General features: G+C 47.0%; 1 pseudogene; it reads right to left on the reverse strand.

Annotated features, from left to right (window-relative positions):
• Window positions 1-22386: 22386 nt before the first annotated feature.
• On the reverse strand, window positions 22387-96909 carry LOC140912874 (up-regulator of cell proliferation-like; annotated as a pseudogene).
• Between the last annotated feature and the right edge of the window lie 47270 nt (window positions 96910-144179).

Genomic DNA, 144179 nt, shown 5'->3' on the forward strand with positions numbered 1-144179 from the left:
AAGATTAAATAAGATTGGTCCCAAAACCGATCCCTGAGGAACTCCACTGGTAACCTCCCTCCAGCTTGACAGTTCACCTTTCAGTAGGACCCTCTGTAATAATTAGTATTCTTGAACTAATAATTCCCCATGTAGCACCATAACAAACGCCTTACTGAAATCTAGCTAAATTACATCCACTGTGTTTCCTTTGTCTAAAAAATCTGTTACTGTCTCAAGGAAGGAGATCAGGTTGGTCTGGCACGATCTACCTTTTGTAAAACCATGTTGTATTTTGTCCCATTTACCATTGACCTCAATGTCCTTAACTACTTTCTCCTTCAAATTTTTTTCTATACTACAGATGTCAAACTAACAGGCCTGTAGTTACCCGGATCACTTGTTTTCCTTTCTTAAAAATAGGAACTATGTTAGCAATTCTCCAGTCATGTGGTACAACCCCTGCATTTACAAATTCATTAAAAATTCTTGCTAATGGACTTGCAATTTCATGTGCCAATTCCTTTAATATTCTTGGATGAAGATTATCTGGGCCCCCCATTTAGTCCCATTCAGCTGTTCAAGTTTGGCTTCTACCTCGGATATGGTAATCTCTACCTCCATAGCCTCATTCCCATTTGTCATGCTACCATTACCCTAAGATCCTCATTAGCCTCATTAAAGACAAAGGCAAAGTACTTGTTTAGATATTGGGCCATGCCTAGATATCCTATGATTCTATGATTATCCTTAACTTCCAGTCAGTCCTCAGTGTTTAACTGTCCCACTTCTTCTTTCTTTGTTTTCTTCTTATTTATATGGCTATAGAACCTTTTACTATTTGTTTTAATTCCCTTTGCAAGGTCCAACTCTACATGGCTTTTAGCCTTTCTCACTTTATCCCGACATGTTCGAACCTCAATAAGGTAGCTTTCCTTGCTGATCCCTCCCATCTTCCACTCCCTGTATACTTTCTGCTTTGTCTTAATCACCTCTCTGAGATGCTTGCTCATCCAGCTTGGTCTACAAGTCCTGCCTATGAATTTTTTCCCCTTTCTTGGGATGCAGGCTTCTGACAGCTTCTGCAACTTTGACTTGCAGGAATCCCAGGCCTCCTCTGCCTTTAGATCCATAAGTTCTTCAGTCCAATCCACTTCCCTAACTAATGTCCTTATTTTTTTTTTAAGTTAGCCCTTTTGAAATCAAAAACCCTACTCACAGATCTATTTTTTGTTATCCTTCCCTTCAGGTTAAGGTGAATTAGCTCATGATCACTGGAACCCAGGGTGTCCCCTACAACCATTTTTTCTAGGAGGTTCTCACAACTTACCAAAACCAAATCTAAAATGACATCCCCAGTTGTTGGTTCAGCAACTACTTGATGAAGGAATTCATCAGCTATCGCATCTATTAAAATCTGAGCCCTATTATTATTACTAGCACTTGTCCTCCAGTCTATATCTGGGAAGTTAAAGTCTCCCATGAGCGCACAGTTCCCATGAGTATTTACTTCATTAAAAACATTAAAGAGGGCAACAATGGAAGAAAACATGAGTTTTTCATTGTGTCCCCCACCGCTCGGGTCACCACCACTGCTGCCTCTGTGTCTGTCTTTGCCTTCTCACCTCAGTGCTTCTCCTCCAGCAGAACTCCCCCTCAACCTCCCCTGTCTCCAGCTCTGGTGGCTGGCTCCTCTGCCGTTGCAGCCACCTACACTCCTTCCGGCCAGATGAGGGATTTCAAAATGTTCTGAAGAGTGCGCAGAAATGGGTAGAGGAGCTTCACACTGAAGCTATTTCCCCACCCATTCAAGAATACAAGAGTCACCGAAGAAGACGACATTTTGTATATGAGGCATGGGAGAATCTCATAAGAGACCCCAAACAACAATTCAAAGCTGAATTCTTTAACCGGGTGCTAGACTGTGCGATACAATCAGTTGCAGAACGTTTCATGCAGCTCAAGGATCACAGCAGCATATTTGGGATGTTGTAGGATGTTCCCAAACTCCTCACTGTACCTGAAGAAGACCTAAACCAGCAATGCAGGGCACTAGAGACCGTGTTGACACATGACGACATGTGCGATATTGATGCAAGTGATATAGGTGATGAACTGAAAGCTTTTCAGATACATTCAATAGGATCAACTCCAAAGGCTGTTCTGGAATATACGTGCACAAATAAGATGACCACCATCTTTCCAAATTATTTTGTTGCTCTGTGCATACTTCTAACACTTCCTGTAACAGCTGCCAGTGGAGAACACAGCTTCTCCAAGCTGAAATTAGTAAAATCACATCTACGCTCCACAATGACCCAGGAGAGGCTAGTCGGCCTTGCAACCATCTCAATAGAGTATGAGTTGGCCCAGACTGTGGACCTTCAGGAAGCAGAAGCAGTTCAAATCTCTGCAACCAAGAAGGCACGGAAGCACCACTTTGATTATTCAAACATCAAAATGCCAGTGTTAACTTTCAAATGCCTGAACAGCAAATGTAACTTTTCTTGTCTGCATAATAAAGTGTACTGACAATTTTTGAACAAGGCATTTAAAGTTGTTAGTTCTCCTTTATTGGGGTAGGTCGCAGAGCAGTACCATGGGCGGAGTAGAACAGAAAGAAGGCAGAATTGAGACCTTTCAAAGTTTTGGCCCAAGCAAGGGGGCATGGGGGTGTCATTTGAGCTCCCCGCCTCATAGGGTGACCAGACAGCAAATGTAAAAAATCAGGACGGGGGTGGGGGGTAATAGGAACCCATATAAGAAAAAGACCCAAAAGTCGGCACTGGCCCTATAAAGTTGGGACATCTGGTCACCCTAATGCCTGAGGTGCCAAAATGTTGTGGGCCGGCCCTGCCGGCAGGTGCAGTGTATTGAATAAAACAAACACATACAAAACAGGATGTGATTGAAGAGAATTAGTCATTAAATAACTTATTTCTCTTCTGTTTATCTTGATGGAGGTATTAAATCAGGAATCACAGACTCTGCGAGCCCCAAAGCTGTGGGAGAAAGGTGGCATAAATCCCGAGTTGGAATTAGACTTTCAGCAAACCAGAGAGCCGGAGGAGACAGACCTTCCCCAAGACAATGTCCTCTTATCACCCTTTGTTTTGTGGTGGCAGTGAACATGGTTAGAAGAGATTGGCACTGCCAGGTGTGAATGGGGCTTGTGAAAGTGAAGTATTTTCATTGTATTCTGCAGATAATATTGCTCAGATTCAAAAGGAGATGCCGAGTTAACTCGAGCTACACCTTATGCATTGCCCTAACTCGACTCCTGTCCACACAGAAAAACCCTCAAGATGTGCTGCTAATAACTCAAGTGAGCTGGCCCCTCGGGGCACAGGCTAAAGCCTAAGTTAGCACAACTCACCAGCTAACATGATCTTTCTGTAGTATGGATGCAAGCTAGCTGCACTTGAGTGCTTCTAATTCTCCAATGCCTTCCAACTCTTCCCCCTGTGTCCCAAGAAAGGACAGACAAGTTCTCCCACCATCCACTGGGAAAGAATCCATAGAGTGGCTCAGCTCACTGCTGTGCAAAGAGCCTTGGGATGAGCTCCTAAAAGTCTCAGTGCCCCACCTGAGTGAGTGCAGTGCCAGTCTGGACACAGCAGGACCTTTGTTTATTCACAGTGCGGCTCTTCTCACGTGAGAGAGGCTGACTCAAGCCCAGTAACTGAGTGTAGAAAACTCGAGTTAACTCTGCAGTGAAGACAAAGCCTTAGCTCTTTCGGCTGACAGGGATCTATTCTACCACAGTGGTTCTCAACTGGGGGGTCTGTGGCCCTGTGGAGGGGGGTGGGGTGTCACAAGCAGGCTTCAGAGGATCTGCCCAAATAAACCAGAGAGCATGGCTGGCCTTAGACTCGGAAGCTTCTCTATCAAGCCTTAAAACCCACAGATTGTGTTAATCACTCTTATTGATGGACCTGGCGATTCCACAGGCTACTGCCCACTACCTCCAACTGTAACACAAACTTTAACTGTGACATCAGCAACATTAACATGAGCTTTCTAGAAATGTGAAGATACATGATCTATTCTTTTCGTGTGGGGGGAAGTATGAATTCAGAGTTAAGGTTTTGTGTTGCAGTTCAAGCTAAAGGCATTTTTTGTGTGTATTGTATTTCTTTATAGTGTTGCCTCTTGGTCCAAGTGGATAGCAGTATTCGGGGCCTCTCCAGGTTGTTTCCATTAAGAGGAGAAATTGATGATAAATGTCCCATATTTCTTGGTACAATCTTGTTTACTTAAGAAGAAGGTGCACACAGCTCTGTTTCCCTGAACACATTAGAAATGCAAACTTGCTTGTAGCCAGTCCTGTGCCCTAACAAAGGCTTTTTCTTGGCTTCCTCCACAGCCACATTATCAAGGCTTCTCTGGGTTTCTGCTGGCTTCCTTATTCCTTTCGATAGTTATCTGCAACATAAATCCATTCCCCAGCCCCTGCATTTTTTCAATCAGTCCTAGGGTTCTCCTCAGCCTGCTTGTCTCACCTACTACTCAGGCCTTGCCATGCTGGTCCATGCCTTGGGTGGTGGGTTCTGTTGTTTTTGCTCCCACTAAACCATGGGGTATTTAACTGCTCCCATATTTAGCCTAACTGAAAGGGTGCTTTGTCCACACCTGAACTTCAAAGGTGGCTATCAATGGACGGGATATATTTGACCTCCTTGTAGGAGGTGGAGAGAAGAAGAAACTGCAGTCGTAGGTGGGGAGGGAGAAAGAGCACAGATCCTAGCTCAGCTGCAAAGGCCTCCTTTGCCTTTCACAAAGATCATCAGTGACGGGGATCCCCAGTGATTGAACTAAGGATCTCTTGTACCATGGGCCAATCATCAGGGAGAGAACTCCTGACTAAGGATGCATGACATTAATGGTGGGGGCATTTACAGAGGTTATAGCTGCCCCCACCATTCCTTCTCTCCCATGGTCCTCCCAGATATTCCTGCTCCCCCAGTCCTTCCATAGCATAGGCCAGAAGGGCCTCTCCTTGCCCCCCAGTAACCTCCCTTTGCAGCTGGGGAGGTGTCCCATCAGCACTGGCCCCTCAGAGCAGGACATCCCTGCCCGCAAGCCGCAGGAGAAGCTCTCGGAGAAGCAGAACTGGCACGTGAGCTCTGGAAACCGCTTCAGGGACAAGTTTCTTCTCTCAATTTGACAAGGGGGCAGGAAGAAGAGGCATAAATCCCTGGAGCTGTGTCAAGAGCTGGAGGAAAGGACTGTGTGTCCATGGCTGAAGGTGGGAGGGGAATGGATGGAGATGTGGTTCTCTGCTCTCTCACACGGAACGTGTCAGCCAGCACAGCTGAGCCATCGTGGGGTTCTGTTAATTTTCTGCTGTTAGATGCCTGCCCTAAATTACTGCCTCCCATCTGAATGAAGGCAAAGCAAGAGGGGCACTGTGCCCTCACCCTTGTCTGGACTTAGGGGATGTCTTCACCACCAAGCGTGGCAACGCTTTAACGTGGCTCTGTAGTCGCAGCACCAGCGCTGGGAAAGAGCTCTCTCAGTGCTGCAAAAAACCCACCCTGACCAGGGGAGTAGCTGCCAGTGCTGGGAGCATTTCCCCACCCTCGTGTCCCACCCAGCTACCAAGTGGCGGGATCTTTTACCAGCAATGGAGGGTGGGGAACCCTGGTGGGCCAGCTTATATTCCATCTTAGTTCTGGTGAAGACTTGCCACTTTTAGGTCTGTAATTGAGTGACCAAAAAGATTGAAGTGTTCTCCAACCAGTTTTTGCATGTTATAATTCTTGACATCTGATTTGTGTCCATTTATTCTTTTACGTAGAGACTGTCCAGTTTGGCCAATGTACATGGCAGAGGGGCATTGCTGGCACATGATGGCATATATCACATTGGTAGATGTGCAGATAAACGAGCCTCTGATAGTGTGGCTGATGTGATTAGGCCCTATGATGGTGTCCCCTGAATAGATATGTGGACACAGTTGGCAACGGGCTTTGTTGCAAGGGTAGGTTCCTGGGTTAGTGGTTCTGTTGTGTGGTATGTGGCTGCTGGTGAGTATTTGCCTCAGGTTGGGGGGCTGTCTGTAGGCAAGGACTGGCCTGTCTCCCAAGATTTGTGAGAGTGATGGGTCATCCCTCAGGATAGGTTGTAGATCCTTGATGATGCATTGGAGAGGTTTTAGTTGGGGGCTGAAAGTGATGGCTAGTGGCGTTCTGTTGTTTTCCTCATTGGGCCTGTCCTGTAGTAGATGAATTCTGGGTACTCTTCTGTCTCTGTCAATTTGTTTCTTCACTTCAGCAGGTGGGTATTGTAGTTGTAAGAATGTTTGATAGAGATCTTGTAGGTGTTTGTCCCTGTCTGAGGGTTTGGAGCAAATGCAGTTGTATCGTAGAGCTTGGCTGTAGACAATGGATTGTGTGGTGTGGTCTGGGTGAAAGCTGGAGGCATGTAGGTAGGAATAGCGGTCAGTAGGTTTCCGGTATAGGGTGGTGTTTATGTGACCATCGCTTATTAGCACCGTAGTGTCCAGGAAGTGGATCTCTTGTGTGGACTGGTCCAGGCTGAGGTTGATGGTGGGATGGAAATTGTTGAAATCATGGTGGAATTCCTCAAGGGCTTCTTTTCCATGGGCCAGATGATGAAGATGTCATCAATAGAGCTCAAGTAGAGTAGGGGCAATAGGGGACGAGAGCTGAGGAAACGTTGTTCTAAGTCAGCCATAAAAATGTTTGCATACTGAGGGGCCATGCGGGTACCCATAGTAGTGCCACTGATTTGAAGGTATACATTGTCCCCAAATGTGAAATAGTTATGGGTGAGGACAAAGTCACAAAGTTCAGCCACCAGGTTAGCCGTGACATTATTGGGGATACTGTTCCTGACGGCTTGTAGTCCATCTTTGTGTGGAATGTTGGTGTAGAGGGCTTCTACATCCATAGTGGCCAGGATGGTGTTTTCAGGAAGATCACCGATGGATTGTAGTTTCCTCAGGAAGTCAGTGGTGTCTCGAAGATAGCTGGGAGTGCTGGTAGCGTAGGGCCTGAGGAGGGAGTCTACATAGCCAGACAATCCTGCTGTCAGGGTGCCAATGCCTCAGATGATGGGGCATCCAGGATTTCCAGGTTTATGGATCTTGGGTAGCAAATAGAATAGCCCTGGTCGGGGTTCCAGGGGTGTGTCTGTGCGGATTTGTTCTTGTGCTTTTTCAGGGAGTTTCTTGAGCATATGGTGTAGTTTCTTTTGGTAACTCTCAGTGGGATCAGAGGGTAATGGCTCGTAGAAAGTGGTGTTAGAGAGCTCCCGGGCAGCCTCTTGTTCATATGCTGACCTATTCATGATGACAACAGCACCTCCTTTGTCAGCCTTTTTGACTATGCTGTCAGAGTTGTTTCTGAGGCTGTGGATGGCATTGTGTTCTGCACAGCTGAGGTTATGGGGCAAGTGATGCTGCTTTTCAACAATTTCAGCCCATGCACGTCAGCGGAAGCACTCTATGTAGAAGTCCAGTCTCTTGTTTCGACCTTCAGGAGGAGTCCACCTAGAATCCTTCTTTTTGTAGTGTTGGTAGGAAGGTCTCTGTGGATTAGTATGTTGTTCAGAGGTGTGTTGGAAATATTCCTTGAGTCGGAGACGTTGAAAATAGGATTCTAGGTCATCGCAGAACTGTATCATGTTCGTGGGGGTGGAGGGACAGAAGGAGAGACCCCGAGATAGGACAGATACTTCTGCTGGGCTAAGAGTATAATTGGATAGATTAACAATATTGCTGGGTGGGTTAAGGGAACCATTGCTGTGGCCCCTTGTGGCATGTAGTAGTTTAGATTGTTTAGTGTCTTTTTTCTTTTGTAGAGAAGCAAAGTGTGTGTTGTAAATGGCTTGTCTAGTTTTTGTAAATTCCAGCCACGAGGAAGTTTGTGTGGAGGGTTGTTTTTTTGTGAGAGTATCCAGTTCTGAGAGCTCATTCTTAATCTTTCCCTGTTTGCTGTAGAGGATGTTGATCAGGTGGTTCCGCAGTTTCTTTGAGAGCGTGTGGCACAAGCTGTCAGCATAGTCTGTGTGGTATGTAGATTGTAATGGATTTTTTACCTTCAGTCCTTTTGGTACGATGTCCATCTGTCTGCATTTGGAAAGGAAGATGATGCCTGTCTGTATCTGTACGAGTTTTTTCATGAATTTCCGATCTTCCAGTTTTGGACAGTTAAGATAGCGACCTTCATGTCTGTGATTGCGTGACCACAGAGATTGAAGTGTTCTCCGACTGGTTTATGAATGTTATAATTCTTGACATCTGATTTGTGTCCATTTATTCTTTTACGTAGAGACTGTCCAGTTTGACCAATGGACATGGCAGAGGGGCATTGCTGGCACATGATGGCATATATCACATTGGTGGATGTGCAGGTGAACGAGCCTCTGATAGTGTGGCTGATGTTATTAGGCCCTTTGATGGTGTTCCCTGAATAGATATGTGATAGATTGTGTGACCAGAGATCAGATATCACCATCGGCCCTTTACATGCTCCTCCTCCCACTGTCCTCTCCCTGCTTTGCCCCTTCACCCCCACAAGTCCTGCTGCTCCTCCATATCAACCCCCACCCCAAACACACAGCAGGACATATCCCACTCCCAGCGCTGTGCGGAGAACCAGCTCCTGTTTGGAGCCCTGCACTTATTAACAGTATGGCCGGCAGACTCCTTCCTTCCCCCACTGCCTCTGGCTGGGCCAGCACCCTGGGAAAGCCCAAGACCCTCCAACCCGGGCCACTGGCCAGGAGGAGCCAAGCCCTGCGTGTGTCAAAGCCCTGGGCAATGCATGCATGGGGAAGCCGCTAAGCTCTGGACTGGGGTGGGAAACAATTTCCAGCCTGTTCCCAACCTGACCCTGCAGGCTTCACAGCAGCCCCCGGACAGGGGTTTAGTGCCCTCTTTGCCCTGCGGTCCAGCCCCCAAGGAGCGTGGGGCTGCTCTGTCCCCTAGGCACCCTCCCCTGCTGAGCTACCTCTCTGGCCGGGTTCTCTGAAGCCTCTGCAATCAGGTTACCTGGGCCCTGGTGCACAGTGCATTCTTAAGGCTTAACCCCTTCCTTCCCACGCTGTAGCCGGGGGGGACAGAAGGCATCTAGGTTATGTTGGTGGCCAGCAGAAGCATGGAGGTCTTAGCTAATTTATGATACTGTGTGGGCAGTAAGGGACAAGCTGCTTCCAGCCACGGTGGGGGGAACAAGATGAGATGAGCTCTGCAAAGACAAGGGCCAGGTCATCACTTCCCCTCTACTCCTCCTCTGTGGCTGGAAGCAGCTCCTAGCCCTTCCCTCCTGCACAGTGCCAAAAGGCTGCTGGTGGCCACATGCCATATTTTGGTATAAGCCCTTGCAGAAATGGGGGGAGGCATGTGAGCCTGCGTGCCCCCATCCATGTGTTGCCTTGGTAAGATGTGGCACCAGGTACCAGGAGCGGCAGGTCTGACCCGGGGGCCCAGCAAGGCATGGAGGGCAAAGAGCACCAGGCAGGGAAAGGGCCAAGTCTGTCAGTCACACACACATACACCCGTGTGAGAGAGGTGTATGGGCATGTGTGTGTGTCACCTCACCCTGCAGGTGTGGGAAGGTGTGTGTGGGGGTGTCACACACCCCTAAATGTGAACCCTAAAGCCTTAAAGATAAGAAGGTAAATAAAAAGAATCCAACTAGGCAGTATTTCTTTTTAATGGAGGCTCAGTCAACTTGATGTTAATTTGAATGTTTGTACTGCATAGTTCTGATTGATTGCCAGTGAACTCACTAGTAATTTTACGAGGTGTTCATACCCAGCACAGGGAAATATGGTCACCCTAATTATAAAACACACCACCATGTTGGTCTCTCTGACCTATTTTCTGACAGTCTGCCCTGAGATTGGCACTCACAGTTGTGAGCCACTCCAGACAGCATGAAATTAGGAGAACCTGGTATAGGGGGAAGGGGGCACATAGCACCCCTAGCATGGAGGGAAGTTGGGAATGGGGGGCAGACAGAGCTGGCCTGAGAGTGAAGGGGGGCCCTGGTTTAGAGGGAGGGAGTAATGGGGGGCACACAGAGCTCCTGGTGGGGGGAAGATTAGGGAAGTCTGGTATGGAGGGAGTGAAGGAAAATGGGGGGGGGTAGGGGAATGGGAGCACATTCAGAACCCCTGCTATTGGGGGAGGAATGGGGGGAGTGAGGAATGGGGTACACAAAGCCCCTGGTATGGGGGGAATGGGAGTCACACAGAGCTGCTGTCATTGGAGGGGGAAACGGGGGGGGTGTAGTATGGGAGGAGGAGGGACTTTGGGGGGCACACAGAGCCCCTGAAATAGAGGGGCATGGGAGCGTGGCATGCAGGAAGCTTGTGCGAGGGATGTGAGGGAATGGAGGGATGTGAGGATCCTCTGGGGTGTGAAATAAGTTCACCCGACAGTAGCAACCTAGTGTGTGACCCCCTTCGACACATACACTAAACCCAGAACATAAAGTTTGCAACATCAGCCTTATCCACAGGCCTGTGTCGGGGTACTGATATGGCAGGATGTACGAGGCTGCACAGGGTGACTGTTGAAAAAATAAATGAGAAAACTGAATGAGGTGATGGGGCTGGCTGCCTAGACAGGGAAAGGTACTTGGACAGAGCAATGCTGGGGAAGGTCAGGGGGAGCTAGGGTAGCTCTGGCCTGACCAACTCCCAGGCTGAGGGCCTGATACAGGGCCTGGAGGAGGTATTAGAGCTGCGGAGGGGCAGCCGGGGAGGAAGAGGCAGCAGGTCCACCCCCCTTGCTGATGATGAGTGGCCAGTTCAGACTGCAGTTTGCCCCTGAGGGAAGGGGCTAGGTGAAGAACGGCAGTGGGTCACTGAGGCGAGTGGTGGGATTAGGGGTAGCCAGTTCCCTGGAGGGGCAGCACCCAGAGAGTGGGGCACCGCCAGAGGGCGGTACCCCAGGAAAGTGCACCATGGTCTGGGAGGGATGCAGGGCCTAATGTGGTGGAGCTTGGAAAAGGGCAGGTAATTATGGGCAAGACACCACCTGCAGAGGGTGCTCCTGAGTGGCGAGAGCTAATTCCCTAGCCTGGCCAGCCTCGTATCTACCTCACAGTCTGTGTGAGAATCTAAAGAGATCCCATCCCCCAACGAAGTGTCTGTATTATGCAGTGGACGCTTATAGTAAGTCAGACATTTCAAGAAGTATTTTGGGGAGAGCCGCTGGCTGGTGTCCCTCTGGGTTTACAGGAAATTGGCAGAAGAGAAGAAGTCACATCCCTAAAGAGCGCACATCATCCCCCTCTCCTGTGACCCTTGGCACCATCACAGGCTCTATTTGTATCCAGTGGTGAACCAAGATGAAACTGAAAGGGTTTAAGCTCAGGTTCAGACTGTCCTTCATCAGAGAGTGTCACTGGCAGGGCAAGAGCAGCTGTTTCGGGACACTGATATCTTTCTGCTCTCCCCCTGCTCCCAGGGACGTGCTCCCAGCCAGGATGCTGGTATGGCAGGGCCAGGTCACTACTGAGCTGTGACTAAGTCTACAGAATTAACAGTTTTCAGAGTAACAGCCGTGTTAGTCTGTACTCGCAAAAAGAAAAGGAGTACTTGTGGCACCTTAGCGACTAACCAATTTATTTGAGCATGAGCTTTCGTGAGCTACAGCTCACTTCATCGGATGCATACCGTGGAAACTGCAGCAGACTTTATATATACACAGAGAATATGAAACAATACCTCCTCCCACCCCACTGTCCTCCTGGTAATAGCTTATCTAAAGTGATCATCAGGTGGGCCATTTCCCACACAAATCCAGGTTTTCTCACCCTCCACCCCCCCACACAAATTCACTCTCCTGCTGGTGATAGCCCATCCAAAGTGACAACTCTTTACACAATGTGCATGATAAACAAGTTGGGCTATTTCCTGCACAAATCCAGGTTTTCTCACATCCCCCCCACCCCCATACACACACACAAACTCACTCTCCTGCTGGTAATTAACAGTGATGATCAGATTGTGTCTGGCAAAACTGAACTGAGTTTATCAGAGTGGGTTCAGTCCAGACCTAGGCCAATCACATCACTCCCTTTCCCCTCAGGCACAGCCCTGGATCAGTTATTAGCAATCAGGTTAGAGTTCCACTCTTGGGGAGGTGACTCATTTATTAGCCTAGTCAGTCACTAGGGTTGCCAATTTTAGTTAGATGTATTCCTGGAGGTAAACTCCTCATGTTACATATCTTTAATTCAAGATTAATCTTTAATTCCTGGAGACTCCAGGGCAATCCTGGAGGGTTGGCAACCCCAGAGGGTTGGCAACCCTACAGTCAATCTGTAATTATATGCTACTGACACACCTAAGAGATGTGGGGAGTGTTTGTTCCCCACATTTCTAGTCACATGCCATCATGCCATGCAGTAGAGAGTCCTCCTTAACTTGGGGTCTTGAAACAAATGACCTGTTCTTTTATCACTGAGATTAATAACAAAGGGGAAGAAGTTTCAGTCATGTGTGTTGCAGTCGTACCTAGTGACCAACCGAGATCGGGGCCCCATTGTACTGGAAACTATACAAACAGAGGATGGCAGACAGTGCTAGTCTGAGGAACAATTCTAAATAGACCAGACAAAGACAGGGTAGGGGGAAGCGATATAACTCTCAGACAGAACCATCAATGGGATGGCAGCAGACCCCATGTTAGTGCCAGTGGGATGTGTGTTTTTTGGCAGTGGTGGTGCTGGGTTTAATTAGGAAGGGAGAAACTAAACAGAAAGACAAGAGAAGGGAGGATGCAGTGAGGAGGAAGGTCTGAGGGGCAGCAGTTTTGTGATATTACAGTCATTTTCTTTTTATCTCCATTATTATTTGAATCAGGTTCCGCACAGCCCGAGTGCCTCCCTCCCACATTCCCGGCTGCAGTGTACAGCCCAGTGAGCCTTAGCCCTGCTCTGGGGAGTGGGGTACACGAGTAGGACTTAGATTTGCTCTCTAGCTAACACCTATGCTATATATTTTTATTGGAGGTCGTTGGGCTTCTTCACAAGCAATATTATCACAAGCAGTAAGGTATAAACCCTTATAACTGTTACAAAAGCTTCCTCTCCAGTCACCCACAAGGGAGAAAGCTTGGAAGCAAGTGCTGTGTTGGAGTTAAAATTTTGATCCCACCAGATCTTTTATACAAATATCCATCGTCAGAGAGTTACATATTAAATATAGACATTGCAGCTGTCACTTCTCTGTCTGCTGGGCTATGGGAGCCAAGAAACCCTTGGCAAACTTCCAGCCATGTTAGACAGAAGAGAGCAGGACCAGCCGGTCAGATATAAACATTTATAAACAGCCTCAGAGTAACTGAGGATTAAGGTTCGTGTTGATGTGATTAGATCAGCCACTGACCTCGCTACTGTTGATCATGACATGCTGTGAACTCACCTGTGTATGTTATTAGTAGGTTTTCACACACTGTGGACCAAAGCAGGGGTGGTCAGGGCTGCTCGTGGGTGGCTCCATCCCTACCTTTGCTGAGAGAAAAGGAGTACTTGTGGCACCTTAGAGACTAACCAATTTTTTTGAGCATAAGCTTTTGTGAGCTACAGCTCACTTCATCGGATGTGTACAGTGGAAAATACAGTGAGGATGTTTTTATACACACAGACCATGAGAAAATGGGTGTTTATCACTTCAAAAGGTTTTCTCTCCCCCCACCCCACTCTCCTGCTGGTAATAGCTTATCTAAAGTGATCACTCTCCTTACAATGTGTATGATAATCAAGGTGGGGCATTTCCAGCACAAATCCAGGGTTTAACAAGAACATCTGAGGAACGGGGGGCAGGGGGGGGGGGAGGAGGAAGGAATAAACAAGGGGAAATAGGTTACTTTTTATGATGACTCAACCACTCCCAGTCTCTATTCAAGCCTAAGTTAATTGTATCCAATTTGCAAATTAATTCCAATTCAGCAGTCTCTCGTTGGAGTCTATTTCTGAAGTTTTTCTGTTGTAATATCGCAACTTTCATGTCTGTAATCGCGTGACCAGAGAGATTGAAGTGTTCTCCGACTGGTTTATGAATGTTATAATTCTTGACATCTGATTTGTGTCCATTTATTCTTTTACGTAGAGACTGTCCAGTTTGACCAATGTACAGGACAAAGGGCCATTGCTGGCACATGATGGCATATATCACATTGGTAGATGTGCAGGTGAACGAGCCTCTGATAGTGTGGCTGATGTTATTAGGCCCTGTGATGGTGTCCCCTGAATAGATAGGTGGACACTGTTGGCAACGGGCTTTGTTGCAAGGATAGGTTCCCAGGTTAGTGGTTCTGTGGTGTGGTATGTGGTTGCTGGTGAGCATTCGCTTCAGGTTGGGAGGCTGTCTGTAGGCAAGGACTGACCTGTGTCCCAAGATTTGTGAGAGTGATGGGTCGTCCCTCAGGATAGGTTGTAGATCCTTGATGATGCGTTGGAGAGGTTTTAGTAGGGGCTGAAGGTGATGGCTAGTTCAGCAGGTGGGTATTGTAGTTGTAAGAATGCTTGATAGTGAAGAAACAGATTGACAAGCCAGAAGAGTACCCAGAAGTCACCTACTACAGGACAGGCCTAACAAAGAAAATAACAGAACGCCACTAGCCATCACCTTCAGCCCCCAACTAAAACCTCTCCAACGCATTATCAAGGATCTACAACCTATCCTGAAGGAGCTCACAAAAGCTTATGCTCAAATTAATTGGTTAGTCTCTAAGGTGCCACAAGTACTCCTTTTCTTTTTGCAAATATAGACTAACACGGCTGCTACTCTGAAACATGCCTTAGAGTGATTTAGCTTAACAAAGAGAAGGTGAAGGGGTGACTTGATTACAGTCTATAAGTATCTAAATGGGGAACAAATATTTTCTCTAGCAGAGATGGTATAACTCGCTCCAATGGATGGAAGTTGAAGCTACACAAATTCAGACTGGGAATAAGTTGTACATTTTTGACAGTGAGGGTAATTAGCCACTGGAACAATTTACCAAGGGTCATGGTGGATTCTCTATCACTGATCATTTTTAATTCAAGTTTGGCCATTAAAAAAAAAATCTGCTCTATGAATTATGGGGCAGTTCTCTGGCCTGTGTTATACAGAAGGTCAGACTAGACTAGACAATCACAATTGTCCCTTCTGGCCTTGGAATCAATGAATAAGCCCATCAGGAACTGATTAAATACTTAGGTTCCTGGGCAGGGTAAAGGGATGTACAGTAGGGAGAGGGCTGATGGGAGTTGTTGTGCCCTCATTAGCAAAGCCATCATACTTGTAAAGTATCCTTTTCCCATGTCTATCTTTCACAGTTCTGTTAAAGTTCTCCACATCTCCTTGCTGATGAAGAATGTAAGCCATACTTACAGGATGGGGGACTCTATCCTGGGAAGGGTACCAATATCCCACCTTCATTAAATAAGTCATTATTGACTAGAGCCTAAGCTACTTACACAGTTTTACTTAGGGTACGTCTACACTTCAAGCTGGGGGTCTGATTCCCAGCTCAGGTAGAGATACACACACTAGCTCTGATCCAGGTTGGGCACTAAAAATAACATTGCTGCAGCAGTGTGAGTGGCAGGAGGGACTAGCTGCCAGACGATGTGGCTAGCATCGTGGATGGGTGTTTACACCTAGCCACTTGTGCCCCTACGACTACACTCTGGTTTTAGTGCACTAGAATGGGTTAGTGTCCTCGAGCTTGGAATCCTGAAAATGTAGCCAAGCCCCCACTAAAACTTACTGAGGCAATTGCCATTTGAAATCCTGAGTAAGGAGTTCAGGGTTTGAGCCATGTGTCTTTATTCTGTGCTCTGTCAGCATCTAGAGATCCCAACAAAGTGCCTGCTCTGCTTGATATACAGCAAGATCTCAGGCTGTCAGAAATGTAAATCAATTTAAATTTAGTAAATGAGTCAGGAACAGGATATGGAGAGGAAGGTATTTTGGGCAGAGTGGACAAACAGCTTTTCCCAGGGTTTATGGGAAATCACTGCAAGAGAATCATAGAATATCAGAGTTGAAAGGAACCTCTGGAGGTCATCTAGTCCAACCCCCTGCCCAGAGCAGGACCAATCCCCAATTAAATCATCCCAGCCAGGGCTTTGTCAAGCCTGACCTTAAAAACTTCTAAGGAAGGAGATTCCACCACCTCCAAAAAGAACGCATTCCAGTGTTTCACCACCCTCCGAGTGAAAAAAGTTTTTCCTAATATCCAACCTAAACCTCCCCCACTGCAACTTGAGACCATTACTGCTTGTCCTGTCATCTGCTATCACTGAGAATAGTCTAGATCCATCCTCCTTGGATCCACCTTTCAGGTAGTTGAAAGCAGCTATCAAATCCCCCCTCATTCTTCTCTTCTGTAGACTAAACAATCCCAGATCCCTCAACCTCTCCTCATAACTCATGTGTTCCAGACCCCTAATCATTTTTGTTGCCCTTCGCTGGACTCTCCAATTTTTCCACATCCTTCTTGTAGTGTGGGGCCCAAAACTGGACACAGTACTCCCGATGAGGCCTCACCAATGTCGAACAGAGGGGAACGATCACGTCCCTCGATCTGCTCGCTATGCCCCTACTTATACATCCCAAAATGCCATTGGCCTTCTTGGCAACAAGGGCACACTGTTGACTCATATCCAGCTTCTCGTACACTGTAACCCCTTGGCCCTTTTCCGTAGAACTGCTGCCTAGCCATTCGGTCCCTAGTCTGCAGTGGTGCATTGGATTCAGTCAGAAGGATGGGGGTCGATGCCAGCAGGAGGGGACGGCTCTTTCACTGGATGAGAATGTGGGAGGCTTGCAACCCATGAAACGAAAAGCTAAAAATAATGAGGTGTTTTATGAAAGGGGCCCCCGCTGTTACCCCAGCATTATGACTGAGACTGGGGTATGAATGAAGCCCAGTTTGTCCTCCCTTACAGGGGGGATCCCAAGCGTGTGACAAATGATCCAGACCTCTCCCCTGGAGCCCCACAGAGGGGGAGCTGCAGTGACTGGGGCCTCTTGTACCCAGCTCTTGCCCCACCCTGCGCAGCACCAGAGCCTCCCGCTTCCCCTGCCGGCTCTGGGGCTGGGCCCAGACCCCTCCCTGACCCTGCAGCCCGGGCTCCCAGCACAGCCACAGCCCTGCCCAGGGGTCTGCAAGCCCTGAGGAGCCCTTTATAGCCCCCCCGGCACCCAGGCCAGCCCCTGATTGGCTGCTCCATTATCCTCTGTGCAAATTAGCTCCCACCCCCGAGGCTAATGAGGGCCCAGGTGGCTGTAAGGGGGGAGGGGAGCTTGGCATGTCCTGGGGTGACAGTTAAACCGACACAGCAGAGTCACCCTGTGGAGCTGGGGGTCACTAGGGAAGGGAGGGGGCAGTTCAGGGGGGCTGAGGTGCAGGAGGGGCTGCAGGGGTCAGGAGATGGGTTCAGGGGAGCAGAGGGCGTTGGGGGTTCATACAGGGCTCATTAGGGGGACTGAGGAGGGGGCCAGGATGGGGGAGGGGCAGAGTCCAGGCATGGAGTAGATTTGGGGGGCAGAGTTGAGGGGATTGTTGAGGAGGGGGAAGTTCAGGGGCAGTTTACAGGGGTCAGTGTTGGGGAGGGGGAGAAGTTCAGGCTGACTCCCTCCCTCCCCAAGGCAGGGCTGTGGGGCACAAACTGGCTTTATTAGCAGGCAAGGACTTTCTCCTCCTCCCAGCCCCATGCGGTTTGGGGCTGGGGGCACAGAGGTTGGAGCAGGGGAGGGGTGTTATCAAGCCAAAGGGCGGGGGGTTGTTTGCTTCAGGGCAGGGAGCAGAATGGGGCGGGTGCCGTCCAAAGGGCAAGCGAAGGAGATGGAAGCAGGAGGCGGCAGGTGGCAGTTCAGGGGGCATGAGGGGGAAAAGGCTTTTTGGGGGTCACTGAAGGGCAGGAGGTGCAGGGCGAGGCAGGGTGTCAGGAGGCAGATTCAGGGGAGCAGAGAGGATTTGGAGGGGTTAGTAGAAGACCCATGGGGAGATTTGTGGGGGGAGGGTGTGGGAAAGGTCAGATTACAGGAACTACTGCTGCTTCACCCTGCCCCCCCCCCCAATTAGCCCAGCTGGGCCCCTCTGCCCTGGGGTGGGGAACTCCCAGGGGCTGCTAGGGTGCCCAAATAGCAAGTTTGAAAAATCGGGACAGAGTGTGTGTGGGGTAATAGGCACCTATACAAGAAAAAGCCCTGAATATTGGGACATCTGGTCACCCAAGCCCCTGCAGCGTCCCTGCCCCAGGAGACCTGTTGCCCCATTGCCCCCAGGCCGAGCTGTGGGAAGGGAGACCTGAGCCACCCAAAGGAGGGAGGCCGGAGAACCTCAGTGCAGCAGCAGGAGGGGAGAAGGGCCCAGTGCTGGGAGCAGCGGAGAGACAGAGCCCATATGTGAGGTGTAAGAATTGGATGGGGAGAGGTGGGAATTAATGATCACCTGGAGAGTGGGAGGCCCTGAGTGGCAACACTAGGATTGGTCGCGTTCTGTGTGTTTATTATTGACTTGGAATAATGGTCTAAAAACTTGAGATAGGAAAACTTGCCCGGGACACCGAATTCTTTTGTTTGGGTGGATTGTGAGGCATTTCAAAAAGAGCTTGATAATGTCAGGCAACATTCAATGCGTCTGTGCAAGGTGCTGCCTTTCAAGAAGGCTGACTTAAGAAAATTCAGGGAGTTGGTAGGTAAGATCCCTGGGTAGCAAGTCTAAAGGGAAAAACAGTTCAAGAGTTGGCAGTTTTTCAGAGACATTATTACTTGCCTGTAGCAAGGCGAAGGCTCACCGGCATAGCGCCTCCTGCTGGTCATCTTGGAAGTCAGCTCTTCAGCACTGGGAGCCCCCTCTGCAGGCTGGTGTCTTGCCTGCCTTAGGGCCCCCATATCCCTCCTGGACCTCGGTGCCCCTTTACCTTGGGGTGCTGCCCCCTAGCTGTACCCCCACACTCTGGGTCTCCCCTCCCAGGGGAACCCCCAACCCTCTAAACCCACCTTGCCTCAGTGGCTACTGCAAGTCATCATCTAGCCGCTGCTCACTGGAGCAGACTGCAGTCTGTAATGGCCACTCATCATTGGCAAGGGGGTAAGATCTGCTGCCTTTGCCTATCCCCAGGCTGCCCCTCTGCCTCCCCAGTACCTTTCTTAGGCCTTAGCCTGGGGATTTACCAGGCTGCTGCTCCCCAGCTCCCTTTGCCCTTTCCCAGCACTGCTCCACTTCAGGTACATTGCTCCCAGGCAGCTAGCCCTTCTCCCTCCAGGGCTAGAGTGATACTCCTCTCACTTCTGGCCCCAAGCCCTCTTATAAGGGCCAGCTGGACCCTGACTGAGCTGGCCACAGCTGTGGCTGCTTCCCGAATCAGCCTAGCCCAGCCACAGCCCTCTCTAGGGATGCTTTTAACCCCTGTTTTACTGGAGTGGGGCAGTTGCCCCACTACAAGGCCTAAAAGCAAACTATTCCACTGCATAGGAAAGATAGGAAGTATAGCCAGAGACCATGCTGGCTTAACCAGGAGATCCTCAATGATCTAAAAATCAAAAAATTGTTGTACGTAAAGTGGAAACTAGGTCAAATTACGACAAAGGATGAACATAAATAACACAAGTATGTAGGGACAAAACGAGAAAGGCCAAGGAACAAAACAGATCATAGCTAGAGACATAAAGGGTGACAAGAAAACATTCTACAAATACGTTAGAAGCAAGAGGAAGATCAAGGACAGGGTAGGCCCATTACTCAATGAAGAGGGAAAAAAACAATAACAGAAAATGTGGAAATGGCAGAGGTGCTTAATGACTTCTTTGTTTCAGTGTTCAAGAAGAGGGTTAGTGGTAATTGGACATCTAGCATACTGAATGCCAGTGAAAATGAGGTGGGATCTGAGGATAAAATAGGAAAAGAACAAGTAAAAAATTATTTAGACCAATTAGATGTCTTCAGGTCACCAGGGCCTGATGAAATGCATCCTAGAATACTCAAGAAGCTGACTGAGGAGACATCTGAGCCATTAGTGATTATCTTTGAAAAGTCATGGAAAATGGGAGAGATTCCAGAAGACTGGAAATGGGCATCTATAAAAAGGAAAATAAGGACAACCTGGGGAAATACAGACCAGTCAGCTTAACTTCTGTACCTGGAAAGATAATGGAGCAAATAATTAAGCTCTAAATTTGCAAACATCTGGAAGATAATCAGGTGATAAGTAATAGTCAGCATGGATTTGTCAAGAACAAATCGTGTCAAACCAACCTGATAGCTTTCTTTGACAGGGTAACAAGCCTTGTGGATGGGGAGAAGCAGTAGATGTGGTATATGTTGACGGTAGTAAGGCTTTTGATGCAGTCTCACATGACCTTCTCATAAACAAACTAGGGAAAGACAACTTAGATGGAGCTACTATAAGATGCGTGCAAAACTGGTGGAAAACCATTCCCAGAGAGTAGCTATCAATGGCTAACTTCCTGTCAGGGTGGTTAAGCACTGAAATAAATTGCCTGAGGGGTTCTGGAATCTCCATCAATGGAGATTTTTAAGAGTAGGTTAGACAAACACCTGTCTGGGATGATCTAGATAATGCTTAGTCATGCCATGAGTGCAGGGGACTGGATTAGATCAGTGGTTCTCAGCTGGGGGTCAGTGAGCCCTTTCAAGGGGGCCGCGGAGCCCCACGGCTGAAACCTGGAGCCCCAGTGCTGAAGCCTGCCCCCCCCCTTCCCCCTAAGCCAGGAGCGGTGCGGGTCTGAAGCCAGTGGGCCCCCTGCTGTAGTTAGGAGCGGCGCGGGGCTGAAGCCCGTGGTGCCCTCCCCATCCCCCCCAAGCCGGGAGTGGCGCAGCCAGAAGCTAGGTGGGGCTGAAGCCGGCAGGGTCCCCACATCCCCTCCTAGCTAGGAGCAACGCGGTGCTCGAGCCGGCAAGCCTACCCTCCCCCACAAGCCAGGAGCAGCAGGGAGGCTGAAGCCGGGAGTCCCAGTGCCTTGCCCCTGAAGCTGGGCATTGCACTGGAAGCCCCCCTGCCTGCATACAGCCCATAGCTACCCCCTGCCTGCACCCTGAGCTACCCCCTGCCCATACACAGTCCTTAGCTATCCCCTCCCTGCACCCTGAGCTACTCCCCTCATTTCACACAGCCCCTAACTAACCCCCTGCCTGCACCCTGAGCGGTTTTCAAACCTTTTGAACTGAGTCCCCACTTTGAGATATATTTTTGGTTGCATCGCCCCAGAGCACAGACAAGCTGGGTGCCCTCCTGAGTGAGTCAGGGGGTGGAGATGGCACATCCTCCCTGGACCCTGCTCTGTGGAGATGGGATGAACCATGCCAGGCATTCCTCCCCCCGCCCCCCCAAAAAATAGAAGTAAAACTATGCCTATGCCCAAGTGTGTCCCCTTGGCCTGGAGCCCACGCTTCCCCCCTGCCGGGCCCTATTGTTTTTATAGGATGTTGAATGGGGTCTCAGCAAGAAAAAGGTTGAGAACCCCTGGATTTGATGATCTCTCAAGGTCCCTTCCAGTCCTATGATTCTATGTGGAAAGGAACAACTGAAACCGGGTGACATGGGCAAATCCACTGAGCAGCTGGGCTGACAGATAGAGTACGGCAACTGCGTGGCATGTGGCAATGAAGAGAAGAGATTCCTCCGTGGGACAGTAGACGGAGCCACTGCCCAATCCAGCTACACTCACAGCCCCACTGTCGAGAAGAGACTCAGAGAGGGAGTGTCATGGTTTGGGGTCACTGCAGAGAGTTTGGGCCATCAGTGTTGTTACTGGGGATTTCTAACCCTACATATTTCAGTCTGTTTGTGTGTGTGTGTGTATAGTTATCTAATTTCCCTTGTAACTGTGGAAACTCCAGTCTTTGGGTTGGGGTTTAACTGCTTCACCTGAGGGTTGCTCTGTTGACTCCAGAGCTGGCCCTGCCTATCCCACCACAGCGGTTACTAACTTGTGCCCCATTGGGTCTCCACCCCATCCCCCCCAGTGAGAGCTCAGGGCTCCGTGAAATTTTCTCACTGTTTAAGTGAGAAAACAAAGCCCGTTTTTCATGAGGTCAGTCATTCTTATCAGCATCAGGCCTCTCAGAAGGGCTAATTTAAATGTTAAGGGTTCCTGCATCACTTGGGATCTTGGGTTTGTTCTTTGGAAGTATCACATCTCCTGAAATGTTTGCTGACCTCACCCACTATCCTTCCTCTCAGGGCTAAATAAAACAAAAAGTTCCAAGGCAACATTTCAAAATAAATAAGCCAGCACAAAAAAGTCCGTTCCCAAGTTTATTTTGTTTAACTGTAAATGGTTTTCTGTTGCTTCTTATGCGTGATTACATTAAAACAAGAATACTAATTTCTTAATGCACAATAGGGAGAGTAAATGACAGTCATGCTCTAAATATAGCAGTTTAATTGTCTTCAACGGATTCTAATTGTCTTCAACTAAGCTATTGCTGGAAATGGCCAGGTCCTGCTGCAGCTCTTTGCAAAAGCTGTCTAAAAAGGCAGAAACTGTGTTATTGTTTTTATTTATGGAGTTTTTCAGAATTCCCTTGATTTTATTTATTATTCTGGATAGAATCCCTTTCTCCAAATCTCTCAAACTTGCCTTCCCTTCATAGTGGTCTATCAGACATCTCTGTATCCAGGATTTGACAAACTCTTCATAGTTACTTATCTATTTCACATAGTTGTCAAAGTTCATCTCTTCCAGCAGCTTCTTTAGCAAAAAGAACTGAAAGAAGCTTTGGCTGGCATATTCAAGGGCCTGTTCACTGCTGAGAAAATTGTCAACTATTTCTAGTCCGAGCCTTTTGTTGACATAACCCACCAGGGCAGGTTTGAGACACTGATCGCAGAAATTCCTCACCCTTGTTTGGCTTTCCTTCTTTTCCAAATAGAGATCAGTAAATATGGAGAAATAATGAGGTTTCAGCTTCTCCAGATGTTGCTGAGGATCGTTTTCTTTGATAAAATCTTCATGCATCTTCTGAAATGCCAAGCTGCTTCCCCCAAAACGTGACGCTTCAGGTCAACTTCAAACAAAGGAGAAGTGTGAAGTTGCTCAATCTCCTCCTCTTTTAACCTCTCATTAACCATATGCAGCAGTTCTCCACAATAGGTTTCATCATAGTCTGTTTTGGATTTAACTTTTTCTTCAATGTATTTCTTGCATTCAGTCATTAAAGATAGAGCAAACTCTTCAGTTTTACAGTAACATTCCTGTGAGAAGTATTCTGCAACTGCTCTGGTCCATTTTAAGTTTAAGTACTCCTTCTTCATTGTGAAAGACTTCATTCTATAATCCAGCAGGCTTTTTGCATGTTGTAGTATCTGTCTGACAGCACCCGCTCTGTGCTTCAGATCCTTTCTCAGCTGGAGATCCATATCTTGAACAACTTGACGTTTCTGTAAAGTACAGAGCGTTAACTCTGACAGGGTTTCTCGCCACATCGTTTCAAATTCTTTTTTCAGTTTCTCATGGTCTAATTTATCTTCTCTGTTTCGGTATTCAGCCAAGAGTCTGTCAACTTCCCCTTCAATTTTCTGCTTGTACTCAGACTGGGTATTGTCTATCTTGTGCTGTCCTCTTCGTATTCGAATTGCTTCCTTACAGTTACTGGTTGAAGAATTTTCAAGTTCTCTTTTGAGGCTATTTGCGCTCCTTTTGAAATCTTCTCTGTACTTTTCTATCAGGTTCAAATTTGGAGCTTCACTTTTAAAATACTGTTCTCAGTTATTCAAGAGCTTCTGTTCTCCCTGCTCTAGCTTCCCTTGTGCTTCCATTTTTAAGCTGTGAAAGAGATCACCCTCTAGTGTCTCTGGCAGCTGATTCTGGATAAAAGTTTCTTTTTCAGATATCCAGAGATACATCTCCTTGCGGAAACCCCATTCCCATTCAGAATACTTCATAGACAGCTGGTGATAGGCTTCAGCTACAAGGCTATTTCTAAAGCTGAAGATGAAGTTCTCATGTTTCACTGACTTCCACAGGCTCTTCAACCATACAATAAAATCAGGAATATCCTTTCCAGCTCTTTTCCGTGAACGGTTCTCTATGAATTCAAACAGGTATTTCTTTAGCTCACACACACTCTCACTGTATCCAGTGTTTACGGGAGCCATGGGAGGGACTCCATGCCGCAAGTCAGGCATGTACCAATTGTGTTTTTCTGGGTCATACTCCATAATATCAGAAAATGCCATTTCCCTGCTTTGCTTTTCCATCCTTGCTGCAGCTTTGGTCATTTCATTCAGCTGCTCCAGGAGGTGTTTCCTGTCCCTCATGTTTTGATCATGAGCAGACACATCACTGACATTCTGGTGCACAAACTGGCAGTTTGGCTGTTGTCCTATTTCCTTCATTCTGAGAAATGCATGGACCACAATTTGCAGAACATCCTTCATTTCTGTGGCATTCTCCATGGTCATGTTAACGATGGTGATGTCACTCAGTCCAATCACCAGGGTGGCCAGCTCATTGTCATGTTGATAACTGTCTTCCAGTGCTGTTAGTTCAGGGGCCTTCAGACCTTCAGTGTCTATCACCAGGATGAAATCACAGCCAAGCAGCTCCTGAACAGCTTCTGTAACTTTAATGAGTGTCATGAACGCTCCTCGCGTACATCGATCGCTACATTGATCAACTGCAGGCAGAACATGGTGTTGAGAAGAGTGGATTTCCCAGTACTCTGCACTCCCAGCACTGTTATAACCACCATTCTGGATCTACCCCCTAGTCTGATATGGAGATGAGTTAGAACATCTACTACCCAGCTCATGGGGATGTTGGAGGCATCTCCATCGATCAGCTCCACAGGAAACCCTTCCAGCATCAGGTCAGCTGCTGTGCATGGGAGATGGGAGAATTGTCTTTGGCTTTCTTCCATTTTCCCTTCTTTAACCATTGAGCATTCAGCGTCATAGAACTGTCCCAACTCACGCATGAAATGCTCCACCCCCAAGGAACTATCAGATATTAATTTATCTAATTCCTCCAGCTGTTTTCGGTCCACTCCTGGAGTTTCACATTTCTCTTTATAGTCTGCCCACATTTCAGAAAGATTCCCCCTAGCAATATTATCCAGGCTAAATTTCATCCATTTCAGAAAGTAATGTTTCTCCACTGGATTCAACTGTACTATTCCATTGATAAACTTAGTCAAACCATTAGTACGGTCACACTGATTGTGCTGTCTACGTATCTCTAACCATTTCTGTTTCAGCGCAGATTTATAGTCTTCAATGGCCACGTCCCCTTGCCTTTTCATTTGGCACATCTCTTTTTCCAATTGAGCCAAGTTTTTCCATGGGTCTCCTTGCAGGCTCAGCATTCCCCTTTTGTATTTCGCCCCATCTCTTATTTCTGCAGTGATTTCTTCAGTATATTTCCTCGCACACTGACATGCCTGACACTCCTCATCCACCTGGATTCCTAGGTCACGTGCCGTCACAGCCATGGCTTCCAAACTCACTGTCTTCGGAGATGAATTCACTATGGTTCCTATGGTGGACTTCACCTTTTTCCACAAATCCTGCATTATTCATGGTACTATCTTTCACCAGTACTAGTGATTTGCTCAGTTTCAACACTGAGGACAGCTTATTAAGAAATCCCAGAGTTTCTTTGGGTTTCTTATTCTTGCAGTTGAGGATGAAGTAATATTTAGAGCTGGATTTTTTCAGAGATGATAACAGCTCGTATTCTCTCTCACCGATGCTCTCGGTAACTATGAACACTGCGGAGGAGACCGCTGTTAAAAAGCTAAACTGTAGCCAGTGGGACTCAATGTCTCCGTGCAGATTTGTAACTGCAATGGGTTCTGGGAAAAGATCAGAAATTTCCGTCCCCCCAGGGAAATACCAGGAAATCTCAACCAGCCCATCTGCGATTTTCTGAAGGAAGTTCCCAGACTCCATGTCCCAATGGATAAAGAAATCGTGGTGCTGCTGGGAGGGGCTGAGAACCTCATTGAGGAGTTGGGACTTGGAGAAGCTGCAGCTCCCCATCCACAGAAAAGAAATCATTGGCATTTCTGTGAGCACCAGGCTCTCCTCTCTGAACCCTCTGCTCTGTGCCAGGGAGTGCGGCCTCCACTTCCTCACAATGTCCCTCATGACCCACAGTAGTAGGGTGCCCTTGGGGGTGTTGAGGGTGGGTAGCAGCAGAGGGAGGGCAAACTGGCACATGGACATTTTGGACAGGATCTCCTGCTGTAGGAAACTGAGCAAAGCAGAACAGCACAAAGAACATCAAGAGATTGCAGAGAAACTTTCATCTCAGTGTCACTAAAACAGAAAGTGCCATCAGTATGCAGTTTCTCCTCATAATCATCCATTTCTTCTGCAGGAGCCTTGTGCCCAATGCTTGTATTTCTGGCCGTCCCATTCAGAGCCATGACCTTCCTCAGGAAATGCCAAGGTAAATCACCTAATGCCTCTGGAATCCTGTTCTTGATGCTTTCTGGGCAGATCTCCAAAACATCCCTCAGCCTGATCTTGATGCTTCTGTGCTTCTCCAGGTTTAATCTGGACAGAACATCTTGAAATACTTTACTTCTTTCTGCAGAAGGAAGTTAAAACAAACCAAAATTTCAGAGTAGAAAATGGTGACTTTATATACAGTTTACTCATTCCATAGACAGCCTGATGTTTGTAATTTAAAGAAAAGCAGTACCCAGTAAGTAACAGATGACTTATACATCCTGGGTTCAATTCTTCTCTTACTTCTATTGGTATAACAAAAATGAAGCCAATGGGATTACTTCCATGCAAATAAAACATAGTTCTGGCCCACTTTGAACTCCACTAGGTTGGTTTGCATTGTTTGATCCCAATCCTTATCCTCAGCGCAGTGCAGAGTCCACTTGAAAATGGCTTAAGTGGCCAACTGAGAATTTCCTAGAAAATCTTCCAGTATAACCAGCTCTATGACATCCCAGCTCACAGCTACTGGAGGAGGGGGCATAGACTCAGGACCCTGTCTCTGTGGTGATCCCAGAAGCTGGAATGATCCCTTGGCTGCTCTAAGCTGCTGCTCAGGATCAGACTGGTGCCTGGCAGTCTGAGGATCAGGTGGCTGTGATGGTAGCCTACACCCGTCACCCTGAGCTGTGCTGGGCATCAATGGCTCATCCGGAGGATCTGACCCTTTATTTCCCTTTCAGCAGTCAGTGCAGATTACACCTTCTGGGAAGACTTATTTTTGATTTTCTTCATATCTTCCTCCATCTCTTTGCTGGGACATGTCTTTTACAGGTGTAGCTAACAGCACTGTGGCTTTGCTTACTTCCCAGCGACCAAATCAGTCCCTTCACTCACGCTACTTCCTCTGTCCTTTTGGGGAGCTGTGAGGACTGTCATTACTTACAAAGCAAATTTACCCACATTGCAACATGGGGAGCTAATGCTAAGACACCTCCAGGCCAGTCCTGGTATGGTAATGTCTCCAGTGCAGTGTTAGGGTATTTGGACCTGATAAACAATTAACCCATTTATTATGTGTTATAGAGACATTATTAAGGTCACAAGAGCAAACTATTCCACTGCACAGGAAAGATAGGAAGAATGGCAAGAGACCACCCTGGCTTAACCAGGAGATCTTCCATGATCTAAAAATAAAAAAAAGAGTCCTACAAAAAGTTGAAACTAGGTCAGATTACCAAGGATGAATACAAACAAACAACGCAAGAATGAAGGGGCAAAATTAGAAAGGACAAGGCACAAAAGGAAATCAAACAAGCTAGGGACATAAAGGGTAACAAGAAAACATTCTACAAATACATTAGAAGCAAGAGGAAGACCAAGGACAGAGTAGGCCCATTACTCAAAGAAGACAAAAAAGCAATAACAGAAAATGTGGAAATGGCAGACGTGCTTAATGACTTCTTTGTTTCGGTTTTCACCAAGAAGGTTGGTGGCGATTGGACGCCTAACATAGTGAACACCAGTGAAAATGGGGTAGGTTCAAAACAGGAAAGAGTAAGTTGAAAATTACTTAGACAAGTGAGATGTCTTCAAGTCACTTGAGCCCAATGAAGTGCATCCTAGAATACACAAGGAGCTGACTGAGGAGATATCTGAGCCATTAGCTATTATCTTTGAAAAGTCATGGAAGACGGGTGATATTCCAGAAGACTGGAAAAGGGCACATATGGTGCCTAACTATAAAAAGGAAAATAAGGACAACCCAGGGAATTACAGACCAGTCAGCTTAACTTCTGGACCCGGAAAGATAATGGAGCAAATAATGAAGGAATCAATTTGCAAACATCTAGAAGATAATAAGGCAATATGTAATAGTCAGCATGGATTTGTCAAGAACAAATCATATCAAACCGACTCGATAGTTTTCTTTGACAGGGTGACGGCCGTGTGGATGGGGGGAAGCAGTAGATGTGGTATATCGAGACTTTAGTAAGGCATCTGATATAGTCTCAAATGACCTTCTCATTAAAAAACTAGGAAAATACAACCAAGATGGAGCTATTATAAGGTAGGTGCATAACTGGTTGGATAACCATTCCCAGAGTAGTTCTCAATGGCTCACAGTCATGCTGGAAGGGCACAACGAGTCGGCTTCTGCAAGGATCAGTTCTGGGTCTAGTTCTGTTCAATATAGTCATCAATGATTTAGATAATGGCATAGAGAGTACATTTATACAATTTGCAGACGATACCAAGGTGGGAGGAGTTGCAAGTGCTTTGGAGGATAGGATTATAATTGAAAAAGAGCTGGACAAACTGGAGAAATGGTCTGAGGTTACTAGGACAAAATTCAATAAGAACAAATGCAAAATATTCCACTTAGGAAGGAACAATCAGTTGGACATGTACAAAATGGAAAATGACTGCCTGGGAAGGATTACTGCAAAAAAGGGATCTAGAGGTCAGAGTGGACCACAAGCTAAATATGAGTTAACAGTGTAAGACTGTTGCAAAAAAACCAAATATCATTCTGGGATGTATTAGCAGCAGTGTTGTAAGCAAGACATGCAAAGTAATTCTTCTGCTCCAGTCCACGTTGATTATGCCTCAGCTGGAGTATTGTGTCCAGTTCTGGGTGCCACATTTCAGTAAAGATGTGGACAAACTGGAAAAAGTCCAGAGAAGAGCAACAAAAATGATTCAAGATCTAGAAAGCATGACCTATGAGGGAAGATTGAAAAACTTGGGTTTGTTTAGTCTGGAAAAGAGAAGACTGAGAAGGGACATGATAACCGTTTTCAAGTACCTAAAAGGTTGTTATAAGAAGGAGGAAGAAACATTATTTTCCTATCCTCTGATGATTGGACAAGAAGCAATTGGCTTAAATTGCAGCAAGGGAAGTTTTGATAGGAATTTTTTCCTAATGCCCGAACTGTCAGGGTGGTTAAGCACTGGAATAAATTGCCTAGGGAGGTTGTGGAATCTCCGTCATTGGAGATTTTTAAGAGCAGGTTAGACAAACACCTGCTAGATGGTGCTTGGTCCTGCCATGAGGGCAGGGGACTGGACTTGATGACCTCTCAAGGTCCCTTCCAGTCCTATGATTCTATAATGAAGCACCAGCTCTGCTTTAGTTTAGGTTGAGAAGCCCTTTCTACTTAAATGTTATTTCTTCTTAGTGCTGTAAGATCTCTATGCTTACTTGGACTATCTTGAAATTTGTTGTCTCATGGGGGAACAGGATAGGGTTAGTGACCCAAATTTCAGGGTCATTTGATCAAGGAGTTCCCCAGACACAGCTCGTCAAAAACACAGCATTTTGCAAAATCAGCAGTCTTACAATGGAGGGGATTGTGCACCACAGAGCTCAGCATCCCCTACTTGATCTCAGTCACTCAGCATTTATTTCAGCCAGTGTGTGGCACTGACTGCCCGTTTGAGGAAGCAATACTGAAAACATCTATTAAAGGAAACCTTTGGCTTTCTAGAACACTGCGTGCAAACACTCATAAGCCAAAGAGATTGAAACGTGCATGTGCTGTGAGCCTAGGCAAGAGTCTTTCCAGACAGTCCACTCTCACAGTAGCTGGATGGCTCAAGTACATTTGAGCCCTACTCTACTCCACAGTATTCACAACCTTCCTCAGAATACCATCCTTGCCGCCATGGATGTCACTTTCCTATACACCAATATCCCTCACAATGACAGGATAGCTGCCTGCCCCAAATATTTAAAAGACAGTGGACAACCATCAATTATCCATCCCAAACACATAGCCAAACTCATCCAGTTCATCCTCGCCTGTCATAGATTTACCTCAGCAATAAACATTTTGTCCAAAGCATGAGAACAGCCAGGGGTACTAGGATGGCTCCCCAATATGCTAACCTCTTCATGGGTCATCCTGAAGAAGAATTTCTGGAGAAGTGCATCATGAAACCAGTGATATACCTAAGAAATTTTCATCCTATGGGAAGACAGCTTAAACTCCCTCAGACTTCCACCACAACTTCAACAACCACCACCCATCCATTAAACTCTCTCTGGAGCTTTCCCACACTAGCATCAACTTCTGGACACCACAATCAGCTTCATCAATGGAACCCTACAGACAACCATATACAAGAAAGCCATGGATCACCACACCTACCTTCATAGATCTAGTAACCACCCCAACCATACCAAGAAATATGTTATTGACAGCCAGGCACTCAGATACCACAGAATGTGCTCTGAGGAGAAAGTAAGTGATATATACCTTAATGAAGGGATAGCCTATTTTTGTCAAGGTCCAAATTTCTTGGTCAAGGTATAGTCAAGGTCCAGACTCCAAGAAAAAAATGTTTAAAAACCCATAATGATAATAAACAAATAAAAACATTGTGGGGTCCATTCAAAAGCATCTCGCATTCCAGATTTGGCCCATGGTCCGCCTATTGACTATCCCTAGCTTAACACACTTGTTGTTGATATTGTGAAGGCCAAAACTATAACAGTGGTCAAAAAAGACCTAGGTAAATTGATGGAAGATAGGTCCATCAATGGCTATTAGCCAGGATGGGCAGGGATGGTGTCCCTAGCCTCTCTTTGCCAGAAGTTGGGAATGGGTGACAGGGGATGGATCACTTGATGATTACCTTTTTTATTCATTCCTTCTGAAGCACCTGACATTGGCCTCTGTCAGAAGACAGAATACTGAGCTAGATGGACTTTGGTCTGACCCAGTACGGCCACCCAGTATGGTCACTTAAAACCACCTTCACCAAACAAGGACACTTCATCAGAGAAGTAGATGGCATCATGCAACAGGCCACACAAATACCCCAGGAGAACCTGCTTCAATACAGAAATAAACCCCCTTCTGACTGCATACCCCTATTTGTCACCTACCACCCCACACTGGAACCCATACAGTAAAGCTAGTGTAACCACCAATGGGTGTAAACAACTACACCCCATACGCGATGGGTACCCCATCATGAAAGAAATATTTCAAGAATCATCTCTTCTGGTCTTCGAACAATCTCTTGAAACTCATTGTTGCCCTGGTTTGAGGGATGTGTATACCCCATTATGTGATCAAACTAATTGCAACCATATTATGTGCATTCTGCCAATAGGAATTAATGAAATAGAACACCACATAGTTAAGGGTTAATTTGGAGACAGGCTTTTAGAAGCGAGGTCATATCTAGCTGATAGTTTTTGCTAATCAGAATGGGAGGAGGGGACAGACAAGTAAACAACTGAGACTGAAAACCTTGGTGGTTGGAAAACTTTGAATCTAGGCACCTCTAATATGAAAAGTTGACTGAAAGTTAGAAAAGAGATGATCCAGTTGGGGTCATTATGACCTATGTGTTTTGTAGAAGTTAGTCATAAAAGATTAGCTAATAGAGTATATTGTGGAGCAGTCCTCTGAAGCCATCTTGAGACACTTTTTTCTGACACCCTTTCTCCCTGGTGGGTGAGCAACTGGTCACTGCAAACCTGCTGTTAATTACTCAATACCATTCCAGATCTTAGGAAAAATATCTGGGATGTTCTAAACCTATTGCTTATGTCTCTATATGCTTAAATCTAATAAACTGCAGTGTTAGATAAGAGCATACTTACTTGCATTTAATCCTTGATCAGACAGAAGTGCTGTGTTCCTGTTGATTGATTCCTGACACTACATGGAGTGAAATAGTTAAGTTGCCCCTGCTGTGGGTTCTGAAAACCCCAGATAACACTCGTCATCAAGAGGAAGCTCCCCACAGACCAGGACACACCCACTCAAAGCAGCACCAGACTCTGCCAGAACAATAGATGCAAAACTTGCAGACATATCTCCATTACTATAATGATCAACATTCCACACAAAACACCTTTCAAGATCCCAGGATCTTATACATGCCTATCACATGTAGCACACTTCATCCAGTGCACTAAATGCCTGAATAATGATTATATGGATGAAACAGATAAGCACTATAAACTCAAATGAATATACATAGGAAAATGATAAAAGACAAAAACAACCGATCACCTGTGGGTAAACACTTTTCAGAAAGTAATCACTCTGTATCTGACCTATCAGACCCAATCCTCAAAGGCAACTTGCACAGCATTTTCAAAAGAAGAACCAGGGAGCTTACATTCATTACTCTGCTGGACACCAAATCGTGGATTATGGACATCATGGATTGAACAGAGACACTAGATTTATGGTTTATTAAAACAATCTGTAATCCACTAACCCCTTCTTTTTTTTCTATTTGCAGCGGTGCTAATGGCCCATTCTACTTTGAATGGTCCCTTACAATATGTGCTAATTAATTATGCTAAATAATCTGTTCCATCTTGCATTTTGCTCTGACATTGGGAGTAATGTTCCCAGACCTGAAGAAGAGCTCTTTGTGGCTCAAAAGCTTGTCACTCTCACCAACAGAAGTTGGTCTAAGAAAAGATATTACCTCACCCACATTGACTTTCCAATATCCTGGGATCTACCCAGCTACAACTACGCTGCAGACAACCCTATGCTTGTCAGAAATCTGAGAATAATCTCTAGGAATATTGACAGGTTTCAGAGTAGCAGCCATGTTAGTCTGTATGCACAAAAAGAAAAGGAGTCCTTCTGGCACCTTAGAGACTAACCAATTTATTTGAGCGTAAGCTTTCGTGAGCTACAGCTCACTTCATTGGATGCATTCAGTGGAAAATACAGTGAGGAGATTTATGTACACACAGAACATGAAAAAATGGGTGTTATCATACACACTCACTTAAGATGAGCTATTCAAGTTGCAGTGGGGGAGGTTTAGATTGGATATTAGGAAAAACTTTTTCACTAAGAGGGTGGTGAAACACTGGAATGCGTTACCTAGGGAGGTGGTAGAATCTCCTTCCTTAGAGGTTTTTAAGGTCAGGCTTGACAAAGCCCTGGCTGGGATGATTTAACTGGGAATTGGTCCTGCTTTGAGCAGGGGGTTGGACTAGATGACCTTCTGGGGTCCCTTCCAACCCTGATATTCTATGATTCTATGATTCTATGATTACCAGTAGGAGAGTGGGGGCGGGGGGTGGGGGGAAGAAAACCTTTCTTGATAACTTCTGGAAATGGCCCACCTTGCTCATCATTACAAAAGGTTTTCTCCCGTGCCCCCCCACCCCCCCGGTGGTAATTATTATTTTCTGTGGGTATCTGCTGCTGTTCTTGTGACACAGTGCCCTCTGGTGGGCAAAAGGTGGAATGCAGCAACATTTTGGCAGAAGCTTTTTTTTTTCTACACAAAAAAATTAAAGATATGCATGGCTCATTAATTATGCATGCCTACAGTAGTACAGAATTCCTCCAGGAGTAACGTTTGGCGAAAACCTGATTTCACAACAGCTGTTCCTTTCTAGAAGATTTTCTTCTTTGATGAAACACAAATGCCTCATGATCAAAAAAATCCCATTCCCCATGCACCAAGTGAACACTCCAAGGGTTGAAATGCAGTAGCATTCAAGTTCAAAATCTTGGTCTTTATCTTCAAGGTGCTCAATGGCCTTGGCCTAGTGTATCTAAAAAATCAACTAACGCTACAGGACAAAGACTGTGGTCAACATTTACTCTTGTCTGCCACAATGAAATGGAATTCTTTACAAGGTAAAGCTCGTCTAGGTAGGAGACAGAGTTTCCTTGAAAAGGTGACCAATAATTTAAATCTGATTGAATATCAGATTAGGAGTGAGCAGAGGGATTCAAAGAGGAAAGTGATGGGTTCAAATCAACAGGTAGAGGACATGCTTTTAGCAGCTCAACCTCAATACATTATTTCTTTTAAAAAATGCTTATGGATACACTGGACACAGAAATATTTTGGATTGCTTTTTCCCAAAATTGGCATTTCTGAATTGTTTGGGATATATACTCAAAGTGTGTCCACCTCAGATACCCATCCTACCTGACCTTCAATGAAATTGAGGAGTTCAACATTAATAATTAAACATTGTTTTAAAACTAAGTATTTTAAATACTTGTGGCACCTTAGCGACTAACAAATTTATTTATATGCTCAAATAAATTTGTTCATCTCTAAGGTGCCACAAGTCCTCCTTTTCTTTTTGAGAATACAGACTAACACGGCTGCTACTCTGAACCCTATTTTACATACGTTATTCTTCCTCTATAATGTGGTCATGGCCTTTCCAGTGTGCAGTAAATCAGTTACTGAAATTGCGAACTGATGGTAGTTGGCTTATTTAGGCACATTATGGTGCCTTTCCTCAGTCCTCAAGTCCATGCAGTTCCATCCCCCCTCTTGAGTCACATGAGCTTGGGGAGGAGAGAAACTACGGAGACAACCCAGAAACTCAGCTGAGGGGGACTGGGGCATGCAGCTCTAATGAGGACCTGCAGATTCGGATGGTGTCATCAATCACACGTTCATAGAATCATAGAATATCAGGGTTGGAAGGGACCTCAGGAGGTCATCTAGTCCAACCCCCTGCTCAAAGCAGGACCAATCCCCAATTAAATCATCCCAGCCAGGGCTTTGTCAAGCCTGACCGTGAAAACTTCTAAGGAAGGAGATTCTACCACCTCCAAAGGGAACGCATTCCAGTGTTTCATCACCCTCCGAGTAAAAAAGTTTTTCCTAATATCCAACCTAAACCTCCCCCACTGCAACTTGAGACCATTACTCCTTGTCCTGTCCTCTTCTACCACTGAGAATAGTCTAGAACCATCCTCTCTGGAACCACCTCTCAGGTAGTTGAAAGCAGCTATCAAATTCCCCCTCATTCTTCTCTTCTGCAGGCTAAACAATCCCAGTTCCCTCAGCCTCTCCTCATAAGTCATGTGTTCCAGACCCCTAATCATTTTTGTTGCCCTTCGCTGGACTCTCTCCAATTTATCCACATCCTTCTTGTAGTGTGGGGCCCAAAACTGGACACAGTACTCCAGATGAGGCCTCACCAATGTGGAATAGAGGGGGACGATCACGTCCCTCGATCTGCTTGCTATGCCCCTACTTATACATCCCAAAATGCCACTGGCCTTCTTGGCAACAAGGGCACACTGCTGACTCATATCCAGCTTCTCGTCCACTGTCACCCGTAGGTCCTTTTCCGCAGAACTGCTGCCTAGCCATTCGGTCCCTAGTCTGTAGCTGTGCATTGGGTTTTTCTGTCCTAAGTGCAGGACCCTGCACTTATCCTTATTAAACCTCATCAGATTTCTTTTGGCCCAATCCTCTAATTTGTCTAGGTCCCTCTGTATCCTATCCCTGCCCTCCAGCATATCTACCACTCCTCCCAGTTAGTATCATCCGCAAATTTGCTGAGACTGCAATCCACACCATCCTCCAGATCATTTATGAAGATATTGAACAAAACCGGCCCCAGGACCGACCCCTGGGGCACTCCACTTGACACCGGCTGTCAACTAGACATGGAGCCATTGATCACTACCCGTTGAGCCCGACAATCTAGCCAACTTTCTACCCAACTTATAGTGCATTCATCCAGCCCATACTTCTTTAACTTGCTGACAAGAATACTGTGGGAGACAGTGTCAAAAGCTTTGCTAAAGTCAAGAAACAACACATCCACTGCTTTCCCTTCATCCACAGAACCAGTAATATCATCATAGAAGGTGATTAGATTAGTCAGGCATGACCTTCCCTTGGTGAATCCATGCTGACTGTTCCTGATCACTTTCCTCTCATGCAAGTGCTTCAGGATTGAATCTTTGAGGACCTGCTCCATGATTTTTCCGGGGACTGAGGTGAAAACCCGTTGTGGGTTTTTTATATATTTTCACTCTAGACATTAGTATTATACAGCTCAATAGGATTCATCAATATATATATTTTTACAGGTTTCCACACCCTCTTTTGTCCTCCAGTTTCATATGTTGACACATACACATTTGGCACTGTTGACCATTTTTGAAGGAAAAAAAAGTATTTTTTCCTTTTCACAAGGCATATTTATTAGAGATGACCTGAAGAAGTCTTCTTCTGAAAGCAGTGAAATTGAGAAAGCCTTTACAAAATACATACTCCACAGGAAGCTGAGTATTTTGTACATTGTGCAAAATGTGTTTTGCCAGGGGAAAAAAAGACAAATGATTATTTTAAATACAAAGTATATGGTTCTCTTTAAAACCATGGAGATAAACTGCAAGTTACCACCCAGGCATGGCAAACGTACCCTGGGAAATCACAATTCTTTTGGGAGGCTTTTGAGGATGCTATCAAAAAGCCCAGAAGTTTCTGCTGGTGGATTTAAATGTTTTAGCACCCGAATCCTACAGGTTAAGAACAAGCATTTCTCCCCCAGACTGGCCCTACGTATACACCTTGAAAAAAAAAGAAAAGTAGTAATTTTTTTAACAATCCTTAGCCATTTTTAAAAAAAGAGCATCCCCCTGATAAGCATGTCTAGCCATGTACACAGAAACCTAGCTCTTTTGAAACTCCTCATCAAAGCCAGACCGCATCAAAGGAAGGTTATTCTGTGCTCAGCCTCTGACAACCTGGTAGTGGCCAGCTCAGAAATAGCACTCAACTCTGTAAAAGGAAAAGTCCCCCAGAAACCCTAACAAGTAAGCATGCTAAAAAGAAAATGGGGGATTAGTAAAACACTGAGCGATTATAAAAAACTGTTCCTCAAATAATAAAAGATGATTGTAAAACAGATCAGGGGTTTTATCAAACCTTTGTTGAGCTTTGCTGTCAGGCATTTTAAATAACATGGTTGAAAAATTGTACCTCGTTCCTAGCCATCAGCTAGAACAAACACGCCTCTAGTGATGAAACATGCCTCTAGTGATGAAGAAAATATCAGAACCACAGCTCCTCACCAATTGGATTCAGAGATGAAAGACGTTCTTGAAAGATCCAGTTTATCAGACTCTGAAAAGGCTAAACTTTACGAGAGGGTCCTACAAAGGTATCTGGTATTGGCCAAGAAGGGTGAAGAAAAAAGACTAAAAGAAGTCTCTTTCTCCCAGAGTAAGAGGAGCAGGGGGCTGGGCCCATGGCAAAAAGGCGGAGGGTCATGGCCCCTTGGCCTCCCCATCTTCCAGCATCCCTGTCACCATGTGGTCATTTTCTGGCAGGGGCATGCCTATGGACAGAACTCTAAGGCTTTCAAGCCATGTGTAGGGCAGCTTGTGTTTGGAACAAAGGAAGCACAGGCTGCATGGCAAAAGACTATAAAAGGCAGCTGCATCTTCTCCATTTTGTCTTCAGTCCTGCTTCTTATCTCTGGGTGAACTTTGCTACAAAATGAAGCTCTGAACAAAGGACTGAATGACCCATCCTAGCTGGGGTTGTGTTCCAGAGGGACATTCAAGCCAGCAAACTCACAAGTACTGATAGGAGCCTGATATATGGACTTTCAAATCTTTGTATATATGTAACTGCTTTACCATTTAACATCTATCTTCTTGTTCTTTCTTTTTTCTTTATAATAAACCTGGCTGGCAGAGTGGTATTTTGGGTAGTATCCAAACCTATACTGGCCTGGTGACATGGCTGACCCTTTGGGGTCAGAAGAACATTTTGTATATGTGAGCAGAGTTTTTAGATAACTTCTCACTGTACTGGACGTAGGTGTTGATTGGGAGCCAGAGACTGGAATGCAATTAAGGGGCTGTGTGATTTCATTTTTGCTTCTTGATAACCAGTGTGGGGGATTGGAAGCACAGTTTGTGACTGGTTGGGGAGTTTAACTTCAGTGTTACCCACCAGTCTGGGGAGTATCTGCTCTCCCCTTTGCAGCCTGCCCTGACATTGGCATTTCCAGTGAGGGGTTCCCCTCGCACTGCTGGTCACACCCCGTTTGGACTGTATCAGTTAGTCACCATGCCTTTTGGTTTCTGTGCGGCCGCAGCCACATTTCAGTGACTTACGGACAGGCTGCTGCAATCTCACCACCTATATGCAGCAGCCTACATAGACAATATAGTTGTAGACAGCCTCATGTGGGAAGAACATCTCCAACACCTCACAACCATCTTGCAAGCTATAGGGGAAGCCGGGCACACCATCAACCTAGTCAAGTGCCATCTTGGGCAGCGAGAGGTAACATAGTTGGGGTTCAGTGTGGACCGAAGTACCCTACACCCCCAGTTGGATAAAGTACAAGCCTTAGGGGACTGCCCGGCCCCTATGACAAAAAGGCCGGTAAGCCAAGTCTTGGGCCTAGCAGGATACTATTGCTACTTTCTGCCAAACCTTGCAACGCTCATGTCACCCTTACCCGACCTAAAAAAGAGCTTCCAGCTTCACAAGGTACAGTAGTCAGCAGAGTGTGAGAGAGCTTTCCTGGAACTGAAGGATCGACTAACTAGGGATCCCATCCTATTCCACCCAGACTTTGACAGAGCCTTCATATTACAGACTGACGTGTCAGAAATGGGATTGGGAGCAGTGTTTTCTCAAGAAGCTGAGGGAGAGGAGCGTCCAGTCCTTTATTTGAGCAGGAAGTTGTTTCCCTGAGAGCAGAAGTATTCAACGATAGAAAAGGAGGTGTTGGTGGTGAAGTAGGCAATCAATGCACTTAGGTATCATCTACTGGGGAACCCCTTCCATTTGGTCACTGACCACATGCAACTTCGATTGCTTAACATTATGAAGGACATCAATGCCCGGGCCATGAGGTGGTAACTTTCACTGCAGCCCTACGATTTTCAAGTTGGCCACCGACCCGGTAAGGCCCATGGAAATGGCAGACTTCTTTTCCCGAGTGGGCAGTAAAAACCCAGAAGAGAGACCACAACCAGATTCCCTCTTAAAGAGAGGTGTGCATGACGGGGCGCAGTGGTTGCCCTTGTAAGAACCATGATAAGTGCAATGTAAGTGAACTTAGCCAGTATGCCATGGTACCAACTCTTATTGTGAATTTAGAGTTACATGGTGTCTTTGTAAAGTCCAATAGGATCTCCTTATTCCTGGCTTTAAAATCCTGAAATTTCCCATATTAGAAATAATCGCTGTCTCCCATTACTTGAAATGAGATTGATGTCAAACTGCCCTGGGATGAGACGACTATCATTCACTGCAGGCTTTGCATGTGGAAGTAAGGCTGCCCCAAATAGAGATGGCTGCCATCTCCCACAGTTTTCCATTACACTGAAGCCAGGGTGCCCTCAGAGACAATGGCTACTTTCTGGACTCTGTGGTTAATGGCTGGACAAGTAACTCTGAGGAACTGGGAGGAACGTGGGAAGCAGGAGACATCCTCATAAGGAGAAGAGGCTATTCAGAGAGGTGGGTGGGAGGACTGAGGAGATCTCAGGGAAATAGGGGGTGAAAGAGGGAAAATGTGAGGGGTAAGATACTGTAAGGGCAGGGGAGAGGGTGGGAAAATGTGGGGGCAAGTGAATGCAAGGTGGCACTGGGGACAGAAGCCTCTGGGGGCAATGGGAGGAGTGTGGAGTGGAGGAGGGGACTTAGTGGGGCAGGGAGGGGAAGGGGATAGGATAGGGGTAAGGGAGAGAGATGAAGAGGCACAAAATGGCAGCTCCACCCTTGCAGGGGTTAGGAGTAGATAAGGGGAGTCATCTTCAAGGAGATGGGGGGAAGTCTGCAGTTTGCATATTTGTTTAGTGTTGAATTTGACCCTAAGGCACTCCACAGACTAAAGCAGGAGGCAGCTTTCCCCTAAAGGCTCACAAACCAGACAAGAAATTTACAAACCGTGAAGTATAGTATAATTATAGTTTTACTCTTGTGATATTTAGGCCAATCTCATGAGTATTTGGTTTTTGAAGGTCCTAATGGATCATTTTTGTAAACTTAAGTGAAGCATGTTGGGTGAAATTCTGGCTCCACTGAAGTCAGTGACAAATTCCTGTTGGAGGAGAGAGGTTCTTCAACAGCCACCCAATAGGAGAAGTGGGGGGAAACAACCTAACTAGTTTGAAGATGGAGCTTGAAAAGTTTATGAATGAAATAATGTCATGGGGTTGCCTATGACAGCAGGGACTGAATTCGATGACCGAGGAGATTCCTTCAAGTCCTATGTTCTATTGACTTCAAAGGCACCAGAATTTCACCCACTGAATTTAGGTACAGTGCAAAAATTATGAGAGGAAATACCGTGAAGTCCTTCTGTCTCCTCCAGCTCCAGGACCGGCTCAATGAACCCTTCTTGCTCCAGCTTTAAGACATCTTTCTGCCTTGACTTTGGAGCTCTCTGTGTCGCTGAATCTTGCTCCTGATTTAAACCATCTGATAGTGAAATGAAAGAAAATAAATTATCGGTACTTCATCAATAATTGACTTTCTCACTAGACACAAACAAATGTATTTTCTTCTCCGGTTTGTGTGAATACAAACAAACTGAAAATGTGGAAGGATCACTGCTAATTTCCTTGTAATAATCTGAGAAGTGCAATGTATAAGATGGAGTCCTCAGCTATTTGTAGGGAATTTTACTATGAAATCCTGGGCCATATATGAAATAGATGAAGATGCAAAAATGCAACCTTTACTTCTGCAAAAATATATTAAGTGTTGGGTTTGTTTGTGGGGGTTTTATTATTGTTTTGGTTTCACTCAAATAATTTTAAAAGCAGCTGAAGATTGCAGGTGAAAATTTCTTAGGAGGCTTTTCTATTCCTCACTGAGGCCCAATACCCAGGTTAATTTAGAAAAAAAAGAGGTGTTAAATAATAACAGTTATAACCAAAAGAAAAAAAAATGTTTTTGTCATACGGTAGAATGAAATGTCTTCTAAATTCAGAGGTGCTTTCCTATTTATAGGACTACTGAATGTCACACAGGTTACACATTGCTATTTTACTGGGACGTTCTGCAAGCTTCATACACTTTTGACTTTGTGCAACTGTACAAGTACATAGTGAAATCAGGATAGACCGTTTTGTTTGTTTTTTGCTTGAGTTTATTTTATTTCTTTTTTCCCTGGGGAAAAAAAAAGCACTGGGTGATATTTTCATTCCTGCTCTGGACGCTTTATGCTGGGTAAAAGGGCCAGAGGAATGGTTCCAGCGGAGGGAGAATCCCCTCTATACAGGAAGTGATGCTTTGCCACTGTTAAAAAAAAATTACAACTGTTTCTTTGAGAAGGTCTAACAGCTCCATACTTTAGAACAGGGACTTGACATTTGGAGCAAGGGGGCCTTTCGCTGTCTCTCAGAAAATTCTTCCAGAACTACCCAATTTATACGCCTCTGAAAATAACTCTTGGCACATGCTCAGTAGAGGCTTGTTAGAAGCTGGCAGCCAAAATCTAAGATTCCATCCTCACTGAGCATGATCCATCCCCACACAGCTCCAAGTTAACCTTAGTGAATGTGCTCCATCCCTGAAATTCTCTGTGCCAACCGCACTGAGCATGATCTGCCTGCAAAGAACTCACAGAGTATGCTCTCGCCCAGGGCTTGAGGCTGACAAAAACTTTCCCTGCAATTGCTCCTTGCAGTTGCTGGTGGCCACCGTGGCATCGGGCATTGAACTGCTAGCAGGGTGAGTGTCTGCTGTGGTCTCAAAGCTCCCCCTGCTGGCACCCTGGCAGTGAGGATGAAAGCCTGATTCCACTGTAGATGGGGTGAGATGCAGAACAGGGACTGGGGCAGCTGGAGGATATTAATGGAATGTGGCAGAACACAGTGTAATGGGAATCAGAGGCAGAATGGTGTAGGCGCCCCCGGTATCCGTCCCCTTTCTACCACCCCACCCAAAAAAACCTCATCCTCTTATACCCACAAGCTGCCTGTGATGGCCCCCGATTTCCACGAGTTGCTTCAGGCTCCCAGCATTGCCGATAGTGCACCCGTCACAGTTCCTGGGAGTGAGGAGTAGAGCCCCAAACCAAATGGGAAGAGTCCCGCTTACCTATAGATCCTTTGCTTTTTCTACGGAATGGGGAACATGGAAAGCATCCTTTTTTCTTCTTCCTTTTCCATTTTTCTTTGGGCTCTAGTGTCTCCTTAGCTAATAAAGAAGAACAGATTAAAAGAGTATTCAGTGGTTACCCTTGTAATAGGCATGATAAGTGAGATGTAAGTGAACTTGGCCAGTATACCATGTTGCCAACTCACATTGTGAATTTAGAGTTACATGGTGTCTTTTAAAAGTCCAATAGGATCTCCTTATTCCTGGCTTAAAAATCCTGAAATTTCCCATATAAGAAATGATTGCTGTCTCCCATTACTTTAAATGAGATTGACACCAAAATGTCCTCAGACGAGAAGATTATCATTTACCACAGGCTTTGTGCTGGGTAAAATGTCCAGAGGAGTGTTTCCAGCTGGGATAGAATCCCCTCTACACAAGAACTGATGACAGCCGCAGGACCAAGGGTGCGGTCTGAATCCCTAGGGTAGGAGGCATACCCGGGGTGGTGCTGCAGGCAATCAAAACATATCAGGGATGGACCCACAAAATGTAGCTCTGCAGAGATTGTGGGAAGTCTTGCTGCTCACAGGCAGTCAGGGACAGGCTGCTATTACTTAGAAAGCCCCTGCCTTGGAAGATGTTTTGGCCCCAGAGTAGCCCACAATCAGGAGTTTGTAAAGGTGGTTTAAAGCCATCTTGTCCTCCTCTTCATGGACTGCAAATAAAGGGCAGCACGGAATCTAAACCCATATGATCAATGTTACTATTTAATATTATTAATCATGTTTATTACATCAGTAAGAAGGGCCTAAGGCAGGGGTAATCAATAGGCAGACCGCAGGCCAAATCCAGACTGCCAGATGCTTTTGAATGGAACCCCAAATCTTTTTATTTTCTTCTTCTTATAATTTTTTTTATTATTATTTCCTCTGGAGTCTGGACCTTGACTATACCTTGACCAACAAATTTGGACCGTGACAAAAAAATAATTGACTATCCCTGGCCTAACGTCTAACCGGAAGAAGCCCCATTGTGCTAGCAGACAGTCCCTGCCCTGAAGAGCTTGTAATTTAACTAGTCCGGACATGCCAGCAGAGTGAACAATGTAATGGCAGCAAACATGTTAGTTCCAAGATATATTTTTTGAGGGGGTATTTAGGAGGGGATCAATTCAATGTAAAGAAAAGGGCACAGGGTATGGGAGAGGCAGGTAGGAGGCAGGCGTGATACTGTGGTGAAGAGACTGGGAGGGAGGGTTGGAACAAACAGCCAATTAAGGGACTGCTGCACTAAGGTGAGGGGATAAAATTGGACCCCGTCAAGACTAACCCTCCCTCCAGTACCGGGACACAGAATGTGCCGTGGAAGTTAAGGTTAATATGAGAATCTTAACTTGAGCATTTCTCGACTGTATTAAAAATTGTAACCTTAATATTACATTAATGTAATCTGTGTGTACACATAGTGATGATAATTGTGAGACAAGTTATAGAGGGAGCTAGTTACAAACCCTATATTTAGATTGCCTCACTATAAAAGATTCTCATGATTCCCTCTCCCCGCCACACACAATATCTAAGACCTCTATTGTTGGAAGCAGAACAGAAAGATAGTCCCTGCCCCAAACAGCTGACAATCTAAATATAAGACAAGATAGTGCCGTAAGTACTTTAGCTTTCAGCCAAAAACTTTTTCTTTCTAATATGGACACATTTCTTTCTCAAACATATATACAATTACTGACAGCTCAGAATTATACTGGATGAAGATCATGACAGGCAATGATAGACTTACCCCATTCATACCTTTTACAAAAGACCAGGTCTAAACTTTTGACTGAAATGTTCCAACTGGAAAGTTTGGTTTGGATATAATCAAACTTTTTTTTTTTTTTGAAACTCAAAAGCCACTCTTGGAAAACACTAGTGAGTAGGGCAACAATTACAAGGGTACTATGAAAGGAGGTTTATTAATTGATGATAGTCCTTTAACTATATCTTAAAAATACCTTTTAATATTTTATTTATATGCTAGTTTATATCATATTTGGGGAGGTGTCAAGGTTCCTTCCCCACTCTGAACTCTAGGGTACAGATGTGGGGACCTGCATGAAAACCTCCTAAGCTTACTTTTACCAGCTTAGGTTAAAACTTCCCCAAGGTACAAAATTATTTTACCCTTGGATTTCCACTGCCACCACCAAACTTTATCTGGGTTTCCTGGGAAAACGTAGTTTGGACACGACTTTTCCCCCCAAAATCCTCCCAACCCTTGCACCCCACTTCCTGGGGAAGGTTTGGTAAAAATCCTCACCAATGTGCATAGGTGACCACAGACCCAAAGCCTTGGATCTTAGAACAATGAAAAAGCATTCAGTTTCCTTACAAGAAGACTTTTAATAGAAGTAAAGGAATCACCTCTGTAAACTCAGGATGGTAGAAACCTTGCAGGGTAATTAGATTCAAAACATAGAGAATCCCTCTAGGCAAAACCTTAAGTTACAAAAAAGACACACAGACAGGAATAGTCATTCTATTCAGCACAGCTCTTTTCTCAGCCATTTCAAGAAATCATAATCTAACATATACCTAGCTAGATTACTTACTAAAAGTTCTAAGACTCCATTCCTGTTCTGTCCCCGGCAAAAGCAGCATTCAGACAGACACAGACCCTTTGTTTTTCTCCCTCCTCCCAGCTTTTGAAAGTATCTTGTCTCCTCATTGGTCATTTTGGTCAGGTGCCAGCGAGGTTACCTTTAGCTTCTTCACCCTTTACAGGTGAGAGGATTATTCCTCTGGCCAGGAGAGATTTTAAAGGGGTTTACCCTTCCCTTTATATTTGTGACAACTATTCATCGAAAGAAAGAAAGAAAGAAAGAAAGAAAGAAAGAAAGAAAGAAAGAAAGAAAGAAAGAAAGAAAGAAAGAAAGAAAGAAAGAAATTAGTAGTCCTTACATATCCTGCTTTCTTTGTATGTGTCCGTCTTCCTTAGATCATAAGGTCTTTGTATTGTTAAGGAAAAGTTAGCACATGTGACTCCATTTTGGTTTGGGGCCCACCATTGTCTAAAAGCAAGCACATCATGCACCAGGAGGAGTGTTCCTTAGACACTGCATCCCTGTGAATATCCTCCTCCTTGTCTCCAGCCTGCCTTGACTCCCAGTATCTGGTTTTTGTCAGTCTCTAACTCCGTATCTCCTGGCCTGTGATGTGAGGCCTCCCATCCTGATAATAAAAGTTCCTGATGCATGGCTTTCGGACCATGCTGTGTAATTAACATCCTGGTTTAGCACGAGGAATGCACCAAGCAGGGATAGGTGGTAGATAAGAAAAGGGTTTGTTTATTGGCTAAGGTTTCTGATGCACGAGGGCAATATGCTTTGCTAAAAAGTATATAACCTTTGTATAATCTGTATTCGGGGTCCCCTCCTGGCTAGCAGGGGGTCACCACGCTCGAGCGAAATAAACTTGGTGTTTTGTGGGAACTCTGCAGTTGTGGACTTTGTTTATGTGCCTCAGCCTAGATTCGAACAGTGCGTGACCTATCAGGTATAATTCGTAACAGCATTTGTGTGCGTGTCCTACCAGGTGTAATTCGCAGCATTTGTGTGCATGTCCTACCAGGTATAATTCGCAGCAGTTGTGTGCGTGTCCTATCAGGTATAATTCGTAACAGTTTTAGGGAGTGTCCTTACTCTTTCTGTTTTGTAAAGCACACACGATTGGTACTGAACAGATAAATAATGGATACATCACCAAAAAACAAACAAAAAACAAAACAAAACCAACCTTTGTCATAAAGGTTGGTCTCCTCAGTAAAGTAAGCCATAAAAATTAGGACCAAGGCTACGAAGTCAAGTACTCTCAAGTTAGGAAATACCAGAATGAGTATTGCCCATGAAACATTAACTCTGCAATAAATGAGGCAGGGATCCTGCAGACAACAGACTCCTTCAATACACAGCCACAGAGCAAAGAATTCTGTGCACTGAATAAGGCAGGGGTCGAGAGGGAAAAAAATAACATGGGATCATGTAATTAACGTCTGCATCATTGGGCAAAGGCACAAGAGGACTGAATTAAGGGTGCCACGGCAACACTTATTTGGACATTTGCTAACCTGAGAATGCTAAACTTCTTAACCTTTTAATCCTTTTTAAAACCTTGACTTTGTATTTCCTAATTATTTGATGGTTTAATTTATTGATGAAAGCTAACCTAAGAAGCGTTAAATGAAGGGTTTTTGGTTTCTTAATTTCCTTCGTTTTTGAATAGAAAGAGCATCTATTATATATGTGCTGTTTAAACAATGAAGCTCTTACTCATCTATTGTTTTCAGTATATATTTTATTGCCATTCTTATCTTTGTGAAGGTCCCTTTTCACCACTCAGTGCTGTGTTGATCAGAGTATAGAAAGTAATTAAATTAAACTGTATTAAAATAAAACTCATTTTCTGCAACTTCAGTATCAGTGAAAGTTCTAAGCTCTAATCCTCAATTTGTAAGAAGCAGATAAACAATATCCAAGTAAAAGAGCAGGAATTTTGCCTCTTATTTTCACTGAGCCTTTACTAAGGAAAGTAGCAAACAATTGCTCTTTGAAAAGAAACACTGTACAGTACCACAGTACAAACCCAAATGAGCCCAGCAGGAGACTGTCCTGCTTATCCAAATCTGGTCCTGTTTCATTACAAACTTCCTATCTGTGATGATGTTCTGATAAGAAGGGGGCAATCAGTTGTCAAAGGTAGCTGTTGCCATGGCAGCCAGGGGCTAGTCATTCTCCCCAGGTGTGACAAGGAGCTGGAGGCAGGGAGCGCTGAGTGGTGGATTATCTCTGATGTCACAATGCTACTGCTCAGGCAGCACCAGTGGGCAGCGAATGTGCAGTGTGTGTCGGGGGGGGGGGGGAAATAGGCTTTCCCAGTGCTCCCGTTTCCCCAGATTTCCTAAAGAAACCTACAACATAACACCGAATGCACATTAGTGATTGTTCCACACACATGCTAATTAGTAGCTGAAATTTGATTCAAAGTCCCGATGGCATGTTTAGAAACCAGTGTTCCAAAAGAAGGAGAGACCTTGTAAAACAGAAAATTTGGACGCTCTGGTGTATTTGTGGTTCTGTTAAAATTGAATACTGTGACTTTAAATTTTGGGCACGGTTCCTGGACCTACTTGCATGCTAAGCAGCTCAGTGGGGGTGTAGCAGCAGTCAGTCAGCAGGTACCCAGTGAATTGTGCCTCTCTGTTATAGGCAGAAGCTTACATTCTCTGCTTCTGATTTTGGGGTTCTTATGTGTTTTTGTTCTGGTCTTAAGAAACAAATTAGTGAGACATTGCAAACTTCCAGCAAGAATCATTTATGTTTTTCTCTAACTGCTCTGCTTGTGTGCCAGAAAACCTAAACGACACAATCTCATAAAAAAATGAAATAAAATTCTGCAGCCAAAAGTCCTAACTTCCCCCATACTAATTTCCCCCTACTCTTACTGACACCTTCTGGTCAACTGTTTGAAATGGGCCAGCCTCATTACCACGACAAAAGTGATTTTTCCTCCCCAGGAATGCTACTCTTAATTGAATTGTCTCGTTGGAACATGTCCATCTCAATGATATTTTGTTTGCTGGGAGTCCCAACCAAAATGGGATCGTGGGGGAGTTCAGAGGTTGTTGTAGGGGGGTTACAGCATTGCCACGCTCACTTCCGTGCTGCCTTCAGACCTGAGCTCTGAGGGCAGGAGCCAAGAAACTTTCTGAAGTTAGAGGAGGTTCTAAGATGTGCGGAGGGGTCCCTGCTGCTGAGAGCACTTCAGCTGGGGGCTCCACCTACTAGTCTCCTGGCAAATTAACGCAAGGACCAATTTGGGGGCATCCTTAAAAATGAACCCCTGAGCCCCAGAAGGAACTGCAAGGGAAGCCCTGAGCCCCAGCTGCGGATGCCGGGAAGACACCCAGAGTGCCGAGAGCAGTGGGGAGGGGCATGAAAGTCCTGAGCTCAGCACCCCAGCCTTGGCTGCAGCCACAGGGGTCAGAAGCCCCTAGCCCAGACACCCAGAGACGTGGCTGGAGCAGAAGTCGCCAAGGCCAAACCCCTGAGCCCAACGCCGGGCTGATGCAGTGCATTCACTTCTGCATGCCTCTGGTGCATCTGATATCCCCAGCCCAGCAGACAAACAGCTAGGAGGCCCCTACTGGGTTCTCCTGGCTGGAGGGATCCCAGCAGGACAGGGAGATCGGATTTCACGGTGCAGGGCTAATTCGATCTCGCCAAGAAAGGCACAACAAGAACCAACAGCTGTCAGTTGAAGCCAGAGAAATTCAGATGAGAAGTAAGGCACACATTTTTGACAGTGAGGGAGACTAACCACTGGAACAAACAGAAAAGGAGGACTTGTGGCACCTTAGAGACCAACACATTTATTTGAGCACAAGCTTTCATGAGCTACAGCTCACTTCATTGGATGCATTCAGTGGAAAATACATTGGGGAGATGTATATGCACAGAGAACATGAAACAATGGGTGTTACCATATGCACTGTAGGGAGAGTGATCAGGTAAGGTGAGCTATTACCAGCAGGAGAGCGGGGAGAAAAAAACCTTTTGTAGTGATAATCAAGGTGGGCCATTTCCAGCAGTTGACAAGACCGTCTGAGGAACAGCGGGTGTGTGTGTGGGGGGGGATAAACATGGGGAAATAGTTTTACTTTGTGTAATGACCCATCCACTCCCAGTCTATATTCAAGCCTAAACTAATTGTATCCAGTTTGCAAATTAATTCCAATTCAGCAGTCTCTCTTTGGAGTCTGTTTTTGAAGTTTTTTTGTTGAAGACTTGGCACTTTTAGGTCTGTGATCGAGTGACCAAAGAGATTAAAGTGTTCTCCAACCACTTTTTGAATGTTATAATTCTTGACATCTGATTTGTGTCCATTTATTCTTTTACATAGAGACTGTCCAGTTTGGCCAATGTACATGGCAGAGGGGCATTGCTGGCACATGATGGCATATATCACGTTGGTAGATGTGCAGGTGAACAAGCCTCTGATAGTGAGGCTGATGTGATTAGGTCCTATGATGGTGTCCCCTGGATAGATATGTGGACACAGTTGGCAACGGGCTTTATTGCAATGATAGGTTCTTGGGTTAGTGGTTCTGTGGTGTGGTGTGTAGTTGCTGGTGAGTATTTGCTTCAGGTTGGGGGCCTGTCTGTAAGCAAGGACTGGCCTGTCTCCCAAGATCTCTGAGAGTGATGGGTCATTCTTAAAGATAGGGTGTAGATCCTTGATGATGTGTTGGAGAGGTTTTATTTGGGGGCTGAAGGTTATGGCTAGTGGCGTTCTGTTATTTTCTTTGTTGGGCCTGTCCTGTAGTAGGTAACTTCTGGGTACTCTTCTGGCTCTGTCAATCTGTTTCTTCACTTCAGCAGGTGGGTATTGGAGTTGTAAGAATGCTTGATAGAGATCTTGTAGGTGTTTGTCCTTGTCTGAGGGGTTGGAGCAAATGCAGTTGTATTATAGAGCTTGGCTGTAGACAATGAATGGATTGTGTGGTGTGGTCTGGATGAAAGCTGGAGGCATGTAGGTAGGAATAGCGGTCAGTAGGTTTCCGGTATAGGGTGGTGTTTATGTGATCATCCCTTCTTAGCACCGTAGTGTCCAGGAAATAGATCCATTGTGCGGACTGGTCCAGGCTGAGGTTGATGGTGGGATGGAAATTGTTGAAATCATGGTGGAATTCCTCAAGGGCTTCTTTTCCATGGGTCCAGATGTTGAAGATGTCATCAATGTAGCGCAAGTAGAGTAGGGGCATTAGGGGACGAGAGCTGAGGAAGCATTGTTCTAAGTCAGCCATAAAAATGTTGGCATACTGTCAGGCCATGCGGATACCCATGGCAGTGCCGCTGATTTGAAGGTATACATTGTCCCCAAATGTGAAATAGTTATAGGTGAGGACAAAGTCACAAAGTTCAGCCACCAGGTTTGCCATGACATTATCGGTGATACTGTTCCTGATGGCTTGTAGTCCATCTTTGTGTGGAATGTTGGTGTAGAGGGCTTCTACATCCATGGTGGCCAGGATGGCCTTTTCTGGAAGATCACCGATGGATTGTAGTTTCCCCAGGATGTCGGTGGTGTCTCGAAGATAGCTGGGAGTGCTGGTAGCGTAGGGCCTGGGGAAGAGGTGGATTCTCTGTTTCCTGGTATCCTCCCATCACAACTGGTTATCACTCTGGAAGGTGCCATGGCACCTTTTTGTGAATGACAAGCAATTGGGCTTAATATGGTGGTAAGCGTGTGAAATGTCATAGCCAGTGAAATAGAGGCCGGATTAGGAGATGAAATAGTTTCACAACTGATGCCTCTATGAAAAACTCAGTGTGGGGTGAGGCATAGACTCTACTGTTTTACTGGGTGGCCTGCTTGCTCCCCAGAATCAATAATGAGCAAGTGAGGAGATCCAGGGTGCAGCTCAAACATCCATCCGGGCAGGCCAGGGGCAGACATCAGGCCTGCAAGGGAAAGGTGAGTGTGGCAGTGACTTCACAAAGGCCTTTGGCAGGAACTCAGCCTATTGGGCAAAGATGATGAGGCGGGTGTGACCCCACAGAGCTCCCTTGACAACAGCCTGGCAGGACAGGGGTGCGGGGCAGGGGGAACCTCGGAGACCCCTGTAGCTTTGCTGCAGCAAGCCTCCATCTCGCGGTCTCTCAGTGGGGACCAAGAGACGGTTGGTGTGGAGGAGATTCTCGGGATTATTTTTATGACTGTATTGATTGTGTGGAAAGAAATCGTCATCTGTGTAGAAGGTAAGAAAAAATATAGGCTCTAAGTAGAAGATGGGGGACCCTATCCTAGCAGATTCAAAGGCATCCCCACCCTCCCAGTGAAAAAGTTTTTCCTAATATCCAAGCCTTCCACACTGCAACTTGAGATCATTGCTCCTTGTTCTGTCGTCTGCCAGCTCTGTGAATTTCATGAGAATCAATCTTTCATTAGGAAAATAATTCAAAAATACAAAGACAAAAAATGTGAATTGAAATCTATCCATCCTGATCTTCAGTGTCTGGGGGGTGTGGGCCTCGGAGGCCAGACTGAGACCCTCATTGGCTAGGGACACCCAGGAAGCCAGTAAAAAAATTCCAGTCCTCTTTGCAACCAAGCCTCCATAATCCAAGGAACACCTGAGGGCTGTGGGAGATAAAGGAGTGCTGAGAATGTCTAACTCATGATTGAAAATACAGAGATGTGTTATTGGCTTTGGATGGGGGACAAGTATCAAATCTGTTGGGGTTCTTGCCGCAAACAACAATCACCCATTGTCCTTTAGAGCACAAGGGCTCTAACACGCCTGACGTGCTCAAATCTCTTGCCTGCTAGGACTTAGAGAATTTTCTCCATCTCCATGATAGAGAGGGAAAGAGAAAAGAAGTGACCTCTCTTTGGTCACAAACCACGGTCATGCTGGAGCTAGAAAGAGAAACATAAGAAAAACTTTGTATGAAAATGTTTTGCATTTAAAACTGATTTCTTAAACAAAGGAAATTTGAAGTGTGGTTAGTGAACTAAAATGATACGTTCTGGTTTTCACGTGTTTCTAGATTTATGAACTAGTATATCCATCCCCTCACACCTAGTTTTTATCCATAGATTGAGGGAGGAAAAGAAGTTGCCTGTTTTGTGAACTCTCAATGGCTTTCTTGAATTTCAACGAACGAGTCATTGAACTGAACTCTTTGAATAAACTGAAAAGAAGACAATAGTTTCTGCACCTTCCAAGGAAGCTATTGCTGTCCAAAGCTGGCTTAGCATTTCAGCTAACTTTGCTTCCAGGGCTTTAGCTATCATGTTAGTGGTGTGACTCTCTCAAAAACTTGGCAGTGAACATGTTCGATTTCATGTTATTTTTTCCTCTTCTCTTTAAATTATTGAAGAGATTTTCATAAATTTTGCCCTTAATTTAAAATAGATGATTTTTTTTGGTCAAGCTGGGCCTTACAAATCTCTAAGGATGAAGATTCCACCACCTCCATAGGTCACACTCAGGGCCAGGGAGACTGGGAATAGAAGAAAATCACCAGTGAAAGCCAGGAGTCCAGATTCCCACCCCCGTGCCTCAGTCACAACAAAAAGTCACACTCAGAGCCAGGGAGACTGGGAATCGAGTCCCGCTGGCACTTCCCAGCTCTGGAAGGGACTGTTCCTCTAGTGGTTAGTGCGGGAGCCTGGACAAAGGCTCCATCCCCGGCTCTATCCCTGACTCCCTCAACGACCCTGAGGCAGTGGCTTCTCCTGCCCAGGCCTCTGTTTCCCTCACTGGGGCTGGGGACACTCCCCTACAGCCCTTGGGTCATCACGCTTCAGGAATGTGCTTGAGGTACGAGGAGACCTGGAGATGGGAGGTGTGCTGCTGGCCATAGGTCAATGTTGTAAACCCCCGGTTGCTAGGCTGAGTTTATCCATCCCCTGACAATAAAACGTCATCTTGTTTTCACAGCCACTTTCGATCTGCAGGCTTCTACTCCCTGCTCTGCTGGCAGGGCTTTGGGCAGCACCCTTTCCAGCCCACCTGGGTGCAGGAGATCAAGGAGGAGGGCAAGAGACTAGGCCTCGGTGAGTATCTGCCACCCAGCGCTTTCCCATCTAGAGCAAGTGAGTGGAGTTCTCCAGAGCCATCCCCAGTGTGGTGGGAATGGGCCAGCAAGAGGGCTCCCAGCCCTTCCCTTGCAGGAGATTGTTCCCCACGTCGAGAGTCTTTGGGGAGGGCAGAACCTGCCAGGTGCTGAACACCCACAACCGCAATCAGTGAAATCAGTGGGAACTGAGGGCGACTCCTCCCTCCCAGCATTGGCACCTTGTGAACTTTTGCTGGGGACTGTCCGGGTGCTGCTCTTTCCCTGGCCTGGGAGGGAGCGGGACCTTCTGGGGTGGAGGGAGCTGCTTGTCCAAACTAACAGAGAGCCCCACTGCTCTGAAAGGACGAGACTCCCCTGGTGTCACAGGGCTCCAGGGGTGAGGGGGAACGTTGGGAGCAGCCTGTGCTGTGAGCTGCTGCCAGTGGGTGTGGACGGCAGCCCCCATGCTCTGGGGTGGGGTGTGTGGTGAGGAGAAATTGCCTCAGCGGAGGGGAGGTGGATGGAGGAACAGGCAGGCACATTAATGAGAGGCTGCCTTGAACCCAGACTCATGGCTGCTCCCCACTCATTCCCAGGATGCAGCGGCTGAGGCGGATGCTGAGGAGGAAGGCCAGGCTGGTGGCTCCCGAGCTGGTAGGGAGCAGCGGCCGGCTTTCCCAGGAGGAGAGCGGCCCCTCTGTCCCCGCGGGCGGGGAAGAGGCCAGTGGCCAGGCAAGGAGGAGGAGCTCCCTGGCTTTCTGGAGGAGGAGGAAGACACCAGCTCCCTTAGCATGCCCTGAGGCCCCTTCTGGTCCCAAATGGAGGTGGCCCAGGGTGATGCTATGTAGGAGGGACCCAAGAGAGGGTGGGAGCCTGGGAAGGTGGCTCTGCAGCTTCCTTCACAGGAAGCGGAGGAGCCAGGAGCCGCACCCCAGTGCCCAACCGGAGCCATCCGCCAGCCTGGCCACCGAGGAGCCCCCAGCCAGCCCAGAGCAGGAGCTGGGCGACTCTGGCACGGGGACCAGCAGCTCCTCCTTCTCCCGAGGGGCCAGCAGCCCCTCCGTGGGGTCTGAGAGCCCTGAGGCTGAAGTCTCCCTCTGTGCAGGTGAGGGGAGACCCATGGGACAGGGGGGAGGACAGGGGCAGCGGGGGACTAGTAACACCCTGTCAAGGTTTCTTCCCTACTCTGAACTTTACGGTACAGAGGTAGGGACCTGCATGAAAGACCCCTAAGCTTATTTTTACCAGCTTAGGTTAAAAAAACTTCCCCAAGGTATAAACTTTGCCTTGTCCTTGAACAGTCTGCTGCCACCACGAAGCATTTTAAACAAAGAACAGGGAAAGAGACCACTTGGAGACGTTTTCCCCCAAAATATTTCCCCCAGCCCTACACCCCCTTTCCTGGGGAAGGCTTCATAATAATTTTTACCAATTGGTAAAGGTGAACACAGACCCAAAGTCTTGGATTTTAAGAACAATGAAAAATTAATTAGGTGTTTAAAAGATGAATTTTAATTAAAGAAAAGAGAAAAGAATCACCTATATAAAGTTAGGATGGTAAATACCTTACAGGGTAATTAGATTTAAAACAGAGAATTTCTTGAGGCAAAACCTTAAGTTACAAAAAGACACAAAAACAGGAATATACATTTCCTTCAAAGTTAGTAACAGCCCGTTTGTTGAGCCATTTATGAAACAGATTTGTTATTTGGTTTACATAAGCCACATTAGTTCAGGCCTTTTTTAAGGGTTTGAAATTTTACTTTGTAAGTTTTAGGTGTAACTTGAAATTGGCGATTTGGCTGTATTGCGCAACAAATGGCCTGTAATATCTGGCCAAGCCTAAGAAGGATTGGACCAGTTTTTTTTTTTTTTTTTACTTTGGGACAGGCCACTTTTGGATAGCATTCACTTTGGCCTGTAGGGGGTTGATAGTTTCTTGACCCTCCTGATGTTCAAGGTAAGCTACTCTGTTTAGGCCTATTTGACACTTTTTAGTCTTAACAGTTAGTTTTGCCTCCCTTATGCGCTTGAAGACTTTTTGTAGGTGTTCCAGGTGTTTTGCCCAGGATTCCAAAAATATGGCCACATCATCAAGGTCTGTGACTGCACATTTTTCCAATTCCGCTAGGAGACCATCTACAAGTTTTTGGAAGGTGGCGGGTGCATTCTGCAGCCTGAAAGAGAGCACATTAAATTCATACAGCCCGACATGTGTGATGAAGGCGGACATTTTCTTGGCGGATTTATTTAGCGGTACCTGCCAGTACCCCTGGGTTAAGTCCAAGATAGGGATGAACTGGGCCCGTCCCAGTTTCTTCACTAGTTTATTTGTTCGTGGCATTGGATAGTTGTTTGGGAGCGTTACAGCATTCAGCTTATGGTAGTCCATGCAAAAATGTATTTCCCCATTTGGGTTGGGAACTAGAACCACTGGAGATGCCCATGCACTGCCAGAGGGGCAGATTACACCCATTTGTAGCATATCCTGGATCTTCCATTCTATAGCAGTTTTAGCTTGAGGAGACACCCGGTAAGGTCGGGCTCTAATTGGGTGAGCATTACCTGTGTCAATGGAGTTGTATGCCCGTTCAGTCAGTCCTGGGTGGCTGAGAACGTCGGCGTGTAGCTAGTGCACAGCTCCTTGATTTGCTGTCGCTGCATATGCCCAAGGGTCATGGAGAGGTTTACCTTTTCCACACCACCAGCACTTTTTCCTTTGTAGTAGACACCTTTAGGCCACTCAGCGTTATCTCCTCCCTGGGCTGTAAACTGACAAATCTTTAATTCTTTGGAATAAAAGGGCTTTAGAGAATTAATATGGTACACCTTAGGCTTTCGGTTGGAGGTGGGGAATGCTATGAGAAAATTAACAGCTCCCAGGAGCTCTTGGACCATTAATGGCCCTTCCCACAACGCTTTTATTCTGTGGGCCTAGAGTGCCTTCAAGACCATGACCTGGTCCCCTACACTGAAGGAATGCTTTCTGGCATGTTTATCATACCAGGCTTTTGGCTCTTTTTGAGCATCCTGTAGGTTTTCTTTGGCAAGGGCTAAAGAGGTTTGGCAGGTGTTTTGCAGGTTAGTTACAAAGTTCAGAATGTTAGTTCCTGGAGAAGGTGTAAACCCCTCCCATTGCTGCTTTACCAACTGTAATGGCCCCTTAACCTTGTGGCCATATACAAGTTCAAATGGTGAAAACTCTAAACTGGGATGTGGTACAGCTTTTTAGTCAAAAAGCAACTGCTGCAACACTAGGTCCCAATTATTGGAGTGCTTATTTACAAATGTACATATTATGGCTTCCAAAGTTTCATTAAACTTCTCCACCAGGCCATTTGTTTGATGGTGGTAAGGAGTGGCAACCAAGTGGTTCACCCCATGAGCTTCCCAAAGGCATTCCATAGTTCCTGCCAGGAAATTAGTTCCTGCATCTGTAAGGATGTCGGAGGGCCAACTTACACTGGCAAAAATGTCTGCTAGTGCCTGGCACACACTTTTAGCCCTGGTGTTGCTTACAGCTACTGCTTCTGGCCATCGGGTGGCAAAATCCATGAAAGTCAGTATGTACTGCTTTCCTCTGGCTGTCTTTTTTGGAAAAGGAGCCAGAATATTTACAGCTACTTGCTGAAATGGAACCTCAATGATGGGGAGTGGCTGGAGAGGGGCTTTGCCCTGGTCTTGGGGTTTTCCCACTCTGTGGCACACCTCACAAGACCGGACATAGGTAGAAACATTCTTGCCCATTCCCTCCCAGTGGAACGACTTTCCCAAATGGTTTTTGGTTCTGTTCACCCCAGCATGGCCACTAGGATGATCATGGGCTAAGCTTAATAGCATTACCCGGTACTTAGTTGGAACTACCAACTGTCTCTGAGGATGCCAGTTTTCCTCGTATCCACCAGAAAGAGTTTGCTTGTATAAAAGTCCTTTTTTTACAACAAACCTGGATTGATTCGAAGAGCTGAGAGGCGGTGGGTTGTTCCGTGCCGCCGTCCAAGCTCTCTGGAGGCTTTGATCTGCTTTCTGTTCGGTCTGGAACTGTTCCCTTGATGCTGGAGACATCAATTCCTGATTGGATTGTGGACCTGGGCTTGGTCCCTCTGGAAGCGATGCAGGTGATGGGGCTGTTTTAGTTGACTGTGAACCGCTCTTGGCTGGTGCACTATGTTGGGGTTCAGGCTCTGGCTGAGCCTCTTGTGTAGGGTTATCTGCTGCTGCCAGTGCAGGTTGGGTGGGGCCCTCTGGTGTTGGGGTTGCAAGTACTGGATTCAGTGCTGGCAATGGGTCTGGTGCTGTTTTTTTTGCCGGTTCCAGTTCCGGGACTGGCTCTGTCTGGATCTCTGTGACTGGATTCACTACTGCTGTTGCAGACGTTTGTATGGGGTCTGGTTCCAATATCTTTGAGTGCGTCCTGATAGAAGTCTCCAAAATAGAGCTAGGTGTGACAGCTTGCTTAGCCTGTCTGTGGGTGACCATTCCCAACTTCTTGGCTAGCTTCACATGATTGGCCAAGTCTTCCCTCACCAGCATGGGGATGGGATAATTATCATAGACTGCAAAAGTCCACGTTCCTGACAAGCCCTTGTAGCGAACAGACAACTTGTCTGTAGGCAAGTCAAAACAGTTGGCCTTGAAGGGTTGAATTGTCACTTGGACCTCTGGGTCAATTAAATTGGGGTCCACTAAGGAAGCCTGGATAGCCAATACTCCGGTGTCCCTCCATTTTGTGACCTTCTTCCTGCCCACACTCACAGTTTCCCTCCACTCTGAGGGTGTCTGGGAGGCATCTGGGCCTGAGGACCTCTGGTGTGATTTTGGTGCAATGAACTATAATTTCCAGGGGTTCTTGGGGCAGTTGGGCTTGACATGTCCCGGCTTGTTACATTGAAAACTTTGCCCAGCTGACTGGTCACTGGGGCGACGTGGGTTGCTGGAGAACGGTGTGGTGGGACAACAAGGTGTCTGGAGTGTTCCTTGGGGTGTAGTTGGGGCCTTGGGCTGCCCCGGGTAGTAGGATGTGGTCTGAGGGTGTCCCTTCTGGTATCCGCTCCAACTGTGACCAGGGTTGTTCCTCTCTCCTCCCTCCACCCGTTTTGTTCCGGTTTGCCCCGCCTCTCTGGCAGTCTGGGACTGCTTGTATAGATCAGCATAAAAAGCAAGACTTCCTGCTGAGTCCATTTTTTTATCCCATAAACACTGCTATCTATCATCCTTGGACATATTCAGGAATTGCTCCTGTATTATCAAATCCCGTATTCCTCCAAAGCTAGTTACATCCTGTCCATTGAGCCATTTCTCAAACAGATCTGTTCTCTGGTTTACATAAGCCACATTACTTAGTCCAGGTCCTCTCTTAAGGGCTTTCACTTTTACTCTGTAAGTTTCAGGTGTAACTTGAAATTGTTTTAAAACCAAACCCTTGGATTGATTATAGTTCGAAGCCTCCTCAATCACCATCTTATTGAATATGTCCAGAGCTCTTCCAGGCAATCTTGCGGCCGATCTGGTCATCTTGTGAGCTTCAGGGATTTGATGGAGTGTGCAAAGTCTCTCAAAGGTGAGAAAATATTCAGCAATATCACTGGATTCATTATACTGTGGACATAGTGTAATGGATTGTTGGGGAAGGATTTGTGGATTGTTGGGGAAGGATTGTTAGGGTTATTTAGTATATTCTGCCGAGCCTTTGCCTTCTCCATCTCCACTGTATGCTTCCTCTCTTTTTCCTTCTTCTCCTCTGCATGCTTCTTTTCTTTTTTCCTCTCCTCCATTTCTGTTTCCTTTGCCTCCATTTCTTTTTTTGCCTTCATTTTCTCTGCCTCAGTTCGACCCATCTTTTATGTTCCTTTTGTTTTTCCTCAGCCTCAAATCTGGCTAATTGCAGCTTCTGTTGAACATGGCATTCTGTCCTCCTAACCTCTCTGTTTTTAACTCACTTTACACCCAAGAGTTAGAAATAAAGCAAAAAACCCAAAAACCCTGACTTGTAAAATTTTGCTGTGCTGTAACCCGATACCTTTTTTCTTTGATAGCTGTTCTCAGCCGACAGAAAACTCCTTTTGTTATGCCTGCTGCTCTGTCCCCCAGACAGAGAGACAAAATCTACAGCTGCAATCACTTTTTACAAAACCTTTTAAAATCCTGCTGTGCTTCTGGTCCAAAATGATCCCACCACTGCCACCATGTCAAGGTTCCTTCCCCACTCTGAACTTTAGGGTACAGATGTGGGGACCTGCATGAAAGACCCCCTAAGCTTGTTTTTACCAGTTTAGGTTAGAAACTTCCCCAAGGTACAAACTTTGCCTTGTCCTTGAACAGTATGCTGCCACCACCAAGCATTTTAAACAAAGAACAGGGAAAGAGACCACTTGGAGACATCTTCCCTCAAAATATCCCCCAAGGCTCTACACCCCCTTTCCTGCAAAGGCTTAATAATAATCCTCACCAATTGGTACAGGTGAACCGAGACCCAAGCCCTTGGTTCTTAAGAACAATGAAAAATTAGTTAGTTTTTTAAAAGAAGAATTTTAATAAAAGTAAAGGTAAAAGAATTATCTCTGTAAAATCAGGATGGTAAATACCTTACAGGATCATCAGATTTATAACACAGAGAATCCCTCTAGGCAAAACCTTAAGATACAAAAAGACACAAAAACAGGAATATATATTCCCTCCAACACAGCTTATTTTACCAGCCATTAAACAAAAGAAAATCTAACACATTTGCTAGTTAGATTACTTACTAACTTAACAGGAGTTGGAAGGCTTGCATTTCTGATTTGTCCCCAGCAAAAGCATTACACAGACAGACAAAACCCTTGATTAGTCCCCCGCCCCCCTCCAGATTTGAAAGTATTTTGTTCCCTCATTGGTCATTTTGGGTCAGGTGCTAGCGAGGTTATCTTAGCTTCTTAACCCTTTAGAGGTGAAAGGGTTTTGCCTCTGGCCAGGAGGGATTTTATAGCACAGTATACACAAAGGTGGTTACCCTTCCCTTGATATTTATGACACACCCTGTGCCCATTGGCTCACCAAGGCGCCAGGACGGAGCCACGGGAGCCCCACTGACACCAGTGGGAGTGGCCCAGCCACACTCCATGGCAGGAGATGCTGGGCAGAGTTGGGGGAACTCCAGCCTCCCCTGATAATGTTGGGTGGGGGCTGATGGCCACGGGGCCCTGAGGCTGATGGGGCTGAGGTCATCTCTGGGAAGGGCAGGGTGGGGACCTTGATGCCATGGGGTTCCTTGTTGAGGATGGGGGACATTGAGCCATTTCTCTACCCTGCATTCTCACAGCAGTAGCATAAATGATGCTTTTCTCCTTCTCTCCCTGGTGCAGAGACCCTCAGTGCCCAGCTGGAGGAGGAGGAGGAGGAGGAGGATGTGTCCCCTGAACAAGACACCATCAGGGTCATCCAGCAGCACCTCCAGGGCAGAGTTGAGGTACAAAAATCTTCCAGCTGCACTGCCCCCAAGTCTGTCCTGCCCCTTGTTCCATCCCCACCCACATTCGGGGTCTTGTCCCAGAGAATCCATCACCCACAATGGGGGGCACTTCTCCCCTGTTACCTGGCACCCCAAAGTGGGGGTGTTCATCTCATGCAGGCCAAGGTGTCCGCTCCCCGCAGACACTGCCCCGGTTACAACCCTAGTCTGTGCAGGGTGACACTGGTTTTGGGAAGAGGGGCGGCTTTCTCTGTCCAACTCCAGGGAGGTCCTGAGACCTGGAGCTTTTGTAGGTGGGGTGGGGAGGTCCCTACCTGACCATCTCTCTCTCTCTCTCTCCCACAACCCCACTCTTAGTGGGTGGAGGACAGGGCCAAACAGCTCCGCTTCCTCCACGCTGTCCCACGTCTGTGCTTGTCGGCACAGCAGCAGGGGTGGGACACTCTGGAGCCGCACTTCTCCAAAGCGGCCCTCGTGGAGAGCATTGCGGTGAGTGGGACCCCGTGCCCGGCTCCTGGGGTGAGGGAGCCCAACATGGCAGGAAGAGTTAGTGGGGCTGGAGGGGGAAGCAGAGGACAGGGCTTCCTGGGGCTGAGGGCTGGGAAAGAGCAGGGAAAGAGGAAATTCTGACACTGATGGGGAACTGGCAGTGGGGAAACTGTAAGGCCGGAGGGGCAGCTGAGGCTGAGGGGAGGGAAGAATTGGGTGGCAGAGGAGGAAGGAAAGAGTAAGTTTGATGGATAGGAGGAATGGGGAGGCCAGCTGGTTGGGGGTGGGGGTGACACTTACTGTTTCTGCAGAGCACTTTGGCCTCCTCCCTGGGAAGCGCCTGTGGGTCTACAGGGCCTGAATCTCACATGCAATTTTATCTCCTTGGGGTCTCTCAGGAGCTGATTGAAGATCTGCCCATGGTGTCTGAGCCGAGTTCCATCGTCTCCAGCTCCATGGCCGCAGTTTGCAGCCTCAGGTACCAGGACCCTCCCATCCAGCTGCTCTAACCCTGGTGCAGATCCTCTCAGGCCTAGATTAACCCCAGCCGTGTCTGTTTGCATCCCCCAGCAGAGGAGTTGGGAACATCCCCTCTTTCCTGGCTGGGGGGTGATTTCACTCCCGTAACGTTACAGTGGCCATAGGGAGGGATCATTGCAGGGGAGGAGGGTCATGTGCATGACACTGCCAGCGCCACTCCGGTGCTGCCAAGCATAACACGGGCTCCTCTTTCCCTCCAGCAAACTGAAGCCACCACTTGCCCTGGAGCTGGAGTCACGCCTCCTGCGGGCTCTACAATACACCATTTTCACCATGGGCACGGGGCAGGACACCACCCACTTCCGGGTAGGTCATGATCCTACTTCTCTGTCCCAGGAGCAGGAGCGGCCTCTGGTCCCTGCCCCCTCGGTTTGATGGAGCTGCTGAGAATAGGGGAGGGGTGAGCAGAGCGGGGGGCAAGCCCGGGCAGGGCGTGTGGGGTCGGGGGGATGACACAAACTGCAAGGGAGGGCCCCTTCCCGCCAGTGAGGATTGCGTTACCCCTCTGTGGCTGATCCCAGCCTTCCCTCTTCTCCTCATTGTGTGCTCTGCTGCCTGGACTTTCCCAGGGATCCTACCTCCCACCCATTGCGGTTTGGCTTTTCCATATTCTGCTGGGTACCAGGCCCTGCGCAGAGAACTGCTAAGGGCAAGGATTGAAGAGCCAGCAGGCATCCAGCCATGAACTCTTTTTAAGTGTCCCTGCAGTGATGTGAATGGCAGAGGCCAGGATGTACCTTTTGGGTCTGGCCAGGGCTCCCCAGAGAACCCTCCTGGTCCCCTGAGAGGGGTAGCCCCATGTCCCATGACTGACGGGTGCTCCCTCTTCTTGCAGGCTGTCAAGGTTCCTTCCCCACTCTGAACTCTAGGGTACAGTTGTGGGGACCTGCATGAAAACCTCCTAAGCTTACTTTTACCAGCTTAGGTTAAAACTTCCCCAAGGTACAAACTATTTTACCCTTTGCCCTTGGATTTCCACTACCACCACCAAACTTTATCTGGGTTTACTGGGAAAACAAAGTTTGGACACGCATTTCCACCCAAAATCCTCCCAACCCTTGCACACCACTTCCTGGGGAAGGTTTGGTAAAAATCCTCACCAATGTGCATAGGTGACCACAGACCCAAGCCCTTGGATCTTAGAAGAATGAAAAAGTATTCAGTTTCCTTACAAGAAGACTTTTAATAGAAGTAAAAAGAAAAGAATTACCTCTGTAAAATCAGGATGGTAAATACCTTACAGGGTAATTAGATTCCAAACATAGAGAATCCCTCTAGGTAAAACCTTAAGTTACAAAAAAGACACACAGACAGGAATAGTCATTCTATTCAGCAAAGCTCTTTTCTCAGCCATTTCAAGAAATCATAATCTAACACCCACCTAGCTAGATTACTTACTAAGTTCTAAGACTCCATTCCTGTTCTGTCTCCGGCAAAAGCATCACACAGACAGACACAGACCCTTTGTTTTTCTCCCTCTTCCCAGCTTTTGAAAGTATCTTGTCTCCTCATTGGTCATTTTGGTCAGGTGCCAGAGAGGTTACCTTTAGCTTCTGAACCCTTTACAGGTGAGAGGATTTTTCCTCTGGCCAGAAGGGATTTTAAAGGGGTTTACCCTTGCCTTTATATTTATGACACAGGCTCTGCACAACACCTACTTAGAGAGCCTGGACACCATGCTCGGGGGCCTGCTGGCAGAGACCCCCACCACGGACAAGCTGCAGCACCTCTTGGAGGTGAGCAGAATGGGAGGGTCTGGGGGGGAATTTACCATGAACCCCGTGGGAGGGCTGCAAAGGAGAGACTAGAAGAACCATGTTTCCATTGTGTCCTCCCAGCTTGGACCCAGATGGCCACGCTTTCCCAGAGCCATCAGTGCAGTTGAATGCTGGGACCCTTCCGCCATCCGGGGTAGCGGTGGCGGGGAAGGGGCGGGGGCAGAGGGAAGGAGCTGGGACTGTCAGCCAGAGCTCTGCATGGTTCCATTGAGCACTAACAGTGAGCACCAGGCCTGGCTGGGGACTGACAGACTGAAACCCCTGTGCGATATGGGACACAGGCCTCTGAGAAAAGTTACTGGCTCCTTTCTAGGGAGACCCTGAGATACAGGAGAAGACTGAGGGAATCAGCTCTTCTGTCCTAGGGACACGGCAGTTCCTGGAGTGATTGTCCCCACGGCCCCTCCATCCATCCTACCAAGGCCTGTGGAGCTGGGGTCTGGGGGCCCAGGGCATGTGCCTCGATCCTGATGGGCTGTTGATGGATCAGGGGTTCAGAGCAAATAGACCAGCCCCAAGGCTGAGCTTTGTCCCAGGCTGGAGAGACAGTGGCAGCTTGTGCCCAGCAAGATGTGGGCAGTGTCACGAACCCCCACATGAGGAGTCAGATATTCCACCCTGAGCACAAGTTCTCTGCCCCATGTGGAGTGGGAGAGGCTCGTTTGTAGAGCATGTAAGCCTGCCGGCTGACTGTCCCCTGCCTTCTTCTCCCGCAGCACCTCCATTTCTGGCTCGACTCCAGAAACACCCAGGAGAGAGCTAGGGCCATACGGAGCAGCGCTGCCCTGCTCCGATTTGCCACCTCCCTCTCCGGATTTGACGTAAGTGACCTTTGACCCCAGCATCCTGCAGAGCCAGGGCTTGAGTCAAATTCCTCATACCCTGGTTAAGTGGTCCCCCCTGGCTCCGTAAGGGACTGTGACATTCCATAGGCCACTGGCTGGCAGGGTCGTGCCTGGCCTCAGTGCCCTTGTTACTCTGGAGAAGCCTGGCAGCTAGTGCTCATAGAGGGCCCAGGCCGTGGGTCCCTTTGCTCCAAGCTCCCTTGGGGGCAGAGAGAAAGAGGGCTCTAGTTCCTCTCCCTCAGTGCCTCCTACAGATGGATGGGAGCAGAGCTCTAGCCCCGGGGAGCTGGGGAGCTGAAGGCAGAATGTTGATGGATTCCCCCCTTCTCCTCCTCCACCAGACCTCCTCCGATTTCCCCAAGGCGGGCAACTTTGTGCTGCGGCTGGGTCTCTACCTCTCTGACCCAGCCGATGACATCAGCCGGCAAGCCAGGGCTGGGATCTATTGGCTGCAGAGGCTCCTGCTGCAGAGGAGGGGTAAGAAACTCAGCTGGGCAATGGGACCCCATAGAAATGAGTCCCTTGGAGACTAGCTCCAGCTGGCCATTGGGACACCAATAGAACTAAGGCCTCTGCTCTTAGACCAACTGCAGCAGGGCAGAGGGACCCCAATGGAAAGAAGGCCCCTGTTTTGGGCCCCCCACTTACTGGCCAAGGGACCCTACAGAAAGAAGCTCCCTCCTCTGAGACTGACCCCAGCTTAGATGATGACTCACACTCATCTCCCTTATTCAGGGAGAGAGGAAGGGGACGAAGATGCCAGGGAAATTGGCTGCTTTACCTCATAGCCTGGCTCTGTCCCCCAGTCCAGAGAAATCAGCCCCCCCAGGGGGCTGCCAGCTGGTGAGGGGACAGGAACGGACCTATTGAGACACATGGAGGGAAAGAGCCCATCATGAAGGCAGGGGCAGGGACCACAGGGGATGGACACAAAGCTTGTAGAATGTCACCAGTTGGGTAGCTGGGGCCACATCCTGAAGTCAGTGGCTGTGGGGCGTTTTCAGCATTAGCAGCCACCATTAACAGGCACCCATGCCCAGAGCACAAGGACCGTAAGGGTCACCTGATTACTGTGATGAATGAGACAAATCCCCCTTCAGGTACTAAAGCACCTGGTGGGGACCCTGCCAGTCCATTGGGCCGTGGATGCCATGAGAACCCCAGCCAGTGTTCACCCAGCAAAGGGAAGAGAAGGAAACAGGCATTAAAGCCAGATGCCAAACCTCCCCAATGGGTGTGTCTTTCTCCCCCAGGGCTGAACATCAGAGAGGAGAGCGATCTGTGGTGTCGGGACGGGCTCCAAGACACCGAGCGCCTGGCGTACAGAAACATGGCCAGGGTGGGGGAGGTAAGGACTCTCCGCCAGGGCATTGCAGTAGCTCAGGTGTGGAGCTGTCTCCCCCTGCAGTGAGTGTGTTCTGTAGGGGGAGGGATAGCTCAGTGGTTTGAGCATTGGCCTGCTAAACCTAGGGTTATGAGTTCAATCCTTGAGGGGGCCATTTAGGGACCTGGGACAAAAATCTGTTGGATGATTTAGTTGGGGATTGGTCCTGCTTTGAGCAGGGGGTTGGACTAGATGAACTCCTGAGGTCCCATCCAAACCTGATATTCTGTGATACTTATTTCCAGCAGACAGTGTTTGGCTGCAAGAGGCCGAGGAGCCTGGGCTGGACCCTTGCTAACGGTCCAGGCTTGTGTGTGTTGCATGGATCCATGGTTACATGGCATAAAAGGGATCCTCTGGTGGGTTGAGTTAATGAAGGATTGTATCTCCAGGAATCTGGCTCTGCTCACTGTCTCCCTGGCTGACACCCTGGTGTCTGAGAGGTGAGCCCCTGGGTCAGTGAGTTGGGAAGCTCACACCAGCAATTGCTGGACCAGATCCTTGTTGGATTCCCTGCACCTCTGGAAGCACAGGCAGGGTGTGGGGTTTGCCGAGCACCAGGGCGAGCCAGGAAGCAGAACCTGCCCCTGCCCTGGGCCTTGTGTGAGGGACACTGAGCTCCTTTCCTGGGCTGAGTCACTGCAGCATATGTGACGCTCGTGGGATTGTTGGTGGGATGGGGAGCAGGAACAGAAGCAGATCGAAAAGGTCCCTAACCTCTAGCGGGTGAGCTGCAGAAAATAGCACTGCTGGGAGCAGTAGCGGGTCCTTTGTTGTCTTTGTGAGCTGGGTTCCAGACTGCGCCGACACGTTCCCAGCCTGTCATGGCACCTGTGGTGACTCCCGCTCCAGAAAGAGCTATTCCTCAGTGCCTGCAACCTCTTCCTGAAGGGGGCTCCTTGGTCCATGGGACCCCAAAAGTTGGCTGCACAAGGAGGACTCTTGTCCACCTTGTGAGATACTAGAGGGATTTGGAGCCTGGTTCTGGACAATTGACAAGGGCTCTGGTGCTGTTGGTTTTAGGTCTTTGGAGAGATCTTCACAGAAGGCCAGAAAAGATCTTTCCTCCAGGCAGCGCTTCTGGCCATACATGACCCCCAGCTCCGTGTCAGCCAGGCTGGGCTTGTGCTGACATATTCTATCCTGGGGGAAGCCGGCCAGCTGATCGGGAATGAGGTAACCAAAGAAGGATCAATTGGGGAGGGACACCCAGGGCCTTTCACCTCCAGGCCATTGACAGTCACTCCCATCCCATCCCCTTGCACTGACCCGGGCAGGTGCCATTGGTAGGTGTCAGCTTCTCCCCTGAGCAGCTCAAAGCAGAGCAGACCCAGCTTGGCTATTTCCTAACAGGTGTCACATCAACATGACACGCTGCTATTGCTCATGCTAGGGGCTGCCAACTCCCCCTGTGAGAGTTTCATACCCCTCCAGGCCTCAGGCTGGTTCCTAGGGCCCTAGTATTATGTTATCCCAGCCACCACCTGCTCTGGGAGAACTGGAGGAGTCAGTCAGCAGAGGCTGCTGAAGTGCCCCATTCCCCAGAGCTACTGTCCATGGCATCATCTTAATAACAGGGGGGGGCGGTCCCCTTGTTAAAGGTTTCCACCTCCTCTCACCCCATAGCACTGCTGCCCAGAGCCTTCCAGCCCCTCAGCTGGAGGGGGAGAGGGTGGATAAGGGGATTCTGGGGAGTGGAGCTTAATCCCTGGCTGGGTTGGGAGGTAGAATAGCTCTCACAGGGGGACTGAGAGGAAGGGGACAGGAGTTCATTCCACAGTGGTGGGAGTGGGGTTGGAGCTCACTCGAGAGGAGACAAGAGTTCGTCTCGGAGGGTTGGGTGCGGAAATCTGTCCCTTGGATGTGGGGAGGGTTGGGGTGGAAATTTTGCTGGCTCCCAGTGCCGTTCATGCCCTTCATTGCCATGGGTGTCGGAGGCTCTGACCGATCCTTGTTCCCTTGCAGCAGGAGGACGTGACAGCAGCGATCATGGCGCACCTGTTCTACATCCGGTGCTTGCGCCAGGTGCCCAAAGCGCTGCAGGGGCTGTGCTCCGTGGGACAGCCTTGAAGGGCCCCCCCTTCCCATGCCCAGAACCTCCCACTCCCTGCTGCAGGTACTGCTCTTTCCTGCTGGGCCTGGGGGAGAAGGGCTAGGGGGAGGGGCCATAAACCCCACAGCACTGAGAGAAACCCAGGCTGAGCATCTCGCTCTCACCACCCTGCCCCACCCTGACCCCTGGAGCTGGGGCCAGGCCAGATACGGTCCCTGCCCCCATGCCCAGAGGCCAGTTTCAGAAGCATCAGGCTTTCAGGGCCATGGGACTGGCCCAGAAATGGGAGCATCCGCAGAGCCAGGGTTTATCCTCAGTAATCATTGCATTCTGGGAAGGGTGGCCCGATGTGGAGCCCTCCCCTGTCGTCACTGCTCAGACCTCCCCATTGCCCATGTTACCCCGTCGCAGTGAATGTCTGACCATCCCCCACCTGGAGCCCAAGCCACACACATGGTATCTGAACCCTTCCCAGACAGGAATGAAACTCCCCCCTAACACCTTGGGGCAAGGAAGGATCCTCCCCATCTGGCAGGTGGGGACTGAGACACAGAAGAAGGGCTGCGATCCTGGTCACACACTCCTGGGGGTAGATCTGGGAACTGGAGTGGATCCCAGGCTAGTCCCTTTCCCCAAGAGGCAACTTCACTTTCTGCCCTTTATTCTCCCCTCCTGCTGGGGGGGCGGGTCTCTGAGTGTGAAATGAACCAGGAGGGGGATGGGGTCCTGGCACAATGCTTGGGTGGGAGCTCCCCTTGGCTTGGACCCCAGGGTCAGAGACATCTTTGTCATCTTGCTCTCCTTCTTTTATTCCTAGGAAGGGAGTCCCCCGATTAGGGGTCTCTAGGGATCCAGCTGGGCAGTGCCTAGGAGAACCTGTAAGTCATCCTGGTTCCCGCCTGCATGCACCACCCTGTCCTGCCCTGCCCTCCGGTTCTTCATTGTTGACTCTGCTTTGACCCTTGGCTCCGGTCTCTGATTATGACTTTGGCGTGACCCTTCTTGGCTCCAGATGTTGCCTGCCCACCTTGATTCCATATCTCCTTGCCCTTCTTTAGCCCCACTCCAGGCCCTCCACTGACCCGCTCCAGCATTGCCTTCTCCTCCTGATCTTCCCCAACCACTCGGACGTTGACTACCCGGCTTTGACCCTCGGCCTGTATCTGGACTCTGGCTTGACACTGACTTGGCTGATCTTTGCTCTCTGACTACCGGGCTATGACCTTTGGCATGGATTTAGACTCTGGCCCTGGTTCTGCTTCTGCTTTGTCAATGGACTCTGATCTCGGTTTTGACCCTGCTGTGTCCCTGGACCTTGATTCTAGGACCACTCTTAGCCTCGGCACAATCCTGCACCTTGCTGCGACCTGTGCTCCCACCCCTGGGCATCATTATCAGATGCAATACGTGACATTAGGTGGTGCAACTTTTTGGAGAAAAGCAGGATCTCCGCAAGTCAGTGGCCTGTATGCAACAGGGACACACCACACCAGGTGTGAACCAGGGCCTCACTACATGAGCCTGGCCCGATGATGTCCCTGCTGGAGCTGCACAATGGAAATGATTGAAAATGTCGGGGTTCCTTGAACCAGCCTCTGCCTCTGGACCTACTTCACCTTCTTGACTCGGACACCCAGCATTCCTGATCAATACCCGGATTACATGGATACCTTTGAAAGAAATGGGGACTTGTTGCCTCTGCACCAGGACTATGACTGCCCCCTTGACCTGCAACCTTGGTTGAAAGTTGCCTTCACCAGTATTTACACATTGGTGGAACCAGAATTAGTGGCTCTCCCTGCGTACAGGCTTGAAAACCGGTCCTAAGAGTTTATGAGCAAATTAGCGTTTCCCACGGGTGCCCAGGCCCTTTTGGGGAAGAAGAAATGTGGGACTCTACTATGTCTCTCTTTAGACAATCAGCCCCTGAAAAAAAGGATCATTTGGAACCATAACCCCCAGTTAGGAATCCCACAATTGTTTGCTCGCAGGAAATCTGCAAAGTTGTTCATCAAACTTCATCTGTGAGGATTTCCAATCTAACACTCATTTGGGCAGGGGACAAATGGAAGGCAGATTTCAATGCACACTATGGACATTTTAACTGTCAGACATGCCATTTGAGCTAACTAACGGTCCCCTGCCCTTGCAACACTTCATCAGTGATGTATTTGGGGCCATTGTGGATCTGCACAGTGTCATCTATTCAGGTGACAGACTTCTTTTTTTTTGGAGAACCAAGAGCAGCATGCGCACCATACCTGAACCTGGAGAGGTTTCGGCAGCATGGTCTCAGCACAGAATTGGAAAAGCGTAACTCCGGCCAACTCTCCACAGAGTTTTTGGGCTACATCCTCTCCCCGGAAAATGTTACGATTGATCCAAATAAGGTGGAAGCCATTCATAGATGGGACACCCGCTTTACTGCCGCTTTACTGCTGCTTCGGCCCAGGGTTCTCAGAGCCAATAACCCCCACGAGTGCTCTCCTCCACATAATGGCCACGTTTGTTTGGTCACCCAAGTTCCAAAAAGCCCACAAATAGCTCACAACTGCCTTCACTACTGCACCTATTTGGAGGCTCAGTGCTCATCCTGCAAGTAGATGCATCTACTATGACCACCAGGGCCTGCTTCATTAGCTGGTGCCAGAGGTGGGCTGAAATTCAGACTTAGCTGGACTGATGTGACTTCTGCGCTTTCAGCAAGGCACCACGCACCAAACTCCTTGGCATTTCAGGCCTCTGGAGACCCTGCCCTGGTCATGGGCAGTCATTGCCAGGAATTTTACCGAATCAAATGGCCACATGATGGAACTGACTCTCATAGATCACCTGACCACGATGGCGTGCTTCATCCTCTTCTGAACATGTACCGTCGATTGATAGGACAGATCAGTTCCAAATTTGCAAAGGCCATTGAAACCTTTATTTTGCTAAATGTAGATTTCCCACTGATTTCATGTCATGCTACAAATGACCTCTCCGAAATTCCCAGCTATCGACCTGGGTCAACGAATCCATCACCTGCAAGAAGAATGAAGGGAGCCCCTTCAGGACACTTGGAAGGAGTTCAGATACTGTATGGACTGCTGATGACAAGAGGGAAGCCATTTGCTGAAGGGAGGTACAAAGTCCCTGGCACTGACCAAATCCCTAAGCTCTGTCCATGGCAGCAGTTCCTGGCCCATCCCCTTTGCTGACCTTCTGATAACATCTTCCTCCCCTGGGTCTAGGGAGCAAACTCTGGGTCCCTTCCCTCACTCTGGCACAATCTGTGCCCAGAGTGTCTGAGTCCCTCACCGAAAATGGGTCTCTCCTCCCTTCTCCTCCCTGTGGGGCGGGGGAGACTTGTACCCCCATTTTAAGGACAGGGAATGAAGGTGAGGAAGTGACGTCTCCAAGGTCACACCGAGCAATGTCGGGGAGAGCTGGGAACTGACTGGGTTCTACAGGAGTGCCCTCCCCACAGGGGCAGCTTCACTTTCTGCCCTTCCTCCTCTCCTTCCCTCTTGACCCGTCTTTGAAAGGGGCTCTGAAAGGGAAATGAGCAAGGGTTTCCTCCCTGCTCTGTCTTCCAGGTTCTGGGATCTGTCCATGTCGCCAACAGCAATGCAGCCTGCAGCTGGCCCGGCTTGGGGAGCCATGGCCTCATCCTGTGAAATCGAGAAGTACTGGCTCTCAGGGATGCTTAGATGGAAAACCACACACCCCACCCGGAGGTAGGAGCCACCCATTCCCAGGTTGTCCTGAGGAGCCGCAATTCCTCCAGGAGCTGGGGAAGGGCACAGTGATCAGTTTATCAAAAGGTAGGGAAGGATCGTGTAAGAAGAAGGTCTAAGAGAGAAGGAGCATGAGCTACTCTCTGTATTTGGGCGTGGCAGGGATCAAGAGAAGGGACAGGGGCTGTTAGAGAGCAATGGTGAGGTACAAGGGGTGTCAGAGGTGGGGGCAAGGCCTGAAAAGTTCAGATACATTAGAACAATTGTGCCAGAGACTCACCGGTTGACGTGACTGAAAGCTCTGAACTTGGGTTGGCCAAAATCATCCTCCTCAGATGGGAACATCCCAAAAGTCTGTAGAAGCTTAGCCTCTGAGGTGAACGTTGTGGCCCCAACCTCTCTGCTCTGTACCTCACAGGATTCCCACTGGCTGTTCCAATCCAGGATGAAAACTATGCCACCGAAGTCTCACAGCACCTGGGCAGTGAAGTGGCCACTTAAACCCACTGTGATGCACAGACCTTGCCCTGGCTGTCTGCACAGGGCTGAATTTCACCCATTCAGAGTGTAAGGAAATAATTGGCTGAAGGCCTTTTTCTGGCCGGATGTGGTTCTAGGGGGAAAGAACCATGGAGATTTTTAACCCGTATTGCTCCCGGGACTGGTGCTGCAGTGATGCAGAGAAGTGCTGATGCACTGGATTTTTTTGGATTCCCCCCCCCACTATTAATCCATTCTCTTCCTCTCTTTTAACTGGTAGTCTAAGGGCACCCCATGCTTCATGTGGGTATTCTTGGGTGGGCAGATTGCATCAGACCTGCACCACAATAAATACTTGTGAACGACATATGCAGACACTAAAGTTCTGCAGCCTAATTCTCAGAAACTTTTCTCTTCAATGTAGAATCAGGATTTTGTTTTTAATTTATTTTTTGAAGGTGCTAAGCAGATGCTATCCTGTAATAAGAGGAAAGAGAAGCAAAAACGGAAAGAATGTTACTTAAACCAATGAACAGATGCAGAGAGTGGAAACACAGGAAAGCAAACGAATGAATCCTGTGAGTAAATAACCTGGAAGCAAATGGGGGAGAAAACCTCATCTGGGTAATTGTGGTTCTTGGGATAAAGATCAGGTTCCTGGTGCGTAGCCTGGCTGAGATTCTGCCTTTTCCCTGGATCCCAGACCTGGGCTTCACATGTCATTCTCCTTATTTTATTCTTAGGGAAAAAGGATCCCCAAAGGAGGTGTGAGGATCTTCGACTAATGTCTGCAAGAAGCTTCAGCCACCTTTACAGGTAGAAGTCACTGTCTTTCCTACAACGCCACTAGTGCCCTTTCTGCTCTCCAGACCTGCTCCCTGCAGCAGGACAGAGACACCCCTTAACTCCCCGAGTCCTGATTTCCTGCCATTCAAGGGGCTGGGGGCTTGCATTGCCCCCACCCCCACCATCAGTTACTTTTCCGATGGGAATCTCCCTAGAGCAGGGGAGAAATCTGTTCTTCCCTTAGAACCAGTCTGCTCAGTAAATCAACCCACACTGACCTCATCTTGGCTGCTTTGTTTATCCATGATTAGTGGTGTTGCCGGCACCCAGCGCCGAGAGGCTGAACAACAGCTTGAGTTGGTTCGTTACCTGGTGTGCTGCACCCAATAATCACAACGGGGTGGAGAAACAGAAAAGTTTATTTGCAGCTGCAAAAAGGTACAGGGAGAATAAAATCTCAAATCCTGCACACAGAGCAGGAAGTTACACAGGCTTTTATACATTCTTTTTTCCAGCATACTTATCCAATAGCAAGCTGCCCCAAGTATCCATATAGCCAGCCAATCCAGTTCCCAGCTAGTTCCCTGATTTTCTGTATCATTTGTTAAACTATACATAAAGCTGCTTTATTTAGCATTGTTCTTCCATCTTTCCCCTGTTTGGCCTTGTTTAGTTGCAGGCAGTCTGACTCTGGAACATATTGTTGCAGATTCTTAGCATAACTGCTGTGTGTGCCTCCAGGCGGGGGGTGGGGGGGGGCAAGGACACTTGGGCCTAGTACGCAGAGCTGCTGCGAGTGCCTCCAGGCAGGAGGGGGGGCCAAGGACACCTGGGCCTAGTGCGAGGGGGCTTTATCGACAGTCGTGGTCTTCCATCCCCTCGAGTTACCTAGTGGCCATGCCCCAGTGTCCCCAACAGTGGTATCTTTGGAAATTCCTTCGCGTGTGGGGGAGAGAGCTGGAGCGGGGGATACGGGAGCTCCAGCAGATTCCCCTGAAGAACACCACCCTGTCTTTCTCTGGTCAGGGTCAGACTAGCCGTCCATTGCAGAGGTGAAGACCAGATGGGAGCTGCTGGATTGACCTTGATATGCCATGTCCTTGTGTGGATGAAGGACCTACATCTCAGGGATGGCCAGCAGCAGATGTATCATGTGTCCAGGAATAGTCTGAACAACCTACACTGACAGGTAAGTAAAGTCGTGGCCACATGCAGTGGTGAGCTGGAGCCGGTTCGCACGAACCGGTTGTTACATTTTGAAGCCATTTTAGAACCAGTTGTTAACCCGCTTCCCTGCAGGGGGCGCTGAGGCTTTGATGGGCTCCGGCCGGGAAGTGATGTAATTCCTCCTCCGGCCGCCGGGGGCGCTGCACTGTGGGAGCCACGTGGGCTGCCGCCTGGCCCTGGGCATGAGCCCTGGGGCTGCTGCTGCTCCCCTGGCCCTGGGGCTCCCACTACTGCCTGCTGGGTCCCTGGCTGCTCTGCTGGGCCTGGGCTGCGTCCTGCTGCTCTCCCCGTGAGCACCCACCACCCTGCCTGCAGCCACCCCCTGCCGCACCCCCTGCCCGCAGCCAGCCCCTGTCTCCAGCCACCCCCTGCTGCTCCCACCCCCACATCCACTCGTGCCCTGCTGTTCCCAGGGCAGTAACCCTGCACACCTGCTTCAATGGGGGGGGGAGGGAGCAGCTGGGACCTACACATGTGCACACCCTAGGGTGACCAGACAGCAAGTGTGAAAAATCAGGACATGGGGTGGGGGGTAATAGGAGCCGGGGGGTAATAGGAGCCTATATAAGAAAGACCCCAAAATCAGGACTGTCCCTATAAAATCAGGACATCTGGTCACCCTAGCACACCCCCAGGGAGTGGCAGGGACCCACACATGTGAAACGGAGCTCATTTCTAGTACAGGCCCATCTTTTTAAAAAAGAACTTTAGGCAGGATTAATATACATCCATATTTTCCCAGACAGGTCAGGCTTTTTGGTTCTTAAATCGCCGTCCAGGAATACAGACGTATGCTGACCCTGTTTGTACAAAAAATACATACTGGGGCACATCCCTTAAATCAGAACTTTTTATAGGGAACCGGTTGTTAAGATTTTGGCAGCTCATCACTGGCCACATGTAGACACCACAGGAATTGGGGGGATTGAACCAGGGTCCTTCAGCACAAGCTCCGCTCACTCATTGTCAACCAATCCAGCTCCACCCACTAGATCTCACCCCCTTTCACAGTCACAGAATCCAGGAGCCCTAAGTCTCAGATCCATGCCTCACATCACAAGGCCAAATATCCTCCCTTTATGGGTGCTGTAGAAGGGACCATCTGCACAGACCCCTCTACATTACCCATCAGAGACTGCAGCCACTGGTGACCAGTGAATGAGCAGAGATCTCCCCTGTGGGAATCAGAGGGGATGCACATTTGGGGTTTCACAGGGAAGGCGTCTGGCAGCCATTAACAGAGTGACCCTGTGAAGAGATTTTCCATCTCTAACGAAGGGTTTCTGTTCCCCCAGATCTCAGCCGCTCAGCAGAATGCAGGAGAGCCGAGTGCTGATGGGCTAGAGGGGTCACAGGAGTCACCGTGCAGCAGCTGTGGTGTCTACAGTCAGCATGGGCCAAACCCTGTGCTCCAGGCTGTTTCTCTGGATTGCGAAGGGGAGTTTGGCTTGGGGAATCGGTTGCTGGTGCCTGTGTCCACAACTGGGATGTTTTCAGGTGGCTACTCAATGGTCCATGAAGCGCCATCCAAGCAAGTGGAGAGTGGACATTAAAGAGCGAGGCTGGGACCTCCGCAGAGCTGCTGCAGTCCAGCATCCACAGCCAGAAGAGACAATGGGAAAGGTACGGAGATGGCTGGCCACAGCAGCAGCTGCCATCTCATAAACCTCTGCTCATGCTCTACACAACAGAGGCAGGACAAAGAGCCACACAGTGAGAGCTTGGGTTGCAATGACCAATACACGGTTTTTCAGTAGATTATGCTGCCCTGACAGTCTACTGCCTGTAATGTGCACATCCAGCCTCCCAGGCTGACCTCAGTGGGAGTTAGGTGCTCTGTGCCCACAGGACACGGCTGGCCTTACTAGGAGGTGAACTGAGGTGGTCGACTCAGGTGCCAGACTGTGGGGGGCGCCACTAGGACCCAGAGTGTAGAAAACTGTGTCTGCTGCTGGTGCATGTGGATTCTCTCTGCTCGAGATGCACAGAGAGGGTGGAGTGCTGTGCTGGAGGCAGGAGGGCACAAGAGACATAACAGGCAGGCAGGAGAAAAGGTGAGAGAGAATCACAGAAAGCAGCAGGAGCTGCAGGGAGAGAGAGGAGGAGGAGCCTCTTATGTACCTCTCTAGCATCCCCAGGAGCCTGGACTGATTAACCCCAGCTTCTCAGGGAGCTTCCTGTTTCCTGCTGCTTCCCTGAACCCACGTGAGGAGAACAGGAAGTCAGCTGAGGTAGTAGGAGCCAGTTAGGCCCTTAAGATGCTGATTTCTTCCCTCACTCAGGCCCTGCTACCAGCCTGCTTATTTGTCCCCTTCAACTGAGTGTTGAGAGCCACTATAGCTGGCACAGAACAGCAGTCATGAGTGAAAGAAGAAAACGTCCCTCTGAGGCAGCATTCAGAAAAAGAGAAATGCTTCTTTTGCTTTCTTTATCTAAGTAGGAAGGAGCTCTCCTGAGATACGTAGACACAAATGTTCACAGTGAGCCTTCCAGCCCCAGTGAGGATGTGAGTGGTGAGGAGATACCTGATCTTCCAGTTCATCAGAGTGCAGGTGACCTGGCAGCTACTGCAGCGTCCCTATCTGCATCTCCAATGGATGTAACCATGCACGTTCCTGAAGAAAAGTGTAGATCAGAGAAGAGTGTGGTGGAGGCGCAAGAAACTGCTGCTGCTGAGTTGAATTCCTTGAGTCTAGATGATCTAGGACTGTGGACCCACTTGAGCAGTCGCCTGAGGGACTTCCTTGTACTGCACGGGCCACAGCAAGTGAAAAACTTCATGTTCCCCAAAGACAATGAAAATAGTAGTTCCCATCCAACACATTACTGGCATGAAATCCCCAATGGTGAGAAAGTGGAGAGGCCACGGCTTATGTATTCAAAAATCGAGAATACTGCATTCTAATGTTCCAGCCTCTTGGGGCTCTACAGAAACAAAGGACTGGAGAAATCTGGCATGCCATGAGAAGGCAGCAAATCACCAGAGAGCATTCCATAGGTGGAAAGAGCTTGAGATGAGACTAAGGTTAAAGGCCTCCATAGATGATCAGCATCAAGAGAAGATTGCATCAGAGTCTCTTTCCTGGCAAAATGTTCGGAAAAGGCTCCTTGCCATTGTGAGAATGCTTGCTACCCAAAACCTAGCACTGCGTGGCATGTCAGATCAGCTGTATGTGCCAAACAATGAAAACTTCCTTAAAATTGTGGAGCTGATGGCTGAGTTTGGTGCTGTACTCCAGGAGCTTCTAAGAAGTGTCATCACCCAAGAAATGTACACACACTACTACCTTGGAAAACCATTCAAAATGGGATCATTCAGTTACTGGCAACAAAAGTCAAATGGATGATTGTGGGAGATCTTAAGTCAGCAAGATATTACCCTTTTATTCTGGACTGCACACCTGACATCAGCCATACGAACACATGCCTTTAATGGTGAGTGTTGTGTGCAGGCCACAGAATCTCACCCACCCACTCCTAAAATAAACCTCTCACCTGCATCTGAGCCATTGAAGTCCTCAAATCATAGTTTAAAGACTTCAAGGTGCAGAGAATCCTCCAGCAAGTGACCCGTGCCCTATGCTGCAGAGGAAGGCAAAAGAACCCCAGGGCTTCTGCCAGTCTGCCCTGGGGGAAAATTCCTTCCTGACCCCAAATATGGCAATCAGCTGAACCCTGAGCATGTGGGCAAGATTCACCAGCCAGATACTACAGAGAATTCTTTTCTGGGTAACTCAGATCCCATTCCATCCAACATCCTGTCCCAGGCCACTAGGCCCCATCTACCACAAATAGTCAAAGATCAATTAATTGCCAAAATCATGTTAACCCATCATACTATCTCCTCCATAAATTTATCAAGCTTAATCTTGAAACCAGCTAGGTCTTTTGCCCCCACTGCTTCCCTTGGAAGGCTGTTCCAGAACTTCACTCCTCTGATGGTACTCTCCTCTAATTTCAAGTCTAAACTTCCTGTGGAAGTAACAAAAAGGGATTTAAGTTCAGCCATCTTAGTTCTGTTGAAAAGAAAGCAAAAGTCAGGCTAACTCTAATGCAAAACTTGTAAAGGCAAAACTGGTAAGCGTATAAAAATTGCAAAGCAAAGCTGGTTTTAACCTTGCCTTACAATAACAATAAAATGTAATTGTTTAACATTTTTGCTACAAATAAAATATAAACAAGTATAAACAAAACAAAGCTTTATTATTACATAAATAATAAAAAGGTATAAATACTTGCTTTACATTTTTTATACTTTAAAAATTTGCGTAAGGACACTCTGTCCAAATGGACATCTTCCTTCTTGCAATTGCCCAAAAATAAAACTGTCTCTAACTTGTTGCATCCAAACTAAAAGTAAGAACTTGTTTTCTTCCACAATTTGGTGCCGTGACTCGGATAACGATGCCCGGCTAAAACAGCAGCAACTACTATAAACCTTTCCCCTTCAAAGCCCAAAGCACCAAACAAAAGGTAAAAAAAAACCTATAAAAATGGATACTGGGGTATCAAAAAAAAAATCCTAACCATGGGACTGTCTGTCCCTTTGGGCTCGCGCCATGCAAACTTATTTATTATGCAACAAGGCCAAATGCAAAGTGGTGCTGAAAAACTTTTTTCCGCACCCCCAAAATGAGGTTGAGGTCAAACCTAATCAAAGCTAAAAATTTTTGCTGCCTCAATAAGGGTGTATTACGTCCAAACATAAAACATTAAGGTTATAGATTAAAAAAATGCATCTAAATATAAAAGTAAATAAAATAAAAGTAAATAATAAATGTGTAAAAAGTAAGTGCTGTTATCGAGGTCTGGGACTTAAGCTAACCTCAGGCACACCAGGGCCCTCACTCTCTAAGTAAAAAAGTTCTAAACATAAGGGGGGAGGGGTCAGCCAAACCTCGTGACCCAGCAAACAGTGCAAAAAAGTAAAAGCCCTTCCTACTTATAAGCTGCTACCCCGCAAACCCTTTCCCTAAAGTATGTAAAAATCTTTTTAGCTTTTAAGCAGCTAACACAGCAAACAAAATAAACTGGGGAAACTATTTTATAAGCCGCTAAGTGAACAAAATACTCCCTTGTGTAATTAAAAGTTTTACATAATAATCCCTCTAAACAATTCCCACTAAAAGGTACCTTCAATTTAAATAAAATCATACACATTAAAAAAAAAAAGCTACAAAAACCTCCATAAGTCTCAAGTGCAAAAGCCAAAAAACTCCCTCCCCAAATTAAAAACTCAAGTACAAAATGTAAAAACTAAATGTAATGCAACCAAATGCCTCCCTACCCAAACTATATTGTTAACCCTCTCAGCTCTTTCATATCCCCAATTAGTTAAAGCTAAATGAAAAAAAAAATAAAGGGGGGGGAGGGTTAATTTAAAAGTCAGTTTGGCCTAAAAATAAAAAAAGCTGCCCTGCATTCAAAAATCAAAAAACAGAGACCAAGCCAAGTAGAAAAAAACTGCTTTCACACCCAGCTGGCTGTAAAAAAAATATAAACACACATAAAACAAAAAGCAAATAAGTTGCAAAACTAAAATTACATTTGCAAAGATTGGCTGCCCGGTAAAACCCAACAGTCTGCCTTTGCAACCCTAAAGCCAGAATGGTTTGAAAACGCTAAAAAGGCCACAAACAGCCGGCGTAAACTAAAATACCAAGCAAAGATCCCTAAAAGGAACGCCCCAAAAAACCCAGGGCATAAAAATCCCTCCGAAAAGGAAAAGCAAGTTACAAAATTTTGCAGCGTACCTCTAAACAATCTATACACAAAACAACCTGCCATCCACCTCTCTCTCTCTATCTCTCTCTCCTACCCCCAGGGCTGGCTAGCCCAGGCAGCGTGTGTACATGTATAAAAGTGGGTCAAGGTTTAAGTATTAACATTTTTTCTTCCTTTAAGTGACGTAAAAGCAGTTCCTACACTCACCACTGTGTTAGTTTATTAATAAAGATTTAAAATTCAGTCACATGGTGTGTGCTCTTCATCTCCGCCCCTGCGATCCTGTGGTCTTAGCCTAATTAACTAAGGCACAGGCAAATTGGTAACAAAAAATCTGAGACAGTTGAAGAAAAAATTGCAAAGGGAAAAAGCCCTGAACAGTGCACACCATCTATCTGTTTTATCCTTGTTATTTTACGCTTGCTTTGTTTGGCACTGTTGGTATTATAGGTTAAAAATTGCATAATTAAAAATAAGCCCCACTCTCCATTGTAGTATGCCTAAAAACCAAAAAAACGGTTTAGCATTCCGCTCTCCACCCCGGGCTGCAAAGAAAGGGTGCAGGTGGGTCTACCCCAAGTCATAGCAAAACTAAGCAATAAAAAAAAATTTAAAAAATATGTGTACCCAACAGCTCAAAAAAATGAAGCAACTAAAAGCATAAATCACTATCCAAGCAGCAACTCAAACCTCCGCCCAAAACAAGTTGCAAGCCTTAAAACAAAACTTCCAGGCAAAAAAAGCGGAACGCACATGCCTGAAGCCCTGGCTAAGCAAGTACCAGCCCTTCAGGAACATGTGAAAATGTAACCATGTGTGCTCAGCATATGCCGCAATGGCCGTGTGTCTGCCGTAAAAAAACATGAAACAGTGAGAATGCCAATTGGCCATGCATTCTGCCCAGGTGGCCAGCCTCACACACCACCACCCGGGTAGCCCTTGGAAATAAAAATGTTTCCAAAAAAATAACCCAAAGGGGTGGGGGCTAGTTCAAAAGCCCACCCTCCTTGCTAAAGTGGTAATAAAACAAGGCTTGTACCCATAAAAAGGAACGGTTCTGCAAAAAAAGCAAAATCGGGCCCAAGCAAGCAACACAAATTTTTTTTTAAAAGTTAAAAACTTTAAAAGCATAGCTAATAACAAGCATTAAAAATTTAAATCCCTAAAACAATTAATTAACTTAGATTTTACTATTTTAAGTGTCATTTTAAAAAATAAGTACTTTTAAAAAACTAAAGTTAACTCTATAATTGCTAAAAAAATTAAGTAGTTAAATTTTACAAAATGCTGGGAAGAAAAAAGAAATTCTTGGTTTCTTTGCAGCCAGTTGAAAGAAAAAAAAAGGGCCCTTTTCAAAAAAAGGTCTGCAAATAAATCCAGGCAAAAAAAAAATGATTTAATTAAAATCATTTGGCCATAAACATTTTAGTCAAATGAGCTAAAAATACATAAGGGGTTTTATTAAAACCTAACTGCCCCAAGAAAAAAACGGGGGCTTAAAATGGGTTCAAGCAGCCGTAAAATCTGCAGAACAATGCCAGGCATTAATAAAATGTGTTAGGTCTCTGTATTCACAGGTAAGACAAGTCCTGCTCCAAGAAACTTCACCCAGCCTGCCATTGGTTAAAAAACAGGTAACTGGGTCTACGTACAGGTCCATCAACACAAAACTGCTCTGGCCCCACGCTAAAAAGGCCCTTAGCAAGTCCTGCTAACTACCAACACTGCTGTAAAGTGCCAAGAGCTCACTGCCTGAACCCATGCTTCTTTCTGCAAGAAAGTCCCTCGGCCTGAAAATAACTCCACTTCAACTACTAATCAGCCTGTCCCTCCTTCTGGTATTGCTTTTCCTCCTTCTGGACAGCAAAACTAACAAACAAACAAACAAACTGAAGTGCTAGTAACCGCTCACTTGTCCAGTCATGAAATTACCACACAGCCAGCATTTGCCAAAAAAACCCAGACCACTGCAGGGTAACGTGCTGGTCATTCTCCCCTGCATGGTACTAAACCACAACTGCTTCAAACAAAAAAAACCCGCTCTCTCTGCTAAAACTGCCAACGTCCAAAAATTCCTAACTACAAAAAATATTAAAAACTAACCCTGGTAAAAAAACAAAAAATTATACACTGGCCAAAAAAGCCTTGTAAAACCCATGCTTAACAAAGTGGTATTAATTAAATGTGGGGCTTTATTCAACAGGCTGCGCCCTATGTTTTTAAATAAGTATCTTCAGCATGTATTGTCCTTTCTGATTGGCTGTTAAATAACAAATACCAGAAACGCCTTGTTGACACTGCCCCCGCCATTTTCTCCACTATACTATCCCCCCGTAACACATCCAAGTACAGACAATACCATAGAGTCTAATAACACCCAATAGCCAAGGCCTTCCCACTTTAGTAATTTATTTAAATATTGTTTAAAAATATTTTTAACGTTCAAAATATCCCATATAAGCAAACAATTAAGTAATACAAACTGGTCAGTAAAAGTAAAGGTATATCACATGACTACAAATAAGCCTAAAAAATTTAAAATGTAAATTAGTGGGTTTTATAATGGGGTTAATATAATGGCCATTCCAGGGGTCTGTAGTATATATATAAAAAATGGGTCTTTATTGATTTTGGTGACCCAATTAGAAAATAATTAAATTCATATTTAAAAAAGGTGTGTTCTGCCACCAAAAAATTACCTGTACTAAAATAGTCCCAGTAATTAATAACCTAATCTGTACCATATTGCAATATACCCCTTCCTATGCTATTCATGTCAATGCTTCTTAAAGGTACATAAAAAAATTTAAACAAATGTGGTACCGTATTTATTGAAAAAAAAGTTTTAAAATACTAATTTACAGTAATTTATGTTCCATTAAAAATTGTAAAATTTGTTTGGCCCTATCTCATTTCAGGTCAATTTTATATATCCAAACTGCTCCAAGGGGGCTGCTGTTCTGTTGGCACAACAAAGGCCCTGGGTCTCCTCTAGAAAAAGGAAATCTGGTAAAACACCTGTAAAATGGTGCCAGGAGTGCAGCAGCAATTTAAAACATTTCAAGGCCAACAGCATAATAAAAAATTAAAACAGCTAAAAAAGGCCACTGGTCTTATTACGAAAGGACAGTTAACCCAGGTACAGGCTAAAGTTGGTAAATTACATGTTATCTCCACCCTTAGTTCAAGGACCCAAAAGCGGTTAACAAAAATGGTATTAAATATCACTAAGGCAAAAAAAAAATGCAGTAAAATCTGGCATGTTCAAACATGCAGAATTTCCCAGATAACCAGCTAACGGCCATTCAAAGTGACCTTAAGCATCAGGCTTGGTCCATTGCACTTACTAGTGCTTCAAAAGTGCCATCTCATCTGTGGCCGTAAAAACAAACTTAAATGTTTTCAGGGTAAAGTTTCAGGCACTCTCAGTGCTCCTTCCAAGCCTATGGGCCGGTTAAAGGGGTGTGGGCTCCCACATACCAAATCCTGCCAGGTCCATAAAAAAAATGCAGGTAAAGTTAAATAATTCACCGTAATATTTAAAAAATTAAACCACCTTCTATGCCTAGCCAATTTGTTGTCAGTGCTCCTAAAATAACACCTAATGTTTAAATAAAAATAAAAAATTAATAAACACTTTGGCCTTTAAAGCCCCCACAGCTTCAGTGCGTACAAAAGCTAAATCCAAAAAAAGTCATCACTGTTTATAACAATGGTTGTTAAAAAGGTAGCAAACAGAAAACGACCCGAACAAAACACCGAATTTCCCAGTTAGTAACAGCTGTGTAAATGTTGAGGCCACCACTTTGTAAAATATACATTTTAATCTCATCACTGCTGCCAACAATTCCATTATTGTCCTGCAAATAAAGTCCTACAATTAAATCTTAGGTTTCAAATACCTTTGAATTAAACTACCTTCATACCAAACCAATTCCAAAACCTACACTCACTCCTACCAAAGGTTCAAAAAAATTCTAAATTACAAGGTCAAATTTATGCACTTCAAGTTATATTGTATTTATGTACTTCATTGATGTACATATATATTTATGTACTTCAAAGTATATTATATTATACTTCGAATTATATATTCAATTAAAAAACATGCATTCCACAGTTTATAAAGTGTCTATCATAATGTAGTGTGTTATGTAACTAAGGCTATAAATCAACCCCAGCAGATTGTTACAATAAAAACAGTAATGTTTATACTGTTTTCATGTAGTTTAAAAATATGTTGTTGTAAAAAATGTAATAACAAAAATACCTTTCATGTTCAAACAGTATGCTTTGTTGTTATATCCAGTCACAGTTGATAAGGCTAACCATTTAATCTAAAATCAAAAATACAAAATCTAATAAAAATAAAAAATTTAAAATGGTAGTTGTGCTAAAAAATGCACAAAAGGCGGGGGGGAGTGTAAAAACAAAATTAAAAAACATTAAATGTCGGCCTCTCAGTTGATTTAAAAACAAAGCAACAGTCAGGCTAATGCAGAACCATAATAACGCAAAATTTGTAAAGGCAGACCTGGTAAAGCGTATAAAAAACTGCAAACAAAGCTGTTTAACCTTGTCTTAAAATAAAAATAAAATGTAATTGTTAGCAAAAAATTTTAAAAACAAATAAAATATCAAAAAAGTATAAACAAAGACACCATCTTATATAATCAAAGGGTATAAATACTGCTTTATATTGTTTATACTTTAAAAAACTACTAAGGCAAAGGTATTCTTCATCCATTGTATTTCTTCCCTTGCAATTGCTTAAAAATAAACTCTTTTTGGCTTGTTGCATTCAAACTAATATATATATATATTTTCTTCCACAGTACCAAACCACAATTGCTCCAAAACAAACAAACAAACAAACAAAGCCGCTCACTCTGCTAAAACCGCCAAAGTCCAAAAATTCCTAACTACAAAGAACATTAAAAACTGGCCCTGGTAAACAAGGCGTAGCGTTATACACTGGCAAAAAAAAAAAAACCCTTGTAAAATCCATGCTTAATAGTGTGGTATTAATGGGGTTTGGGGGTTTATTCCAAGGCTGCGCCCTGTGTTTTTCAATAAGTACCTTCAGCATGTATTGCCCTCCCTAATTCGCTTTCAAATAACAAATACCAAAGGTGCCTTGTTGCCACTGCCCCTGCCATTCCCTCCGTGATACTTCTACCCCCGTAACACATCCAAATACAAACAACATCAGATATTCTAATAAAACCCAATGGCCAAGGCCTTCACATTTTAATAATGTAATTAAATATTGTTTAAAAAATTAGGTTAAAGGTTCAAAATATCCTATCTAAGAAAACAATTAAATAAAAAACAAACTAGTCCATAAAAAGAAAAGTATACAATATCACTACAAATAAGCCTCAAAAATCTAAAATTAAAATTAGTGGATTTTATAGTGGGGTTAATATAAAAGCCATCTTAGGGGTCTATAATATGTCATAAAAAAGGTCCTTATTGTTTTTGGTTGCCCAATTAGTAAAGAACCAAATTCATATTTAAAAAAGGGTGTGTTCTGCCACCAAAAATTTACCTGTACTAAAATAGTCCCAGTAATTAATAACCTAATCTGTACCATATTGCAATATACCCCCTCCTATGCTATTCATGTCAATGCTTCTTAAAAGTATTTTAAATTATATAAACAACAAATTTGATATGGTACTTTACTAAAAGAAATGTGTTAAAGTAATAGTAATTAATGCTATATTAAAAACTATAAAATTTACTCTTCCCCTATTTAGCTTTCAGGTCACGTATATCTATCCCAACTGCTCCAAAAAAGCTGCCATTAGGTTAGCAGAGCAAAGCGCCCGTGTCTCCTCTAAAAAAATATTGGGTCAAACACCTGTCAAGTGGGGCCAATAGTGCAGCAGCAATTGAAAACATTTATAAAAGCCAACAACATAATAAAAAATCAGAGCAGCTAAAAAAGGCCACTAGTCTTATGACTGAAGCACAGTTAACCCAAGGGCAAGCTGAAATGGATAAATTACATGTTATCTCCGCCCTTAGGTTAATAACCCAAAAGCTGTTAATAAAAATGGTATTAAATATCACTAAGGCAAAAAAAATTGCAATAAAATCTGGCATGTTCCAAATTTCCTAAATAACCAGCTAATGGCCATTCACAGTGACTTTAAGCACCAGGCCTGGCCCACTGCCCTTACTCGTGCTTCAAAAGTGCTATCTGATCTGTGGCCGTAAAAACAAACTTAAACGTTTTCAGGGTAAAGTTGCAGGCACTCGCAGTGCTCCTGCCAAGCCTACGGGCCAGTGAAAGGGGTGTGGGCTCCCACATACCAAATCCTGCCGGGTCCGTAAAAACAATGCATAGAACATGAAACAATTCACGGTAATATTAAAAAAAATAATTCCCCTGGTATGCCGAGCCAATTTGTTGTCAGTGCTCCTAAAATAACACCCAATGTTAGACAATCCAGGAAGTTTTTGGAAAGCGTAGGGGACAATTTCCTGGCGCAAGTGCTAGAGGAGCCAACTAGGGGGGGTGCTTTTCTTGACCTGCTGCTCACAAACCGGGTAGAATTAGTGGGGGAAGCAAAAGTGGATGGGAATCTGGGAGGCAGTGACCATGAGTTGGTTGAGTTCAGGATCCTGACGCAGGGAACAAAGGTAAGCAGCAGGATACGGACCCTGGACTTCAGGAAAGCAGACTTCGACTCCCTCAGGGAACGGATGGCCAGGATCCCCTGGGGGACTAACTTGAAGGGGAAAGGAGTCCAGGAGAGCTGGCTGTATTTCAAGGAATCCCTGTTGAGGTTACAGGGACAAACCATCCCGATGAGTCGAAAGAATAGTAAATATGGCAGGCGACCAACTTGGCTTAATGGTGAAATCCTAGCGGATCTTAAACATAAAAAAGAAGCTTACAAGAAGTGGAAGGTTGGACATATGGCCAGGGAAGAGTATAAAAATATTGCTCGGGCATGTAGGAATGTTATCAGGAGGGCCAAATCGCACCTGGAGCTGCAGCTAGCCAGAGATGTCAAGAGTAACAAGAAGGGTTTCTTCAGGTATGTTGGCAACAAGAAGAAAGCCAAGGAATGTGTGGGCCCCTTACTGAATGAGGGAGGCAACCTAGTGACAGAGGATGTGGAAAAAGCTAATGTACTCAATGCTTTTTTTGCCTCTGTTTTCACTAACAAGGTCAGCTCCCAGACTGCTGCGCTGGGCATCACAAAATGCGGAAGAGATGGCCAGCCCTCTGTGGAGATAGAGGCGGTTAGGGACTATTTAGAAAAGCTGGACGTGCACAAGTCCATGGGGCCGGACGAGTTGCATCCGAGAGTGCTGAAGGAATTGGCGGCTGTGATTGCAGAGCCACTGGCCATTATCTTTGAAAACTCGTGGCGAACCGGGGAAGTCCCGGATGACTGGAAAAAGGCTAATGTAGTGCCAATCTTTAAAAAAGGGAAGAAGGAAGATCCTGGGAACTACAGGCCAGTCAGCCTCACCTCAGTCCCTGGAAAAATCATGGAGCAGGTCCTCAAAGAATCAATCCTGAAGCACTTGCATGAGAGGAAAGTGATCAGGAACAGCCAGCATGGATTCACCAAGGGAAGGTCATGCCTGACTAATCTAATCGCCTTTTATGATGAGATTACTGGTTCTGTGGATGAAGGGAAAGCAGTGGATGTATTGTTTCTTGACTTTAGCAAAGCTTTTGACACGGTCTCCCATAGTATTCTTGTCAGCAAGTTAAGGAAGTATGGGCTGGATGAATGCACCATAAGGTGGGTAGAAAGCTGGCTAAATTGTCGGGCTCAACGGGTAGTGATCAATGGCTCCATGTCTAGTTGGCAGCCGGTATCAAGTGGAGTGCCCCAGGGGTCGGTCCTGGGGCCGGTTTTATTCAATATCTTCATAAATGATCTGGAGGATGGTGTGGATTGCACTCTCAGCAAATTTGCGGATGATACTAAACTGGGAGGAGTGGTAGATACGCTGGAGGGGAGGGATAGGATACAGAAGGACCTAGACCAATTGGAAGATTGGGCCAAAAGGAATCTGATGAGGTTCAATAAGGATAAGTGCAGGGTCCTGCACTTAGGACGGAAGAACCCAATGCACAGCTACAGACTAGGGACCGAATGGCTAGGCAGCAGTTCTGCAGAAAAGGACCTAGGGGTGACAGTGGACGAGAAGCTGGATATGAGTCAGCAGTGTGCCCTTGTTGCCAAGAAGGCCAATGGCATTTTGGGATGTATAAGTAGGGGCATAGCGAGCAGATCGAGGGACATGATCGTTCCCCTCTATTCGACATTGGTGAGGCCTCATCTGGAGTACTGTGTCCAGTTTTGGGCCCCACACTTCAAGAAGGATGTGGATAAATTGGAGAGAGTCCAGCGAAGGGCAACAAAAATGATTAGGGGACTGGAACACATGAGTTATGAGGAGAGGCTGAGGGAGCTGGGATTGTTTAGCCTGCAGAAGAGAAGAATGAGGGGGGATTTGATAGCTGCTTTCAACTACCTGAAAGGGGGTTCCAAAGAGGATGGCTCTAGACTGTTCTCAATGGTAGCAGATGACAGAACGAGGAGTAATGGTCTCAAGTTGCAGTGGGGGAGGTTTAGATTGGATATTAGGAAAAACTTTTTCACTAAGAGGGTGGTGAAACACTGGAATGCGTTCCCTTTGGAGGTGGTAGAATCTCCTTCCTTAGAGGTTTTTAAGGTCAGGCTTGACAAAGCCCTGGCTGGGATGATTTAACTGGGAATTGGTCCTGCTTTGAGCAGGGGGTTGGACTAGATGACCTTCTGGGGTCCCTTCCAACCCTGATATTCTATGATTCTATGATATTCTATGAATGTTTACATAAAAATAAAAAGCCAGTAAACATTTTTGGCCTTTAAAGCCCCCACAGCCTCAGTGCGTACAAAAGCTAAAGCTAAAATAAAATTTGTCACTGTTTCTAACAGCATTTGTTAAAAAAGTAGAAAACAAACACCCACCCTAACAAAACACCTGCTCTTCCAAGCTCGTTACAGCTGTGTAAACGTTAAGGTCACCATTTGCAAAACATACATTTTAATTTCACCATTGCTGCAAAAAATCCTTATCTATTGGCCTGCAAATAAAATCCTATAATTAAATCTTAGGCTTCAAATACCCTTTCATTAAACCACCTTAATACCCGACCAATTCCAAAACCTACACTCACTCCTACCAAAGGTTCAAAAAATCTCTAAAATACAAGGCCAAATCTATGTGCTTCAAAATATATATCAAATTAACAAACATGCCTTTCATATCATCTATAAAGCATTTATCTTATGGACTAATTATAATATTGTGCTATGTAACTAAGGCTACAAAATAACTCTAGCATATTATTACACTAAACACATTAATGTTTGTATTGTTTTTGTTTAATTAAAAATATGTTATTGTTGTTATAAAAAACAGAACAACAAAAATACTTTTCATGTTCATACTAATTATGCATTATCGTTACATCCAACCAAAAGTTATGGAGCTGATCCTTTTAATCTAATATCAAAAATACAAGCTCTAATAAAAATAAAAGTTTAAAAATGATGGTTGTGCTAAAAGCACTGAAGAGGGGAGTGTGAAAGTAAAAAAGGTCATTTAAGTGCAGCCATCTTAGTTCTGTTAAAAAAAAAAAAAAGAAAAAGTCAGTGTAACTCTAACCCCTAAGAATTCAAAGCTTCTAAAGTCAAAACTGGAGTAAGCGTACAAAAATTGCAAAGCAAAAACCTTGCCTTAAAAGAACAATAAAATGTAATTGTAGCAAAAACATGTTAAAAACAAATACAATATAAAAAATGTATAGACAAAGCAGAGCTTTATGTAATAAAAAGGTATAAATACTTGCTTTACATTGTTTATACTTTAAAAATTTGCATAAAAACAGACACCCTGTCCAAACGGCTGTCTTCCTTCTTGCAATTGCCTAAAAATAAAACTGTCTCTAACTTGTTGCATGCAAACTAAAAGTAAGAACTTGTCTTCTTCCACAGTATCCATTTGTTCTTGTGTCCACATTGGTACTGAGCTTAAAGAATTCCTCTCCCTCCATGGTATTTATCCCTCTGATGTATTTATAGAGAGCAATCACATGTTCCCTCAGCCTTCTTTTGGTTAGGCTAAAGAAGCCAAGCTCCTTGAGTCTCCTTTCATAAGACAGGTTTTCCATTTCTCGGATCATCCTAGTAGCTCTTCTCTGTACCTGTTCCTGTATCCTTCTTAAACATGGGAGATCAGAACTGCACACAGTCTTCCAGATGAGGTCTCACCAGTGCCTTGTAGAACGGTACTAACACCTCCTTATCTCTACTGGAAATACCTCGCCTGATGCATGCCAAAACCGCATTAGCTTTCTTCACGGCCATATCACATTGGTGGCCCATAGTCATCCTGCGGTCAACCAATCCTCCAAGGGCCTTCTCCTCCTCTGTTACTTCCAATTGATGCATCTCCAGCTTATAACTAAAATTCTTGTTATTAATCCCTAAATGCATGACCTTACACTTCTCACTATTAATTTTCATCCTATGACTATTACTCCAGTTTACAAGGTCATTCAGGTCTTCCTGTATGATATCCCGGTCCTTCTCTGAATTGGCAATACCTTCCAGCTTTGTGTCACACACAAACATTATTAGTGTACACTCACTTTTTGTGCCGAGGTCAGTAATAAAAAGATTAAATAAGATTGGTCCCAAAACCGATCCCTGAGGAACTCCACTGGTAACCTCCCTCCAGCTTGACAGTTCACCTTTCAGTAGGACCCTCTGTAATAATTAGTATTCTTGAACTAATAATTCCCCATGTAGCACCATAACAAATGCCTTACTGAAATCTAGCTAAATTAGATCCACTGTGTTTCCTTTGTCTAAAAAATCTGTTACTGTCTCAAGGAAGGAGATCAGGTTGGTCTGGCACGATCTACCTTTTGTAAAACCATGTTGTATTTTGTCCCATTTACCATTGACCTCAATGTCCTTAACTACTTTCTCCTTCAAATTTTTTTCTATACTACAGATGTCAAACTAGCAGGCCTGTAGTTACCCGGATCACTTGTTTTCCTTTCTTAAAAATAGGAACTATGTTAGCAATTCTCCAGTCATGTGGTACAACCCCTGCGTTTACAAATTCATTAAAAATTCTTGCTAATGGACTTGCAATTTCATGTGCCAATTCCTTTAATATTCTTGGATGAAGATTATCTGGGCCCCCCATTTAGTCCCATTCAGCTGTACAAGTTTGGCTTCTACCTCGGATATGGTAATCTCTACCTCCATAGCCTCATTCCCATTTGTCATGCTACCATTACCCTAAGATCCTCATTAGCCTCATTAAAGACAAAGGCAAAGTACTTGTTTAGATATTGGGCCATGCCTAGATATCCTATGATTACCCTTAACTTCCACTCAGTCCTCAGTGTTTAACTGTCCCACTTCTTCTTTCTTTGTTTTCTTCTTATTTATATGGCTATAGAACCTTTTACTATTTGTTTTAATTCCCTTTGCAAGCTCCAACTCTACATGGCTTTTAGCCTTTCTCACTTTATCCCGACATGTTCGAACCTCAATAAGGTAGCTTTCCTTGCTGATCCCTCCCATCTTCCACTCCCTGTATACTTTCTGCTTTGTCCTAATCACCTCTCTGAGATGCTTGCTCATCCAGCTTGGTCTACAAATCCTGCCTATGAATTTTTTCCCCTTTCTTGGGATGCAGGCTTCTGACAGCTTCTGCAACTTTGACTTGCAGGAATCCCAGGCCTCCTCTGCCTTTAGATCCATAAGTTCTTCAGTCCAATCCACTTCCCTAACTAATGGCCTTCATTTTTTTAAAGTTAGCCCTTTTGAAATCAAAAACCCTACTCACAGATCTATTTTTTGTTATCCTTCCCTTCAGGTTAAGGTGAATTGGCTCATGATCACTGGAACCAAGGGTGTCCCCTACAACCATTTCTTCTAGGAGGTTCTCACAACTTACCAAAACCAAATCTAAAATGACATCCCCAGTTGTTGGTTCAGCAACTACTTGATGAAGGAATTCATCAGCTATCGCATCTATTAAAATCTGAACCCTATTATTTTTACTAGCACTTGTCCTCCAGTCTATATCTGGGAAGTTAAAGTCTCCCATGAGCGCACAGTTCCCATGAGTATTTACTTCATTAAAAACATTAAAGAGGTCTCTATCCATAGTGTGGAAGAAAACATGAGTTTTTCATTGTGTCCTCCACCGCTTGGGTCACCACCACTGCTGCCTCTGTGTCTGTCTTTCCCTTCTCACCTCAGTCCTTCTCCTCCAGCAGAACTCCCCCTCAACCTCCCCTGTCTCCAGCTCTGGTGGCTGGCTCCTCTGCCGCTGCAGCCACCTACACTCCTTCCGGCCAGATGAGGGATTTCAAAACGTTCTGAAGAGTGCGCAGAAATGGGTAGAGGAGCTTCACACTGAAGCTATTTCCCCACCCATTCAAGAATACAAGAGTCACCAAAGAAGACGACATTTTGTATATGAGGCACGGGAGAATCTCATAAGAGACCCCAAACAACAATTCAAAGCTGAATTCTTTAACCGGGTGCTAGACTGTGCGATACAATCCGTTGCAGAACGTTTCATGCAGCTCAAGGATCACAGCAGCATATTTGGGATGTTGTAGGATGTTCCCTCCTCACTGTACTGTACTCCTCACTGTACCTGAAGAAGACCTAAACCAGCAATGCAGGGCACTAGAGACCGTGTTGACACATGACGACATGTGCGATATTGATGCAAGTGATATAGGTGATGAACTGAAAGCCCTTTTCAGATACATTCAACAGGATCAACTCCAAAGGCTGTTCTGGAATATACGTGCACAAATAAGATGACCACCATCTTTCCAAATTATTTTGTGGCTCTGTGCATACTTCTAACACTTCCTGTAACAGCTGCCAGTGGAGAACACAGCTTCTCCAAGCTGAAATTAGTAAAATCACATCTACGCTCCACAATGACCCAGGAGAGGCTAGTCGGCCTTGCAACCATCTCAATAGAGTATGAGTTGGCCCAGACTGTGGACCTTGAGGAAGCAGAAGCAGTTCAAATCTCTGCAACTAAGAAGGCACGGAAGCACCACTTTGATTATTCAAACATCAAAATGCCAGTGTTAACTTTCAAATGCCTGAACAGCAAATGTAACTTTTCTTGTCTGCATAGTAAAGTGTACTGACAATTTTTGAACAAGGCATTTAAAGTTGTTAGTTCTCCTTTATTGGGGTAGGTAGCAGAGCAGTACCACGGGCGGAGTAGAACAGAAAGAAGGCAGAATTGAGACCTTTCAAAGTTTTGGCCCAAGCAAGGGGGCATGGGGGTGTCATTTGAGCTCCCCGCCTGATAGGGTGACCAGACAGCAAATGTGAAAAATCAGGAGAGGGGGTGGGGGGGTAATAGGAACCCATATAAGAAAAAGACCCAAAAGTCGGCACTGGCCCTATAAAGTTGGGACATCTGGTCACCCTAATGCCTGAGGTGCCAAAATGTTGTGGGCCGGCCCTGGCGGCAGGTGCAGTGTATTGAATAAAACAAACACATACAAAACAGGATGTGATTGAAGAGAATTAGTCATTAAATAACTTATTTCTCTTCTGTTTATCTTGATGGAGGTATTAAATCAGGAATCACAGACTCTGCGAGCCCCAAAGCTGTGGGAGAAAGGTGGCATAAATCCCAAGTTGGAATTAGACTTTCAACAAACCAGAGAGCCGGAGGAGACAGACCTTCCCCAAGACAATGTCCTCTTATCGCCCTTTGTTCTGTAGTGGCAGTGAACATGGTTAGAAGAGATTGGCACTGCCAGGTGTGAATGGGGCTTGTGAGAGTGAACTATTTTCATTGTATTCTGCAGATAATATCGCTCAGATTCAAAAGGAGATGCCGAGTTAACTCGAGCTACACCTCATGCATTGCCCTAACTCGACTCCTGTCCACACAGAAAAACCCTTAAGATGTGCTGCTAATAACTCAAGTGAGCTGGCCCCTCGGGGCACAGGCTAAAGCCTAAGTTAGCACAACTCACCAGCTAACATGATCTTTCTGTAGTATGGATGCACGCTAGCTGCACTTGAGTGCTTCTAATTCTCCAATGCCTTCCCACTCTTCCCCCTGTGTCCCAAGAAAGGACAGACAAGTTCTCCCACCATCCACTGGGAAAGAATCCATACAGTGGCTCAGCTCACTGCTGGGCAAAGAGCCTTGGGATGAGCTCCTAAAAGTCTCAGTGCCCCACCTGAGTGAGTGCAGTGCCAGTCTGGAAACAGCAGGACCTTCACCTGTTTATTCACAGTGCGGCTCTTCTCATGTGAGAGAGGCTGACTCAAGCCCAGTAACTGAGTGTAGAAAACTCAGGTTAACTCTGCAGTGAAGACAAAGCCTCAGATCTTTCAGCTGACAGGGATCTATTCTACCACAGTGGTTCTCAACTGGGGGGTCTGTGGCCCTGTTGGAGGGGGGGGGTCACAACAATAAAGAGAGACTGGGAGTGGCTACGTCATTATGGAAGGTAGCCTATTTCCCCTTGTTTTTTCCTACCCACCCCCCCGACGTTCTGGTTAAACTTGGATTTAAACTTGGAGAGCGGTCAGTTTGGATGAGCTATTGCCAGCAGGAGAGTGAGTTTGCGTGTGTGGTTTTTGGAGGGGGGTGAGGGGATGAGAGAACCTGGATTTGTGCAGAAAATGGCCCACCTTGATTATCATGCACATTGTGAAGAGAGTTGTCACTTTGGGTGGGCTATTACCAGCAGGAGAGTGAGTTTGTGTGGGGGGGTGGAGGGTGAGAAAACCTGGATTTGTGCTGGAAATGGCCCAACTTGATGATCACTTTAGATAAGCTATTTCCAGCAGGACAGTGGGGTGGGAGGAGGTATTGTTTCATGATCTCTGTGTGTATATAAAGTCTGCTGCAGTTTCCACGGTATGCATCCGATGAAGTGAGCTGTAGCTCATGAAAGCTGATGCTCAAATAAATTGGTTAGTCTCTAAGGTGCCACAAGTACTCCTTTTCTTTCTCCCTACACATTTACTGTAATAACTCTAACTTCCCTTTTAACTAGAAATCCCCCTGCATTCAGCTTCCCTCAGTGCTGTTACAGCCTCTCCCACCCCAGCAGTTACCGAGCTGTGCCCCGTTGTGCCTGGGCACCCCAGCAGGAGCCACCGAGGTTCAGGGCTCCCTGGAGCCTTTTTACTGCCCCAGCGCCCCCATCCCCTGTGCTGAGCTGCTCGGAGAGTGCAAACCTTTCTTCTAGACTGGATGGATGTTCTTCAAACTGTTATTAACATGAAAGATCAGTGAACTGAGGGTGTGTCTGTGTCTCTCCAGCCTCTCGCTCTCCAAAACAGAGGACTGTATGTTTCTGAGCGTGTCTTCTCTCAGTTCGGAGACGTTCCTTCACATTCCCAGGCCAGGCCGTGTCGGTAGCAGTCAGAGAGACGGGGGTCAATGGCAGCAGGAGGGGACGGCTCTCTTTCACTGAATGAGAATGTGGGAGGCTTGCAACCCATGAAACAAAGAGCTAAAAATAATGAGCTGTTTTATGAAAGGGGCCCCCGCTGTTACCCCAGCATTATGACTGAGACTGGGGTATGAATGAAGCCCAGTTTGTCCTCCCTTACAGGGGGGATCCCAAGCGTGTGACAAATGCTCCAGACCTCTCCCCTGGAGCCCCACAGAGGGGGAGCTGCAGTGACTGGGGCCTCTTGTACCCAGCTCTTGCCCCACCCTGCGCAGCACCAGAGCCTCCCGCTTCCCCTGCCGGCTCTGGGGCTGGGCCCAGACCCCTCCCTGACCCTGCAGCCTGGGCTCCCAGCACAGCCACAGCCCTGCCCAGGGGTCTGCAAGCCCTGAGGAGCCCTTTATAGCCCCCCCGGCACCCAGGCCAGCCCCTGATTGGCTGCTCCATTATCCTCTGTGCAAATTAGCTCCCACCCCCGAGGCTAATGAGGGCCCAGGTGGCTGTAAGGGGGGAGGGGAGCTTGGCATGTCCTGGGGTGACAGTTAAACCGACACAGCAGAGTCACCCTGTGGAGCTGGGGGTCACTAGGGAAGGGAGGGGGCAGTTCAGGGGGGCTGAGGTGCAGGAGGGGCTGCAGGGGTCAGGAGGTGGGTTCAGGGGAGCAGAGGGGGTTGGGGGTTCATACAGGGCTCATTAGGGGGACTGAGGAGGGGGCCAGGATGGGGGAGGGGCAGAGTCCAGGCATGGGGTAGATTTGGGGGGCAGAGTTGAGGGGATTGTTGAGGAGGGGGAAGTTCAGGGGCAGTTTACAGGGGTCAGTGTTGGGGAGGGGGAGAAGTTCAGGCTGACTCCCTCCCTCCCCAAGGCAGGGCTGTGGGGCACAAACTGGCTTTATTAGCAGGCAAGGACTTTCTCCTCCTCCCAGCCCCATGCCGTTTGGGGCTGGGGGCACAGAGGTTGGAGCAGGGGAGGGGTGTTATCAAGCCAAAGGGCGGGGGGTTGTTTGCTTCAGGGCAGGGAGCAGAATGGGGCGGGTGCCGTCCAAAGGGCAAGCGAAGGAGATGGAAGCAGGAGGCGGCAGGTGGCAGTTCAGGGGGCATGAGGGACAGGAGGGGGAAAAGGCTTTTTGGGGGTGACTGAAGGGCAGGAGGTGCAGGGCGAGGCAGGGTGTCAGGAGGCGGATTCAGGGGAGTAGAGAGGATTTGGAGGGGTTAGTAGAAGACCCATGGGGAGATTTGTGGGGGGAGGGTGTGGGAAAGGTCAGATTACAGGAACTGTTGCTGCTTCCCCCTGCCCCCCCTCCCCCCAAATCAGCCCAGCTGGGCCCCTCTGCCCTGGGGTGGGGAACTCGCACGATGGGGCTGCTTGCACTGCAGCCCCAGCCCCTGCTAGGGTGCCCAGATAGCAAGTTTGAAAAATCGGGACAGAGTGTGTGTGTGGGGTAATAGGCACCTATAGAAGAAAAAGCCCTGAATATTGGGACATCTGGTCACCCAAGCCCCTGCAGCGTCCCTGCCCCAGGAGACCTGTTGCCCCATCACCCCCAGGCCGAGCTGTGGGAAGTGAGACCTGAGCCGTCCCAAGGAGGGAGGCCGGAGAGCCTCAGTGCAGCAGCAGGAGGGGAGAAGAGCCCAGTGCTGGGAGCAGCGGAGAGACAGAGCCCATATGTGAGGTGTAAGAATTGGATGGGGAGAGGTGGGAATTAATGATCACCTGGAGAGTGGGAGGCCCTGAGTGGCAACACTAGGATTGGTCGTGTTCTCTGTGTTTATTATTGACCTGGAATAATGGACTAAAAACTTGAGATAGGAAAACTTGCCCGGGCCACCGCATTCTTTTGTTTGGGTGGATTGTGAGGAATTTCAAAAAGAGCTTGATAATGTCAGGCAACATTCAATGTGTCTGTGCAAGGTGCTGCCTTTCAAGAAGGCTGACTTAAGAAAATTCAGGGAGTTGGTAGGTAAGATCCCTGGGTAGCAAGTCTAAAGGGAAAAACAGTTCAAGAGTTGGCAGTTTTCCAGAGACATTTTTACTTGCCTGTAGCAAGGCGAAGGCTCACCGGCATAGCGCCTCCTGCTGGTCATCTTGGAAGTTAGCTCTTCAGCACTGGGAGCCCCCTCTGCAGGCTGGTGTCTTGCCTGCCTTAGGGCCCCCATATCCCTCCTGGACCTCAGTGCCCTTTTACCTTGGGGTGCTGCCCCCTAGCTGTACCCCCACACTCTGGGTCTCCCCTCCCAGGGGAACCCCCAACCCTCTAAACCCACCTTGCCTCAGTGGCTACTGCCAGTCATCATCTAGCCCCTGCTCACTGGGGCAGACTGCAGTCTGTAATGGCTACTCATCATTGGCGAGGGGGTAGGACCTGCTGCCTTTGCCTATCCCCAGGCTGCCCCTCTGCCTCCCCAGTACCTTTCTTAGGCCTTCAACAAGGCCTCAGCCTGGGGATTTAACCAGGCTGCTGCTCCCCAGCTCCCTTTGCCCTTCCCCAGCACTGCTCCACTTCAGGTACATTGCTCCCAGGCACCTTGCCCTTCTCCCTCCAGGGCTAGAGTGATACTCCTCTCACTTCTGGCCCCAAGCCCTCTTATAAGGGCCAGCTGGACCCTGATTGAGCTGGCCACAGCTGTGGCTGCTTCCCAAATCAGCCTAGCCCAGCCACAGCCCTCTCCAGGGATGCTTTTAACCCCTGTTTTACTGGAGTGGGGCAGTTGCCCCACTACAAGGCCTAAAAGCAAACTATTCCACTGCATAGGAAAGATAGGAAGTATAGCCAGAGACCATGCTGGCTTAACCAGGAGATCCTCAATGATCTAAAAATCAAAAAATTGTTGTACGTAAAGTGGAAACTAGGTCAAATTACGACAAAGGATGAACATAAATAACACAAGTATGTAGGGACAAAACGAGAAAGGCCAAGGAACAAAACAGATCATAGCTAGAGACTTAAAGGGTGACAAGAAAACATTCTACAAATACGTTAGAAGCAAGAGGAAGATCAAGGACAGGGTAGGCCCATTACTCAATGAAGAGGGAAAAAACAATAACAGAAAATGTGGAAATGGCAGAGGTGCTTAATGACTTCTTTGTTTCAGTGTTCAAGAAGAGGGTTAGTGGTAATTGGACATCTAGTATACTGAATGCCAGTGAAAATGAGGTGGGATCCGAGGATAAAATAGGAAAAGAACAAGTAAAAAATTTAGACCAATTAGATGTCTTCAGGTCACCAGGGCCTGATGAAATGTATCCTAGAATACTCAAGAAGCTGACTGAGGAGATATCTGAGCCATTAGTGATTATCTTTGAAAAGTCATGGAAAACGGGAGAGATTGCAGAAGACTGGAAATGGGCATCTATAAAAAGGGAAATGAGGACAACCTGGGGAAATACAGACCAGTCAGCTTAACTTCTGTACCTGGAAAGATAATGGAGCAAATAATTAAGCTCTAAATTTGCAAACATCTGGAAGATAATCAGGTGATAAGTAATAGTCAGCATGGATTTGTCAAGAACAAATCGTGTCAAACCAACCAGATAGCTTTCTTTGACAGGGTAACGAGCCTTGTGGATGGGGAGAAGCTGTAGATGTGGTATATGTTGACGGTAGTAAGGCTTTTGATGCAGTCTCACCTGACCTTCTCATAAACAAACTAGGGAAAGACAACTTAGATGGAGCTACTATAAGATGCGTGCAAAACTGGTGGAAAACCATTCCCAGAGAGTAGCTATCAATGGCTAACTTCCTGTCAGGGTGGTTAAGCACTGAAATAAATTGCCTGAGGGGTTCTGGAATCTCCATCAGTGGAGATTTTTAAGAGTAGGTTAGACAAACACCTGTCCGGGAGGATCTAGATAATGCTTAGTCATGCCATGAGTGCAGGGGACTGGATTAGATCAGTGGTTCTCAGCTGGGGGTCAGTGAGCCCTTTCAGGGGGGCCGCGGAGCCCCACGGCTGAAACCTGGAGCCCCAGTGCTGAAGCCTGCCCCCCCCTTCCCCCTAAGCCAGGAGCGGTGCGGGTCTGAAGCCAGTGGGCCCCCTGCTCTAGTTAGGAGCGGCGCGGGGCTGAAGCCCGCGGTGCCCTCCCCATCCCCCACAAGCCAGGAGTGGCACAGCCAGAAGCTAGGTGGGGCTGAAGCCGGCAGGGTCCCCACACCCCCTCCAAGCCAGGAGCAACGCGGTGCTCGAGCCGACAAACCTCCCCTCCCCCACAAGCCAGGAGCAGCAGGGAGGCTGAAGCCAGGAGTCCCAGTGACTTGCCCCTGAAGCTGGGCATTGCACTGGAAGCCCCCCTGCCTGCATACAGCCCATAGCTACCCCCTGCCTGCACCCTGAGCTACCCCCTGCCCATACACAGCCCTTAGCTATCCCCTCCCTGTACCCTGAGCTACTCCCCTCATTTCACACAGCCCCTAACTAACCTCCTGCCCGCACCTGAGCGGTTTTCAAACTTTTTGAACTGAGTCCCCCCTTTCAGTTACATTTTTGGTTGCATCCCCCCAGAGCCCAGACAAGCTGGGTGCCCTCCTGAGCGAGTCAGGGGGTGGAGATGGCACATCCTCCCTGGACCCTGCTGTGTGGAGCTGGGATGAGCCATGCCAGGCCTTCCTTACCCCCCCGCCACCAAAAAAAAATTGAAGTAAAACTATGCCTATGCCCAAGTGTGTCCCCCTGGCCTGGAGCCCACGCTTACCCCCTGCCGGGCCCTCTTGTTCTTATAGGATGTTGAATGGGGCCACAGCAAGAAAAAGGTTGAGAACCCCTGGATTTGATGATCTCTCAAGGTCCCTTCCAGTCCTATGATTCTATGTGGAAAGGAACAATTGAAACCGGGTGACATGGGCAAATCCACTGAGCAGCTGGGCTGACAGATAGAGTACGGCAACTGCGTGGCATGTGGCAATGAAGAGAAGAGATTCCCCCGTGGGACAGTAGACGGAGCCACTGCCCAATCCAGCTACACTCACAGCCCCACTGCCGAGAAGGGACACAGAGAGGGAGTGTCACGGGTTGGGGTCACTACAGAGAGTTTGGGCCATCAGTGTTGTTACTGGGGATTTCTAACCCTACATATTTCGGTCTGTTTGTGTGTATGTGTGTATAGTTATCTAATTTCCCTTGTAACTGTGGAAAATCCAGTCTTTGGGTTGGGGTTGAACTGCTTCACCTGGGGGTTGCTCCATTGACTCCACAGCTGGCCCTGCCTATCCCACCACAGCGGTTACTAACTTGTGCCGCATTGGGTCTCCACCCCCCCACCCCCTCCCCAAGTGAGAGCTCAGGGCTCCATGAAATGTTCTCACTGTTTAAATGAGAAAACAAAGCCCATTTTTCATGAGGTCAGTCGTTCTTATCAGCATCAGGCCTCTCAGAAGGGCTCATTTAAATGTTAAGGGGTCCTGTATTGCTTGGGATCTTGGGTTTGTACTTTGGAAGCATCACATCTCCTGAAATGTTTGCTGACCTCACCCACTATCCTTCCTCTCAGGGCTAAATAAAACAAAAAGTTTCAAGGCAACATTTCAAAATAAATAAGCCACCACAAAAAAGTCTGTTCCCAAGTTTATTTTGTTTAACTGTAAATGGTTTTCTGTTGTTTCTTATGCGTGATTACATTAAAACAAGAATCCTAATTTCTTAATGCACAATAGGGAGAGTAAATGACAGTCATGCTCTAAATATAGCAGTTTAATTGTCTTCAACAGATTCTTATTTGGGGGGGAGAGACTCAGTTTAAACACTCAACATACATGCCAATCATTTATCTGTGTTTACAGCCTATTCTAAAGTAATTACTTCCTACTATGTAATACTCAGGTCCTGAATCTGCCCTTGTCTTGAATAAAGAAAGTTTCACTGATGTAACTTAGGCTATGTCTACACTGTCAGATGTACAGCTCCAGGAGCTGCAGTGCCCCTCAGAGAGCGCTGCAGGGAAAGTGCTGCTGTGTGTTCACAATGCCAGCACAACGGCAGCTCTTGCAACGGCCACAGAGCAGTGCATTGTGGTAGCTATCCCAGCATGCAAGTGGCTGCAACATGCTTTTCAAATGGGGTGGTGTTGGGTGGAGTGTGACAGGGAGTGTGTTGTGTGTATGTGGGGGGAGAGAGAGTGGGTTTGGGGGGGGGGATGAGAGCATGTCAGCATGCTGTCTTGTAAGTTCAGACAGCAGCAGACTCCCCTCTCCCTGCCTCTCAAGCAACATTCCACAGTAATGGTTTGCTTTGTCCCAGAGCAGATAAGCATTCCAGCTGTCAGAAACGGCGCTTTGAAAGGACATATCCGCATTCCTACAGCCGATTCCAAACAATGACAAGAGTGGCCACTTGACTTAAGGGGATTAGGGGACGTTTCTGGAGGCGGATCAGAGCGCAGTAATGCAACACCTCGTTCACACTGACGCTGGGGCGTTTCAGCCGAGATGCACCAAGCATTATGCTTCTGGTGGAGGTGGATTTCCAGAGGCACTCCCGCTACAAAGTCCAGGTGCTCTACGTGCCTTGACAGTGTGGATGGGTCATGAGTTAGGGTGCCCGGGGTTGCTTTTAATGCACTCTAACTCACAAGTGTAGCCAAGTCCTTAGTGATTTTCAGCTATTAGGCTGGGCAGAAATGCTGTCCTGCCACAAGTAATTGTCAGCTCTTTTGAGCACTTAAAATAACAAAAGGCCCTATCTCCTGAACAGTGGGGAGAAACAGGTTAAACCAGACCAGGGACCCTTAGGGAGAGTTCACTCCTCCTGGCAGAGATACCTCTCCTCACCCCTCTTACTTTCGCAGGAGTCAGGCATTCAAGCACCTGGCTTAATGAGTCCTTTCAGCTGAGGGTGACCCCTCATTTGAGACAGGTTAAGCACAATTCTGCTCCCCTTTACTTATACAATAAATGCAACAACACTGACAACAACATTTCACTACCCCTTCATTCAGTACTAAAGTGATCTGTAACCCAACACAAGTCAATATTGATCACTTTGAGCAACACCTCTATATCTGCTGGATATCTAGGCAGAGTAGGTGAGTTCATGTAAATACAATTTCCTCCTAAAGTCTCTCCCGCTCCCAGCTAGCTGTCATGGGAGAACTCATTCGGACCCTGTTTACATAGTTATGTTAGGAAGAAGCTTCTCCTCTAAAAACGTTTCTATACAATTTCCATTAGATGGTTTCTTGCACCTCCCACTGAGACATCTTGTAATGGCCACTGTCAGAGACAGGATGGATCACTGGTTTGATCCAGTACAGCAGGGAGATGAGATACCGAGCTAGATGGCCTTTAGGTCTGATCCAATACAGCAAGGATGTGGGATACTAGGCTATATGGGTGATTGGTCTGATCCAGTACTGCAGAGAGGTGGGGATACCAGGCTAGATGGGCTGTTATTCTGGTTCAGCAAGGACACAGGGATACATGGACTATCAGTTTGCTTTGGTATGGCTGTTCCTGTGCAGCAGCCTTGCACTAACTGGAAGAAGTGACCTGCAATTGATTTTTTTTTTTTTTAGTTTTCAATTTAAAAAACGGTATAGGCTGTCAGATTGGTTCATATTCCATTTTTTAAAATTAAGGGTTTTGTTTTGTTGAAGTGTATCCTATTTAAAGAGACTCTTGGCATGTCTATTATTTCATGTAAAACACTTCCTTTAGGCTCTTCAGCGCCTGCTCTTTAGTTAGATTTTTCCAGTCTCCTGGAAGATCTGCTGCTTTAGCACCATACGCTCTAGCTAACTGGTCACTGAATGATTTGAAAACAAATTTCCTGAAATCAGAAGCATCAATATTGGGACCAGGCTGAATGTGCCAGTCTGGGTAGTAATGGCGGTAATCTTTGAAGGGATGAAATTTCCCATCTGCGGCTGCAGTTTGGAATTCACGATTGGAAACCACATCAGAGGAGCATATGGAATGCTCAAGCTTTTGTGAATCACAATCCCTGAAGTTCCCTAACCCTTTGGGTCGATGGACTGATACAAAATGCTCTTTATGGTCAGTGCCTCCTGCTTCACAGGGGGCTTCACAGAACGGACACTGCTTCCCACAGCCAAACACTCGCTTGAAGATCTCATCCTGGGGTTTCACTGGCAGGCTGGAGAGTTTGGTCTCAAGTTCCAAATGATTAAACTGGGTTAAGATTTGTTGTTCCAGCTCCAGAAGGAAGATTTCAATGTTACCAGAAAGCTGCTCAATTTTTGCTGTGGTTTTAAACTGTACTCCAACTAAGCTATTGCTGGAAATGGCCAGGTCCTGCTGCAGCTCTTTGCAAAAGCTGTCTAAAAAGGCAGAAACTGTGTTATTGTTTTTATTTATGGAGTTTTTCAGAACTCCCTTGATTTTATTTATTATTCTGGATAGAATCCCTTTCTCCAAATCCCTCAAACTTGCCTTCCCTCCATAGTGGTCTATCAGACATCTCTGTATCCAGGATTTGACAAACTCTTCATAGTTACTTATCTATTTCACATAGTTGTCAAAGTTCATCTCTTCCAGCAGCTTCTTTAGCAAAAAGAACTGAAAGAAGCTTCGGCTGGTGTATTCAAGGGCCTGTTCACTGCTGAGAAAATTGTCAACTATTTCTAGTCCGAGCCTTTTGTTGACATAACCCACCAGGGCAGGTTTGAGACACTGATCACAGAAATTCCTCGCCCTCGTTTGGCTCTCTTTCTTTTCCAAATGGAGATCAGTAAATATGGAGAAATAATGAGGTTTCAGCTTCTCCAGATGTTGCTGAGGATCATTTTCTTTGATAAAATCTTCATGCATCTTCTGAAATGCCCAAGCTGCTTCCCCCAAACGTGAAGCTTCAGGTCAACTTCAAACAAAGGAGAAGTGTGAAGTTTCTCAATCTCCTCCTCTTTTAACCTCTCATTAACCATATGCAGCAGTTCTCCACAATAGGTTTCATCATAGTCTGTTTTGGATTTAACTTTTTCTTCAATGTATTTCTTGCATTCAGTCATTAAAGATAGAGCAAGCTCTTCAGTTTTACAGTAACATTCCTGTGAGAAGTATTCTGCAACTGCTCTGGTCCATTTTAGGTTTAAGTATTCCTTCTTCATTGTGAAAGACTTCATTCTATAATCCAGCAGGCTTTTTGCATGTTGCAGTATCTGTCTGACAGCACCCCCTCTGTGCTTCAGATCCTTTCTCAGCTGGAGATCCATATCTTGAACAACTTGACATTTCTGTAAAGTACAGAGCGTTAACTCTGACAAGGTTTCTCGCCACATCGTTTCAAATTCTTTTTTCAGTTTCTCATTCTCTAGTTTATCTTCTCTGTTTCGGCATTCAGCCAAGAGTCTGTCAACTTCCCCTTCAATTTTCTGCTTGTACCCAGACTGGATATTGTCTATCTTGTGCTGTCCTCTTCGTATTCGAATTGCTTCCTCACAGTTACTGCTTGAATAATTTTCAAGTTCTCTTTTGAGGCTATTTGCGCTCCTTTTGAAATCTTCTCTGTACTTTTCTATCAGGTTCAAATTTGGAGCTTCACCTTTAAAATACTGTTCTAAGTTATTCAAGAGCTTCTGTTCTCCCTGCTGTAGCTTCCCTTGTGCTTCCATTTTTAAGCTGTGAAAGAGATCACCCTCTAGTGTCTCTGGCAGCTGATTCTGGATAAAAGTTTCTTTTTCAGATATCCAGAGATACATCTCCTTGCGGAAACCTCATTCCCATTCAGAATACTTCACAGACAGCTGGTGATAGGCTTCAGCTACAAGGCTGTTTCTAAAGCTAAAGATGAAGTTCTCATGTTTCACTGACTTCCACAGGCTCTTCAACCATACAATAAAATCAGGAATATCCTTTCCAGCTCTTTTCCGTGAACGGTTCTCTATGAATTCAAACAGGTATTTCTTTAGCTCACACACACTCTCACTGTATCCAGTGTTTACGGGAGCCATGAGAGGGACTCCATGCTGCAAGCCAGGCATGTACCAATTGTGTTTTTCTGGGTCATACTCCATAATATCAGAAAATGTCATTTCCCTGCTTTGCTTTTCCATCCTTGCTGCAGCTTTGGTCATTTCATTCAGCTGCTCCAGGAGGTGTTTCCTGTCCCTCATATTTTGATCATGAGCAGACACATCACTGACATTCTGGTGCACAAACTGGCAGTTTGGCTGTTTTCCTATTTCCTCCATTCTGAGAAATGCATGGACCACAATTTGCAGAACATCCTTCATTTCTGTGGCATTCTCCATGGCCATGTTAACGATGGTGATGTCACTCAGTCCAATCACCAGAGTGGCCAGCTCATTGTCATGTTGATAACTGTCTTCCAGTGCTGTTAGTTCAGGGGCCTTCAGACCTTCAGTGTCTATCACCAGGATGAAATCACAGCCAAGCAGCTCCTGAACAGCTTCTGTAACTTTAATGAGTGTCATGAACGCTCCTCGCGTACATCGATCGCTACTCACTGCAAACTGCAGGCCGAACATGGTGTTGAGAAGAGTGGATTTCCCAGTGCTCTGCACTCCCAGCACTGTTATAACCACCATTCTGGATCTACCCCCTAGTCTGATATGGAGATGAGTTAGAACATCTACTACCCAGTTCATGGGGATGTTGGAGGCATCTCCATCGATCAGCTCCACAGGAAACCCTTCCAGCATCAGGTCAGCTGCTGTGCATGGGAGATGGGAGAATTGTCTTTGGCTTTCTTCCATTTTCCCTTCTTTATCCAGGCTAAATTTCATCCATTTCAGAAAGTAATGTTTCTCCACTGGATTCAACTGTACTATTCCATTGATAAACTTAGTCAAACCATTAGTACGGTCACACTGATTCTGCTGTCTACGTATCTCTAACCATTTCTGTTTCAGTGCAGATTTATAGTCTTCAATGGCCACGTCCCCTTGCCTTTTCATTAGGCACATCTCTTTTTCCAATTTAGCCAAGTTTTTCCATGGGTCTCCTTGCAGGCTCAGCATTTCCCTTTTGTATTTTGCCCCATCTCTTATTTCTGCAGTGATTTCTTCAGTATATTTCCTCGCACACTGACATGCCTGACACTCCTCATCCACCTGGATTCCCAGGTCACGTGCCGTCACAGCCATGGCTCCCAAACTCACTGTCTTCGGAGATGAATTCACTATGGTTCCTATGGTGGACTTCACCTTTTTCCACAAATCCTGCATTATTCATGATACTATCTTTCACCAGTACTAGTGATTTGCTCAGTTTCAACACTGAGGACAGCTTATTAAGAAATCCCAGAGTTTCTTTGGGTTTCTTATTCTTGCAGTTGAGGATGAAGTAATATTTAGAGCTGGATTTTTTCAGAGATGACAACAGCTCGTATTCTTTCTCACCGATGCTCTCGGTAACTATGAACACTGCGGAGGAGACCGCTGTTAAAAAGCTAAACTGTAGCCAGTGGGACTCAATGTCTCCATGCAAATTTGTAACTGCAATGGGTTCTGGGAAAAGATCAGAATTTTCCGTCCCCCCAGGGAAATACCAGGAAATCTCAACCAGCCCATCTGCGATTTTCTGAAGGAAGTTCCCAGACTCCATGTCCCGATGGATAAAGAAATCATGGTGCTGCTGGGAGGGGCTGAGAACCTCATTGAGGAGTTGGGACTTGGAGAAGCTGTAGCTCCCCATCCACACAAAAGAAATCGTTGGCATTTCTGTGAGCACCAGGCTCTCCTCTCTGAACCCTCTGCTCTCTGCCAGGGAGTGCGGCCTCCACTTCCTCACAATGTCCCTCATGGCCCACAGTAATAGGGTGCCCTTGGGGGTGTTGAGGGTGGGTAGCAGCAGAGGGAGGGCAAACTGGCACATGGACATTTTGGACAGGATCTCCTGCTGTAGGAAACTGAGCAAAGCAGAACAGCACAAAGAACATCAAGAGATTGCAGAGAAACTTTCATCTCAGTGTCACTAAAACAGAAACTGCCATCAGTATGCAGTTTCTCCTCATAATCATCCATTTCTTCTGCAGGAGCCTTGTGCCCAATGCTTGTATTTCTGGCCGTCCCATTCAGAGCTATGACCTTCCTCAGGAAATGCCAAGGTAAATCACCTAATGCCTCTGGAATCCTGTTCTTGATGCTTTCTGGGCAGATCTCCAAAACATCCCTCAGCCTGATCTTGATGCTTCTGTGCTTCTCCAGGTTTAATCTGGACAGAACATCTTGAAATGCTTTACTTCTTTCTGCAGAAGGAAGTTAAAACAAACCAAAATTTCAGAGTAGAAAATGGTGACTTTATATACAGTTTACTCATTCCATAGACAGCCTGATGTTTGTAATTTAAAGAAAAGCAGTACCCAGTAAGTAACAGATGACTTATACATCCTGGATTCAATTCTTCTCTTACTTATATTGGTTTAACAAAAATGAAGCCAATGGGATTACTTCCATGCAAATAAAACATAGTTCTGGCCCACTTTGAACTCCACTAGGTTGGTTTGCATTGTTTGATCCCAATCCTTATCCTCAGCGCAGTGCAAAGTCCACTTTAAAATGGCTTAAGTGGCCAACTGAGAATTTCCTAGAAAATCTTCCAGTATAACCAGCTCTATGACATCCCAGCTCACAGCTACTGGAGGAGGGGGCATAGACTCAGGACCCTGTCTCTGTGGTGATCCCAGAAGCTGGAATGATCCCTTGGCTGCTCTAAGCTGCTGCTCAGGATCAGACTGGTGCCTGGCAGTCTGAGGATCAGGTGGCTGTGATGGTAGCCTTCACCCCTCACCCTGAGCTGTGCTGGGCATCAATGGCTCATCCGGAGGATCTGACCCTTTATTTCCCTTTCAGCAGTCAGTGCAGATTACACCTTCTGGGAAGACTTATTTTTGATTTTCTTCATATCTTCCTCCATCTCTTTGCTGGGACATGTCTTTTACAGGTGTAGCTAACAGCACTGTGGCTTTGCTTACTTCCCAGCGACCAAATCAGTCCCTTCACTCACGCTACTTCCTCTGTCCTTTTGGGGAGCTGTGAGTACTGTCATTACTTACAAAGCAAATTTACCCACATTGCAACATGGGGAGCTAATGCGAAGACACCTCCAGGCCAGTCCTGGTACGGTAATGTCTCCAGTGCAGTGTTAGGGTATTTGGACCTGATAAAAAATTAACCCATTTATTATGTGTTATAGAGACATTATTAAGGTCACAAGAGCAAACTATTCCACTGCACAGGAAAGATAGGAAGAGTGGCAAGAGACCATCCTGGCTTAACCAGGAGATGTTCCATGATCTAAAAATAAAAAAAAGAGTCCTACAAAAAGTGGAAACTAGGTCAGATTACAAAGGATGAATACAAACAAACAACACAAGTATGTAGGGGCAAAATTAGAAAGGCCAAGGCACAAAAGGAAATCAAACAAGCTAGAGACATAAACGGTAACAAGAAAACATTCTACAAATACATTAGAAGCAAGAGGAAGACCAAGGACAGAGTAGGCCCATTACTCAATGAAGACAAAAAAGCAATAACAGAAAATGTGGAAATGGCAGACGTGCTTAATGACTTCTTTGTTTCGGTTTTCACCAAGAAGGTTGGTGGCAATTGGATGCCTAACATAGTGAACACCAGTGAAAATGGGGTAGGTTCAAAATAGGGAAAGAGCAAGTTGAAAATTACTTAGACAAGTGAGATGTCTTCAAGTCAATAGAGCCCAATGAAGTGCATCCTAGAATACACAAGGAGTTGACTGAGGAGATATCTGAGCCATTAGCTCTTATCTTTGAAAAGTCATGGAAGATGGGTGATATTCCAGAAGACTGGAAAAGGGCACATATAGTGCCTATCTATAAAAAGGGAAATAAGAAAAACCCAGGGAATTACAGACCGGTCAGCTTAACTTCTGTACCCGGAAAGATAATGGAGCAAATAATGAAGGAATCAATTTGCAAACATCTAGAAGATAATAAGGCAATATGTAATAGTCAGCATGGATTTGTCAAGAACAAATCATATGAAACCGACCCGATAGTTTTCTTTGACAGGGTGATGGCCTTGTGGATAGGGGGAAGCGGTAGATGTGGTATATCGAGACTTTAGTAAGGCATCTGATATAGTCTCAAATGACCTTCTCATTAAAAAGCTAGGGAAATACAACTGAGATGGAGCTATTATAAGGTTGGTGCATAACTGGTTGGATAACCATTCCCAGAGTAGTTATCAATGGCTCACAGTCATGCTGGAAGGGCACAACGAGTCGGCTTCTGCAAGGATCAGTTCTGGGTCTAGTTCTATTCAATACAGTCATCAATGATTTAGATAATGGCATAGAGAGTACACTTATAAAATTTGCAGACGATACCAAGGTGGGAGGAGTTGCAAGTGCTTTGGAGGATAGGATTATAATTGAAAATGATCTGGACAAACTGGAGAAATGGTCTGAGGTAACTAGGATGAAATTCAATAAGAACAAATGCAAAATATTCCACTTAGGAAGGAACAATCAGTTGGACATGTACAAAATGGAAAATGACTGCCTGGGAAGGATTACCGCAAAAAGGGATCTAGAGGTCAGAGTGGACCACAAGCTAAATATGAGTGAACCGTGTAAGACTGTTGCAAAAAAAGCAAACATCATTCTGGGATATATTAGCAGCAGTGTTGTAAGCAAGACATGAAAAGTAATTCTTATGCTCCAGTCCACGTTGATTATGCCTCAACTGGAGTATTGTGTCCAGTTCTGGGTGCCACATTTCAGTAAAGATGTGGACAAATTGGAAAAAGTCCAGAGAAGAGCAACAAAAATGATTAAAGATCTAGAAAACATGACCTATGAGGGAAGATTGAAAAAATTGGGTTTGTTTAGTCTGGAAAAAAAAAGACTGAGAAGGGACATGATAACAGTTTTCAAGTACCTAAAAGGTTGTTATAAGGAGGAGGAAGAAAAATTATTTTCCTATCCTCTGATGATTGGACAAGAAGCAATTGGATTAAATTGCAGCAAGGGAAGTTTAGATAGGAAATTTTTCCTAATGTCCGAACTGTCAGGGTGGTTAAGCACTGGAATAAATTGCCTAGGGAGGTTGTGGAATCTCCATCATTGGAGATTTTTAAGAGCAGGTTAGACAAACACCTGTCTGGGGTGGTCTAGATGGTGCTTGGTCCTGCCATGAGGGCAGGGGACTGGACTTGATGACCTCTCGAGGTCCCTTCCAGTCCTATGATTCTGTAATGAAGCACCAGCTCTGCTTTAGTTTAGGTTGAGAAGCCCTTTCTACTTAAATGTTAATTCTTCTAAGTGCTGTAAGATCTCCATGCTTACTTGGACTGACTTGAAATTTGTTGTCTCATGGGGGAACAGGATAGGGTTAGTGACCCAAATTTTGGGGTCATTTGAGCAAGGAGTTCCCCAGACACAGCTCGTCAAAAACACAGCATTTTGCAAAATCAGCAGTCTTATAATGGAGGGGATTGTGCACCACAGAGCTCAACATCCCCTACTTGATCTCAGTCACTCATCGTTTATTTCAGCCAGTGTGTGGCACTGACTGCCCGTTTGAGGAAGCAATACTGAAAACATCTATTAAAGGAAACCTTTGGCTTTCTAGAACACTGCATGCAAACACACATGAGCCAAAGAGATTGAAACGTGCATGTGCTGTGAGCCTAGGCAAGAGTCTTTCCAGACAGTCCACTCTCACAGTAGCTGGATGGCTCAAGTACATTTGAGCCCTACTCTACTCCACAGTATTAACAACCTTCCTCAGAATACCATCCTTGCCACCATGGATGTCACTTTCCTATACACCAATATCCCTCACAATGACAGGATAGCTGCCTGCCCCAAATATTTAAAAGACAATGGACAACCATCAATTATCCATCCCAAACACATACCAAACTCATCCAGTTCATCCTCGCCTGTCATAGATTTACCTTCAACAATAAACATTTTGTCCAAAGCATGAGAACAGCCAGGGGTACTAGGATGGCTCCCCAATATGCTAACCTCTTCATGGGTCATCCTGAAGAAGAATTTCTGGAGAAGTGCATCATGAAACCGGTGATATACCTGAGAAATTTTCATCCTATGGGAAGACAGCTTAAACTCCCTCAGACTTCCACCACAACTTCAACAACCACCACCCATCCATTAAACTCTCTCTGGAGCTTTCCCACACTAGCATCAACTTCTGGACACCACAATCAGCTTCAACAATGGAACCCTACAGACAACCATATACAAGAAACGCATGGATCACCACACCTACCTTCATAGATCTAGTAACCACCCCAACCATACCAAGAAATATGTTATTGAAAGCCACTCAGATACCACAGAATGTGCTCTGAGGAGAAAGTAAGTGATATATACCTTAATGAAGGGATAACCTATTTTTTGTCAAGGTCCAAATTTCTTGGTCAAGGTATAGTCAAGGTCCAGACTCCAAGAAAAAAAAATTGAGAAACCCATAATGATAATAAACAAATAAAAACATTGTGGGATCCATTCAAAAGCATCTCGCAGTCCGGATTTGGCCCATGGTCCGCCTATTGACTATCCCTGGCTTAACACACTTGTTGTCGATATTGTGAAGGCCAAGACTATAACAGTGGTCAAAAAAGAGCTAGGTAAATTGATGGAAGATAGGTCCATCAATGGCTATTAGCCAGGATGGGCAGGGATGGTGTCCCTAGCCTCTCTTTGCCAGAAGTTGGGAATGGGTGACAGGGGATGGATCACTTGATGATTACCTTTTTGATTCATTCCCTCCGAAGCACCCGGCATTGGCCTCTGTCAGAAGACAGAATACTGAGCTAGATGGACTTTGGTCTGACCCAGTATGGCCGTTCTTATGTTCACTTAAAACCACCTTCACCAAACAAGGACACTCCATCAGAGAAGTAGATTGCATCATGCAACAGGCCACCCAAATACCCCAGGAGAACCTGCTTCAGTACAGAAATAAACCCCCTTCTCACTGCATACCCCTATTTGTCACCTACCACCCCGCACTGGAACCCATACAGTAAAGCTAGTGTAACCACCAATGGGTGTAAACAACTACACCCCATACGCGATGGGTACCCCATCATGAAAGAAATATTTCAAGAATCATCTCTTCTGGTCTTCAAACAATCTCTTCAAACTCATTGTTGCCCTGGTTTGAGGGATATGTATACCCCATTATGTGATCAAACTAATTGCAACCATATTATGTGCATTCTGCCAATAGGAATTAATGAAATAGAACACCACATAGTTAAGGGTTAAGTTGGAGAGAGGCTTTTAGAAGCGAGGTCATATCTAGCTGATAGTTTTTGCTAATCAGAATGGGAGGAGGGGACAGACAAGTAAACAACTGAGACTGAAAACCTTGGTGGTTGGAAAACTTTGAATCTAGGCACCTCTGATATGAAAAGTTGACTGAAAGTTAGAAAAGAGATGATCCAGTTGGGGTCATTATGACCTATGTGTTTTGTAGAAGTTAGTTATAAAAGATTAGCTAATAGAGTATATTGTGGAGCAGTCCTCTGAAGCCATCTTGAGACACTTTTTTCTGACACCCTTTCTCCCTGGTGGGTGAGCAACTGGCCACTACAAACCTGCTGTTAATTACTCAATACCATTCGAGATGTTAGGAAAAATATCTGGGATGTTCTAAACCTATTGCTTATGTCTCTGTATGCTTAAATCTAATAAACTGCAGTGTTAGATAAGAGCATACTTACTTGCATTTAATCCTTGATCAGACAGAACTGCTGTGTTCCTATTGATTGATTCCTGACACTGCATGGAGTGAAATAGTTAAGTTGCCCCTGTTGTGGGTTCTGAAAACCCCAGGTAACACTCGTCATCAAGAGGAAGCTCCCCACAGACCAGGACACACCCACTCAAAGCAGCACCAGACTCTGCCAGAACAATAGATGCAAAACTTGCAGACATATCTCCATTACTATCATGATCAACACTCCACACAAAACACCTTTCAAGATTCCAGGATCTTATACATGCCTATCACATGTAGCACACTTCATCCAGTGCACTAAATGCCCGAATAATGATTATATGGATGAAACAGATAACCACTATACACTCAAATGAATATACACAGGAAAATGATAAAAGACAAAAACACCCTATCACCTGTGGGTGAACACTTTTCTTAAAGTAATCACTCTATATCTGACCTATCAGTCCCAATCCTCAAAGGAAACTTGCCCAGCATTGTGAAAAGAAGAACCAGGGAGCTTACATTCATTACTCTGCTGGACACCAAATCGTGGATCATGGACATCATGGATTGAACAGAGACACTAGATTTATGGTTTATTAAAACAATCTGTAATCCACTAACGCCCTCTTTTTTTCCTATGTTTGCAGAGGTGCTAATGGCCCACTCTACTTTGAATGGTCCCTTACAATATGTGCTAACTACTTATGCTAAACAATCTGTTCCATCTTGCATTTTGCTCTGACATTGGGAGTAATGTTCCCAGACCCGAAGAAGAGCTCTTTGTGGCTCAAAAGCTTGTCACTCTCACCAACAGAAGTTGGTCTAAGAAAAGATATTTCCTCACCCACATTGGCTTTCTAATATCCTGGGATCTACCCAGCTACAACTACGCTGCAGACAACCCTATGCTTGTCAGAAATCTGAGAATAATCTCTAGGAATATTGACAGGTTTCAGAGTATCAGCCATGTTAGTCTGTATTTGCAAAAAGAAAAGGAGTCCTTCTGGCACCTTAGAGACTAACCAATTTATTTGAGCGTAAGCTTTCGTGAGCTACAGCTCACTTCATCGGATGCATTCAGTGGAAAATACAGTGAGGAGATTTATGTACACACAGAACATGAAAAAATGGGTGTTATCATACACACTCACTTAAGATGAGCTATTACCAGCAGGAGAGTCAGGGCGGAGTGGGGGGGGAGAAAACCTTTCTTGATAACTGCTGGAAATGGCCCACCTTGCTTATCACTACAAAAGGTTTTCTCCTGTGCCCCCCCCCAGTGGTAATTATTATTTTCTGCGGGTATCTGCTGCTGTTCTTGTGACACAGTGCCCTCTGGTGGGCAAAAGGTGGAATGCAGCAACATTTTGGCAGAAGCTTTTTTTTCTACACAAAAAATTAAAGATATGCATGGCTCATTAATTATGCATGCCTACAGTAGTACAGAATTCCTCCAGGAGTAATATTTGGAGAAAACCTGATTTCACAACAGCTGGTCCTTTGTAGAAGATTTTCTTCTTTGATGAAACACAAATGCCTCATAATTAAAAAAATCCCATTCCCTATGCACCAGGTGAACCCTCCAAGGTTGAAATGCAGTAGCATTCAAGTTCAAAATCTTGGTCTTTATCTTCAAGGTGTTCAATGGCCTTGGCCTAGTGTATCTAAAAAATCAACTAACGCTACAGGACAAAGACTGTGGTCAACATTTACTCTTGTCTGCCACAATGAAATGGAATTCTTTACAAGGGTAAAGCTCATCTAGGTAGGAGACAGAGTTTCCTTGAAAAGGTGACCAATAATTTAAGTCTGATTGAATATCAGATTAGGAGTGAGCAGAGGGATTCAAAGAGAAAAGTGATGGGTTCAAATCAACAGGTAGAGAACGTGCTTTCAGCAGCTCAACCTCAATACATTATTTCTTGAAAAAAATGCTTATGGATACACTGGACACAGAAATATTTTGGATTGCTTTTTCCCAAAAATGGCTTTTCTGAATTGTTTGGGATATATACTCAATGTGTGTCCACCTCAGATACCCATCCTACCTGACCTTAAATGAAATTGATGAGTTCAGCATTAAAAATTAAACATTGTTTTAAAATTAAGTATTTTAAATACTTGTGGCACCTTAGAGACTAACAAATTTATTTATATGCTCAAATAAATTGGTTAGTCTCCAAGGTGCCACAAGTCCTCCTTTTCTTTTTGCGAATACAGACTAACACGGTTGCTACTCTGAACCCTATTTTAAATACGTTATTCTTCCTCTATAATGTGGTCATGGCCTTTCCAGTGTGCAGTAAATCTGAAATTACTGAAATTGAAAATTTCTGAAGCTTACTTTTACCAGCTTAGGTTAAAACTTCCCCAATGTACAAAATTATTTTACCCTTGGATTTCCACTTGTCAAGGTTCCTTTCCCACTCTGAACTCTAGGGTACAGATGTGGGGACCTGCATGAAAACCTCCTAAGCTTACTTTTACCAGCTTAGGTTAAAACTTCCCCAAGGTACAAAATTATTTTACCCTTGGATTTCCACTGCCACCACCAAACTTTATCTGGGTTTCTGAAAAAATGGAGTTTGGGCACGTCTTTCCCCCCAAAATCCTCCCAACCCTTGCACCCCACTTCCTGGGGAAGGTTTGGTAAAAATCCTCACCCATGTGCATAGGTGACCGCAGACCCAAACCCTTGGATCTTAGAAGAATGAAAAAGCATTCATTTTCCTTACAAGAAGACTTTTAATAGAAGTAAAGGAATCACCTCTGTAAAATCAGGATGATAGAAACCTTGCAGGGTAATTAGATTCAAAACATAGAGAAAAATCCCTCCAGGCAAAACCTTAAGTTACAAAAAAGACACACAGACAGGAATAGTCATTCTATTCAGCACAGCTCTTTTCTCAGCCATTTCAAGAAATCATAATCTAACACATACCTAGCTAGATTACTGACTAAAAGTTCTAAGACTCCATTCCTGTTCTGTCCCCGGCAAAAGCATCATACAGACAGACAGACCCTTTGTTGTTCTCCCTCCTCCCAGCTTTTGAAAGTATCTTGTCTCCTCATTGGTCATTTTGGTCAGGTGCCAGCGAGGTTACTTTTAGCTTCTTCACCCTTTACAGGTGAGAGGATTATTCCTCTGGCCAGGAGGGATTTTAAAGGGGTTTACCCTTCCCTTTATATTTGTGACAACTATTCATCGAAAGAAAGAAAGAAAGAAAGAAAGAAAGAAAGAAAGAAAGAAAGAAAGAAAGAAAGAAAGAAAGAAAGAAAGAAAGAAAGAAAGAAAGAAAGAAAGAAAGAAAGAAAGAAAGAAAGAAAGAAAGAAATTAGTAGTCCTTACATATCCTGCTTTCTTTGTATGTGTCCATCTTCTTTAGATCATAAAGTCTTTGTATTGTTAAGGAAAAGTTAGCACATGTGACTCCATTTTGGTTTGGGGCCCACCATTGTCTAAAAGCAAGCACATCATGCACCAGGAGGAGTGTTCCTTAGACACTGCATCCCTGTGAAAATCCTCCTCCTTGTCTCCAGCCTGCCTTGACTCCCAGTATCTGGTTTTTGTCAGTCTCTAACTCCCTATCTCCTGGCCTGTGATGTGAGGCCTCCCATCCTGATGATAAAAGTTCCTGATGCATGGCTTTAGGACCATGCTGTGTAATTAACATACTGGTTTAGCACGAGGAATGCACCAAGCAGGGATAGGTGGTAGATAAGAAAAGGGTTTGTTTATTGGCTAAGGTTTCCAATGCAGGAGGGCAATATGCTTTTCTAAAAAGTATATAATCTTTGTATAATCTGTATTCGAGGTCCCCTCCTGGCTAGCAGGGAGGCACCACGCTCGAGCGCAATAAACTTGGTGTTTTGTGGGAACTCTGCAGTTGTGGACTTTGTTTATGTGCCTCAGCCTAGATTCGAACTGTGTGTGACCTATCAGGTATAATTCATAACAGCATTTGTGTGCGTGTCCTACCAGGTGTAATTCGTAGCATTTGTGTGCGTGTCCTACCAGGTATAATTCGCAGCAGTTGTGTGCGTGTCCTATCAGGTATAATTCGTAACAGTTTTAGGGAGTGTCCTTACTTTTTCTATTTTGTTAAGCACACACGATTGGTACTGAAGAGATAAATAACGGATACATCACCAAAAAACAAACAAAAAACAAAACAAAACCCACCTTTGTCATAAAGGTTGGTCTCCTCAGTAAAGTAAGCCATAAAAATTAGGACAAAGGCTACGAAGTCAAGTACTCTCAAGTTAGGAAATACCAGAATGAGTATTGCCCATGAAACATTAACTCTGCAATAAATGAGGCAGGGATCCTGCAGACAACAGACTCCTTCAATACAGAGCCACAGAGCAGAGAATTCTGTGCACTGAATAAGGCAGGAGTCGCGAGGGAAAAAAATAACATGGGATCATGTAATTAACGTCTCCATCATCGGGCAAAGGCACAAAAGGACTGAATTAAGGGTACCACGGCAACACTTATTTGGACATTTGCTAACCTAAAAATGCTAAACTTTGTAACCTTTTAATCCTTTTTAAACCTTGACTTTGTATTTCCTAATTATTTGATGGTTTAATTTATTGATGAAAGCTAACCTAAGAAGTGTTAAATGAAGGGTTTTTGGTTTCTTAATTTCCTTTGTTTTTGAATAGAAAGAACATCTATTATATATGTGCTGTTTAAACAATGAAGCTCTTACTGATATATTGTTTTCAGTATATATTTTATTGCCATTCTTATCTTTGTGAAGGTCCCTTTTCACCAATCAGTGCTGTGTTGATCAGAGTATAGAAAGTAATTAAATTAAACTGTATTAAAATAAAACTCATTTTCTGCAACTTCAGTATCAGTGAAAGTTCTAAGCTCTAATCCTCAATTTATAAGAAGCAGATAAACAATATCCAAGTAAAAGAGCAGGAATTTTGCCTCTTATTTTCACTGAGCCTTTACTAAGGAAAGTAGCAAACAATTGCTCTTTGAAAAGAAACACTGTACAGTACCACAGTACAAACCCAAATGAGCCCAGCAGGAGACTGTCCTGCTTATCCAAATCTGGTCCTGTTTCATTACAAACTTCCTTTCTGTGATGATGTTCTGGTAAGAAGGGGGCAATCAGTTGTCAAAGGTAGCTGTTGCCATGGCAGCCAGGGGCTAGTCATTCTCCCCAGGTGTGACAAGGAGCTGGAGGCAGGGAGCGCTGAGTGGTGGATTATCTCTGATGTCACAATGCTACTGCTCAGGCAGCACCAGTGGGCAGCGAATGTGCACTGTGTGGGGCGGGGGGGGGGGGGGGGGGAAATAGGCTTTCCCAGTGCTCCTGTTTCCCCAAATTTCCTAAAGAAACCTACAACATAACACCGAATGCACATTAGTGATTGTTCCACACACATGCTAATTAGTAGCTGAAATTTGATTCAAAGTCCCGATGGCATGTTTAGAAACCAGTGTTCCAAAACAAGGAGAGACCTTGTAAAACAGAAAATTTGGATGCTCTGGTGTATTTGTGGTTGTGTTAAAATTGCATATTGTGACTTTAAATTTTGGGCACGGTTCCTGGACCTACTTGCATGCTAAGCAGCTCAGTGGGGGTGTAGCAGCAGTCAGTCAGCAGGTACCCAGTGAATTGTGCCTCTCTGTTATAGGCAGAAGCTTACATTCTCTCCTTCTGATTCTGGGGTTCTTATGTGTTTTTATTCTGGTCTTAAGAAACAAATTAGCGAGACATTGCAAACTTCCAGCAAGAATCATTTATGTTTTTCTCTAACTGCTCTGCTTGTGTGCCAGACAACCTAAAAGACACAATCTCATAAAAAAATGAAATAAAATTCTGCAGCCAAAAGTCCTAACTTCCCCCATACTAATTTCCCCCTATTCTTACTGACACCTTCTGGTCAACTGTTTGAAATGGGCCACCCTCATTGCCACGACAAAAGTGATTTTTCCTCCTCTGGTATCCTACTCTTAATTGAATTGTCTCGTTGGAACATGTCCATCTCAATGATATTTCGTTTGCTGGGAGTCCCAACCAAAATGGGATCGTGGGGGAGTTCAGAGGTTGTTGTAGGGGGGTTACAGCATTGCCACGCTCACTTCTGTGCTGCCTTCAGACCTGGGCTCTGAGGGCAGCAGCCAAGAATCTTTCTGAAGTTAGAGGAGGTTCTAAGATGTGCGGATGGGTCCCTGCTACTGAGAGCACCTCAGCTGGGGGCTCCTACCTACTAGTCCCCTGGCAAATTAATGCAAGGACCAATTTGGGGGCATCCTTAAAAATGGACCCCTGAGCCCCAGAAGGAACTGCAAGGGATGCCCTGAGCCCCAGCTGCAGATGCCAGGCAGACACCCAGAGTGCCGAGAGCAGTGGGGAGGGGCATGAAAGTCCTGAGCTCAGCACCCCAGCCTTGGCTGCAGCCACGGGGGTCAGAAGCCCCTAGCCCAGACACCCAGAGACGTGGCTGGAGCAGAAGTTGCCAAGGCCAAACCCCTGAGCCCAACGCCGGGCTGATGAACTCACTTCTGCATGCCTCTGGTGCACCTGACATCCCCAGCCCAGCAGACAAACAGCTAGGAGGCCCCTACTGGGTTCTCCTGGCTGGAGGGATCCCAGCAGGACAGGGAGATCGGATTTCATGGGGCAGGGCTAATTCGATCTTGCCAAGAAAGGCAAAACAAGAACCAACAGCTGTCAGTTGAAGCCAGAGAAATTCAGATGAGAAGTAAGGCACACATTTTTGACAGTGAGGGAGACTAACATCTGGAACAAACAGAAAAGGAGGACTTGTGGCACCTTAGAGACTAACACATTTATTTGAGCATAAGCATTCGTGAACTACAGCTCACTTCATCAGATGCATGCAGTGGAAAATACAGTGGGGAGATTTCATATACACAGAGAACATGAAACAATGGGTGTTACTATACACACTGTAATGAGAGTGATCAGGTAAGGTGAGCTATTACCAGCAGGAGAGAGGGAAAAAAACAAAAAATAAAAAATCTTTTGTTGTGATAATCAAGGTGGGCCATTTCCAGCAGTTGACAAGACCATCTGAGGAACAGCGGGTGCTGGTGGGGGGATAAACATGGGGAAATAGTTTTATTTTCTGTAATGACCCATCCACTCCCAGGCTATATTCAAGCCTAAATTAATTGTATCCAGTTTGCAAATTAATTCCAATTCAGCAGTCTCTCACTGGAGTCTGTTTTTGAAGTTTTTCTTTGTTGAAGACTTGCCACTTTTAGGTCTGTAATCGAGTGACCAAAGAGATTGAAGTGTTCTCCAACCCAGTTTTTGAATGTTATAATTCTTGACATCTGATTTGTGTCCATTTATTCTTTTACATAGAGACTGTCCAGTTTGGCCAATGTACATGGCAGAGGGGCATTGCTGGCACATGATGGCATATATCACGTTGGTATATGTGCAGGTGAACGAGCCTCTGATAGTGTGGCTGATGTGATTAGGCCCTATGATGGTGTCCCCTGGATAGATATGTGGACACAGTTGGCAACGGCCTTTGTTGCAAGGTTAGGTTCCTGGGTTAGTGGTTCTGTGGTGTGGTGTGTGGTTGCTGGTGAGTATTTGCTTCAGGTTGGGGAGTTGTCTGTAAGCAAGGACTGGCCTCTCTCCCAAGATCTGTGAGAGTGATGGGTCATTCTTAAAGATAGGTTGTAGATCCTTGATGATGCGTTGGAGAGGTTTTAGTTGGGGGCTGAAGGTGATGGCTAGTGGCGTTCTGTTATTTTCTTTGTTGGGCCTGTCCTGCAGTAGGTAACTTCTGGGTACTCTTCTGGCTCTGTCAATCTGTTTCTTCACTTCAGCAGGTTGGTATTGTAGTTGTAAGAATGCTTGATAGAGATCTTGAATGTGTTTGTCTCTGTGTGAGGGGTTGGAGGAAATGCAGTTGTATCGTAGAGCTTGGCTGTAGACAATGGATTGTGTGGTGTGGTCTGGATGAAAGCTGGAGGCATGTAGGTAAGCATGGCGGTCAGTAGGTTTCCGGTATAGGGTGGTGTTTATGTGACCATCCCTTCTTAGCACCGTAGTGTCCAGGAAGTAGATCCATTGTGCGGACTGGTCCAGGCTGAGGTTGATGGTGGGATGGAAATTGTTGAAATCATGGTGGAATTCCTCAAGGGCTTCTTTTCCATGGGTCCAGATGTTGAAGATGTCATCAATGTAGCGCAAGTAGAGTAGGGGCATTAGGGGACGAGAGCTGAGGAAGCATTGTTCTAAGTCAGCCATAAAAATGTTGGCATACTGTCAGGCCATGCGGATACCCATGGCAGTGCCGCTGATTTGAAGGTATACATTGTCCCAAATGTGAAATAGTTATAGGTGAGGACAAAGTCACAAAGTTCAGCCACCAGGTTTGCCATGACATTATCGGTGATACTGTTCCTGATGGCTTGTAGTCCATCTTTGTGTGGAATGTTGGTGTAGAGGGCTTCTACATCCATGGTGGCCAGGATGGCCTTTTCTGGAAGATCACCGATGGATTGTAGTTTCCCCAGGATGTCGGTGGTGTCTCGAAGATAGCTGGGAGTGCTGGTAGCGTAGGGCCTGGGGAAGAGGTGGATTCTCTGTTTCCTGGTATCCTCCCATCACAACTGGTTATCATTCTGGAAGGTGCCATGGCACCTTTTTGTGAATGACAAGCAATTGGGCTTAATATGGTGGTAAGCGTGTGAAATGTCATAGCCAATGAAATAGAGGCCGGATTAGGAGATCAAATAGTTTCACAATCTATGTCTGTGTGGAAAACCCAGTGTGGGGTGAGGAATAGACTCTGCTGTTTTACTGGGTGGCCTGCTCGCTCCCCAGAATCAATAATGAGCAAGTGGGGAGATCCAGGGTGCAGCTCAAACATCCAGCTGGGCTGGCCAGGGGCAGACATCAGGCCTGCAAGGGAAAGGTGAGTGTGGCAGTGACTTCACAAAGGCCTTTGGCAGGAACTCAGCCTATTGGGCAAAGATGATGAGGCGGGTGTGACCCCACAGAGCTCCCTTGACAACAGCCCGGCAGGACAGGGGTGCGGGGCAGGGGGAACCTCGGAGACCCCTGTAGCCTTGCTGCAGCAAGCCTCCATCTCGCGGTCTCTCAGTGGGGACCAAGAGACGGTTGGTGTGGAGGAGATTCTCGGGATTATTTTTATGACTGTATTGATTGTGTGGAAAGAAATCGTCATCTGTGTAGAAGGTAAGAAAAAATATAGGCTCTAAGTAGAAGATGGGGGACCCTATCCTAGCAGATTCAAAGGCATCCCCACCCTCCCAGTGAAAAAGTTTTTCCTAATATCCAAGCCTTCCACACTGCAACTTGAGATCATTGCTCCTTGTTCTGTCATCTGCCAGCTCTGTGAATTTCATGAGAATCAATCTTTCATTAGGAAAATAATTCAAAAATACAAAGACAAAAAATGTGAATTGAAATCTATCCATCCTGATCTTCAGTGTCTGGGGGGTGTGGGCCTCGGAGGCCAGACTGAGACCCTCATTGGCGAGGGACACCCAGGAAGCCAGTAAAAAAATTCCAGTCCTCTTTGCAACCAAGCCTCCATAATCCAAGGAACACCTGAGGGCTGCGGGAGATAGAGGAGTGCTGAGAATGTCTAACTCATGATTGAAAATACAGAGATGTGTTATTGGCTTTGGATGGGGGACAAGCATCAAATCCGTTGGGGTTCTTGCCCCAAACAACAATCACCCATTGTCCTTTAGAGCACAAGGGCTCTAACATGCCTGACGTGCTCAAATCTCTTGCCTGCTAGGACTTAGAGAATTTTCTCCATCTCCATGATAGAGAGGAAAAGAGAAAAGAAGTGACCTCTCTTTGGTCACAAACCACGGTCATGCTGGAGCTAGAAAGAGAAGCATAAGAAAAACGTTGTATGAAAATGTTTTGCATTTAAAACTGATTTCTTAAACAAAGGAAATTTGAAGTTTGGTTAGTGAACTAAAATGATACGTTCTGGTTTTCACATGTTTCTAGATTTATGAACTAGTATATCCATCCCCTCACACCTAGTTTTTATCCATAGATTGAGGGAGGAAAAGAAGTTTGCCTGTTTTGTGAACTCTCAATGGCTTTCTTGAATTTCAACGAATGAGTCGTTGAACTGAACTCTTTGAATAAACTGAAAAGAAGACAATAGTTTCTGCACCTTCCAAGGAAGCTATTGCTGTCCAAAGCTGGCTTAGCATTTCAGCTAACTTTGCTTCCAGGGCTTTAGCTATCAATTCAGTGGTGTGACGCTCTCAAAAACTTGGCAGTGAACATGTTCGATTTCATGTTATTTTTTCCTCTTCTATTTAAATTATTGAAGAGATTTTCATAAATTTTGTCATTAATTTAAAATAGATGATTTTTTTGGTCAAGCTGGGCCTTACAAATCTCTAAGGATGAAGATTCCACCACCTCCATAGGTCACACTCAGGGCCAGGGAGACTGGGAATAGAAGAAAATCACCAGTGAAAGCCAGGAGTCCAGATTCCCACCCCCCTGCCTCAGTCACAATAACAAGTCACACTCAGAGCTATGGAGACTCGGAATCGAGTCCCGCTGGCACTTCGCAGCTCTGGAAGGGACTGTTCCTCTAGTGTTTAGTGCGGGAGCCTGGACAAAGGCTCCATCCCCGGCTCTATCCCTGACTCCCTCGGCAACCGTGAGGCAGTGGCTTCTCCTGCCCAGGCCTCTGTTTCCCTCACTGGGGCTGGGGACACTCCCCTACAGCCCTTGGGTCATCACGCTTCAGGAATGTGCTTGAGATACGAGGAGACCTGGAGATGGGAGGTGTGCTGCTGGCCATAGGTCAGTGTTGTAAACCCCCGGTTGCTAGGCTGAGTTTATCCATCCCCTGACAATAAAACGTCATCTTGTTTTCACAGCCACTTTCGATCTGCAGGCTTCTACTCCCTGCTCTGCTGGCAGAGCATTGGGCAGCACCCTTTCCAGCCCACCTTGGTGCAGGAGATCAAGGAGGAGGGCAAGAGACTAGGCCTCGGTGAGTATCTGCCATCCAGCGCTTTCCCATCTAGAGCAAGTGAGTGGAGTTCTCCAGAGCCATCCCCAGTGTGGTGGGAATGGGCCAGCAAGAGGGCTCCCAGGCCTTCCCTTGCAGGAGATTGTTCCCCACGTCGAGAGTCTTTGGGGAGGGCAGAACCTGCCAGGTGCTGAACACCCACAACCGCAATCAGTGAAATCAGTGGGAACTGAGGGCGACTCCTCCCTCCCAGCATTGGCACCTTGTGAACTTTCGCTGGGGACTGTCCGGGTGCTGCTCTTTCCCTGGCCTGGGAGGGAGCGGGACCTTCTGGGGTGGAGGGAGCTGCTTGTCCAAACTAACAGAGAGCCCCACTGCTCTGAAAGGACGAGACTCCCCTGGTGTCACAGGGCCCCAGGGCTGAGGGGGAACGTTGGGAGCAGCCTGTGCTGTGAGCTGCTCCCAGTGGGTGTGGACGGCAGCCCCCATGCTCTGGGGTGGGGTGTGTGGTGAGGAGAAATTGCCTCAGCGGAGGGGAGGTGGATGGAGGAACAGGCAGGCACATTAATGAGAGGCTGCCTTGAACCCAGACTCATGGCTGCTCCCCACTCATTCCCAGGATGCAGCGGCTGAGGCGGATGCTGAGGAGGAAGGCCGGGCTGGTGGCTCCCGAGCCGGTAGGGAGCAGCGGCCGGCTTTCCCAGGAGGAGAGCGGCCCCTCTGTCCCCGCGGGCGGGGAAGAGGCCAGTGGCCAGGCGAGGAGGAGGAGCTCCCTGGCTTTCTGGAGGAGGAGGAAGACACCAGCTCCCTTAGCATGCCCTGAGGCCCCTTCTGGTCCCAAATGGAGGTGGCCCAGGGTGATGCTATGTAGGAGGGACCCAAGAGAGGGTGGGAGCCTGGGAAGGTGGCTCTGCAGCTTCCTTCACAAGAAGCGGAGGAGCCAGGAGCCGCACCCCAGTGCCCAACCGGAGCCATCCACCAGCCTGGCCACTGAGGAGTCCCCAGCCAGCCCAGAGCAGGAGCTGGGCGACTCTGGCACGGGGACCAGCAGCTCCTCCTTCTCCCGAGGGGCCAGCAGCCCCTCCGTAGGGTCTGAGAGCCCTGAGGCTGAAGTCTCCCTCTGTGCAGGTGAGGGGAGACCCACGGAACAGGGGGGAGGACAGGGGCAGCGGGGGACTAGTAACACCCTGTCAAGGTTTCTTCCCTACTCTGAACTTTATGGTACAGAGGTAGGGACCTGCATGAAAGACCCCTAAGCTTATTTTTACCAGCTTAGGTTAAAAAAAACTTTCCCAAGGTATAAACTTTGCCTTGTCCTTGAACAGTCTGCTGCCACCACAAAGCATTTTAAACAAAGAACAGGGAAAGAGACCACTTGGAGACGTTTTCCCCCAAAATATTTCCCCCAGCCCTACACCCCCTTTTCTGGGGAAGGCTTCATAATAATTTTTACCAATTGGTAAAGGTGAACACAGACCCAAAGTCTTGGATTTTAAGAACAATGAAAAATTAATTAGGTGTTTAAAAGACGAATTTTAATTAAAGAAAAGAGAAAAGAATCACCTATATAAAGTTAGGATGGTAAATACCTTACAGGGTAATTAGATTTAAAACAGAGAATTTCTTGAGGCAAAACCTTAAGTTACAAAAAGACACAAAAACAGGAATATACATTTCCTTCAAAGTTAGTAACAGCCCGTTTGTTGAGCCATTTATGAAACAGATTTGTTATTTGGTTTACATAAGCCACATTAGTTCAGGCCTTTTTTAAGGGTTTGAAATTTTATTTTGTACGTTTTAGGTGTAACTTGAAATTGGCGATTTGGCTGTATTGCGCAACAAATGGCCTGTAATATCTGGCCAAGCCTAAGAAGGATTGGACCAGTTTTTTGTTTTTTTTTTTTACTTTGGGACAGGCCACTTTTGGATAGCATTCACTTTGGCCTGTAGGGGGTTGATAGTTTCTTGACCCACCTGATGTTCAAGGTAAGCTACTCTGTTTAGGCCTATTTGACACTTTTTAGTCTTAACAGTTAGTTTTGCCTCCCTTATGCGCTTGAAGACTTTTTGTAGGTGTTCCAGGTGTTTTGCCCAGGATTCCAAAAATATGGCCACATCATCAAGGTCTGTGACTGCACATTTTTCCAATTCCGCTAGGAGACCATCTACAAGTTTTTGGAAGGTGGCGGGTGCATTCTGCAGCCTGAAAGAGAGCACATTAAATTCATACAGCCCGACATGTGTGATGAAGGCGGACATTTTCTTGGCGGTTTTATTTAGCGGTACCTGCCAGTACCCCTGGGTTAAGTCCAAGATAGGGATGAACTGGGCCCGTCCCAGTTTCTTCACTAGTTTATTTGTTCGTGGCATTGGATAGTTGTTTGGGAGCGTTACAGCATTCAGCTTATGGTAGTCCATGCAAAAACCTATTTCCCCATTTGGGTTGGGAACTAGAACCACTGGAGATGCCCATGCACTGCCAGAGGGGCAGATTACACCCATTTGTAGCATATCCTGGATCTTCCATTCTATAGCAGTTTTAGCTTGAGGAGACACCCGGTAAGGTCGGGCTCTAATTGGGTGAGCATTACCTGTGTCAATGGAGTTGTATGCCCGTTCAGTCAGTCCTGGGTGGCTGAGAACGTCGGCGTGTAGCTAGTGCACAGCTCCTTGATTTGCTGTCGCTGCATATGCCCAAGGGTCATGGAGAGGTTTACCTTTTCCACACCACCAGCACTTTTTCCTTTGTAGTAGACACCTTTAGGCCACTCAGCGTTATCTCCTCCCTGGGCTGTAAACTGACAAATCTTTAATTCTTTGGAATAAAAGGGCTTTAGAGAATTAATATGGTACACCTTAGGCTTTCGGTTGGAGGTGGGGAATGCTATGAGAAAATTAACAGCTCCCAGGAGCTCTTGGACCATTAATGGCCCTTCCCACAACGCTTTTATTCTGTGGGCCTAGAGTGCCTTCAAGACCATGACCTGGTCCCCTACACTGAAGGAATGCTTTCTGGCATGTTTATCATACCAGGCTTTTGGCTCTTTTTGAGCATCCTGTAGGTTTTCTTTGGCAAGGGCTAAAGAGGTTTGGCAGGTGTTTTGCAGGTTAGTTACAAAGTTCAGAATGTTAGTTCCTGGAGAAGGTGTAAACCCCTCCCATTGCTGCTTTACCAACTGTAATGGCCCCTTAACCTTGTGGCCATATACAAGTTCAAATGGTGAAAACCCTAAACTGGGATGTGGTACAGCTTTGTAGTCAAAAAGCAACTGCTGCAACACTAGGTCCCAATTATTGGAGTGCTTATTTACAAATGTACATATTATGGCTTCCAAAGTTTCATTAAACTTCTCCACCAGGCCATTTGTTTGATGGTGGTAAGGAGTGGCAACCAAGTGGTTCACCCCATGAGCTTCCCAAAGGCATTCCATAGTTCCTGCCAGGAAATTAGTTCCTGCATCTGTAAGGATGTCGGAGGGCCAACTTACACTGGCAAAAATGTCTGCTAGTGCCTGGCACACACTTTTAGCCCTGGTGTTGCTTACAGCTACTGCTTCTGGCCATGGGGTGGCAAAATCCATGAAAGTCAGTATGTACTGCTTTCCTCTGGCTGTCTTTTTTGGAAAAGGAGCCAGAATATTTACAGCTACTTGCTGAAATGGAACCTCAATGATGGGGAGTGGCTGGAGAGGGGCTTTGACCTGGTCTTGGGGTTTTCCCACTCTGTGGCACACCTCTCAAGGCCGGACATAGGTAGAAACATTCTTGCCCATTCCCTCCCAGTGGAACGACTTTCCCAAATGGTTTTTGGTTCTGTTCACCCCAGCATGGCCACTAGGATGATCATGGGCTAAGCTTAATAGCATTACCCGGTACTTAGTTGGAACTACCAACTGTCTCTGAGGATGCCAGTTTTCCTCGTATCCACCAGAAAGAGTTTGCTTGTATAAAAGTCCTTTTTTTACAACAAACCTGGATTGATTCGAAGAGCTGAGAGGCGGTGGGTTGTTCCGTGCCGCCGTCCAAGCTCTCTGGAGGCTTTGATCTGCTTTCTGTTCGGTCTGGAACTGTTCCCTTGATGCTGGAGACATCAATTCCTGATTGGATTGTGGACCTGGGCTTGGTCCCTCTGGAAGCGATGCAGGTGATGGGGCTGTTTTAGTTGACTGTGAACCGCTCTTGGCTGGTGCACTATGTTGGGGTTTAGGCTCTGGCTGAGCCTCTTGTGTGGGGTTATCTGCTGCTGCCAGTGCAGGTTGGGTGGGGCCCTCTGGTGTTGGGGTTGCAAGTACTGGATTCAGTGCTGGCAATGGGTCTGGTGCTGTTTTTTTTTGCCGGTTCCAGTTCTGGGACTGGCTCTGTCTGGGTCTCTGTGACTGGATTCACTACTGCTGTTGCAGACGTTTGTATGGGGTCTGGTTCCAATATCTTTGAGTGCGTCCTGGTAGAAGTCTCCGAAATAGAGCTAGGTGTGACAGCTTGCTTAGCCTGTCTGCGGGTGACCATTCCCAACTTCTTGGCTAGCTTCACATGATTGGCCAAGTCTTCCCTCAACAGCATGGGGATGGGATAATTATCATAGACTGCAAAAGTCCACGTTCCTGACAAGCCCTTGTAGCGAACAGACAACTTGTCTGTAAGCAAGTCAAAACAGTTGGCCTTGAAGGGTTGAATTGTCACTTGGACCTCTGGGTCAATTAAATTGGGGTCCACTAAGGAAGCCTGGATAGCCAATACTCCGGTGTCCCTCCATTTTGTGACCTTCTTCCTGCCCACACTCACAGTTTCCCTCCACTCTGAGGGTGTCTGGGAGGCGATCTGGGCCTGAGGACCTCTGGTGTGATTTTGGTGCAATGAACTATAATTTCCAGGGGTTCTTGGGGCAGTTGGGCTTGACATGTCCCGGCTTGTTACATTTAAAACTTTGCCCAGCTGACTGGTCACTGGGGCGAGGTGGGTTGCTGGAGAACGGTGTGGTGGGACAACAAGGTGTCTGGAGTGTTCCTTGGGGTGTAGTTGGGGCCTTGGGCTGCCCCGGGTAGTAGGATGTGGTCTGAGGGTGTCCCTTCTGGTATCCGCTCCAACTGTGACCAGGGTTGTTCCTCTCTCCTCCCTCCACCCGTTTTGTTCCGGTTTGCCCCGCCTCTCTGGCAGTCTGGGACTGCTTGTATAGATCAGCATAAAAAGCAAGACTTCCTGCTGAGTCCATTTTTTTATCCCATAAACACTGCTTTCTATCATCCTTGGACATATTCAGGAATTGCTCCTGTATTATCAAATCCCGTATTCCTCCAAAGCTAGTTACATGCTGTCCATTGAGCCATTTCTCAAACAGATCTGTTCTCTGGTTTACATAAGCCACATTACTTAGTCCAGGTCCTCTCTTAAGGGCTTTCACTTTTACTCTGTAAGTTTCAGGTGTAACTTGAAAGTGTTTTAAAACCAAACCCTTGGATTTATTATAGTTCGAAGCCTCCTCAATCACCATCTTATTGAATATGTCCAGAGCTCTTCCAGGCAATCTTGCGGCCGATCTGGTCATCTTGTGAGCTTCAGGGATTTGATGGAGTGTGCAAAGTCTCTCAAAGGTGAGAAAATATTCAGCAATATCACTGGATTCATTATACTGTGGACATAGTGTAATGGATTGTTGGGGAAGGATTTGTGGATTGTTGGGGAAGGATTGTTCGGGTTATTTGGTATATTCTGCCGAGCCTTTGCCTTCTCCATCTCCACTGTATGCTTCCTCTCTTTTTCCTTCTTCTCCTCTGCATGCTTCTTTTCTTTTTTCCTCTCCTCCATTTCTTTTTCCTTTGCCTCCATTTCTTTTTTTGCCTTCATTTTCTCTGCCTGAGTTCGACCCATCTTTTATGTTCCTTTTGTTTTTCCTCAGCCTCAAATCTGGCTAATTGCAGCTTCTGTTGAACATGGCATTCTGTCCTCCTAGCCTCTCTGTTTTTAACTCACTTTACACCCAAGAGTTAGAAATAAAGCAAAAAACCCAAAAACCCTGACTTGTAAAATTTTGCTGTGCTGTAACCCGATACCTTTTTTCTTTGATAGCTGTTCTCAGCCGACAGAAAACTCCTTTTGTTATGCCTGCTGCTCTGTCCCCCAGACAGAGAGACAAAATCTACAGCTGCAATCACCTTTTACAAAACCTTTTAAAATCCTGCTGTGCTTCTGGTCCAAAATGATCCCACCACTGCCACCATGTCAAGGTTCCTTCCCCACTCTGAACTTTAGGGTACAGATGTGGGGACCTGCATGAAAGACCCCCTAAGCTTGTTTTTACCAGTTTAGGTTAGAAACTTCCCCAAGGTACAAACTTTGCCTTGTCCTTGAACAGTATGCTGCCACCACCAAGCATTTTAAACAAAGAACAGGGAAAGAGACCACTTGGAGACATCTTCCCTCAAAATATCCCCCAAGGCTCTACACCCCCTTTCCTGCAAAGGCTTAATAATAATCCTCACCAATTGGTACAGGTGAACCGAGACCCAAGCCCTTGGTTCTTAAGAACAATGAAAAATTAGTTAGTTTTTTAAAAGAAGATTTTAATAAAAGTAAAGGTAAAAGAATTATCTCTGTAAAATCAGGATGGTAAATACCTTACAGGATCATCAGATTTATAACACAGAGAATCCCTCTAGGCAAAACCTTAAGATACAAAAAGACACAAAAACAGGAATATACATTCCCTCCAACACAGCTTATTTTACCAGCCATTAAACAAAAGCAAATCTAACACATTTGCTAGTTAGATTACTTACTAACTTAACAGGAGTTGGAAGGCTTGCATTTCTGATTTGTCCCCAGCAAAAGCATTACACAGACAGACAAAACCCTTGATTCGTCCCCCGCCCTCCTCCAGATTTGAAAGTATTTTGTTCCCTCATTGGTCATTTTGGGTCAGGTGCTAGCGAGGTTATCTTAGCTTCTTAACCCTTTAGAGGTGAAAGGGTTTTGCCTCTGGCCAGGAGGGATTTTATAGCACTGTATACACAAAGGTGGTTACCCTTCCCTTGATCTTTATGACACACCCTGTGCCCATTGGCTCACCAAGGCGCCAGGACTGAGCCACGGGAGCCCCACTGACACCAGTGGGAGTGGCCCAGCCACACTCCATGGCAGGAGATGCTGGGCAGAGTTGGGGGAACTCCAGCCTCCCCTGATAATGTTGGGTGGGGGCTGATGGCCACGGGGCCCTGAGGCTGATGGGGCTGAGGTCATCTCTGGGAAGGGCAGGGTGGGGACCTTGATGCCATGGGGTTCCTTGTTGAGGATGGGGGACATTGAGCCATTTCTCTACCCTGCATTCTCACAGCAGTAGCATAAATGATGCTTTTCTCCTTCTCTCCCTGGTGCAGAGACCCTCAGTGCCCAGCTGGAGGAGGAGGAGGAGGAGGATGATGATGTGTCCCCTGAACAAGACACCATCAGGGTCATCCAGCAGCACCTCCAGGGCAGAGTTGAGGTACAAAAATCTTCCAGCTGCACTGCCCCCAAGTCTGTCCTGCCCCTTGTTCCATCCCCACCCACATTCGGGGTCTTGTCCCAGAGAATCCATCACCCGCAATGGGGGGCACTTCTCCCCTGTTACCTGGCACCCCAAAGTGGGGGTGTTCATCTCATGCAGGCCAAGGTGTCCGCTCCCCGCAGACACTGCCCCAGTTACAACCCTAGTCTGTGCAGGGTGACACTGGTTTTGGGAAGAGGGGCGGCTTTCCCTGTCCAACTCCAGGGAGGTCCTGAGACCTGGAGCTTCTGTAGGTGGGGTGGGGAGGTCCCTACCTGACCATCTCTCTCTCTCTCTCCCACAACCCCATTCTTAGTGGGTGGAGGACAGGGCCAAACAGCTCCGCTTCCTCCACGCTGTCCCACGTCTGTGCTTGTCGGCACAGCAGCAGGGGTGGGACACTCTGGAGCCGCACTTCTCCAAAGCGGCCCTCGTGGAGAGCATTGCGGTGAGTGGGACCCCGTGCTCGGCTCCTGGGGTGAGGGAGCCCAACATGGGAGGAAGAGTTAGTGGGGCTGGAGGGGGAAGCAGAGGACAGGGCTTCCTGGGGATGAGGACTGGGGAGCAGGGAAAGAGGAAATTCTGACACTGATGGGGAACTGGCAGTGGGGAAACTGTAAGGCCGGAGGGGCAGCTGAGGCTGAGGGGAGGGAAGAATTGGGTGGGAGAGGAGGAAGGAAAGAGTAAGTCTGATGGATGGGAGGAATGGGGAGGCCAGCTGGTTGGGGGTGGGGGTGACACTTACTGTTTCTGCAGAGCACTTTGGCCTCCTCCCTGGGAAGCGCCTGTGGGTCTACAGGGCCTGAATCTCACATGCAATTTTATCTCCTTGGGGTCTCTCAGGAGCTGATTGAAGATCTGCCCATGGTGTCTGAGCCGAGTTCCATCGTCTCCAGCTCCATGGCCGCAGTTTGCAGCCTCAGGTACCAGGACCCTCCCATCCAGCTGCTCTAACCCTGGTGCAGATCCTCTCAGGCCTAGATTAACCCCAGCCGTGTCTGTTTGCATCCCCCAGCAGAGGAGTTGGGAACATCCCCTCTTTCCTGGCTGGGGGTGATTTCACTCCCGTAACGTTACAGTGGCCATAGGGAGGGATCATTGCAGGGGAGGAGGGTCATGTGCATGACACTGCCAGCGCCACTCCGGTGCTGCCAAGAACAACACGGGCTCCTCTTTCCCTCCAGCAAACTGAAGCCACCACTTGCCCTGGAGCTGGAGTCACGCCTCCTGCGGGCTCTACAATACACCATTTTCACCATGGGCACGGGGCAGGACACCACCCACTTCCAGGTAGGTCATGATCCTACTTCTCTGTCCCAGGAGCAGGAGCGGCCTCTGGTCCCTGCCCCCTCGGTTTGATGGAGCTGCTGAGAATAGGGGAGGGGTGAGCAGAGCGGGGGGCAAGCCCGGGCAGGGCGTGTGGGGTGGGGGGGATGACACAAACTTGAAGGGAGGGCCCCTTCCCGCCAGTGAGGATTGCGTTACCCCTCTGTGGCTGATCCCAGCCTTCCCTCTTCTCCTCATTGTGTGCTCTGCTGCCTGGACTTTCCCAGGGATCCTACCTCCCACCCATTGTGGTTTGGCTTTTCCATATTCTGCTGGGTACCAGGCCCTGCGCAGAGAACTGCTAAGGGCAAGGATTGAAGAGCCAGCAGGCATCCAGCCATGAACTCTTTTTAAGTGTCCCTGCAGTGATGTGAATGGCAGAGGCCAGGATGTACCTTTTGGGTCTGGCCAGGGCTCCCCAGAGAACCCTCCTGGTCCCCTGAGAGGGGTAGCCCCATGTCCCATGACTGACGGGCGCTCCCTCTTCTTGCAGGCTGTCAAGGTTCCTTCCCCACTCTGAACTCTAGGGTACAGTTGTGGGGACCTGCATGAAAACCTCCTAAGCTTACTTTTACCAGCTGAGGTTAAAACTTCCCCAAGGTACAAATTATTTCACCCTTTGCCCTTGGATTTCCACTACCACCACCAAACTTTATCTGGGTTTACTGGGAAAACAAAGTTTGGACACGCCTTTCCAACCAAAATCCTCCCAACCCTTGCACCCCACTTCCTGGGGAAGGTTTGGTAAAAATCCTCACCAATGTGCATAGGTGACCACAGACCCAAGCCCTTGGATCTTAGAAGAATGAAAAAGCATTCAGTTTCCTTACAAGAAGACTTTTAATAGAAGTAAAAAGAAAAGAATTACCTCTGTAAAATCAGGATGGTAAATACCTTACAGGGTAATTAGATTCAAAACATAGAGAATCCCTCTAGGTAAAACCTTAAGTTACAAAAAAGACACACAGACGGGAATAGTCATTCTATTCAGCACAGCTCTTTTCTCAGCCATTTCAAGAAATCATAATCTAACACCAACCTAGCTAGATTACTTACTAAGTTCTAAGACTCCATTCCTGTTCTGTCTCCGGCAAAAGCATCACACAGACAGACACAGACCCTTTGTTTTTCTCCCTCTTCCCAGCTTTTGAAAGTATCTTGTCTCCTCATTGGTCATTTTGGTCAGGTGCCAGAGAGGTTACCTTTAGCTTCTGAACCCTTTACAGGTGAGAGGATTTTTCCTCTGGCCAGGAGGGATTTTAAAGGGGTTTACCCTTGCCTTTATATTTATGACACAGGCTCTGCACAACACCTACTTAGAGAGCCTGGACACCATGCTCGGGGGCCTGCTGGCAGAGACCCCCACCACGGACAAGCTGCAGCACCTCTTGGAGGTGAGCAGAATGGGAGGGTCTGGGGGGAGGGGGGGAATTTACCATGAACCCCGTGGGAGGGCTGCAAAGGAGAAACTAGAAGAACCATGTTTCCATTGTGTCCTCCCAGCTTGGACCCAGATGGCCACGCTTTCCCAGAGCCATCAGTGCAGTTGAATGCTGGGACCCTTCCGCCATCCGGGGTAGTGGTGGCGGGGAAGGGGCGGGGGCAGAGGGAAGGAGCTGGGACTGTCAGCCAGAGCTCTGCATGGTTCCATTGAGCACTAACAGTGAGCACCAGGCCTGGATGGGGACTGACAGACTGAAACCCCTGTGCGATATGGGACACAGGCCTCTGAGAAAAGTTACTGGCTCCTTTCTAGGGAGACCCTGAGATACAGGAGAAGACTCAGGGAATCAGCTCTTCTGTCCTAGGGACACGGCAGTTCCTGGAGTGATTGTCCCCACGGCCCCTCCATCCATCCTACCAAGGCCTCTGGAGCTGGGGTCTGGGGGCACAGGGCATGTGCCTCGATCCTGATGGGCTGTTGATGGATCAGGGGTTCAGAGCAAATAGACCAGCCCCAAGGCTGAGCTTTGTCCCAGGCTGGAGAGACAGTGACAGCTTGTGCCCAGCAAGATGTGGGCAGTGTCATGAACCCCCACATGAGGAGTCAGATATTGCACCCTGAGCACAAGTTCTCTGCCCCATGTGGAGTGGGAGAGGCTCGTTTGTAGAGCATGTAAGCCTGCCGGCTGACTGTCCCCTGTCTTCTTCTCCCGCAGCACCTCCATTTCTGGCTCGACTCCAGAAACACCCAGGAGAGAGCTAGGGCCATACGGAGCAGCGCTGCCCTGCTCCGATTTGCCACCTCCCTCTCCGGATTTGACGTAAGTGACCTTTGACCCCAGCATCCTGCAGCGCCAGGACTTGAGTCAAATTCCTCATCCCCTGGTTAAGTGGTCCCCCCTGGCTCCGTAAGGGACTGCGCCATTCCATAGGCCACTGGCTGGCAGGGTCGTGCCTGGCCTCAGTGCCCTTGTTACTCTGGAGAAGCCTGGCAGCTCGTGCTCATAGAGGGCCCAGGCCGTGGGTCCCTTTGCTCCAAGCTCCCTTGGGGGCAGAGAGAAAGAGGGCTCTAGTTCCTCTCCCTCAGTGCCTCCTACAGATGGATGGGAGCAGAGCTCTAGCCCCGGGGAGCTGGGGAGCTGAAGGCAGAATGTTGATGGATTCCCCCCTTCTCCTCCTCCACCAGACCTCCTCCGATTTCCCCAAGGCGGGCAACTTTGTGCTGCGGCTGGGTCTCTACCTCTCTGACCCAGCCGATGACATCAGCCGGCAAGCCAGGGCTGGGATCTATTGGCTGCAGAGGCTCCTGCTGCAGAGGAGGGGTAAGAAACTCAGCTGGGCAATGGGACCCCATAGAAATGAGTCCCTTGGAGACTAGCTCCAGCTGGCCATTGGGACACCAATAGAACTAAGGCCTCTGCTCTTAGACCAACTGCAGCAGGGCAGAGGGACCCCAATGGAAAGAAGGCCCCTGTTTTGGGCCCCCCACTTACTGGCCAAGGGACCCTACAGAAAGAAGCTCCCTCCTCTGAGACTGACCCCAGCTTAGATGATGACTCACACTCATCTCCCTTATTCAGGGAGAGAGGAAGGGGACGAAGATGCCAGGGAAATTGGCTGCTTTACCTCATAGCCTGGCTCTGTCCCCCAGTCCAGAGAAATCAGCCCCCCCAGGGGGCTGCCAGCTGGTGAGGGGACAGGAACGGACCAATTGAGACACATGGAGGGAAAGAGCCCATCATGAAGGCAGGGGCAGGGACCACAGGGGATGGACACAAAGCTTGTAGAATGTCACCAGTTGGGTAGCTGGGGCCAGATCCTGAAGTCAGTGGCTGTGGGGCGTTTTCAGCATTAGCAGCCACCATTAACAGGCACCCATGCCCAGAGCACAAGGACCGTAAGGGTCACCTGATTACTGTGATGAATGAGACAAATCCCCCTTCAGGTACTAAAGCACCTGGTGGGGACCCTGCCAGTCCATTGGGCCGTGGATGCCATGAGAACCCCAGCCAGTGTTCACCCAGCAAAGGGAAGAGAAGGAAACAGGCATTAAAGCCAGATGCCAAACCTCCCCAATGGGTGTGTCTTTCTCCCCCAGGGCTGAACATCAGAGAGGAGAGCGATCTGTGGTGTCGGGACGGGCTCCAAGACACCGAGCGCCTGGCGTACAGAAACATGGCCAGGGTGGGGGAGGTAAGGACTCTCCGCCAGGGCATTGCAGTAGCTCAGGTGTGGAGCTGTCTCCCCCTGCAGTGAGTGTGTTCTGTAGGGGGAGGGATAGCTCAGTGGTTTGAGCATTGGCCTGCTAAACCTAGGGTTATGAGTTCAATCCTTGAGGGGGCCATTTAGGGACCTGGGACAAAAATCTGTTGGATGATTTAGTTGGGGATTGGTCCTGCTTTGAGCAGGGGGTTGGACTAGATGAACTCCTGAGGTCCCATCCAAACCTGATATTCTATGATACTTATTTCCAGCAGACAGTGTTTGGCTGCAAGAGGCCGAGGAGCCTGGGCTGGACCCTTGCTAACGATCCAGGCTTGTGTGTGTTGCATGGATCCATGGTTACATGGCATAAAAGGGATCCTCTGGTGGGTTGAGTTAATGAAGGATTGTATCTCCAGGAATCTGGCTCTGCTCACTGTCTCCCTGGCTGACACCCTGGTGTCTGAGAGGTGAGCCCCTGGGTCAGTGAGTTGGGAAGCTCACACCAGCAATTGCTGGACCAGATCCTTGTTGGATTCCCTGCACCTCTGGAAGCACAGGCAGGGTGTGGGGTTTGCCGAGCACCAGGGTGAGCCAGGAAGCAGAACCTGCCCCTGCCCTGGGCCTTGTGTGAGGGACACTGAGCTCCTTTCCTGGGCTGAGTCACTGCAGCATATGTGATGCTCGTGGGATTGTTGGTGGGATGGGGAGCAGGAACAGAAGCAGATCGAAAAGGTCCCTAACCTCTAGCGGGTGAGCTGCAGAAAATAGCACTGCTGGGAGCAGTAGCGGGTCCTTTGTTGTCTTTGTGAGCTGGGTTCCAGACTGCGCCGACACGTTCCCAGCCTGTCATGGCACCTGTGGTGACTCCCGCTCCAGAAAGAGCTATTCCTCAGTGCCTGCAACCTCTTCCTGAAGGGGGCTCCTTGGTCCATGGGACCCCAAAAGTTGGCTGCACAAGGAGGACTCTTGTCCACCTTGTGAGATACTAGAGGGATTTGTAGCCTGGTTCTGGACAATTGACAAGGGCTCTGGTGCTGTTGGTTTTAGGTCTTTGGAGAGATCTTCACAGAAGGCCAGAAAAGATCTTTCCTCCAGGCAGCGCTTCTGGCCATACATGACCCCCAGCTCCGTGTCAGCCAGGCTGGGCTTGTGCTGACATATTCTATCCTGGGGGAAGCCGGCCAGCTGATCGGGAATGAGGTAACCAAAGAAGGATCAATTGGGGAGGGACACCCAGGGCCTTTCACCTCCAGGCCATTGACAGTCACTCCCATCCCATCCCCTTGCACTGACCCGGGCAGGTGCCATTGGTAGGTGTCAGCTTCTCCCCTGAGCAGCTCAAAGCAGAGCAGACCCAGCTTGGCTATTTCCTAACAGGTGTCACATCAACATGACACGCTGCTATTGCTCATGCTAGGGGCTGCCAACTCCCCCTGTGAGAGTTTCATACCCCTCCAGGCCTCAGGCTGGTTCCTAGGGCCCTAGTATTATGTTATCCCAGCCACCACCTGCTCTGGGAGAACTGGAGGAGTCAGTCAGCAGAGGCTGCTGAAGTGCCCCATTCCCCAGAGCTACTGTCCATGGCATCATCTTAATAACAGGGGGGGGGGTCCCCTTGGGAAAGGTTTCCACCTCCTCTCACCCCAAAGCACTGCTGCCCAGAGCCTTCCAGCCCCTCAGCTGGAGGGGGAGAGGGTGGATAAGGGGATTCTGGGGAGTGGAGCTTAATCCCTGGCTGGGTTGGGAGGTAGAATAGCTCTCACAGGGGGACTGAGAGGAAGGGGACAGGAGTTCATTCCACAGTGGTGGGAGTGGGGTTGGAGGTCACTCGAGAGGAGACAAGAGTTCGTCTCGGAGGGTTGGGTGCGGGAATCTGTCCCTTGGATGTGGGGAGGGTTGGGGTGGAAATTTTGCTGGCTCCCAGTGCCGTTCATGCCCTTCGTTGCCATGGGTGTCGGAGGCTCTGACCGATCCTTGTTCCCTTGCAGCAGGAGGACGTGACAGCGGCGATCATGGCGCACCTGTTCTACATCCGGTGCTTGCGCCAGGTGCCCAAAGCGCTGCAGGGGCTGTGCTCCGCGGGACAGCCTTGAAGGGCCCCCCCTTCCCATGCCCAGAAGCTCCCACTCCCTGCCGCAGGTAATGCTCTTTCCTGCTGGGCCTGGGGGAGAAGGGCTAGGGGGAGGGGCCATAAACCCCACAGCACTGAGAGAAACCCAGGCCGAGCACCTCGCTCTCACCACCCTGCCCCACCCTGACCCCTGGAGCTGGGGCCTGGCCACATACGGTCCCTGCCCCCATGCCCAGAGGCCAGTTTCAGAAGCATCAGGCTTTCAGGGCCATGGGACTGGCCCAGAAATGGGAGCATCGAGAGCCAGGGTTTATCCTCAGTAATCATTGCATTCTGGGAGGGGTGGCCCGATGTGGAGCCCTCCCCTGTCGTCACTGCTCAGACCTCCCCATGGCCCATGTTACCCCGTCGCAGTGAATGTCTGACCATCCCCCACCTGGGGCCCAAGCCACACACATGGTATCTGAACCCTTCCCAGACAGGAATGAAACTCCCCCCTAACACCTTGGGGCAAGGAAGGATCCTCCCCATCAGGCAGGTGGGGACTGAGACACAGAAGAAGGGTTGCGATCCTGGTCACATACTCCTGGGGGTAGATCTGGGAACTGGAGTGGATCCCAGGCTAGTCCCTTTCCCCAAGAGGAAACTTCACTTTCTGCCCTTTATTCTCCCCTCCTGCTGGGGGGGCGGGTCTCTGAGTGTGAAATGAACCAGGAGGGGGATGGGGTCCTGGCACAATGCTTGGGTGGGAGCTCCCCTTGGCTTGGACCCCAGGGTCAGAGACATCTTTGTCATCTTGATCTCCTTCTTTTATTCCTTGGAAGGGAGTCCCCCGATTAGGGGTCTCTAGGGATCCAGCTGGGCAGTGCCTAGGCGAACCTGTAAGTCATCCTGGTTCCCGCCTGCATGCACCACCCTGTCCTGCCCTGCCCTCCGGTTCTTCATTGTTGACTCTGGTTTGACCCTTGGCTCCGGTCTCTGATTATGACTTTGGCGTGACCCTTCTTGGCTCCAGATGTTGCCTGCCCACCTTGATTCCATATCTCCTTGCCCTTCTTTAGCCCCGCTCCAGGCCCTCCACTGACCCTCTCCAGCATTGCCTTCTCCTCCTGATCTTCCCCAACCACTCGGACGTTGACTACCCGGCTTTGACCCTCGGCCTGTATCTGGACTCTGGCTTGACACTGACTTGGCTGATCTTTGCTCTCTGACTACCCGGCTATGACCTTTGGCATGGATTTAGACTCTGGCCCTGGTTCTGCTTCTGCTTTGTCGATGGACTCTGATCTCGGTTTTGACCCTGCTGTGTCCCTGGACCTTGATTCTAGTACCACTCTTAGCCTCGGCACAATCCTGCACCTTGCTGCGACCTGTGCTCCCACCCCTGGGCATCATTATCAGATGCAATACGTGACATTAGGTGGTGCAACTTTTTGGAGAAAAGCAGGATCTCTGCAAGTCAGTGGCCTGTATGCAACAGGGACACACCACACCAGGTGTGAACCAGGGCCTCACTACATGAGCCTGGCCCGATGATGTCCCTGCTGGTGCTGCACAATGGAAATGATTGAAAATGTCGGGGTTCCTTGAACCAGCCTCTGCCTCAGGACCTACTCCACCTTCTTGACTCGGACACCCGGCATTCCTGATCAATACCCGGATTACATGGATACCTTTGAAAGAAATGGGGACTCGTTGCCTCTGCACCAGGACTATGACTGCCCTCTTGACCTGCAACCTTGGTTGAAAGTTGCCTTCACCAGTATTTACACATTGGTGGAACCAGAATTAGTGGCTCTCCCTGCGTACAGGCTTGAAAACTGGTCCTAAGAGTTTATGAGCAAATTAGCATTTCCCATGGGTGCCCAGGCCCTTTTGGGGAAGAAGAAATGTGGGACTCTACCATGTCTCTCTTTAGACAATCAGCCCCTGAAAAAAAGGATCATTTGGAACCATAACCCCCTGTTGGGAATCCCACAATTATTGGCTCGCAGGAAATCTGCAAAGTTGTTCATCAAACTTCATCTGTGAGGATTTCCAATCTAACATTCATTTGGGCAGGGGACAAATGGAAGGCAGATTTCAAAGCACACTATGGACATTTTAACTGTCAGACATGCCATTTGAGCTAACTAACGGTCCCCTGCCCTTGCAACACTTCATCAGTGATGTATTTGGGGCCATTGTGGATCTGCACAGTGTCATCTATTCAGGTGACAGACTTCTTTTTTTTGGAGAACCAAGAGCAGCATGCCCACCACACCTGAACCTGGAGAGGTTTCGGCAGCATGGTCTCAGCACAGAATTCGAAAAGCGTACCTCCGGCCAACTCTCCACAGAGTTTTTGGGCTACATCCTCTCCCCGGAAAATGTTACGATTGATCCAAATAAGGTGGAAGCCATTCATAGATGGGACGAAGTTTGAAGGCCTCAAGAAGACCAGCGCTTCCTAGACTTCACCCGCTTTACCGCTGCATCGGCCCAGGGTTCTCAGAGCCAATAACCCCCACGAGAGCTCTCCTCCACATAATGGCCACGGTTGTTTGGTCACCCAAGTTCCAAAAAGCCCACAAACAGCTCACAACTGCCTTCACTACTGCACCTATTCGGAGGCTCAGTGCTCATCCTGGAAGTAGACGCATCTACTATGACCACCAGGGCCTGCTTCATTTGCTGGTGCCAGATGTGGGCTGAAATTCAGACTTAGCTTGAATGATGTGACTTCTGCGCTTTCACCAAGGCACCACGCACCAAACTCCTTGGCATTTCAGGCCTCTGGAGACCCTGCCCTGGCCATGGGCAGCCATTGCCAGGAATTTTACCGAATCAAATGGCCACATGATGGAACTGACTCTCATAGATCACCTGACCACGATGGCGTGCTTCATCCTCTTCTGAACATGTACCGTCGATTGATACAACAGATCAGTTCCAAATTTGCAAAGGCCAATGAAACCTTTATTTTGCTAAATGTAGATTTCCCACTGATTTCATGTCATGCTACAAATAACCTCTCCAAAATTCCCAGCTATCGACCTGGGTCAACGAATCCATCACCTGCAAGAAGAATGAAGGGAGCCCCTTCAGGTCACTTGGAAGGAGTTCAGATACTGTATGGACTGCTGATGACAAGAGGGAAGCCATTTGCTGAAGGGAGGTACAAAGTCCCTGGCACTGACCAAATCCCTAAGCTCTGTCCATGGCAGCAGTTCCTGGCCCATCCCCTTTGCTGACATTCTGATAACATCTTCCTCCCCTGGGTCTAGGGAGCAAACTCTGGGTCCCTTCCCTCACTCTGGCACAATCTGTGCCCAGAGTGTCTGAGTCCCTCACCGAAAATGGGTCTCTCCTCCCTTCTCCTCCCTGTGGGGTGGGGGAGACTTGTACCCCCATTTTACAGACAGGGAATGAAGGTGAGGAAGTGACGTCTCCAAGGTCACACCGAGCAATGTGGGGGAGAGCTGGGAACTGACTGGGTTCCACAGGAGTGCCCTCCCCACAGGGGCAGCTTCACTTTCTGCCCTTCCTCCTCTCCTTCCCTCTTGACCCGTCTTTGAAGGGGGCTCTGAAAGGGAAATGAGCAAGGCTTTCCTCCCCGCTCTGTCTTCCAGGTTCTGGGATCTGTCCATGTCGCCAACAGCAATGCAGCCTGCAGCTGGCCCGGCTTGGGGAGCCATGGCCTCATCCTGTGAAATCGAGAAGTACTGGCTCTCTGGGATGCTTAGATGGAAAACCACACACCCCACCCGGAGGTAGGAGACACCCATTCCCAGGTTGTCCTGAGGAGCCGCAATTCCTCCAGGAGCTGGGGAAGGGCACAGTGATCAGTTTATCAAAAGGTAGGGAAGGATCGTGTAAGAAGAAGGTCTAAGAGAGAAGGAGCATGAGCTACTCTCTGTATTTGGGCGTGGCAGGGATCAAGAGAAGGGACAGGGGCTGTTAGAGGGCAATGGTGAGGTACAAGGGGTGTCAGAGGTGGGGGCAAGGCCTGAAAAGTTCAGATACATTAGAACAATTGTGCCAGAGACTCACCGGTTGAGGTGCTGAAAGCTCTGAACTAGGGTTGGCCAAAATCATCCTCCTCAGATGGGAACATCCCAAAAGTCTGTAGAAGCTCAGCCTCTGAGGTGAACGTTGTGGCCCCAACCTCTCTGCTCTGTACCTCACAGGATTCCCACTGGCTGTTCCAATCCAGGATGAAAACTATGCCACCGAAGTCTCACAGCACCTGGGCAGTGAAGTGGCCACTTAAACCCACTGTGATGCACAGACCTTGCCCTGGCTGTCTGCACAGGGCTGAATTTCACCCATTCAGAGTGTAAGGAAATAATTGTCTGAAGGCCTTTTTCTGCTCGGATGTGGTTCTAGGGGGAAAGAACCATGGAGATTTTTAACCTGTATTGCTCCCGGGACTGGTGCTGCAGTGATGCAGAGAAGTGCTGATGCACTGGATTTTTTTGGATTCCCCCCCCTCCCGCTATTAATCCACTCTCTTCCTCTCTTTTAACTGGTATTCTAAGGGCACCCCATGCTTCATGTGGGTATTCTTGGGTGGGCAGATTGCATCAGACCTGCACCACAATAAATACTAGTGAATGACATATGCAGACACTAAAGTTCTGCAGCCTAATTCTCAGAAACTTTCCTCTTCAATGTAGAATCAGGATTTTGTTTTTAATTTATTTTTTGAAGGTGCTAAGCAGATGCTACCCTGTAATAAGAGGAAACAGAAGCAAAAACTGAAAGAATGTTACTTAAACCAATGAACAGATGCAGAGAGTGGAAACACAGCAAAGCAAGCGAATGTATCCTGTGAGTAAATAACCTGGAAGCAAATGGGGGAGAAAACCTCATCTGGGTAATTGTGGTTCTTGGGATAAAGATCAGGTTCCTGGTGTGTAGCCTGGCTGAGATTCTGCCTTTTCCCTGGATCCCAGACCTGGGCTTCACACGTCATTCTCCTTATTTTATTCCTAGGGAAAAAGGATCCCCAAAGGAGGTGTGAGGATCTTCGACTAATGTCTGCAAGAAGCTTCAGCCACCTTCACTGGTAGAAGTCACTTTCTTTCCTACAACGCCACTAGTGCCCTTTCTGCTCTCCAGGCCTGCTCCCTGCAGCAGGACAGAGACACCCCTTAACTCCCCGAGTCCTGATTTCCTGCCATTCAAGGGGCTGGGGGCTTGCATTGCCCCCACCCCCACCATCAGATACTTTTCCGATGGGAATCTCCCTAGAGCAGGGGAGAAATCTGTTCTTCCTTTAGAACCAGTCTGCTCAGTAAATCAACCCACACTGACCTCATCTTGGCTGCTTTGTTTATCCATGATTAGTGGTGTTGCCGGCACCCAGTGCCGAGAGGCTGAACAACAGCTTGAGTTGGTTCGTTACCTGGTGTGCTGCACCCAATAATCACAACGGGGTGGAGAAACAGAAAAGTTTATTTGCAGCTGCAAAAAGGTACAGGGAGAATAAAATCTCAAATCCTGCACACAGAGCAGGAAGTTACACAGGCTTTTATACATTCTTTTTTCCAGCATACTTATCCAATAGCAAGCTGTCCCAAGTATCCATATAGCCAGCCAATCCAGTTCCCAGCTAGTTCCCTGATTTTCTGTATCATTTGTTAAACTATACATAAAGCTGCTTTATTTAGCATTGTTCTTCCATCTTTCCCCTGTTTGGCCTTGCTTAGTTGCAGGCAGTCTGACTCTGCAACATATTGTTGCAGATTCTTAGCATAACTGCTGTGTGTGCCTCCAGGCTGGGGCGGGGGGGGGCAAGGACACGTGGGCCTAGTACGCAGAGCTGCTGCGAGTGCCTCCAGGCAGGATGGGGGGCCAAGAACACCTGGGCCTAGTGCGAGGGGGCTTTATCGACACTCGTGGTCTTCCATCCCCTCGAGTTACCTAGTGGCCATGCCCCAGTGTCCCCAACAGTGGTATCTTTGGAAATTCCTTCGCGTGTGGGGGAGAGAGCTGGAGCGGGGGATACGGGAGCTCCAGCAGATTCCCCTGAAGAACACCACCCTGTCTTTCTCTGGTCAGGGTCAGACTAGCCGTCCATTGCAGAGGTGAAGACCAGATGGGAGCTGCTGGATTGACCTTGATATGCCATGTCCTTGTGTGGATGAAGGACCTACATCTCAG

Source organism: Lepidochelys kempii, chromosome 6 (genome assembly GCF_965140265.1).
Source record: "Lepidochelys kempii isolate rLepKem1 chromosome 6, rLepKem1.hap2, whole genome shotgun sequence".
Lineage (NCBI taxonomy): Eukaryota > Metazoa > Chordata > Testudines > Cheloniidae > Lepidochelys > Lepidochelys kempii.